Below are 144,179 nucleotides of genomic sequence, written 5' to 3'. Positions count from 1 at the left end.
AAGCTTGTGAGTATGAGATACTCAAAAATCTAGGGATGGTAGATCTTGACATTTTTGAGGTCCCTTATTCATAAAAATGCAATCTTGATTAGGCATCTTGGCCCATGCATGAATTAGAGTTGTTCTTATGGTTCTTTTTTAGTCTTGGGCCCCATTAAGTCATGAAAGGGTGTAAAGTTGCCAACGTTATGTGTTAAGACACCATTTAGGTTCAAATCTGAGAGTTTAGATTAATGGCTTAACCGATTAAGTGCTTAATGGAAGGTTTGGTTGTCTGTAGAGTACGGTGGGCGTACCCAGTTCGTACGTTGGGCGTAAGTCTGAGTATGTCGGGCATACTCAATAGTTTGACTTTTGGTTGGCTTTTGTGTTTTGGCTTAGTTTAGCCAATTGTCTTTCTGACTTTGGGACATTATTTATCACACCCCCAAACCTGGATGGCAGAAACATCCGGGGGTAGGTGACTTTCATGTACAATACCATTACAATGAGTATAATAGTGACCAAAGCAAACAAAACCATATTACTTATAATTGAAAAGGTTACATTGTTTCACGAGTTACATGTTTCAAAATCAATTACAATATGATGATAAAAATGATTTGTCTGATGCCTTAGCATCCCATCCTCAAAAATTGGTAGTTACCTGTTTTAGTGATTTCCTGAGAATACAAACGGTTTTGAAAAAGTGTCAACAATTAAGTTAGTGAGTTCATAAGCATTTGTATGAAGAGTTTAAATCTTTTCTTTATAAAAGTAGTGTTTATTCCAGAAAAATCCAGTATTTTCCTTATAAAATGAGTTGTAGTCTTAAGACCCAAGGACCGAAAAGTTCAAGTATTTTCCATACTTATAATACAATATGCAGTTTTAAATTATATAAAACCATTTGAGTAAAAATATCTCCATAAACTTTATGTATCGTTGTTTCCCTATGTAAGTTATTATAACCGTGCTAATTGAGATAGATGGCCTGTAACGACGTTCTTCAGGCGTCGTAATGTTATGAAATTTGTTACCCCAGACTTGTCGGTCTAGCTGTTGTAAGCAGCTTAGGTGCGGGATTGTCAACCCCAATATAGATCTATACACAAGTATCACGCTCTCTTACTTGAGACTCTGGTTACAATACATGACTTTTGTAGGTACACTAAAGTTGTACGTGAAGACTTTAGTTCACAAATTTGATTTAACAAGTTTACGTGTTGTGCAAATGAAAACCTTTTTTAAGTGGAATGATAATTTTCCATAGTGAATTTCATACCGAGAACAACCCATAAACTATACCTATTATAGTTTATCATAAATGTTTTGTAGTGGGAGAAAACTTTATAAGTATGATTATCACCTTTCCATGAAATAAAATAGCATGAAAAATAATCAATATACATCTCCTTAATGTTATACACTTTGCTCAGCATGTTACAAAGTGTTGAAGAATCATAAACCATTCTTAAAGAGTTTATTATAGTATTTTGTTCAAGATGTTCATTTTTCTATTCTTTAACTTTTCTTTTCATGTTGTTAGAAAATTTATAAAAAAAATCCTTGTAAGTCAAAACCTGGATCCGTAAACTCTAAGAGTCTATAAAATGTGTCTACTTTGTCCTTAATTTTTTTATTATGACCTTTAGTGGTCTCTAACCAATGTGAAAATGTTCATTTTTAATGACTGGTCTGAAAATTATTCTAAAATGATAGTTAGTTTTGTAAAAATCACCAAAAAGTGTATAAAAATTGTGTGATCTTATGCGAGTAGTCCTTAGAAAGGTATGAACCTGAACTACTAGCGTATTGTACAGTCTTGAAAAATATTAAGTTTAAGATGGGTAAAATGGTCCGTGAATAGACCACAACTTTTATGTGGAGAGCTGATTTTTAAGTTTAGGTTATGTTTTGGTGTTATAACTTGTATCCCCCCCCCCCCCTAAAACTTGAATAAAACTTGAAAATTTAAGGGTATGAACTCACTTTATGTTATTTTTTATAGAGTTGAAGGTTGAGGATGAAGGGTTTCAAGTCAAGAACACTTGAAGATGCTTGGAGATCTTGATGATCCGATGAACGATAATGTGTGAATATGTGTGTAAAAGATTCAAGATTGTTATGGAGTTACATAGGAATATTAGAAGTTGGCAGAAATAATTACCAAAATAAGGAAAATATCCCAAAAACACCTCCAAAAACATGGCTGAAATGGAGAGAAGATGAGAGATCTTTTGTGGAAAGGAAAGTGGGATTTTGGAAGAAGTATAGAAAAGTGAGAAGTGATTTTGATCTCCAGATGATTTCCTTATATGGAAGGAAGGATGATGCAAGCGGATTGGTTGGTATGGGTGAAGGGATAATGATTTGACCAATGGAAGGTGAAGAAGTGACATAAAGGTGACAAGTGGGGATCCACTTGACCTACTTACGCCCACTTGTATAATACAATATCCATTTATCTTTAGATATTTCTTAATGTAAAGGTATGATTTATATATATTAAATCTTCAAGATGTGGTAAAATATGAGTTTAGGGGGTCTAAGATGTGAAAATATGAGTTGGATGAAAATCCCACGTCAAAAACTCCTAACACTGACGAAAAATGTGAAACTGCCAAAAATGTTGAATAAGGTGTGAAGGCTGCTGGCCTACGAAAGGGAGGTTTACTGCGAGAGGCTCGCATGCGAAAGTTCTCGGTTTGTTATGAGAGGTTCACATGCGAAACTCTTCGATCTTGGTCCGAAAGTTGAGAAGCGAAACTTGTCAGTTCAAGTATGAATCTTGCCGGTAGGATGCGAAAGTGTCCGACTAAGGTGCGAAAGTGTCCGATTATATGCAAAAGTTGCCGCCCATAAGCGAAAGTGACCGGATAGATGCAAAGGCCTCCAAAGGTTTGCAGGTGGACAGTAACCTGCGAATCCTTCTGTCACACCCCTAAATCGAATTGACGGAAACATTCGGGGGCGGAGGACGTCATGTACACTATCACAACAATGCATAATAGTAAACAGGCAACAACATCTTCCATTACATTAATAGTATAATTTAATACAAGTGTGTTCTGTGTATAGTTTATAAGACACCAAAAATGACTACTCAAAATAAAGAAGAGTCTTGAAAGCTCCGTCTTCACAAAACCTGGTCATCTATACCTGTGTACTGATGACCTGAGAATACAAATTATTTTCAAAGAGAGGATCATCATTTAAGCTGGTGAGATCATAAGATTTTAGTGTCAATGTTGTAAGTTTGAAGAAAATGTTTATAAATGTTTGTATATGTTGTAAATGTTTGTTACTCCTAGAAAATCCTATATTTTCTACTAAAATATAGCCTTTTACCAAGACACGAATGTTATGAATGTTCGTTTCTTGTAAAAGTGTGTATTTCCCAATTGTGACTATCATTAACAAAAATATAGTTTTACATTACTGTTTATGTGAAAAGATCACAATGTGAATGCAATGGGAAAATAATAAAGTATTGTAGTGTTGTATATAATAACTACTGTTGTACTAACTACCTTAAACCAATTGTTAATTAAGGTATAATGTGATATAATTATAACCATACTTGATCGACTAGTAAAAACACGACGCTCGAAGACGTCGAAATGGTATGACATTCATCCCCCGTAGACCTGCAGGTCCCACTATAGCTAGCAGCAAGGTGTAGGACGGTCAGTCCCGTATAGATCTATACACAAATTAACGCTCTCCCCCTAGGAGACTCTGGTTACAAAACATGACACAGTAGTAGATTGCCATGCCATGAAGTAGTGGCTCACATTAATGTTATAATATTCTAGTGTTTGTATAGTATGTTCTAGTGTATTGTATGTTCTCTCTATACTAGTGTATAGTATGTTCTCTTGTATAGTATACTGTATGTTCTCTTAGTTTCTCATCATAGTATGTTCTTTCTATTTCTCATAATAGTATGTTCTTTCTGTTTCTCATAATAGTAAGTTTTTATTGACTCATGAATGAACTGACTCTTGTATGTTTCATTGTACTAATAAGCATCTAATGACACGTATATGGATATAATTAGTGTTTATACAACTAAACATGTAGGGAAAACACCATAGGACTTAGGAAACACTTGATTTGAAGTGTTAGAAGTGCAAAGGGTTGCATTTAATGGGTGTACGGCCACACAAGTGTGTGTACGACCACCAGGTGTATGGCCACTTGGGTGTACGACCTGGTGTGTACGACCAAGGAGTGTACGACCCTACACTCCATGAAGAAATGGTCAAAAATTTTCTTTCAAGACTATATATTGCATCCTTTAAGTGTTCTTGATCATGCGCTAGTATAGAACATGAGTTTTAGGCCAATATTCACTAAACAAAGGGGTGTACGGCCACATGGGGTGTGTACAACCATACACTCCTTGATGATCATGGTTTGGACGATTTCTATGGGTTATAACTAGCAAGTAACAAGCATAGTAAGTGGTACTTACGATTATAGAAGCCTTTAGGGGTGTTTGAGGTCCAAGAACTTAGTAGGTGTTCTTGGTGTTCTTGGTGAAACTAAAGAACACTTGAAGATCTACCAAAATGAAGTGATTTCATGGATGAAATCAATGATCCATACAAGATAGTGAAAGGAATCAACAATTTAAGGGAAGAAACACTTACAAACTTGAAGATCTAGATGAAAAATCCGATAGTAGTTGAGAGAGAAACGAGTTCTTAGATTAGGAATGTGAAAAGAGTTGAATGATGGCTAAGATTCTCATTTATACATGAGAGTGTACGGCCAGAAGGGGGTGTACGGTCGCACACCCAAGTGTACGACCGTACACTCCTCATGTTGGAGTGTTTGGCCATTTTGGGAAGTGGTGAACTTGTGGAACCCATTTCTAAACCCTAACTTTGAAGGTACCAGGCTTAGAACACTCTAATTGAATCTAAACACTGTTATAAGATAACAAAATGAGTCTGACATGTATTGATTTGAATAACTGAACAAGATAGAAATTTCGGGTTTCCACATCATCCCCCCGTTAGAGAGAATTTCGTCCCGAAATTAAAGTTTAAACAATTAAGCTATTACAAATAACTAAGCGAAAAGATGAGGGTATTTCAGTTTCAATTGATCTTCACCCTCCCAAGTGAATTCAGGTCCTCGCTTGGCATTCCAGCGAACCTTCACTATCGGGATACAACTTTGTTTCGTTTGCTTGACCTCTCGGTCCATGATCTCTACAGGCTCTTCCACAAAGTTGAGGCTCTCGTTGATATCGATCTCTTTGAGTGGGATTACAGGAGTCTCATCGGATAGGCACTTTTTCAAGTTCAAGACGTGGAAAGTAGAATGTACGTTACTAAGTTCGCGAGGTAGATTGAGTTTGTAAGCTATAGGGCCGATTCTAGCGAGAATCTTGAAAGACCCTATGTATCTTGGATTTAGCTTTCCACGCTTACCAAAGCGAATCAAACCTTCAAGGGTGAGACCTTCAAATGAACACGGTCATCAACCTGGAGTTCCAAAGTTTCCTTCTCTTGTCAGTGTAGCTTTTATGTCGGTCTCTAGATGCTTTCTTTCGTTCCCGAATTTGAACGACCTTCTCCATCGTTTCCCGTATGATTTCCGAACTGGTGAGAGTGTTGTCAGGAACTCGTCCTTTAGCTAACTGGGTGTCACCCACCTCAACCCAACACATATGGGATCTGTACTTTCAGTCATAGAGGGATTCGAATGGAGCAACCTTTATGCTCGTGTGATAACTATTATTGTAGGAAAACTCGACAAGGGGTAAATGAGTATCTCATGCCTTCCCAAAGTCTATCGCATAGGCTCTCAACATGTCTTCCAAAGTTTGAATAATCCTCTCACTTTGTCCGTCAGTTTACGGATGGTAGGCTGTACTCATGTCCAGCCTCGTTCCTAGGGAACTTTGTAGTGACTTCCAGAACCTCGAATTGAATCAACTATCTTTATCAGAGATAATGGACATTGGAACACCGTGTAGTCGTACTATCTCCCTAATATATGTTCTGGTAAATTTCTCTATCTTGTAAGTCTCTTTGATGGGCAAGAAGTGTGCGGATTTTGTTAACCTGTCTACGATCACCCGAATGGTATCGAGACCACCAATTATCTTGGGTAACTTGGTTATGAAGTCCATCGTGATCCGCTCCCACTTCCATTTAGGTATCTTTCATTGCTGGAGTAGACCTTGTTGAAAAATGTTCTTATGTAACCTAGTATGTGACCATCACTGAAATAAGATGAACTGTTTTTATACAATCTAACAAATATTATCAGTTATTTCAGGTTGCACAAATGCGTGATAAAACGGAAAATACGAAAACACGCGAATGACGAAAACACATATGTGTGACTAAACAATTTCAACAATATATATATATATATATATATATATATATATATATATATATGTGTGTGTGTGTGTGTGTGTATTATATACATATGTATGTATTATATATGTATATATGTTGAATAGTCTACAAGAAATGGTCAACAAAGTCAAGGAAATGAGAAGCAAAAGAACCCCCACGTTTTTGCCTCCTACTCTACATCAACTTGCAGCCAACTCTCCATATACTCAAGTGCACTAGAAGATATTTGTTTCATGCATATATGTATACATGAGTTTGTGTGTGTAAGGGTGTGTGTTCATTTTTGTAATCTTGTAACACTTCCTAAAAACTACAAACACTCCCAAGAACATCACAAATCATCATCTTCTTCAAGAACAAAGACAAATCCCTGGAGAAAATGAAGAACACCAAGATCAAACAACAATGAAGTGAAGAACACCAAGATCATCAACAAGCTAAATGAAGAACACCATCAACCATCTTCATCTTCTTCATTGAAACTCAAGGTTCTTCATCTTCACTATCCTTGTTCATCACACCATTTACCACCAAACACCTCCCTTATATTAACCTCCTTCCAATCTCAAAATAATCTGCAAACACCCTCCAAATACCCTCCTTAAACCTCCTCCAAAAACCCTTTCAAATCACCACAACCATCACCACCTTGCTGTTTTTCGACATCAGAATCTTCAAGTCAAAAACGAAGAAAACTGGGCTGGTTACAAGCACAAAAAGACTAGGGAGATTTTCACCATCAATTCTTCAGGACCTTACCTACATCTAGAAATTTTCGTGGACGATTTTGACCACGGGAAACCCCAAAGAGACGCGAGAGAGAATTGGCTATCCAGAGAGATTTCTGTTTTCAAGTTCAGAATCTGCATGTTAGAAAACAGAAAACCGAGCACAACACAGCCAAAATAAGACTAGGGAGATTTTCACCACAAATTCTTTAGAACCTTACCTTCATCTAGGAATTTCAGTGGACGATTTTGACCACGGGAAACCCCAGAGAGACGCGAGAGAGAAATGGCTATCCAGAGAGATTTTCTGAAAACTAAAGGTTTTTAATCTGTGTATGCAAGGATCTGCGCGAACACGACCCGTGTTGTTTTTGCCTAAATCAACACGACCCGTGTTCAGGATTTTGACCTTTAAAACCTTCTAAAAACCTCCTACACGACCCGTGTCACTTGTGCCTTATTCTACACGACCCGTGTTCAGAAGCTTCATCGAGAAAACCCTCCAAAACCCTCCTACACGGCCCGTGTCACTTGTGCCTTATCTTACATGACCCGTGTGCATGTTTTTACCCAAAAATACTTCAAATACAAATACATAAACCCATGTATTTTGTACCCTTTTGTAAACACTTGTTTTACATAAAATCGAGCTTTAAATGAAATTTTGTTACTTATCCAATGCCGGATTGATCTTTGAACTAATATAGACCAGTCGCTCCAAGAGTCCCAATATCGACCAGTCCATTCAAAGAACAAATATCGACCAGTCGCTTCATGAGTCCGGTTCAGTCAATTTATTGACGAACCTACTTGATATATATTTATATATTTATATACTTTATTATAGCTTTATGTCATTTAAATATAGTCATTTATATTATTTATAGCTTTACGTCATTTAAATACAGTCATTTATATTATTTATAGCTTTACGTCATTTAAATACAGTCATTTATATTATTATAGCTTTCAGTCATTTACAGCTTTCATATTTCCGCAATTCTTATTCTTTATATATATATCTATCTTATATCTTAAACTAATATATCTGTCACACAGTAACTGGTAACCGAGCCTTTTGTTGTGGTGATCAGATTGTTATATTTCCAACAAATCGGTATCTGAGCTGATATATAAAAGGAATAATATCCAACAATTGGTATCAGAGCTTGTGTGATTTACCTTGAAATTTTTGTCGAAAAACTTTTGGTTATAGCGTTTATAAACCTTCCATAAGCTTTTCTTTAAAAATTTCATTTTAATATCACTTGTTCAAAATCCTTTCAAAAAAAAAAATGTCTTTGGCAAATTACTCCAACATGAACTCTGTCTCCATTGCAAATAGCTTAGGATCTGGTTCACGGGCACCCATACTTATTCCTGAAGAGTATAATTCGTGGGTTGGCCGTATGAATCTTCATCTTAATTCTATAAATGAAGATGTCTGGAAGTGTGTAGAAGGAACATATGTTACTCCAGAAAATATGGCTACTCTTGCTACAAATCAAGTCACTCAAGTTGAAATTACAAAAAAGTTGGAACTCCAAGCCAAAAAGGAACTTGTTTCTGGAATACCTCACAGTATTCTAAGTCAAATGGATGACATTATACTGTTAACCGCAAATCAAATTTGGGAGAATTTGAAAAATCGTTTTTGTGGAAATAAAAGAATTATCGGAAACAAAAGAACATCTGTTTTGAATGAATTCGATAATTTCAAAATGCTTTCATCAGAAACCATCCATGATGCTCATGATAGGTTCAATTTGATTATGGTTAAAATGAACAATTTGGGTATCAAAAAGACACAACACGAGATAAATCTCAAGTTTTTAAACAATCTTTTCGAAAGCTGGAAAATGGTTAAACTCATTATTCAGGGAAATCCAGCTATTCATACTGAAACTTTGTACAACTTGTATGGAGAACTTCAATCGTATGAATCCTCGATTGACCCACCAACCACTGCAGCTTTTGGAGGACCACTTGCACTTGTGTCCACAACTTCTCAAAACCAAACACCTTTCAATGATCAAAACTTTAATCATTTTAATCAGACTACATCTTTTCAAAACCAAGTCTTCCAATCTGATTCAAATGATGAAGTAGATTATCAACAACTGTGTGCGTTGGTTGCAAACACAAATCTCCAGAGATTTATCCCAAATCATGGTCAATCAAATTTTAGACCAAATTTTCAACCAAGACCATCTTTTGGACAAAATAACTCAAGTTTTCAACCAAGACCATCTTTTGGTCAAAACAACTCAGGTTTTCAACCTAGACCTTACTTTGGACAAAATTCTCAAAGACCTTCTTTCCAAAATAACTCAAACCAAGGTTTTCAAAACCAGGGATTTCAAAACGATCCCAACTCAGGTCATAATCACAATCCAAACAACAGTTTTCAAAATCAAAACAGAGGTTTCCAAAATCAAGGTTACAACAATCAAAACAATGGTTTTCAAAACAACCAAAATTTTGGATTCCAACAAAACCATTCTCAACCTTCCCAACAAACCCAAAGTCAAACACCTGAAAGACTTCCGATTAAAAGTCAAAAGGATGATAGTGATGAAGAAGTGATCATTTGTCACAACTGCAAAGGAACAAATCACTATGCCAGAGAATGTCGAGCCAAAAACAAAACCAAAATCAAAGACTCAGCATACTATGCTCAAAGAGCCGATGAATTGAAGAAACTGGAAAACCAAGAAAAGCAAAGAGCATTGATGGCAATCCATGAACCAAGTGTGGAATACTGGCCAACTTCTGATGACGAAGCTGAACACGAACCAACACAATCAAACTTCTGCTTCGTAGCTGGTGTTGAAATACCTTCAAGAGCTCCAAACGTCATAGAACAGGTATGGTCTATGATCTCTGAACTTGGTTTTTCAAAAACAATTTTTGAGTCTCACATAACCAAAATTGAGACTAGTCTGGAAGTTGATCTCAAAACATATCATGACACAATGGTCAATTATGATATTTGCAAATCTGAGTTACAAACCTTGCAACTCAATTTGGAGAATCAACAAGAACAAAAAGCAAATTGGAAAGAGACGTTGAAAGAAAATCAGAAGATTATAATCACGTCTTGGAACAATTAAATCAGTCCCTAATTCAGAAAAGGGATTTGGAACTAAAAAATCAGTCAGTCATTTCTTCTGAAATAAAAGATGTTTTAGAAATGGAAATCCTTCAGTTGAAACAAAACTTTCAAGAATCAACTGAAAAATACAACGTTTTAAATGAAAAGCTGACTGATTCTTTAAAACAAATCAATTCTCTTGAAACCGAGAATAAAAGACTGATATGGAATATGGATTCTATCAAAGTTGCCAGAAAACTAAGTGATGATATTTTCACCAAGGCAAACACCTTGGGAACTGGCAAAATTGATACGAATTATAGACCAGGAATTGGAAGAGAATCCTTTGAAATTGAACAAGCAAAACAGGAAAACATGACGAATTGTGAAAACTCTGAATCTACTCTACCAAATCTTTTCACATCTGTTAATGAGGAAGATTCAGATGAAGAAACAGTTATCAACTGTAGTCCAGATGATACTGCTTTCAGTGTTTCCAAAAAGTCTTTCAAAAGAGTTGTAAATTCTAAAACAGACTCTGCAAGTTCTTTAACTCACCAAATCAAAAATACCGATGGAACCACAAAACTCAAAAACTTTTTGAATGGAGAAAATTCCTCTTATGAGGATGGTAGTACTTCTATACCAACTGCTTTTCCTACAATGACTTCATCAATTGTTGGAAAAACTAGTCTGGGACAAAAATACTCCAAGAAACAACAAACAAGCAAAAAATCCATTCAAGTCACCAAAACCCCACTAATCAAACCAAACCTTTTTGAAAAACAACCAAAGAAACCAAACGTCATACCTCATAAACAGGTATCCAAACAAAAACCAAAATCTTTTCAAAAACCTTTTGAAAACCGCTTTCAAGATATTACTTTTAATCATTCAAGGAACTTTCAAAAACCATCACATCCGAAAGTTTCAAACCATCATCCTCAAAAAGCTTTTCAAAACCGCCCATCACATCCCAGATATGAAGAAAACTTTTCAAACAAACCTTCACATCTAGGATATCTTTCACCAAATCACAGATCTTATCAACCCACACGTTTTCAAAAACAAATCGCATTTTGGGTAAAATTGATAGATCAAATCAAACCTCAACCATTCCATCGTTATAAACCAAACCATTACAATAATGTGAAGTCAAATGATAAAAGAAATTCATTAAGAAAAGCACCCAAAATAACAACTGACAAACCAGGACCCATTCAGATTTGGGTACCTAAAGTTTCTGTCTGATTGTAGGTACTTAATGCTGGAGAACCCAATGATGATACATGGTATATTGATAGTGGCTGCTCCAAGCATATGACAGGAAACCGGAACTACTTACGTGACTTCAAACCTATACAAACCAATCAAGATGTTACCTTCGGCAACAACATGAAAGCAAAAATCAAAGGTTATGGAAACATAACAAATGGTAATTTTACCATAAAGAAAGTTGCCTTCGTCGATGACCTGAAACACAACCTCATCAGTGTTTCTCAACTGTGTGATAACAATCTTGAAGTTCTTTTCACCAAACAACGAAGCTTGATCATGGACGCCAAAACCAAAGATGTTATAGTTGATTCTGACCGTGCCGGAAATATGTATCCACTTGACATGGATCTTATCTATGGTAAACCCGATATATGTCTGCTATCTAAAGCCCCAGCAGATATTAGTTGGTTATGGCACCGCCGCCTTTCCCATCTAAACTTTGGGTACAGCAACAAATTAATCGGCGATGATCTTGTTCGAGGGCTACCACTTCTGAAGCTTGATAACGAAACTCTTTGTGCCGCATGTGAAAAAGGAAAACTTTCCAAATCCACTCACAAAAGCATCTCAGAATCTAGTGTGTCCGAACCACTAGAGTTGTTGCACATAGACCTTTGTGGCCCTGCCAAAACCCAAACCATTCAAGGGAAGAAGTACATTCTTGTTGTCGTTGATGGTTTCTCGCGCTTTACTTGGGTCTTTTTCTTAAGACTAAAATCAGAAGCACCTGAAGAGATGATCAACTTCATCAAACAAATCGAGCTGAAGTTGAAACGACCTGTTCGAAGAATCCGAAGTGATAATGGTTTAGAGTTCAAAAACAATACTCTAGATTCATTTCTCAAAGACAAAGGAATTGAACACAACTTCTCAGCCCCATACACTCCACAACAGAACGGTGTTGTCGAAAGAAGGAACCGAACTCTATGTGAAGCTGCAAGATCAATGCTTATCTTCGCTGATCTGCCACAATACTTCTGGGCAGAAGCAATATCCACAGCTTGCTATACTCAAAATCGTTCCTTAATCCATAAACATCTTCATAAAACACCATATGAAGTCATTAACAACCGAAAACCAAACATCAAATTTTTCCATATTTTCGGTTGTCGATGCTTCGTAAAGAATAATAAAGATCACCTTTCAAAATTTGAATCAAGGTCGGACGAAGGAATTTTCCTTGGTTACTCTTTTTCTTCAGCTGCTTATCGAGTACTGAATAAACGTACTAGAGTAATTGAAGAAAGTACCGATGTTCATTTCGATGAATTTTATGTTAGGAAATTGGATCGTGAACATTTTGGTTCAAAAATGATTGAAAATATTTTTCAAAATCCAATTCAACAAACACCTTCTCCTGACATAGACATTGAAATCGATCTTGATTTGCTTTTTGAACAACCAAAAACCGCTTACAATTCTGAACTTCTAACTACTTTAATTGACCCTACAGGAACACCCAGTGAAGTAATTCCACAAACAAACCAAAATGATGCAAATCAATCCGAGGGGGAACCACCAACACATACTTCCTCTTTGGAACAAACACCAAATCCTCCTTTAAACACCCCATCCCCAAATAGCCAAAACAATCCCGATGCATCATTTATGGGGGAACCTTCAAACCTATTCCAAGATGAAACGCCCGGAGAAGAACAATGGGATACTGAAACTCCAATTATTATAGCGGAAGAGAATCGCTTAATAAAGTGGACCAGAAATCATCCAACAGACCAAATCATCGGAGATCCCAACATAGGCATTCAGACTAGAGGCGCATCCACAAATGAATGTTTATTTGGAGCCTTCTTATCCACGACCGAACCCAAAACCATACATTCTGCTATAAAAGATCCAGATTGGGTAAAAGCTATGCAAGAAGAGCTAGTAGAATTTGAAAGAAACGACGTATGGAATCTTGTTCCTACTCCACCCGATGTTACTGTTATAGGTTCAAGATGGGTATACAGAAACAAGACTGACGATCAAGGAATCATTTGTCGAAACAAGGCACGTCTTGTAGTCAAAGGATATTCACAACAAGAGGGAATCGACTACGATGAAACATATGCTCCAGTTGCCCGAATTGAAGCAATTCGCATCTTTCTTGCATATGCTGCACATAAGAATTTCAAAGTATTCCAAATGGATGTTAAATGTGCATTCCTACATGGAGAGATAGATCGCGAAGTATACATCCAACAACCACCAGGTTTCGAAGATCCCAAATTTCCAGATCACAGCTTTAAATTGCAGAAAGCTGTCTACGGCTTGAAACAAGCACCTCGAGCTTGGTATGCCACGTTGTCAACCTTTCTCGAAGAATCAGGTTTTAAAAGAGGTTCAATTGATCAAACACTCTTTCGTAAAATCTTTAATAAACATCTGTTAATCGTACAAATATATGTTGATGACATTATTTTCGGTTCTACTGATGAATCTTTAAGTGTTAAGTTTGCAGATCTAATGAAGAGCAAATTTGAAATGAGCATGATTGGGGAGATGACTACTTTTCTCGGACTTCAAATCAAACAGTCAACTGATGGCATTTTCATCAACCAAGAGAATTATGTCAAAAACCTACTCACTCGTTTTTCAATGGAAAAATCCAATACCGCAAAAACCCCAATGGCTTTTGGATACAAAATTGATGCAGACTTAAATGGCAAACCCGTTGACCAAAAAAGATATCGTGGAATGATCGGATCACTCTTGTACCTCATTGCCAGCAGACCTGACATCATGTTTTCTACATGTGTTTGTGCTAGATACCAAGCAAATCCTATGGAATCCCATGTAGTTGCTGTGAAACGTATCTTCAAATACCTTAAAGGCACTCCCAAACTTGGCCTTTGGTATCCAGCTAAATCTGATTTTCAGCTGAACGCTTTCACCGACTCAGACTACGGAGGATGCAAGCTAGATAGGAAGAGTAGATCTGGTAGCTGTCAATTCCTAGGAGGTAGACTAGTGAGTTGGACTTCAAAGAAACAGACGTGTGTGTCCACATCAACAGCAGAAGCTGAATATGTCGCTGCCGCCAGTTGTTGTTCACAAGTCATATGGATGCAAACTCAACTGCGTGACTATGGCTTCAAAATCTCACAAATTCCCATATTTTGTGACTCAACTAGTGCAATTGCCATTTCTCACAATCCCGTTCACCATTCCATGACAAAGCACATCGACATTCGATATCACTTTATCAAAGACAACATTCAAAAGGGTCATATCGAACTACACTTCATCAACTCCGAAGATCAAATTGCCGATGTCTTCACTAAGGCTCTCGATGAAACGAAGTTTCAATACTTCCTAGGCCGTCTAGGAATGTTAAATCCAGATAACATCCATCCTTAAACTTTTACTTTTTGTTTGTACAAAAGTGTGTTTACTTTCATTCAAAAAGAAAATTCAAAAACATTTGAAAACTGCTTTCTTTTCAAAAAAACCAAAAACATTGAAATAACCAATATTTCCAAAAACATTCAGAAAAACAAATCTTCAAAAATATTATAAAAGACTTGCCATAATAAGCTTTTATAGAACCTTGTGATTAATCGTCTTTTGACTTAATTTTCAGATGCTTATGCTCGATGAAGATATTAAGTCATATTGATTCTCAATTGGAGTGAAGGTTCAAATCTCCTACTTTTCATAATGTACATAACTTTATTTCCTTCAATTTTATTTCATTATTGATGATTTTAAAAAGGGACATAAGGTTAGGAGGTTCAGAAGAAAACAAAAACCCATGTGAGAATTTGTGCCTCATCAATCTGAATCATTGTGGAATTCATTTCTTGTGAGCTTAGGTGTGTCACTATTGCTTATAAGGTATATCCGATTATACCTTGTCACGGTCTCATTTTTGCTTAGATATCAAAATGACCAGGGACGATACATTCATTTCTTACATACTAGACAAACTGTCTTTTATGCCACTAATCCCTACCTAGATATAAGCCAACCAAAAATGATGTCTTGAGATCCCGTGATCCATCAACAAGAAAAGATGAAACTAGATAAAGAAGAATCAACAAGAAAGCCAAATCATTCAACGAAGAAATACCAAACAAAAAAAAAAAAAAAAAACTCTACATTTGGTATTTTCAAACAAAGTTCAACCAAATGGTTATTTCAAAGCAAACATCAAAAGATCTTGTGATCTGTTTTTAACCATTTTTCACAAAAAGGGATATCTAAATCCCGCAAGATAGATACTCTCAAAAATCCCAAATTTCTCAAATGTAGCAAATTCTCGATGCTAAAACAAAATATCCTTTTACAACAAAAAGATATTGATCAACAAAAAGGATACCATCAAAGAAAAAGCTGCAACAACAATGGATTTCCCGGGATACTGTAGCCTTCATCACTGAAGATTCTTAGTTGCAAACTGCACTATGAAAATTGCTAAACCCCTCTACATGTATTTCCCGACGGAGAGAGAGAGAAAGTTAATGGCATGAATGAAGAAACCCGCTGAGTAATGCCGAAACCAGTCTTATGTGATTGATTATCTAATAATGAGACTAAGTGACCTTTCAAGAAAAGCATAGTTGAACACCTCCAATATGAGTGTGAGTCGTCAGAGAGAGATATCACTCATTTTTAGTGATCATTAACTTGTTCTGCTGCCAGAACAACCAAACACCCAAGTGAAGTGTGAGCTATACCTATGAGCGTTCATCTGAATCGACCTGTTAAACCACTTGTCGTCATTAATAATGCTATAAAATCTTAAGAAATTTCTTTAGATACATATATGGCTACCCTTTGATAACCGAACCCGAGACTTTGATTCGGAAACAAATTTCTGAAAATCTTTTACATAAGATATGTTAAACCAAGTCACAAACTTTCAAATCAATTGCTATGGTTTTTTATATATCTTATCTATTGACAAATCTTTTATCTCGAATCTTCAAAAGTTAAACTGTCAATATGATTATACCTGTCCTTATTTCAGCAATGATCACATAGGGGGAAATTGTTGAAAAATGTTCTTATGTAACCTAGTATGTGACCATCACTGAAATAAGATGAACTGTTTTTATACAATCTAACAAATATTATCAGTTATTTCAGGTTGCACAAATGCGTGATAAAACGGAAAATACGAAAACACGCGAATGACGAAAACACATATGTGTGACTAAACAATTTCAACAATATATATATATATATATATATATATATATATATATGTGTGTGTGTGTGTGTGTGTATTATATACATATGTATGTATTATATATGTATATATGTATTATATATGTATATATGTTGAATAGTCTACAAGAAATGGTCAACAAAGTCAAGGAAATGAGAAGCAAAAGAACCCCCACGTTTTTGCCTCCTACTCTACATCAACTTGCAGCCAACTCTCCATATACTCAAGTGCACTAGAAGATATTTGTTTCATGCATATATGTATACATGAGTTTGTGTGTGTAAGGGTGTGTGTTCATTTTTGTAATCTTGTAACACTTCCTAAAAACTACAAACACTCCCAAGAACATCACAAATCATCATCTTCTTCAAGAACAAAGACAAATCCCTGGAGAAAATGAAGAACACCAAGATCAAACAACAATGAAGTGAAGAACACCAAGATCATCAACAAGCTAAATGAAGAACACCATCAACCATCTTCATCTTCTTCATTGAAACTCAAGGTTCTTCATCTTCACTATCCTTGTTCATCACACCATTTACCACCAAACACCTCCCTTATATTAACCTCCTTCCAATCTCAAAATAATCTGCAAACACCCTCCAAATACCCTCCTTAAACCTCCTCCAAAAACCCTTTCAAATCACCACAACCATCACCACCTTGCTGTTTTTCGACATCAGAATCTTCAAGTCAAAAACGAAGAAAACTGGGCTGGTTACAAGCACAAAAAGACTAGGGAGATTTTCACCATCAATTCTTCAGGACCTTACCTACATCTAGAAATTTTCGTGGACGATTTTGACCACGGGAAACCCCAAAGAGACGCGAGAGAGAATTGGCTATCCAGAGAGATTTCTGTTTTCAAGTTCAGAATCTGCATGTTAGAAAACAGAAAACCGAGCACAACACAGCCAAAATAAGACTAGGGAGATTTTCACCACAAATTCTTTAGAACCTTACCTTCATCTAGGAATTTCAGTGGACGATTTTGACCACGGGAAACCCCAGAGAGACGCGAGAGAGAAATGGCTATCCAGAGAGATTTTCTGAAAACTAAAGGTTTTTAATCTGTGTATGCAAGGATCTGCGCGAACACGACCCGTGTTGTTTTTGCCTAAATCAACACGACCCGTGTTCAGGATTTTGACCTTTAAAACCTTCTAAAAACCTCCTACACGACCCGTGTCACTTGTGCCTTATTCTACACGACCCGTGTTCAGAAGCTTCATCGAGAAAACCCTCCAAAACCCTCCTACACGGCCCGTGTCACTTGTGCCTTATCTTACATGACCCGTGTGCATGTTTTTACCCAAAAATACTTCAAATACAAATACATAAACCCATGTATTTTGTACCCTTTTGTAAACACTTGTTTTACATAAAATCGAGCTTTAAATGAAATTTTGTTACTTATCCAATGCCGGATTGATCTTTGAACTAATATAGACCAGTCGCTCCAAGAGTCCCAATATCGACCAGTCCATTCAAAGAACAAATATCGACCAGTCGCTTCATGAGTCCGGTTCAGTCAATTTATTGACGAACCTACTTGATATATATTTATATATTTATATACTTTATTATAGCTTTATGTCATTTAAATATAGTCATTTATATTATTTATAGCTTTACGTCATTTAAATACAGTCATTTATATTATTTATAGCTTTACGTCATTTAAATACAGTCATTTATATTATTATAGCTTTCAGTCATTTACAGCTTTCATATTTCCGCAATTCTTATTCTTTATATATATATCTATCTTATATCTTAAACTAATATATCTGTCACACAGTAACTGGTAACCGAGCCTTTTGTTGTGATGATCAGATTGTTATATTTCCAACAAATCGGTATCTGAGCTGATATATAAAAGGAATAATATCCAACAGACCTGATGGTTTTTGGTATTTGACCTTAACCTGTGCGCAAGTAAGGCATTTACTTACGAAGGTAGCAATCTCTGCTTTCATGTTAGGCCACAAGTATAGCTTCTTTAGGTCAAGATACATTTTATCTGAACCTGGGTGGATGGAATATTGAGTGTTGTGTGCTTCAGTCATGACCAAGTCGCTGAAGCCACCGTGTTTCGGTGTCTAGATCCGGTCCATGAGATATAAGGCTCCGCCACCCTTGACTTCCAAGTTCTTATCCATCCCTCTCAGTGATTCACCCGCCACATTTTCAGGTTTTAAAGCTTCGAGTTGAGCCTCCTTAATTTGTGTGGACAACTGTGAATGGATAGTCATAATCAATGATTTGACTCTACAGCTAGAGTAGTCTTTTCGACTCAGGGCACCATCTACTACGTTGACCTTGCCGGGATGATAACGAATTTCACATTCGCAATCACTAAGTAGCTCGACCCACCGTCCTTGTCTCATGTTGAGCTCCTTCTGGTCGAATATGTGTGTTAGGCTTTTGTAGTTTGTAAAGATAGTGCTTTTTGTACCATACAGGTAGTGTCTCCAGATCTTCAAATCAAACACTACTGCTCCTAACTCAAGATCATGTGTGGTATAGTTGACCTTGTGTGTATTCAGTTGTCTTGAGGCATAGACGATGACCTTACCTCGTTGCATCAGGACACAACCGAGCTCCTAGTTGGATGCATCGCAATAAACCACGAAGTCTTCTATCCCTTACAGGAGGGATAGTATCAGTGCGGTGCATAAGGCTCACTTCAGTGTTTGGAACACTTTTTCTTGCTTCTCTTCCCAGTCAAAGGCCACACCCTTCAGGGTCAATGTTGTAAGAGGTTTCTCAATCCGCGAGAAGTTCTGAATGAATCTGTGATAGTAGCCAGTGAGGCCTAGAAATTAACGAATTTATGTAGGCGTCTTCGGTGTTGACCAGTTCTCAATGGCTTTGATTTTGGAAGGGTCCATGTATATTCCCTCTTCGCTAAACACGTGCCCCAAGAATTCAACTCTTTGGATCCAAAATTCACATTTCGAGAACATCGCATAAAGCTTCTCTGATCGTAGTGATTCTAAGACCTGATGCAAATGATGACTATGCTCCTCCTTAATTTAAGAGTAGATAAGTATGTCACCGATGAAGATGATGAGGGTTGATCCAAGTAAGGACGACACACCCTATTCATTAAGTCCATGAATATTGCGGGCGCATTGGTCAATCCGAACGACATCACTAATAACCCGTAGTGTCCATAATGAGTTCGAAGGTTGTTTTCGGAACATCCTCCCCAAGCACTCGTAACTGGTGATACTCGGACCTTAGGTCTATTTTTGAAAAGAAGTTCACTCCATGAAGTTGGTCGAACAAGTCGTCAATGTGAGGCAGAGGGTAATGATTTTTTATGGTTATCTTATTGAGCTCTCTGTAGTCGATACATATACAGAACGATCCGTCTTTCCACTTCACGAACAAGACCGACGCTGTCCAAGGTGAGAAGCTTGGTCTTATAAATCCCTTGTTGAGCAGTTCGTTAAGTTGACTAGATAGTTCCTGCATCTCGACTGGTGCTAGACGATAGGGCGATTTGGCTATGGGGGTAGCCCCTAGAACCAAGTCGATTCTGAACTCGACTTGACGTTGCGGAGATAATCCCAGGAGTTCTTCTGGGAAGATGTCAGGAAATTCGCGTACTACTGGGATGCTCTTTAGGTCTGTGGTCTCTTGGCTTTTATCGACAACATGAGCAAGGAATGCATGAAATTCCTTTCGCATAAATTTATGGGCTTGAATACTCGAGATGATACGGAAGTTCGTGTCGGGTTTATCGTCGTAGACAATAAGGGTTTCGCTAGATGGAAGATTAAGATGAACAACTTTTTCGTAACACATGATGTCGGTGTGATGAAGACTCAACCAATCCGTGCTGATAATGATGTCGAAACTTTTAATCGAGACCGACATGAGGTCTACTGAAAATGAATGGCTATCTAGAGTTACACCCTATGTATATACTGCTAGTGCTCTCAGTTTTCCCATTAGCGATTTCTATAGTGAACAGTTCCTTAAGTGCATGAGATTTATGTTTAAGCAAGTGAGCAAATTTCTGATTGACAAAATTGCAAAAATGGTCCCTGTGTTTGTCAAAATTATGTGGTTTTAGTCCAAAAACGTTTGGTGGTGCATTAGTGGTCCAATTTTGAATACCTTGTGTGGTTTTAGTCCCTATGGTTCACATTGTTGTGTGGTTTTGATCCATACCCTACATGAAAAGACCAATATGCCCTTCAATAATTATTATTTTTATTTTTTTAATTAATTCCTTATTATTTTAATTAAAAAACCAAAACACAACCCACCGTACCCTTCTAATCCCTTTCCCTCTACGACTCTACCTTTCTTTCCTTTAAAAACCAACAAAAAAACACTCATACACCGGCGACCTTAGCTCCCTGTGCCGCCACCGGCCTCCGTTACTCACTCTGCCGTCACCAGCCTTCGTCGCCCTCCTTCTTCCTCTAGTACCGACGAATGAGATTGACTTATACCATACACCTACTGATTTTGAAGGTGAGACAGGTGTTGCAAATCGATGTCTCGTAGAGGACCTGCAAAATGATGTCAAGTAATGGACCTGCAAATCGATCCCAAACACTACGCCTTCAAGAAGGTTGTCGTCCCAAACCTCCATCTCGCCCATTTCCTTTTCCGCCTGCACTAACCTCCACCCAGATTGATGGAGTTGTTTATGGCCGATTTGCTTCACTGCAATAATGCTTCCTGATAAACTTAAATCCGAATATTAAAGTCCATGTATCGAAATTTCCACTAAAATCAGATCTCAAAATCGTTTCCAATTTGGTTTCAGGAGCCAAAATCAAAAGTCGGGAGTGAAGTAGAGTATTAGAGTAAAGAGATTGAGGGGGTTAATAGATTTTACAGGAAGGAGCTTGTAGAACAGAGGATGCAATGGTGACATATGTGCAAGAAGTGAAGCTGGTGGTGTAGCTTTCCGCCCACTAGTGGTGTGGGTTTCCAGCCTATTGTCGTTGGTTTTCGGTGTGGGTGTTCTTGAGACTGTGTGTTTGTGTGTGTATTTGAAAAAGATAGAAATAAGTGAAGTTGAGTGATGTCTGGCAGAAAGATATAAAAGGGTGATGGTGGCGAACCAGGTAACTCCGGTGAAAATGGAGGCCACCAACGCTGGTTACAGACACTGGTGATGGAGGGTAGTGGTGATGATTGGGATTATCTCCTCGTTGGTATTATGACAGGGATGAAAGGGTGAGTTGGGTTTTTATTTTTTTGTCTTAAGTTAAATTAATTTAATTAAAACATTTCAGCAATTAAAAAAACAGAAAATATAAACTATAAGGGTATAAAAGTAATTTCAAGTGTTTAGGGACTAAAATCACTAAAAAGATCCAATATTGGACCACTTATGCACCATGAAACCATTTTGGACCAAACCCACGTAATTTTGACAAGCATAGGGACCATTTTTGCAATTTTGTGTTTCTGATTCACGAAACTCCTCTCCGCTCCACTATTGAACATAATGCATGCATAAGAGTTATCAAGGAGAAACTTACCAGTGACCACTATGGGGTCGGCAAGTGCTTCCTCATGACCTATAGCCAAAACCATTCTCACTCCACCGGTATTCCCTACCTTCAAGTAGTTCCTTTTGTAGCGGCCCATCTCGCCACAACCGTAGCAAGACTGTCCCACACTAGCACCGAGAACCTCGGTGATTGGCCTTGCCGGAGCTTTGCAGAAACGGGTAGTGTGCCCCTTCCTGTTGCATTTATAGCACTGCATTACCCGGCAGGGTCCTGTGTGGTGGAAGCTGCATTTGTTGCACTTTGGCAAGTTTCCAGCGTACTGCTTCATCGACGCAGTAGCAGTACGTGCTATCGCAGCACGAACCGCTACGACCTAATGCTTTTTGGCAGTTTTCTGTGCAACATTCTTCTTTTTGTCATCCCAGAACTTCTGCTTGTTATTAGTGACTTTGGAGGGTTCTGAGATGGCTAGGGTTGTTGTTGTTGATGGGGTATGGACCCCATGGTCAATTAGCCGTTGTGCCAATCGCTTGGCACCATCGAAGGTAGCGGGGTTTGAAGCTAGTACATTCCCCTAAAATGGAGGCACCAGCCCCCATATATACCTCTCCACCTTCTTCGCTTCAGAAGGGACCATTCCCGGACATAGTGCTACAATATCACTGAATCTGGCAGTGTAGGAGACTATGTCAGATCCCTTCATTGTTAGGCTCCAGAGTTCTTGTTCAAGTTTCCGAACTTCGCCCCTCGGGCAGTATTCTTCGATCATGAGCTCCTTCAGAGCTTCCCAGCCGATAGCATTTGCCACTATAAGAGATAGTGACTTGACATGGCTAATCCACCACGTCAGGACTCTGTCCGCGAAGGTGCAGGAATCCAATTTAACTTTGCTTCCTTCCAGACATGAACAAATCTCAAATATCGATTCCGTCTTCTCAAACCATTACAAGATGGAAATGATTCTGCTAGTCCCATTGAAGGCCTTGGGTTTGCAGCTGGTGAAGTCCTTATACGAGCACTCCCTAGAGCGCAATGGAGCATCACCTTGAGTGGAATGCACAGTCGTTCCACTCCCGCGAATTCTACTGACACTTAACTGAGCTAGGGCTATTGTAACAGCCGCATTTACCACAGCTTGGATAGCCGTCGGATTATATTGTGGAGGAGGTGAAGGCTGCGTAGTTGTTATCAGAGGGTTACGCCTTGTCACTCTTCGAGGAGGCATTGTTTAACTGCAAGTTTACAAAGATTGATGATGATAGTAAGAATCAATTATAAGTATAATGAGTGTGATCCATGGACTAACTCTCCATAGTCCAATAAAACAAATGAGAGTATGATTGATATAGAGATCTAGTAGTAGAAGTCTGAAATTACTTGGATATTGATTCTCAAAAGATTAGATAACTGTCAATAATATTGGTATTAATGATGCAATAAGTTCGGGAAAATGACCTAAAAGTAGGTCTTACATCAAACCATATAGGGAAAATGTTGACAGCTTAGAAGTCTAGTTATAGTATTTGAAAAACAGGAATATTTTACAGGAGAAGTGCTACCTAGAGCATAGATAAGAAGGCTATTCCATAAACCAAAAGAGAGGATGAGTAGAGCCTCTTCTACCGGCGATGGGTACCCCTCGGGTGAACCTTCAAGCTTGCCATTTGACGCTCCATGTCAAGAAGGTGTCGTTTATAAACCCTCTGGCATACCCGGAGTTCTATGACTTCAGCCCGAGTCATAGTAAGCTCTTGCTGCAGCGCCTTGTTGTCTCTCATAGACCTCTCACGAGCATCTTCAAGATGAATGGTGCAGATTGTATGCATTCTCGCATTGGCATACACTTCCATGATTCGGTTGAGGGCTCCCCTACCTTGTATTTTGTTTCGAGCAACCCTGCGGACTAGAATTGGCAAGACTCTATCCATTGAGCTTCCTTAGCTCAGATCATAGAAGCATTTGTATCCATTGTATGTCATGGGTTGATCCTGCTCTTGACTCCATGTTTCTAAGCTTTCCACCCACGGAGGCATCGGGCCTTGAAAAGTCGGATGAGGGTTAGGATTTCGAGCAACCCTGCGGACTAGAATTGGCAAGACTCTGTCCGTTGAGCTTCCTTCGCTCAGATCATAGAAGCATCTGTCTCCATTGTATGTCATGGGTTGATCCTGCTCTTGACTCCATGTTTCCAAGCTTTCCACTCACGAAGGCGTCGGGCCTTGAAAAGTCGGACGAGTGTTAGGATTTGGAACAGGAGCCACTAGGGGTAGATTATTGACTTCGGGATTGGAGTCAGAATCTTCCGAAAAGTTCTCGATGAAGACATCATCTAAGGGGATTGTAGGTTCTTCTTCTGGTTCGGCATCGAGCCAACCAGCATTTCCTTGATTTGGGAAGTACAGGTCGTCGGGGAGATGGAATCCAACCATGTTATCTACGGGAGAATAGGAATAAAAGAAATAGTTAATAGACGTACTAATTAAGATAATTATAGGATGATCCTTACCAGTTACTTCAATACTTGCGCAACGCATACCGGTCATATATAACCAAGATAGGATAGACCTTCGAATAAGTGACCCTAACTCCAAATCCACAACCAAACAAGTAATAGGAAGTAAAGCAAAGATCATATATTCTAAGTCTATGACACCTTAGTCACACATAACCTTAGCGTATCCACCAAGCAATTATTAATCTGCTAATAAATACCTTTAGTTCTCAAACAAGTAATTATAGTAACACAAAATACTCCTATAGTATTTTAGGTTTATGTTTTGTTCTAATGTTTCATTATAGTAGTGTTGGTAAGGATTTACACTTGTTGCAGCACCACAACCATTCTTAGTCACACGCTAGTCACTCCTCGGAAAATATAGTTGATCAGGCTATATCGCTCCCAGATCTGACTATATGTCTCTAAGCCTTATTGTGTTGTTCAACAATCGTAATACTTTTTGTTCTGTCCTAGTGACACTGATTTTAGTATGAATGCAGGTATGTATACTTAGTTAAATATTTTATTATTTAAAAGTATAAACTCTTGGTCAGAGTATTTTAATCCCGTTGTGTTTATAGTTTGTATATCTTTTATGGGTTGATATACTCGATTCACTACAAACAATGCTCTGATACCAATCTGTCACACCCCCAAATCGAATTGGCAGAAGCATTCGGGGGCGGAGGACGTCATGTACAGTATCACAACAATGCATAATAGTAAACAGGCAACAACATCTTCCATTGCATTAATAGTATAATTTAATACAAGTGTGTTATGCATATAGTTTATAAGAAAACAAAAATGAATACTCAAAATAAAGACGAGTCTTGAAAGCTCCGTCTTCTCAAAACCTCATCATCTATACCTGTCTACTGGTGACCTGAGAATACAAGTTATTTTGAAAGAGAGGATCGGCATTTAAGCTGGTGAGTTCATAAGATTTTAGTGTCAATGTTGTAAGTTTGAAGAAAATGTTTGTATATGTTGTAAATGTTTGTTACTCCTAGAAAATCCTATATTTTCTACTAAAATGTAGCCTTCTACCAAGACCCGAATGTTCTGAATGTTTGTTTCTTGTAAAAGTGTGTATTTCCCAATTGTGACTATCATTAACAAAAATATAGTTTTACATTACCGTTTATGTGAAAAGATCACAATGTGAATGCAATGGGAAAATAATAAAGTATTGTAGTGTTGTATATAATAACGACTGCTGTATAAACTACCTTAAACCAATTATTAATTAAGGTATAATGTGATATGATTGTAACCATACTTGATCGACTAGTAAAAACACGACGCTCGAAGACGTCGAAATGGTATGACATTCATCACCCGTAGACCTGCAGGTCCCACTATAGCTAGCAGCAAGGTGTAGGACGGTCAGTCCCGTATAGATCTATACACAAATTCACGCTTTCCCTCCAGGAGACTCTGGTTACAAAACGTGACACGGTAGTAGATTGCCATGCCATGAAGTAGTGGCTCACATTAATGTTATAGTATTCTAGTGTTTGTATAGTATGTTCTAGTGTATTGTATGTTCTCTCTATACTAGTGTATAATATGTTCTCTTGTATAGTATATTGTATGTTCTCTTAGTTTCTCATCATAGTATGTTCTTTATGTTTCTCATAATAGTATGTTCTTTTTGTTTCTCATAATAGTAAGTTCTTTCTGTTTCTCATAATAGTATGTTCTTTTTGTTTCTCATAATAGTAAGTTCTTTCTGTTTCTCATAATAGTAAGTTTTTATTGACTCATGAATGAACAGACTCTTGTATGTTTCATTGTACTATAAATAGCGAGTAGTAATCTCCTAAACTATACCTATTATAGTTTACTAGTAATGTTGTTTGAATGACTGAGTGTTTTTGTACACCTTTGCTACCCAAAGGTGTTGAATTGAGATAAAAGCTTTTATATCTATATACATATACATAATATATAACCAAGGTTCAAACGACAGTCGGACAAACAACCAAATACTCTAATTTCACAACCAAACAAGGAACATGAAATAAAGCAAGTTATCAGTCCTAAGTCCTTTAAACCTTACTTATATAACTATATCTGTATAGACATGATTTTGGCAATATATAAGTTTAAAAGAGTTTTATAAAGAGTTTTATCATAAAAGAGTTTGACATAAAAAAATGAATTTTAACCATTTTAATGGTAATAGATGACTTGATGTCAGTTATAAAATGTTTTAAAGAGTTTGTTTGGTAAACAGTTTTGAAGTATATGAAATCCACTTGTTTGATAGTTATTAATCACATATGATTGATATAATAACTATAATGTTTTCAACTTGTATCCCCCCCCCCCACCATCACCACCATAAAAGCATTTAAAATCATTTAAAAGGTAGATTAAGGGGTATAAACTCACCTGTAGTGAGTGATACGAATGAAATATCGGTTTGTAGGATGCTAAGTGTGAAGTGGAAACTTGAGCACAACGGATCCTAATAAGCATATAATGACTTGTATATGGATATAATTAGTGTTTGTACAACTAATCATGTAGGGAAAACACCCTAGGACTTAGGAAACACTTGATTTGAAGTGTTAAAAGTGCAAAGGGTTGCATTTAATGGGTGTACGGCCACACAAGTGTGTGTACGACCACCAGGTGTATGGCCACTTGGGTGTACAACCTGGTGTGTGTGGCCAGGGAGTGTACGACCGTACACTCCATGAAGAAATGGTCAAAAATTTTGTTTCAAGACTATATATTGCATCCTTTAAGTGTTCTTGATCATGCGCTAGCATAGAACGTGAGTTTGAAGCCAATATGCACTAAACAAAGGGGTGTACAACCACATGGGGTGTGTACAGCTATACACTCCTTGATGATCATGGTTTGGATGATTTCTAAGGGTTATAACTAGCAAGTAATAAGCATAGTAAGTGGTACTTACGATTATAGAAGCCTTAAGGGGTGTTTGAGGTCCAAGAACTTAGTAGGTGTTCTTGGTGAAACTGAAGAACACTTGAAGATCTACCAAGATGAAGTGATTTCATGGATGAAATCAATGATCCATAAAATATAGTGAAAGGAATCAACAATTCAAGGGAAGAAACACTTACAATCTTGAAGATCTAGATGAAAAATCGGATGGTAGTTGAGAGAGAAACGAGTTCTTGGATTAGGAATGTGAAAAGAGTTGAATGATGGCTAAGACTCTCATTTATACATGAGAGTGTACGGCCAGAAGGGGGTGTACGGCCGCACACCCAAGTGTACGGTCGTACACTCCTCATGTTGGAGTGTTTGGCCATTTTGGGAAGTGTTGAACTTGTGGAACCCATTTATAAACCCTAACTTTGAAGGTACTAGGCTTAGAACACTCTAATTAAATCTAAACAATGCTAGAAGATAACAAAACGAGTCTAACATTGATTAGATTAAAGAACTGAACAAGATAGAAATTTCGGGTTGCCACACCTTCTTGGTCTTTTTGGTTTTCTTCTTCAGTTTTACGCCATTTTCAACAAAGGAAGGGTTGGGATGGTATGGGTGTTTATGGATAAGTTGGAAATGTGATTTTTATTACCAAGAGAGATTTAGGAGAGAGGTAAATAGATTGAGAGAGATGGAAAGAGATTTTGTTTGTAGCCTTTGTTATGGTTTTGCCCCGTGGTGTTAGGATTATAAACCCCACTACATCGTGTTATGAGTGTTATACATCCCAGTAGGATACATGGTTGAGTTTTATCAAGTTGTTAAGTTATTCACTCTATTTAGAGTTTACATTTGGAATTTGAAATCCTCGAGTGATACTTTGTATTATAATAGTAACTTGTACATTAGGAAAGCATAACGTAAACCCTAACGTACTAGTACTAGTTGAGATGACTATGTTGACTTTGCTTGACAAAAATTCACGGTTGTCACATTATTGGACTTTAGGCTTTCTTGGATTTAGGCCTATAATGGGTTTTGGGCCTCAGTTAGGATTTTGGGCCATATTGGGCATTTGGAGCCATTGGGTTGGGCCCCGGTTATTAGGCCAAGCGATAAAATGGTCAAATGGTCTTTCACCATTGGATTTGGACATATGAATAAGATTCCTAATTTTGGTTTATGGCCCAATTATTAATTGAGATTTTATGTTACTGATTAGCATAGTGACTTTTCGGATCAACAGTCCAAGCATTTATTTGGTTGTTTTAGCAATCGAGGTGAGTTTGATCGCTGTGTTTGGCGGGTCAAATGCACCAATTTCGGTCCATGGTTTATTATGATTATAATGCTACTTATCTACGTGACTCTTTCATGTATGATATCTAATATGTATACTGAGTGGGGCCCGATGTCAAGCGGGGCCTGATGACTATATTGTATGTTATTTGTCTTTGTGATTTGTGCATGTGTTTATATATTTGTATGTATACCGGGCGGGGCCCAATGCAAGGTGGATCATGATGAATGTGATAAGGTAGGGCCCATATCAACTAACAGATCTGTTCTGAGCATGGCTTGATATCGGAGGGGCCTAATGATGGGCAAGGCCCATTATATGTTTGATATGTATGGTATGTGGTGTTTTGGGGAACTCACTAAGCCTCATGCTTACGGTTTTCAATTGATTTTTCATATATTTTCGGATCAAAGGGGAAGAGATCGGGGTGATCGCATTGCACACACCATGATTGTTCCGCATTTTATTTGACTCTGATGTAACTGGATGATTTTGACATACTCTGATTTCATTGTGGTTTTTATGAAAATGTTTTGGATGATGGCTTAATTGTTATAAAAATAAAATTTTAGTTCTTAAATTTTGAGAAGTTGCAAGTTGGTATCAGAGCCTTGGTTTGAGGGATTCAGGAATACTCTTGGGTGTGTATGAACTCAAATTGAGGGTTTGGTAGATTTTTATAAAATAAAAGTTTAAATAAAAGATTTTCTAGCAAAAGAAAGGGGGTGTGGTGCGTGCAACCAACCGAGCTCAAGTAAGTGATTCCCCGAATACCCATATGTTGTTATGTTATATGTTATTAGATTTTCATGCTAGATTAGGGCTAAGGATCTGATCAACATTCCATGTTATGATAGATCCCTTTGTATGTCTATTGTTTGAGCTTTAGAATTACATGATATTATTGATTTCAGATGATGGGATAGAATGATTTGATTAGTGTGTATGCTGGTTAGACTTTCCGATGTCCAAATGTTGCTTATTTGGTGCTTTATGGGACTCTTAGTGATGTGGGTTAACTATTAAGTGAATATGGTAAGTCACATGTTGCAAATGTTAAATAATCTCATAATGATGGATTTGATTCTATTACACAACTCTCGTATGAGTCTAACCGTTGTAGGGTTAAGTCTTTTACTCTAAGGATTATCTAAGCTCTATGGAATGTGATTGTATTCATAAGGTAGTTATTTGACATTGGTGGGAGCTCTTCAATAGTTGATGGTAGGATGGGGTTAGGAATCCTAGGAGAACCTAGGAAGAATGCTATTGCAATGAAGATGTTGGTGGTTAGTAAGCTTTAGAAGCCCTTTGATTGGTCTATGGCTAGGAGTGTCACTGCACGAATGTTGAAAACTTTGTGCTTTGTGGGAATTTTGGTAGTGTAAGTTAACTATGAATTAAATATGTTAAGTCACACACTGCTTAGGTTAAATAGCCTCAAAATGACGGATTTGACCCTACTGTGCCGCTCTTGTCTGAGTCTAATCGTCGTAGGGCTGAAACTTTTACTCGAAGGATTATCTAAGCTTTGTTGAATGCGATTGTATTCATGAGGTGGTTAATTGACATTACTGGGAGTTCTTCAACAGCTGATGGCAGGGTGAGGTCGGGAACCTAAGAGAGCCTATGATGTGTTGTAATGAGTTGGTTACGTTGTTTAGCATATATTTAGAGTATTAGTTTGAGAAGGTGACTTGGAGTATTCGGGATAATTATTGACCAAAGTATGGATAGGTGTGGAAGGTAATATTGGGCGCGTACTACTGAAAGCACATGATCCATACTCGACTCAAGCAGAGTCGTGAGAAATCTAAGAAATCGGTAGAGGGGTGATGTGCATAACTTTTAAGAAGTGACTAAAGTGTGAGGGATTAATGATAACATTTTGATTATAGGATCACAATTTGGTCTTATTGTATAGGATGCCAATGTATGGACGAGATGTAAATTCGTTTGTGATGGGTTCGGACGATGCCACATTTCGTGACTGGATTGTCATAGAGGTTTCATAGATTTTAGTGGAGGAGTTGCCCGGTATCATCGGTCAGATCACTGACAGGATGATTGTCAAATTCGAGGAACGAGCCACAATCTTGTGTACTATAAGAGAAATTGTTAATGCTACTAGAGAAGGCAATCTTGATATGGATGTTGGATTAGATTTTTAAGTCCATAACTATTATTGGTATGTACTCAACCCGAGAGTAGCATGGTCTATTTGGGTTGCATATCATCAAGACAATTTGTTAGGATGGTTTTTTGAGAGAAGAGGTTATATATGATTTATTAATATATTATAAGTTATAATATATTAATATGAAATCATATGTTTTAATTAGTATTGATCAAGAATTAATTTGGAATTAATTTAGTGATCAAAAGAGACTAATTAAATCTATGGTGACTAATTATGATAATTAGTTATATTTATATGTGTTGGGCTTATGATCCATGTTGGACCAAGTTTATGTATGGATACATAAAGAGTTGGGCCACATGAACCATGGATCATAAAACCCATGGGTATGGATTTGGGTTATATCCACGAATCTTTAAATCCCACATATAAATACATACTCCATTGCCCAAAAATGACACCAGTATCTTCTTGGCGTTCATGGTGTCTTTTGTGTGCATGTAATTCTCTCTCCAATTCATCCTTTGTCCATGATGTGTTGTGATTCCACTTGAGGCTTCCACACTATTAGGGCTAAGCTCTTTAAGACCAAATACACCAAGACTTCAAGCTACATCAAAAGGTATGTTATGCTAATTAGTATCTTATATGGTTTATATCAAATGCATGCTAGTTGTAAGATTAATATCTTGCAAACCATTTACATGTATAATTAGTGAAAACATAGATCCAAGGTATTTAAGGTTGTATGTGCACCATAAGATGTTGTAGTATAGTAAAACCCAACAATGGAGGCATGGACAAGAAAGAGAAGTCGGTCACACGATTCAGAACAATTGGAGGAAGATGGAGGGTTCGATGCAGCTAACCAAGGTGCTAAAATTCAGGGGAACTTTAAGATATGTGGCAAGTATAGGGGAACTCACAGGTTTGCATGTCACAAGTTCAGGTGTTTCAAATATGGAGAAAGAGGAATTGTGCACCGAGATTACAAGAAGGATCAGATATGTTTTCATTGTCGTCGTTCGGGTCATTTCAAGTCCAGTTGTCCTGCATGGGTAGCGGAGGGGGTACAAGCCCTAACACCCATCGTCCTACAAGAAGTCAAGATCGATCTTCAAGAAATCATTGGTATGTATGTTGAGCCTCAGTTCTGTAATGATATTTATATTTAGAATAGGTATGTTCCTGTCCAGTGTTGCATCGTTGGACCAGAAACCTTTTGTATGATAGAACTATTAGAACCATATTGGAATTTCTATAGTTTCTCTAGGATGGGTTTAGTACGGGGTGCATCATTTCAGAGGGTATGGATCACTCTTAATAGGCTTGAAGTTGTGACATCGGGAAGCTTCCAATAACCCCATCCAAGGTTTAAGGATCCTTTGTGATTGACTAAGTTATCTTTCAAATAATTTTTATATGCCATTTTGCATGTCATGTGTTGTGTTCATAAGAGGTGTGAGTATTCTGCGGGGTAGGCATGTCGGGTTTGAATGCAAGATATGTAAGGGTGTTCATTGTTTCGAGGGGATTAGGAATTATTTCGGTCATGGGTGTAAGATCGGTTGTTTTCAAGTTCACACCTTTGGAGCGAGGTTAGTTGCAAATTACATGGGAATTGCTCTAAGCACAAGTTCCTTTGAACGGATTGGGTACTTGTTCAATATTGAGATATTGTTCCTCATCAACCGATCAGTCACCAAGGACTTGCAGTAGATTCAACAAGAAGTGAATTAGGATCTTAAAATTCATTGATGTATTGGGAATGGTTGTCTGGTCTTGGAATGTAGAAGGGCTAGGTTTGGCTGGTCAAGGAAAACTAGTTGTTGTAAAGCTCAGTTTGCCGAATACTACCATCTGTAGGGATTGAGCAGTTGTAATGTATTACTCTTAGTTATTGGGAAATTGTTGTTACATGGGTTATTTTAGTCATTGGTACTGTCAATAGAAATCAAATGGTATCTTTTGGCGAACTTTGAGTACATCGATCCTTCGCCAGGTCGTTGTTGAATGTATGATTCGTCTATTCCGGTTAAGGGTTATAGTTCTATGCCACGATCCGAGGTGGCTTGAGGATTTGGGGTTGTATCATGGGAAGTACTTGGGAATATTAAGCTTATTGAGAATTCAGGAAGTGTTCACTGGTTTTCGAATATGTGTGTGGTCGCTGAGATTGGCTAGTAATTGAATGCTAGTTCTTGTAAGCCCTGGTTGTTAACAGTTTGAATTGTTAGGTTGTGGGATGGAGTGGGAATCCATTAAAAAATTTATGGATTGGAAGAGCGCAGTCGAATCCAAGTGGCGGAGAATCATTTGTTCTAAGGGTGCATAAGAATGAATATTCAAGTTTCCTTGCACATCAGTACTAACACATGGTGGATATGCGGATGGTCACAGGTTGAGGGTTGTCTTAGAGCCTCTCTTGATGTTCATGTTAGACTAAGGCTTCGGGATTCGAAACATAACCCGAACACCTGATTGGGTTATAATCGGATGCGGGTTCGACTTTCAGTGCTCATGTTTGGTATGGTAGATGGACTGTAAAACCATGGGTTGGGCCCATGGCTAAATGAAAGAGTTATAAGACTACTAGGCGGCCATAGCATTCACAAGGATGGTAGGCTGATGTAGGAATGTTGTAAGACTATGGAGTAGCCATAACACACATAAGCATGATAGGTTGTTAGGTAAGTGTTGTAAGTTTGCGATGGGATCGTAGCGTTAACCAAGACGAGGTAGGCCATTGTAGGAGTGGTTGTGGAACTGAGGAATGATCAGCGCATGATCAAGTCAAGGCGAACAATATTGTCAAAAAATTACTCCTAATTGATATGAGGATCATTGGAACTAAGGCGAGGTTACGCCTGTACAACACTCGATTGGGTGAGACCCTTGGGGAGAGGCCCATGTGGTTATGATAGTACGGGTGAGACCCGATGGATATTGGTTGGGGAAAGGTATTGGATTATGTTCGGAGTGGGATGAATCTGCAGACAGTGTTTGGTATTCCTATGATGGGTAGGCTCGGGTAGCCTTTATCAGTTAGACTCTCAGTAGGAGCTTGGTGATTGGAACAGGTTTGAAGTTGTCATTTTCAAAGGTAGATTGGGGATTTTATATTTCAGTTTAGTGAAAGATTGCCATGGAATCAAAATATTACACATAAAATGCAAGTGTAAAATCTTTGGGTTTCGGGATACGAGTCATGTATCGGGTTGGCAAATGGGTGGGACTACTGGGACTCACGTTGAGAATTGAAAGATCATTTTATCATCAATTTATGCTTAAGGAATCTATCAGTCAAAGGTATCAGTTGGATAGTACAAGACCAAAAGGACATTTTCAGTTTGGATTGCAGTATGGGTTCCTAGTGGTTATGTTTCAGGATGGTCCTACCTGTATGGATGGCAGGTAAAGTCTTGGGGGTTTCGTGAATATAGCAGTGAGGTACGGGTTTGATAGTTAAAGGATCAATGATTTGTTCATCATTAGGAGTATGATTTCTGACAAGGTTTGGGTTCGATGGTAGCCTTGGAGGGTCACTAAAGGGAAAAGACAACCTTTCTGGTGATTCGGGGAAATCAAGAGGTAATGGTTGGAGCATTTTGGGTTCTAGGAGGATGGTAATGATGTGATTTCGAGGACGAAATCTAATTTAAGTGGGGAGAGTTGTAACACATTGTTTTGAATCATTTCCTAAGTAGGGTCCATGACCCGAGGATCAGTTATCATAAGGCTATGGGCCTTGGGGAAGAAGATATTTAGACCCCTTGGATGTGGATAATATAGATTAGGTGATCTGAGAGTTCGGTTTGTGTTTTTGAGCCCAAGGGTATAACCGTAAAGTGATAGTTCGGACATTTTATGAATTTTGTATTTAAGCTCGGGAAGTTTTAAGGCATATAAGAGTTAATAGAATTATAGAGCTTCTCATTACCTTTCTGTGGATATAAAGAACGTTGAAATGGGACTCAGAACGAAGAAGTTATGGCTTTCAGAAGATTTGTGGTTTTAGCCCCTAGCCGAGTACGATGGGCGTACTCTAGGAGTACGCTGGCCATACTGGCTCGATGCATAATCGCAGAGGCACCCATGTACATTAGGAATACCTAAGAGTACGCGTGGGTACGCTTAATTGGGACAAACCCTAATTTTTAGGGTATGTGCCCTATTTAAACAACTTATGTTGCTTTGGGTGGTTCTTATGTCTAGCATCCACCTCTCCAAAGCCTAAGAATGAAACCCTAGCCTTCATTTGAGTGTTTGTGAGCCATTTTTGTGATCTTGTGGTGTTTTTGGATCCTTTGAAGGATTTGAATCTTACTGGTGAAGCTTTGGTGGACTTAGAGCTTGAAGATCCAGAATCTTCATCAACCTTTCAAGATATTTGAGGTATAAAGCTCTTAACCTGATGGATCATTTGGCTATATCTAGTTAGAGCTTGTTTTTATGCTTTTATGGTCCTTTAAGCCAAGCTTGTAAGTATGAGCTACTCCAGAAGCTAGGGATGGTAGATCTTGACATTTTTGAGGTCCCTTGTTCATAAAAATGCAATCTTGAGGAGGCATCTTGGCCCATGCATGAATTAGAGTTGTTCTTATGGTTCTTTTTGAGTATTGAGCCCTATTAAGTCATGAAAGGGTGTAAAGTTGCCAACTTTACGTGTTAAGACACCATTTAGGTTCAGATATGAAAGTTTGGATTAATGGCTTAATCAATTAAGTGCTTAATGGAAGTTTTGGTTGTCTGTGGAGTACGTTGGGCGTACCCGGCTCGTACGTTGCGTGTAATGGGCCTGGAGGAAGTACGTTGGGCGTAATTCTGAGTATGCTTGACATACTCAATAGTTTAACTTTTGGTTGGCTTTTGTGTTTTGGGCCTAGTTGGGCCATTGGTCTTTCTGACTTTGGGACTTCTTGGATTTAGGCTCATAATGGGTTTTGGGCCTTAGTTAGGATTTTGGGCCATATTTGGCTTTTAGAGCCATTGGGTTGGCCCCGGTTGTTGGGACAAGCGAGAAAAGGGTAAAATAGTCTTTCACCCTGGGAGTTGGACATATGAATAAGATTCCAAATTTTGGTTTATGACCCAATTAATAATTGGGATTTTATGTGACTGATTAGCATAGTGATTTTCCGGATCAGCAGTTCGAGCATTTATCTAGTTGTTTTAGAAATTGAGGTGAGTTTTCTCACTGTGTTTGGCGGGTCAAAGGCACCAATTTCGGTCCATGGTTTATTACGATTAGGATGTTGCGTGACTCTTACATGTATGATATCAGATATGTATACCGAGCGAGGTGTGACGGCTATATTGTATGTTATTTATCTTTGTGATTTGTGCATGTGTTTATATGTTTGTATGTATACCGGGCGTGGCCTGATGAATGTGATGAGGCGGGGTCCATCTCATGCTACAAACAGATCTGTTCCGAGCGGGGCTCCATGCAGGTAGGGGTCCGATGTCGGGCGGGGCCTGATCACGGGCGAGACCCATTATATGTTTGATATGTATGGCAGTGTTTTGGGTAACTCACTAAGCTTCGTGCTTATAGTTTTCAGTTTATGTTTCAGGTATTTCCGGATCAAAGGGGAAGAACTCGTGGTGATCGTATCGTACACACCATGATTGTTCCTCATTTTATTTGACTCTAATGTAATTGGATGATTTTTACGTACTCTCATTTCATTATGTTTTTGTGAAAAGGTTTTGGATGATGGCTTAATTGTTATAAAAATAAAAAATTTGGTCTTAAATTTTAGGAAGTTACACCTAGACAATCATACAAGGTATACCCTCGGTCCACTTTCTAAAAACTAAGAGTTGGCCAAAAGTCAATTCAGGTCAAAGAGTTGACGGTCAAAGACATTGTCAATGTCATCAACACTCATCAATGTTGTGGCCTTCCTTGGTCACACTATGGGCATAAAATGACAAGACAATCGATTGGTCTTTGGTCGCCATTTCGTTATGGCCTAATGCTAAGCCGTGGGGACCAGTCTGAATGGCTTATTCGAGTTAAGTTGCTCTTAACTCATTTTCATGGGCTCAAAAGTCCATATCTACTCCTTCCTAACGTCTTGATGGATAAAGTTTCCATCCTTATCCATTAAGACACTCAATTAAGACAAGATCTCGAAACCTACGTTCTAAATGCCATTTAAGATGTGCAACTCATCCATTAAGTCTTGAATCACAAGAGATACAATCCCAAACTTTCCAGAAAGCTTTTAGGGACCCTATTGATCTCTAAAAATGTAAACTTTATGGATATGCATGTCCTTCCTCAAATATAGGTCAAAAGAGGAAAAAGGGACCTAAATCTCATGCAAAAATTTCAAATTACAACCAATCTCAGATTTGTGAGATATAAGGTCCTTCGGACTCCTAAGAGTCATAAAGTTGTAAACTTTATGTCATTGCTTCACTCAAAATCCCATGAAAGAGTTTAATAAGAAAAATAACTCTAGACCTCTAAGGATAAGATAAAAGACTAGATCAAGAGCCTTACAAATGGTCCAATAAGGTGCTTTTAGAGGTTGGGAGTGTTGCTTGCTGGTCTCTTGCACAAAATCTTCATCTACTTCCTTCAAAATCACCAAAAGCTAGCAAATGAGCTCCTAAAGCTTCAAATGAGATAAGGGTTAGGGTTTCTGATGGTTTGAGAGTGATAGAGGTTGAGGATGAATAAACCCTAGCCTCCTCATTCCTTTAAAATGGGTGTTATAGGGGGGGGGGGGAGCTAGACACGCACGCATCTTTCTATTTTATTTTATTTTTGCTTTTCCCTTTTCCATTTTAACCCTCAAACCTTTTAACCTTTGTCGGAGATTATCAATATCTCGTACATAATTACTAAAACGTCATATCATCTTGCGAGATATTGACGATAAATAAAATCAAATCTCCACATTTTATTATTTCAATCACGCGACAAAGATTTTGGTCTCGCAGTCCTCACTTATTTTTGAGTCATCACTCGATCAACTTTTTTTTTTTCTCTCTCTCTCTCTCTATATATATATATATACACACACACACACACACACAAATAACATAAATTCTTATGATATTAGTACAATACAATGAATTAAATGTGACATCTGATTGAAAATCATGATATTTGCAGTGTTGTACACGATTAACCCCTGATTTCAAATATTATACCAAAAAATTTAAATTTTCAAAATTTAAGTATTTATTTTCTTAAGATATATTAATTTTCGATTAATTATTTTAATAATTAATGATACCCGATTAATCCACGCCTAGACGATTAATCCCTTAACTCCGATCTACCAACTAGCTAACATCAAGCGTTTTTTACAATTTTGGATATTTGACGTTCTGAAATACCCATTTCAGAATTGGATATACAATTTTTTTTTGGAAAATGTTTAGTACAAAGAAGAAAAAAGTTGATTATATTTAACTATTAAAAAATTTATTTGTTTAAAGTACGTATTATATATACATTAAAATATGTATCTAATAAGATGTTTACATTTTACCCTAACCGAGTAGTCACTATCTAAGCATTGCTACTTACCAGTCGATCGATCTAGTAGCGTCTAATGAACTTCAGCATTTGTAAGAAGTCTATTTTCATGTGTGTAAGCTTAGGTAACCAAACTCACTATACTACATCCTTTTGTATCATATAATACATTCTAATTGTCCAATGTTCTTATAATTTAACTTCTAACTTGATTTACTTCCATGATTTTTATATATTACACATTTGTCTTCCTCTAACATAATTGTCATTTTCAACTACAATATATATAGCCTAGTAGGTATTCGACAAAAAGATGCGATGTCAGAGAAATATAATAGTGAAATTTGAAAAATCTTGAAAGTAAATCAAGTTAGGGTTGAAGTTTAAAAACATTATAATGAATATATCAAATAAAACGACGTAGTATGGTGTGTTTGGGTACGTAAGCTTGTATACCCTTAAGGCCCTTAAGGTATATTCACATTTCCATATATATATATATATATATATATATATATATATATATATATATATATATATTAAAATTGTCCATCCTTAGCTAAGTAAAGTGGCTAAGGATTTGACAAAATTGGTCCACAACTTTACATATTTTCATTGGTTAAGGATTTCGCCACAAGATTTTATCAAATTGGCAATTTAGTCCCTGAACATTCATCTGCATTGCATTGTACCGTTGATACGTCTCATTCTTTCCTTCCCTCTTCACTGTTCGTCGGTGCTACGTGTCCTCCCCATAATACACCGTCTCTACGATACAATATCGGTCCTCCATGTATTATCACCCAGTAACCCCATATATATCTTTGACTGTCTCTCTCCATCTACCGCTTCCACTATTTTCTATCAGGTTGTCTTGCTCTTCTCCATGCTTCCCACCGCTCTAACCTCAGGAAACCTAGACGCATGTTGATGTTTCTGCTCTAAATTGATGGTGTAGGTTGACATTTGATGTCATTGTCGGGTTTATAACCAAGGTTGGTGGTGTCACCGCCATTACCTCCAGCATAGTCTACCTTCTGCTTCTTCATTTTATCCCTTCTTAATAGTCGGTGTCAGGTTTGATTTTTGCATTTGCCTCCATAAATCGAACGACAACAATTTTTCATCACTGTCGTTTGACTGATGTCCATCTTTCCTTTGTGCGCCGATTCACTGATCTCCACACGCACATTCATCACCGCCGTTCTCATCCAATTAAGTGCTAAGAGAATCCACACGTTCTTCTTAACCTAGCGGCTTCCGATTGGAAATCAAGAAGGATTTTCAGATTTCCCTGTCTCCGATGAAGAAGCCATCGCCACCGTTCGTGAAGCATTTCGACTCGACACTAACTTCTTCGACACCTCCCCGCTCGAATAAGGAAGAAGGGTGCATGATTTAATACAAATATACAATATATAAATTTTAGGTTTTAACTTCATACTTCTATATTTTTTGTTCGTGATCTGAATTCCTTCTTGAAGAGCAGAATCATCATCATCCACTTCAACAATTTGTTGCCTAGGGTTTGAAATTAAAGGACAAAGGTTGTCCAGTTTCAGAAATTGCAGCCAAGTAGTTAATTTCTTCTGCTATTTTGATGTTCACTTGAATATTTGTTATTATGGCAAATGTATTGTTGTTTGTTTAGGGTTTAGGGGAAATTATACAACTTTTAACAACTTACCCTTTTTCAGATTATGATTTCTATGATAAGGAAGTGTGCATCATCAACAAAAACAGAAGAAGAGGTGCATTTTCAGACTTTAGGACCACATTCTAACTTAGACCCCACTTTTTTATTTTTTATTTTTTATTTTTATTTTAAGTGGTCGGAAAAAAAATTTACCTTTATTTTCTTTCACTTTTTTATTCCATCTTCATCTGTCACATATCTATCACACCATTTGTGCTATTGAACAGAGAGATCAAGCAAGAAGTATGCTCCCCAAGCGAGAGATGTCAATGATTATAGGTCTGTTTCAATAGTGACATGAATTCACTCTTTATTCCAATTTGTTTTCTCTTTCCAATTTAAGATTCTTTATGTTTTATTTATTGGGTTCTTTTTTTAAATTCCAGTAGGATCTTTGTAGCTACATGGAATGTGGATGGAAATCACCAACAAGTTCTGTAAATCTTGAAGATTGGTTGCATACTTCACCTCCTGCTGACATTTACGTTCTTGGGTGAGTTAATAATAGTATATCAGTTATCAAATCTTGATCTTATCAATCATGTTAAATTTGACACCTTTTTCAAAAAAACACAGGTTTCAAGAAATTGTCCCTCTAAATGCCGGAAATGTCCTTGGAACAGAAGACAACGGACCCACTAAAAAGTGGGTAGCCCTCATCCGAAGAACACTAAACAGTCTTCCAAGAACAAGTTCAGAATTAAATTCAGATTTGAAGGATCAAAAACAGAAAAGAATCCATCTTTCTTGAATGGACCTTCAAGTTGTAGCATGAGGATAATGAAGAGTGAAATGGGTAACCCACAACCAAGGCTCACCCGTGGATACAGTGTCAATGGTTATGACCCGAATCTTGGATCTTTAGATGATGATAATGATCTAGATAGCATACACTCACACCTACCGTATTGTGGTGGGAACTCTAGCTACTACTGTTTGGTTGCAAGTAAGCAAATGGTGGGAATATATCTTACAGTTTGGGTAAAAAATGATCTTAGAGACGATGAAAGTATCATGTGTTGGCAGAGGGTTAATGGGTTATCTTGGAAACAAGGTAAAAATTTTGTTTTAAGCCTTTAATGCAGTAATGGTAAAAAACATTGTCGATTATCATCAACCCCTTTGTATGTTGTGTGGTATAAACACGAATGTCCTACTTGAAACTCTTTTTTTTTTTTTGTTTAACTTATATAATTACAAGTGTATATCCTGAAATATTTACATGAATCCAATCCTATATACATTGACACCCCTATGGATGAACTGTTACCCAGTAGGGAAAACAGTTTAAGGCTTAAAATGCGTTTTGTATAGGCACATATGTTTAAGGACTTCAAAAAAGTAATATCACTTGGATGGATTATATTCAAGTAATGGTATTTCTATTCCTTAGGGTATCATTTACTTCCTAAATATTGTGATTTGTAAAAACTTTCTAGCACATAATATTAACCCGCTTTAGGTCATTTCCTATCTTATGCATCACACCTTTTTCAATATTTTTTTAAGCAATGCATTCCTTTTTCTGTTAGTTTTAGGCAACATGCCTCAAGGAACTAACATGATGAAATCTAAATTATGTTGTTATTTTGTGTAAAACAATAAAAATACAAACAAAATGTAAAGTATATAGGCATTATGTGAAAACAAATATATTGCCTAAAGTAGGTTGCTATTCCATGCATACAACCCTTTGACATCTTTGGATACAAACAACAATGTGGATTTTAAAAGTTTAATGCTTCATAAGCTTCAGTTTGTTTGCACTAATTCATCCTCTGATTCATGTTGCAGAGTAAGCATGACTTAAGATAGCTATTTGAATGGATTTTGGTAGAGATTAGAGAAGGCCCCATTCGATCCTCCAGTAAGTAGAATCTTTATAAATTTCAAATGCAACAATCACACAACATACTTTCACTTATTTGTATATTATAACATCATACTTTCACTTTTAATATCATATTACTTTATTTTAATGTTTAGTAATTGTTTCATAAAATAAAATCTTTTTTCAGTGAATAGCAATTCTATTATTTTGTTTAAAAAATCCATTAAAGGGCGTTTGTTTCATTTAACAAAATTTTCAATTCAATTCTTTTCATTAAATTTTTTTAATGGATGTTCCAGTTTTCTTATTTCAGATACAAGAGAAAGGGTGCAGATACACCTGCAAAGTCGGCAACCTGGTTTTCGATGAGTTGAATGCCAAAACTATTCAGGATTGTTTAAGCGTCCAAGTGGAATGTACTTTAGTGCAAAAGATAGAGATATGATGTCATTAATTTAAAATGGGACAGCTCATGAGGTTATATGTTTTCAGTGATCTCTTTTTAACAAATAAGCCATTTTGCATTATAGCAATTTTTAGTTGACTAAATTTAAAGCAAATGATGTGGACATCATGGTGCTGACAGATGGCAATCGTATAGTTGGCTTAGGTGATTTTGGAGCTTAGGAAATTGGTATTCTAATCACAAAGGGTATATTTTTTAAGTCAAAACTTAAATTTATTTTTATTTACAACTTTCATACACACAAAACTTTGTGATTTATGTTATCTATCGTTTCTTTATAGAGTCATAGCACACTTTTAACTATTCATGAGCCTCTACTAGCTATTTTTTGGAACTTTACACAAATGAACTTCTTGTAATTTAAATGATAGATTTAGGGCTACGAGAATGAAGGTTGAAAGGACAAGAATATATTTCAACAGTGGATGAACTAATGGAAGCTCTTCATGCAAATTGGGTGATCTGACACTATATCTTCTTCTCCATATCTTTGCTTTATTTTCTTATTTAAAAAGATACAAACTGGGAGATCCAAACTTATTTTATTGTCTGAATGGGTAAAATTACTACCAGATACATGGAGTAGGTTAAAGAAAGGAATACATTGGTAGGAGGAATGCAAAGGAAGTTGTTGAAATTCACTCAAAGGAGCAGATAAACATAAAAATAACTCAAAAAACCAAAGTTTGGTCAATATCATGTTAATTTCCACTATTTTTTTTTTAATTCTTCATATCTACATGATGCAACTTTTAGAGTCTACACCTGATCTCCACATGTGAAACAATGGTAAAGTACATTGATATCGCATTGCATTTCATAGAATTCTATTTTCGTTATTTTTACTTAGAATCCTAAAGCGGATGAAGGTTTAACAGAGAAGAAAGTGCAATAGGATACATAATCTGTTCAATAAGTTGCTGATGTACATCTGTAGAGATTAGCCTGCTGCTTAAAACAATAGTTCCAATGTTGTAATTACAGGGACTATTTATGTAATTAGGAATCTTTGATTTGTTACGAATAAGATTCCGAGATTACTACTTTTAAAATAGATGATAGGATTCTTGCATTTTATATTTATACCAACTTTAGCATCGTTTCATAGTTTTTAAAGAAATTGTTGGTAAAAAGCAATCGAGTGCCACGTTTGATAATGGTGCATTGCTTATCAGTCCAACATAGTTAAATAGACGAATTCAAGAGATTAGCAATGTACTTTACAAAAAAATACCTTCCAATCCCCGCATCGTGGGGATACCCATCTAGTTTTTATTATAATTTCCTGTTTCAACCATTTTTTTAGTATTTGGCCTATTTAGTGTTTTGGGCTTATTAAATTGTTCGACCTTTAAATATCGGACAAAACTACAAAATTATCCATGTGGTATTCAAAATTTTTGGATAGGGTCCAAAATGTTTACAACTTGCATTGATGGTCCTAAATCAAAATTTTTATGTGGTTTTGGTCTATGGAGAACTTGAAACGATTGTATTGTCATTTTTATTTATTTACTTTTTTGTATTTATTATATTTCCTTTAATAATTTATTAATTAAAAATTAAAAAAGGAAAGAATTGGGCCCACCCCCATCCCCACCCTTACCGATACTCTTTATCTCTTTTTATCTCTCTCATATCTTGTTCTTCTTCTCCCTCCCTGCAAATCAAACTGTTTGTTCTTTCCGGATCTAAAATGAAAACCACATACAAGAAGACTCTACCGAAGAACACCGCCTGAAACGACTACAAGCTCCGATGAACACCACTTGGAACACACCCAAAGAACACCTCATGAAACGACGACAAGCTCCGATGAACACCACCTGGAACGACAATGAACTTAGGAAATCCACCATCGACAAAGATTTGAAGTCAACGGCCGAGCAAGAACGTCTTCCTCCACTCCAGATAATAGCATCACCAGAAACCCAAATATGTTTGTGGTTTCTGTTACCTGCAAATAGAACCAGAAACCCAAATATGTTTGTGGTTTCTGTTACCTGCAAATAGAACCTAACTTTATTGCTTGTTCTTCCTTGGGAAAAGGTAGAATACTGTATCGGAATCCACACAACCCAAATACATTACATCTGATTTCAAACTCAAATAGCTTCTTCGTCTTCTTCGTCGTCGTCGTCTTCGTCGTCGTCGTCGTCGTTATTCCTAAAAAAACCCAAAAATCGATTTGTGTGTGTAAAATTGGAGGTGGGAATTGTAAAGCTTGTATCTTGATACAACTTTTAAATATTATTAAAATCGATATTTTACAATTTATGTTTCAAATGCTGAACAATGAGTGTATCCGAACAATGTCCATGTGTGTGTGTGCGTGTGTGTATGAGAGAGAGTGGGAGAGAGAGAGAGAGAGAGAGAAAATAGAGAATCGTTAAGGGTGGGGGTGGGGTGGGCCTAATTCTTTCATTTTTAATTTTTAATTAATAAATTATTAAAAGAACTATAAAAAAATACAAATAAAAGAAATAAAAAGGGAAAAACAGTCTTTTCAAGTTCTCTAAGGACCAAAACCATAGAAAAATCTTGATTTTAGACCACCCATGCAAGTTGGAAACTTTTTTGACCATATTCAAAGTTTTTTTTAATACCATGGGGACCAATTTTGCAATTTTGTCTAAATATTGTAACGGATTTTTAGTTTTTATGGGCTTACAAAATATTGAGTTTATTCAATATTGGACTTATTTTATGGTATTGAACTTTTCTTTTGGTGATGGCTTTATTGTTGGGCTTATATATCTAAGGCGTCAAGGCCATCTAAAATTAATGTCTAAACATAGGTCGTATGGTATGAATGGTCATCATAAGACTTGTAAGGCTATAGGGTATAAATACGATTCTTTGTCAGCTACATGTAACACCGCTACCATCCTCCGAGTTTGGGTATGGTAGGGACAAGCTCAGCAAGAAACAATCGGGTTCTCTCTCTCTCCCTCTCTCTCTCTCTCTCTCTCTCTCTCTCCTTCCTTTCTTCTCCACCAATCCCACTCGACGTGTTTAAAATTAATACCATATGTCCATATCCCAATCCTATGTGGAGTTAAGGTGGAGTGTCTTTGCCATGATAGAAACCATGGCATGACATCCAACGGCGATTCCAAATTTTTTTGTTGGGGGTACTTTTGATTTTTTTTCAAAAACATAAAAGGGTTTTAAAGTAAAATTTAAAATAATTATGTAACATCCCTATGTTAAGGTACTTCTAATATTGGGCTTTATGATTTTAGTGTATTGCTTTTTGGTCCATAAGTTGAGAAATGGTAAGAAAAGAGCCCAAAGTCGCTTTTGGTGGATTTTGCGTTGGATGAGTACGCCATCCATATGTGGGTGTACGCTAAGTGTACTAAGGCGCGCCTTAGTACACTAGACGTACACTTCGTATGTTGGACGCATGAGGGTGGCATGCAAAACCCTAATTTTGGAGACTTAGCTCATATTTAAGCATCTTTATAGACATAAACCTTATTCTTATCCATCCTCTTTAAGAGCTTTCGACCCTCAAGCAAACCTAGCGCAAAATAAGCTAATTTGTGAGCCTTTAAGAGAGTTAAGTGGTTTGGAAGAAAGAAGAAGGTAGTGTGAAGACCTTGGAGTGGAGTGCATTGTAGATCTGGGAGTTCTAGCTTGTTTGCAACCACAAAAAAGTATAAAGCTTGCATCTTTTCCATTCCATCTTGTAGATCTATAGTTTTGTTCTTTAAAGTCTCTTTTTGGTCCTAAAATGATGATTCTTAAACAATGCATGTTCTTGACCCATTAAGTCGTCCTTTCAGACCCTTGGGAGGGTCTTGAGTCATAAAATGGATCCCAAATGGTTAGTTTTGCTCCATGTATCATGTAGAAGATCCTAATGGATTAAGACCTTGTGTTACGAACTTATTGGACATGCTAAGTCATAAAATCAAAGACTTTATGACTCCTAAGAGTATTTTTGTGACATCCCTATTTTTCACGGCTAGAAAGACCGATTTTGTTTATGCTTTATAAAAATCAAAGTACTTATTTTAATAAAAATGTTGCGGAATTTTTTCCCAGTAAAACATGATAAATAAGTTATCAAAGCATTTATGAAGAAATGTATTTTTATTCATTTTAAAACATTTGGGATGTCATCGTTAATACAGAAATATAAGCATAAACAGAACTTACATTTATTATTACTAGTGATTTACATCTCCTTAATCTCTTAGTGTAATGTAACTTCATATCGACACCTGTGATATAAATAAACTGAGTGGGTTAGGTTGGGAAACCTGGTGAGTACATAGGGTTTTCAACCCACAATAATATAATTATTATGTTTAATCATCAAACAATTAAACAATCAACCCAATTACCCATCCCCATTATCTTCTTTATTCTTAAGGATCTACCCTAAGAATAACCTATTCCTCGTTCATTTATTCCTAGGGAGTATCATAAGGAATCGACAATAAATCCATCGTTGTCACGGTTTACACAACGGGCACTAAGTCTGCATAGTCGCCAGGGTTTAGGCATAAAGTCTGCATGATCACCAAGGTTTAGGCACCAAGTTTGCATGGTCACCAAGGTTTAGAGTACATCGGGTGAACACATCGTTCACAACACCTACAAGTTGCGAGCCTACTAGTGTTCCACTGGACTGTCTAGAATAGTCCGTGGTTGTCATCCATACTCTGCTGAATGACGGAGCCATCATTTGGGAAAAAGGCTTCTCACATCGTCCACCTCTCACCCTCACCTCGTGGTCTATAACACCTCTCAACTCATCATTCAACTCATATTCCATCTATTATATCTACCAATGTTTACCCCAACATTATCGTAGATATAAAATACATATACATTTTAAATCATTGAAAACATGTATAAAAATGTCCATCCAGCATAGATAGCAAGTTTTCAGATAATATGCACACATAGCACGTAATTTATATAAAATACTTCATATTTATGTGTAAGCTGAAAGTAACTATGCACTCACCTGAAAGGTGGTGAGTCAGCACTCAGACAGCACTTCGTTACTCTTAAAACAATTTTCCTCGACAAAACCTAGTATCAATACTACTAGGGTTTAGTCTAGCTATAACTGTGACAAATTAATAGTCTGACAATTATTATTATATAAGCGTTAAATAACACTCAATATAACTCATAATAATAGCCCAAATAATTATTTTAAGGACCTAATAACATTCCTATAATTATTTGAAAGCTATATTAAAAATTGCGTAAGTGTAGCTCACTTACAACGGATTTTAAAGAAAACCGGGCTTTATTTGGAGCAGCGTTTCAAAATCGAAAGACCCTTTTTCTCGGGACTCCGGGAGCCTCGGGGATTTCTTTGGGTGCTAGGGAGGTTCCCTAAGGTTTAGGGGGTTAGGGTAGGCTAGAGAGAGAAAGAAGTTAGAGAGAGAAGTGAGAAAGGTGCAAGAAATGAGGCTATCTCGACCCCTTTTTATAGCCTGCGAGGGCCTCGCTATGTTGGGCGTTCAGAAGATCTACGTGGGGCGTAGCTTCGGATAAGGCTGCCAGGTGGTGACCTCCGGGTGGTACGACGTGGCGAAGTATCGGACCGCACAAGAGCGAGGTACGCTGGGCGTACTTCGTTTCGGAAGTAGGGCGTAATGCAAAGGGGCTACGTGGCCTCATCCGGTGCGAGGCTTGCTTCAGCGATGGACGGCCCTGATGTCGTCACGTCATCGATCTTGCTCCAACTTCGCAATTTTTTCCTTCCGAATTCTAAAAATTATAACGCTCGCATACGAGCGTCGTTTTTTACGTTCTTTATATCCACGCGAAGGTGGGGACGTACTCTACAACTTTCGTTTAGACTCCGCTGGCTAATTTTGATTTTATTTTAAATGTTATATTATTAACATGCCGGGACAGGATTGGTCCGTTAAAATTCATAACTTCTTCATCCGACGTCCGTTTTCGCCCATATTTTTCTCGTTACGCTACTCTTAGCGAGATCTTCGAATCTCTTTTAGGTTGGGTCGGCTAAAAACCGCTCGATCTATTATTCGAATTTCGGGCTGTACACTGCTAATCCGAAACTTCGAAAAATCATAACTTACTCATACGAAGTCAGATTTGGGCGTTCTTTTTATGAACGCTCTCGGTTTAACGTATACTAAAACTTTCGTTTAGATTGATAAGGCTAAATATCGCTCTATCGTAAATTTACTATTTACGCTTCCCGGTATCGTGCCGGTTTTGCCGAAAAACTTCGACGGACCATAACTTCTTCGTTATAACTCGGACTTCGGCGTTCTTTATATTTACGGAAACCTTGTAACATATACTAAAACTTGGTTAAGATTATTTATTCTAAATACTCTGTTGTCAAAAAGTCATTTTCGACACTTATTGCCTCTCATTTGACTAGCCCGAATCTGCGGGAGTTACAATTATCTCCTCCTTAGGATGATCACGTGCCGGAATCATCAACGAAACAAGACTCTCATGATGACTCTATACATTATCTCTTCATCCTAATTAATAATTATAACTTCTATATTCCTTCAAGTCTATCTCTTGGACTTATTGACTGTAAGCAGTACTCGATCGTGCACCTGCTCTCTACCTCAGGTTAGACTCCAAATTATGACCTACCATCATGTGATGCATGTTTAGACTCAGGTATCTTATACTATACCTTCCTTCATGTTCTAATGTGATATAATCACATTTTAAAAGGTAGCCTTTTTAGCTACAAGCAACTTTTCGTGATCCCTTTACTGATCGCTTTTTATTCCAATCTTCATCTTAGGTCAAATGCTACATCGAAATTGATTTTCTAAGACACATAGCATACTCAGTGAAGTTGAAATCAATTCGATATGACCACTAGGGTCAGAATATCAACAATCTTTTTAGTCATTACCGAAACGATGGTAACGACATACTTGAATAAAACGGTATCAATTACTAGCTTCTTGGTAACCGTGTGACTTTCCCTGATCCAAGTGTGAGTCCTGTGCTTCCGGTAGTATATGCATCTACTACCTTTCGCGCCTACTCATACTCGTCCCAAGTATTGTCTCACAGTCCCCAAGTCACCATACAGGAAAATCACATAACAGTTTAACACATCAGATAACAAAACGAAGGCTTTATTATTTCTTGAAACTATTACATAGGTTTTCAAGTTCACCCTAAATGTCACACCCCCAAACCAAGGATGGCGGAAACGTCCGGGGGTGGAGGACTTCATGTATAGCATCATAACCACAATTTTAATAGTAATTTAAGCAAACACAACCAACATATATATAATTGAAAAAGTTACATCACTTGTATGAATTACATGTTTCAAAATCAATTACAATATGTTGTCAAAATGTGAAAAGTTTGACGCCTTAACGTCCCATCCTCAAAAGCACTTGATAACCTGATTAGTGTCTTCCTGTGAATACAAGTTGTTTGAAAAGTGTCAACACAAAGGTTGGTGAGTTCATAAGCTTTTATTAATAAACTTAGTAGAAGTATTTCACATGTAAATGTCGCGTTTGTTTCAGAAAAAAAATATCCGATATTTCCCTTGAAATCCGAGATATGTAGCCTTATAATCAAAGACTAGAGTGTATGAGAAATCATCGATTTTTAGTAAAAATGTTGTGAGTTTCAAATGTTATGGAAAATAAATTTCTTTTATCATCCTAAACCTACTTCGGTTTTATGAAACCCCGTAAACTTCATGAATTGTTATCCCCCTAAGTGAGTCGCTATAATCATACTGTGACTATGTGAACCTGCCACAACGTTTCTCAGGCGTTGCGAAAATGAAATGACATTTGTCACCCGTAGACCTGCAGGTCCCACTGTAGCTAGCAGCAAGGTGTGGGGTGTCAAACCCAATATAGATCTATATACAAGTATCACGTTCTCCCTCAAGGAGATTCTGATTATAACTACCAGGAATTATATCCCGCACTCGGACGTACGGGGAGAGAGAGAGAGTCTCACAACATAGGTTAACGGTTTACGTGAAATGTGTGTGAATATAAATCTTTCTTGTATGGATGTACCCTTTTTGGTACGAGTGCGTTGAGTGATGTATCATAAACTATACCTATTATAGTTTATCTAAAATGTATGTAATATGTATGAATCCTCTTATGGAAATGTATTAGTATTGTGAATTTATCAAACTATTCTTTTTATAGTCTAATGATACGTGTTCCAAAATGAATGAATAATATTTAATATTTAGTATGAATTTCATAGTTTCAGTTCATAATGGTACACTAACAAGGAAACACATACAAATACTAAAACTTATGATTATACACTTTGCTCAACATAATACAAAGTGTTATGATATTTACATGCTGTTGGCAAAATTTAGCGATTCTGCCCTGTTTTGGAAAAATCATAGAAAAATCATACGAAGTCGAAATCTAGATCCGTAAACTCTGAGAGTTCACAAAATGTGTCTAGTTTGTTCATAATTTTTATCACAAATTAATATGACCTCTAACTTGGGTGAAAAAGTCCAAAATCACAGACTGGTCCGGATTGTTGTTTGAAATGATAGGCAGTTTTGTAAAAATCACCATAAATTGTAGAAAAATCGTATGGAGATGTGCAAGTAGTAATTTTAAAGCTAGAAACATGAACTATTTGCACCTTGTACAGTTTTGAAAGCAAAAATGTCTAAGGTGCCCAAAACAGTCCGTGAATGGAGTTGAACTTTTCTGATGAAGGCTGTTAGAAAAATTTAGATATGTTCTTAGTGTTTTAACTTGTATTCCCCCCCTGAAAACTTGAGAAAACATGAAAATGTAGGGGTATGAACTCACTTGAGTGATTTCAGTAGATGATTGTTGAAGAATGGAAGTGTTTAATTCAAGAACACTTGGAGATGCCTTGAAGGTTTTCGAGAATCTAACATCATAGTTAGGGAGTTTGTGTAAGCAACCAAAGATTTGAGTAGAATGAAGTGAAATAATAATAGGGAGGATGAATTTTTACTTACTAAGTGTGGAAGAACACTTGAAATCAGCCTTGGATCTCGAAAATTTGTGTAGAAGAGTTTGAGAGAAAAAGTGGTGTTTGTTACTTAGTGGAATGAGAGAAATGAGAGAAAATGAGGAGTGTGGTTGTTTGTTCCAGCTCAAAAACGTGGGAGTGGGTGAAATTTGAGTGTAAGGGAACATTGAAGTGACCTAGGTAAGGTGGAGAGGTGTGGTTAGTCAAAGAGTGGGTGTGGGGTGGTTGCTTGTGGCTTTGGATAAGGCAAAGTCAACACTCCACCTTTAATAATTCATCCATTTGATTTTTATTATTTAAATAATGATTTTCATCAAAATATGTTTAAATTATGAATATTTAGAGTTTATTATGTTAAAATATAATTTCTGGAGAAAATCCCGCTTTAAAATCATGAAAAACGGGCTTAAAATGTCAAAAATATCAAAAATGGGCGGAAAATGACAAAAATGCGAGACCTGGCCGAGGTTCGGCCCTCTTATGCTGAACCGAGAGAGAGAGGGAGGCGGAACCGAGAGAAGAAGAAGAGAGAAGGGAAGGAGCCGAGAGGAGAGGAGAAGGAGGGAAGAACCGAGAGGTGGGAGGGGACAGAGGAGCGCGCGAGGCAGAGAGTGAGAAGAGAGCAGAGAGTGAGAAGCGGAGCAGAGAGTGAGAAGCGGAGCAGAGAGGCGGAGTCGGACCGAGAGGGAGGATAGCGGACAGGGAGCGAACAGAGAGGCGGAGGCGGACCGAGAGGGACCGACCGCTCGGTTGTGAACAGTACTCTCGGTTTCGGTTCCTCCTGGGCGAGTTCGGTCTCGGTTCTCTTAGCCACCAGAGGCTCGGCCTCTGGTCTCTTAGCCACCAGAAGCTCGGTCTCTGGTCCTAAGAAGCCTCTCATTCCGGTTTCGGTTCCTAAAGCCTATTTTTCTCGTTTTCGCCCCGTTTTAAGCCGTTTTTGACCCGGTTAAGGGCCGGAATGACCCGAATGATTCCAAAAAGTTACGGGAAACTTTTGAGAGAAATTTGGGAGAGATTTCTCACACTTGGAGAGATTTGGGAGAGATTTGACATTCTTGGAGAGATTTCTCATACAAAGAGATATTTGCGAGAGATTTCACATACGTGGAGGGATTTGGGAGAGATTTAACATTCTTGGAGAGATTTCTCATACAGAGAGATATTTGAGAGAGATTTCACATACGTGGAGAGATTTGGGAGAGATTTGACATTCTTGGAGAGATTTCTCATACAGAGAGATATTAGAGAGAGATTTCACATACGTGGAGAGATTTGGGAGAGATTTAACATTCTTGGAGAGATTTCTCATACAGAGGGATATTAGAGAGAGATTTCACATAGGCAGAGATAGAGTGAAAACGATTGAGAGAGAATCCACGTGGGACAGTTGTGAGTGTCCGGCACCGCGATGCATGGTTCGTAAACCCTGTTAAGCCTTGTTTAAGGATCTTACACATTCCCGATGAGTATGCAACATGGTTTTCATCAGTTTAATTCACTGATTAGTACTAAGGCTTAGGAAATTTTTAACACAAAACTTTTCTCTAGTGATGTTTTCCCATTAATATAGCAAGTTATACAATACGAACATAACACCAACCCTAATACACAAGGTTTAATAGAGTTGACCGGCTTGACTTGATGACTTGACTTGACTCAAGATTGACGATTGTCACACTAAATTATGCCTCTAATAGGCTACATCATATGGTTCTATCTCTTTGGTTACCTCATAGCTTGATCTTCGGGTATGAATTCCTCATCCTTGGTTCCTCGCATTGTTTTCTGTTTCGTCGAGGATCATGTGGAATGCCCTTGGCCTTGGTGGCGTGTTTGGAATTGCTGCCTCGTTTTTCTTTGGGCAATCCCTAGAAATATTCCCTTCTTTGTTACATCTATAGCACACCTTCTTGTTGGACGCACACTTGCTGGCGTAATGCAATGTCTTTCCACATTTGTAGCAAGTCACCTCCTCGCTACACTTCCCGAAGTGCTTCTTTTTACACTTTTCGCACCACTTGGCTTCACCTCCTCCTCCTTTGTTAATCTTTGAGAATTTCCTTTCTTTGTTGGATTTTGAAGATCCTTCATGCTTCCTTTTCTCGCCAACTTCAGCTCTCTCCAGACCCTTCTCTCGTATCTGGGTCTCCACATTCTTAGCAACCCAGACGGTGGCTTTCAGAGTGGTAGTTTGCTTGACCATTGGACCGAAGTCCGCTGGTAATCCAAGGGAAAATTTGTTAACCTTAGAGAGTTCAGTTGGGACTAGGTAAGGAACAAGATTCATTTTCTCCGTAAAACTTGCAGCATACTCGATGACACTCATCCTTCCCTTCTTTAGATTTTGGAACTCATTGTTGATCTCCAGAAGATCCTGCTTAGAGCAGTACTGCATCTTTACCTGCACCAGAAAATCTTCCCACGGCATCTTGCTCGCTTCTCCTTTGGGCATCGAATCGGCTAGTAGCTTCCACCAGCTTAGTACTCCAGATTTCAACAGAGGAACCGCGATAGCGGTCTTTTTCCTGTTGATACACTCGCAACTCTCAAACATCGTCTCCATCTGGGAGATCCAGTTCATGACTTCCATTGGCGTCGGGCTTCCAGATAGACTCGGTGGTTTGGACGCCATGAAATCCTTGTATTTGCATCCATGTCTGTCATTTCCTCCGTCCTGGTGGTTTTTCCTAACTATCGGTGGGTTGGCCTGACCAATAGTCCCACTCCAGTTTCCCTCCTCAGTCTGCCCCTCGTTCAACTCGGGTTGTTCGATCTGTATGGTCGTTTCCTCTCGATTTTGCTGGAGCAAACGTCTGGTTTCCTCCATTTGACGATCTAACATTGCTTGGATCATCGCTTGCACTCTGGCCATTGTTATTGGTTCAGCAGTTGCTACCACAACCGATATTTGCTTAATCACTGGGGGTTGGTTTCGGTTTCCATTTGTATTCACATTTCCATTACGGGTCCTTGCCAACTTGATCTATACACCGAATAAGGTGAATCTAGATCTTTATTTAGGATTGACGTTTAAATCATCCTTATCACTCCAAAACGTTTATATGCTAGTTCTAATATCGTATTCGTACGTTCAGAATCCTAAACATATAAGGTTTCCAGATCTGGTCGGCAACAGACCATAGATCCGATCAAACTATAACATAAAGCATAACAAATCATTTAGCACATAAAAACAATTTAAGCATCATTCCTAAAATAAGCTAGTGATCACACCTCACAATCATCGCTTAGCATTCTAAGTTTAAGTCTAGAAATCTTACAAATTCCTAGTTCGCTTAAACTAACGCTCTGATACCAACTGTGACATCCCCATTTTTCACGGCCAGAAAGACCGATTTTGTTTATGCTTTATAAAAATCAAAGTGTTTCTTTTAATAAAAATGTTGCGGAATTTGTTCCCACTAAAACATGATAAATACGTTATCAAAGCATTTATGAAGAAATGTATTTTTATTCATTTTAAAACATTTGGGATGTCATCATTAATACAGAAACATAAGCATAAACAGATTTACATTAATTATATTATTGTGGGTTGAAAATCCTATGTACTCACCAGGTTTCCCAACCTGACTCACTCAGTTTATTTATATCACAAGTGTCGATATGAAGTTACATTACACTGAGAGATTAAGGAGATGTAAATCACTAGTAATATATTATGTTTAATCATCAAACAATTAAACAATCAACCTAATTACCCACCCCCATTATCTTCTTTATTCTTAAGGATCTACCCTAAGAATCAACTATTCCTCGTTCATTTATTCCTAAGGAGTATCCTAAGGAATCGGCAAGAAATCCATCGTTGTCACGGTTTACACAATGGGCACTAAGTCTGCATAGTCGCCAGGGTTTAGGCATCAAGTCTGCATGATCACCAAGGTTTAGGCACCAAGTCTGCATGGTCACCAAGGTTTAGAGTACATCGGGTGAACACATCGTTCACAACACCTACATGTTGCGAGCCTGCTAGTGTTCCACTGGACTGTCTAGAATAGTCCGTGGTTGTCATCCATACTCTGCTGAATGACGGAGCCATCATTTGGGAAAAAGGCTTCTCACATCGTCCACCTCTCACCCTCACCTCGTGGTCTATAACACCTCTCAACTCATCATTTAACTCATATTCCATCTATTATATCTACCAATGTTTACCCCAACATTATCGTAGATATAAAATACATATACATTTTAAATCATTGAAAACATGTATAAAAATGTTCATCCAGCATAGATAGCAAGTATTCAGATAATATGCACACATAGCACGTAATTTATATAAAATACTTCATATCTATGTGTAAGCTGAAAGTAACTATACACTCACCTGAAAGGTGGTAAGTCAGCACTCGGACAACACTTCGTTACTCTTAAAACAATTTTCCTCGACAAAACCTAGTATCAATACTACTAGGGTTTAGTCTAGCTATAACTGTGACAAATTAATAGTATGACTATTATTATTATATAAGTGTTAAATAACACTCAATATAACTCATAATAATAGCCCAAATAATTATTTTAAGGACCTAATAACATTCCTATAATTATTTGAAAGCTATATTAAAAATTGCGTAAGCGTAGCTCACTTATAGCGGATTTTAAAGAAAACCGGGCTTTATTTGGAGCAGCGTTTCAAAACCGAAAGACCCTTTTTCTCAGGACTCCGGGAGCCTCGGTGCTTTATTTGGGTGCTAGGGGGGTTAGGGTAGGCTAGAGAAAGAAAGAAGTTAGAGAGAGAAGTGAGAAAGGTGCAAGAAATGAGTCTATCTCGACCCCCTTTTATAGCCTGCGAGGGCCTCGCTACGTTGGGCGTTCAGAAGATCTACGTGGGGCGTAGCTTCGGATAAGGCTGCCAGGTGGTGACCTCCGGGTGGTGCGACGTGGTGAAGTATCGGACCGTACAAGAGCGAGGTACGCTAGGCGTACTTCGTTTCGGAAGTAGGGCGTAATGCAAAGGGGCTACGTGGCCTCATCCGGTGCGAGGCTTGCTTCAGCGATGGACGGCCTTGATGCCGCCACGTCATCGACCTTGCTCCAGCTTCGCAATTTTTTCCTTCCGACTTCTAAAAATCATAACTCTCGCATACGAGCTCTGTTTTTGACGTTATTTATATCCACGCGAAGGTGGGAACGTACTCTACAATTTTCGTTTAGACTCTATTGGCTAATTTTGTCTTTATTTTAAAAGTTATATTATTAACCGGCCGGAACAGGATTGGCCCGTTAAAATTCATAACTTCTTCATCCGACGTCCGTTTTCGCCTATCTTTTTCTCGTTACGCTACTCTTAGTGAGATCTTCGATTCTTATTTAGGTCGTATTGGCTAAAAACCACTCGATCTATTATTCGAATTTTGGGTTGTACACTGCTAATCCGAAACTTCGAAAAATCATAACTTCCTCATACGAAGTCAGATTTGGCCGTTCTTTTTATGGATGATCTCAGTTTAACGTATTCTACGACTTTTGTTAAGATTGATAAGGCTAAATCTCGCTCTATCGTAAATTCACTATTTACGTCGTATCGATTTTGCCGAAAAACTTCGACGGGCCCTAACTTCTTTGTTATAACTCGGATTTCGGCGTTCTTTATATGTACGGAAACCTTGTAACATATACTACAACTTATTTAAGATTATTTATTCTAACTAATCTGCTGTAGAAAAAGTCATTTTCGACACTTATTGCCTCTAATTTGACTAGCCCAGATCTGCGGCCGTTATAATTTTAGCCTTGGATTTGCAGTTTGGACGTAAAAGCTTTAGCCATTAAGCTCTGAATGGAAGTTCTGGGGTTCTGGGAGTATGCCATGCATACGAGGTCAACCTCCCTGATGGTAGTCAACATGCGAGGACTCAAGTACGCCCAACGTACCTTCGGTGTACGTCCCACGTACTCACTCTGAGTCAATTTGAGTGATTTGCCTCGATTGGGTTGAATCATTTGACTAGTTGGTTGACCAGTTTGACTTTAACTTTGATTAAGTTTGACCTTAAGGGTATTTTGGGATTTTGATTAAGATTGGTAATATGGTTGGAATATGAGACAGTTGGAGATGAGATTCGGAGTCGATACCTCATCAGCTTTTGTCTAGTTTGCGAGGTGAGTTTTCCTCATTGTACTTGTGTGTCGAAGGCACCAAGGCTGACCCATTGGTTTGATACTCACTGATATGTTGAGTATGGAATAGATATGCATGATTATGCTAGTTATTGATATGCTAGTATGGTGGATCTGTATGACTACTTGTAATTCTGTTTGCATGATTATCTGTATATGTTATTATCTGGTATACGTCGACATATTGTGTTGGATTGAGGTTGTAATGCTCCTTGCGGTAGCCAACAAACCATGAAGTATTCTAGATTTGAGCTAAGGGTCGGGTAGGGCATGTCAGACTCATACTGGGGCTCATGAGCATTCCAAATACGAGCTGAGGTTCGGGCGGTATGCCAGACTCGTACTGAGGATTTGCTGCTATTTCAGTCCGATGACTGATATGGTAAGGGATCAAGTTTGACATAAGTTGTGGGCCCCAAGGGGAAGTCGGACTTATGTTGTAGGCTCAGGGGTAATCCAGTCTTTTAGTTGTGGACCCACTGCATATTGTTATTGTATATGTTATTTGGTTATGTGATGATATTTTGGGGGAACTCACCAAGTGTTGACTCACGGTTTTGGGTTATGTTTCGGGTACTTCGGATGATTGCGAAAAGGTGAAGGCGTGACCGTACACATCATCGGTTTATGATCTATGATTTTGGGGAAACTCTGATGTCGGAAATGTTTTAAAAACTATTCTCTAAACACTTTATGGTTTTGGATTGTATATAAAAATTGTAAAATTATCATTATGGATGTTACATATTAGAGTATTTATATGTAAAAAGATTTAAGCATTGGCCCCCATTCCTAAAGCCAGACGTCTGCCACTGATTACATCCTCCAACCTAAGTGGCTTCATATGATTATATGAAGGGCTAATTATGTGAAAGTGTGATATTTTAAGACTTTCTCTCTCTTTTTTCGGCAAGATACGAGACAGCGCAGGTGGGTTCTGTTCCTAGTAAGAATAATAAAAAAAAATTAGAATAAGAATAAAATAATCATTTTCTAAAATGTTAACAATTGAAAAAGATGGTGTTAATCTCATGTCAAAGGGATGATTTTTGCAAATTATATTTCTATCATATCCAAAATATAGTTTAGGAACCGTTTTTTTTTTCTCTAAATAGAAAAGACAATGATTGATTTAAGACTTTTTTTTTTTTTTTTATTTTTTTTTTTATTTTTTTTTTATCTTGCATATAATTAGAGTTTGCTAGAGTTTTGTGAACAACTCAGAGTTATTGACTTGTCGTGTTGTTCCATTAGTTATGATATGTACTTAGGTCGGTGGGAATACGAGTAAAGTGATAACACCATGATAAGAATGATGTGAAAGTTGATGTGAACAATGAAGAATATTGTTATTTTTTCTCATCGACAGCCCCAGAGTATACATTGTACTCGACAAAGTTTGTGGGAGGGAGAAGCGGAGGCGGATTTCGTTACACACGATACACTCCCACATGCCTTAGAATAAAGATAAGTTTCTTTATTTGCACTGTTCTGTTTTCTGTAAAAGTCAGATTAATATATATCTATAAATGAAATTTAAAAGATAATGTTTTATAAAATATTTCAAATAGATATGAAAATAATATCTAAATATTAAAAAAGAAAAATTTATACACATATAAAATTAAAAATATAATTGTTTGTTGATTTGAAAAAATAAATGAAATTTAAAGATTTTTTTAAGTATTTTGGATGCTCTTGTAAAAGACTTCATCTAGAAAAGTAGGAAGTCAAAGAACAAAGACAACTAAAAAGCACAAGGACAACTAAAAGCAATTATGAAACATTAGGGACTTATTTAGAACTTTGTATTTCGACTCCACTCCCAGTCGTCCGCCAATTGAAGTTTTGAACCTTGCATCTCCCCACTCCTAAAACCCTAACTCTCTTACCCCTCTCGTAATCTTTGATACCCTAACCCTAAGATCTGCAAAAAATCTGCAACAATGTCGATGTCTAAGGGTTCCAAGATGCTCCAGTTCATCAATTACCGTATGCGAATCACGATCCAAGACGGGCGCCAGCTAGTCGGCAAGTTCATGGCCTTCGACCGCCACATGAACCTTGTAATCGGAGACTGTGAAGAGTTCCGTAAGCTTCCTCCGGCGAAAGGTGCGAAGAAGAACGAAGAACGCGAGGACCGCCGCACTCTTGGCCTTGTTCTTTTGAGAGGGGAAGAGGTAATATCTATGACCGTTGAAGGCCCTCCGCCGCCTGATGAAAATCGCGCTAAAGCCGTCGGAGCTGCAGCGTTGGCCGGCCCTGGTCTCGGTCGTGCTGCTGGCCGTGGAATCCCTACTGCTCCTTTGATTCAAGCTCAACCGGGTTTAGCTGGACCGGTTCGGGGGATTGGTGGGCCGGCTCCTGGTATGATGCAGCCGCAGATTTCTCGACCGCCTGTTCCGAATATGTCTGCTCCGCCTATGAATTACCCGCAGGCTCCGGTGATCCGACCTGGACAAATGCCATACCCTGGACAGGGTCCTCCTCCTCAGATGCCTCGTGGACCACCTCCACAGATGCCACCCCAGTTTGCTCAACGGCCGCCTGGTCAGTATCCACCTCCGCCAGGGCAATATGGACAAAGACCTATGGCTCCACCGCCTCAGATGATGAGGGGTCCGCCACCACCAGGGGGAGCGCCACGACCTGGTATGCCTGGTCCGCCTCCTCCTGCTCGACCTGGAATGCAGATGCCAGGTTTTGGACCTCCTCGTCCTGGGATGCCGCCTCCACCAAGCAACCAGCAACAACAACAGCAGTAGTAGCTTTAATGGGTACGTATGGTCCTGTATTTTTTTGCAAACGTCTCTTCTGTTCTCATATTATCATATACATTGTGCACCCAATCCCAATTATGTTAACTCCCATAGAACAATAAGTTGTAAGCTACTCTCTATCATGCTGCAAGAATGTCGCTTATGGTGTTTCAGAAGCAGTGCTTCTGTCAACATAATAATTGAACATGTAGAACCTAATAGGCTAATACCAAGTGTAGACATGACCTCATAACAGTAGATGTTGCTAGTGGTTGGAGTTGTGGGCAATCTTTAAGCAGATGATCTGCTCTTTCCTCTCCAGATTAGACTCAAGTCAACCCCATGGTTAACAGATTCATTCCTGAACCTCATGTTCAGTTCATTTGAATTCTTTTTTGGCTGCGGATATAAGTCAATTGATTGAATTTAGAAAACCACGTAAATCTGGTGATGAAACAAACTATACCCCAATGATGTAGTGATGATTATATTCTATATTTCTATTTTAACCCTGCCTGATCTCTTAGTTAATTACTTGTATTTCTATAAATGGATTTGCAGTCATCTGATTTTGTTTATGTGAAATAGTGTTTGCAGGGTGGTTTTCCTTTTGAAGTTGTTGGGAAGGAAGAGGTTTCATGCTTATAAACTGTAGCAACTTTGATGGTGGTGGATTAATGGATAGCCTTGGCCTCTGTGTTTGGTAATGGTTATATAGGTTTGTATGAGTAATTGAGTAAAGAGGTTACATTCATTGCTAGATTTTTATGACTTATGAGTACTTATGTTTTTGTTCCCTTAATTATCATTTTGCACAAGAAAGAGTTCATCATATCCTTTAAATGTCATCTTGTATTTGTATTTCACAATTTTGATCTTGGAGACAATAGTATTTGATTTAGGTCAGATGAGAAATGTGCAATGATGCCAACGTTGGTGTGAAATACTGAAATGTGAACTGAATTGGAGTAAAGTTGTCAACATATTTTAATAGCTATATAACTCGGGTGGAATATTTAGTGTCGGAAGTTTCACTAAATCAACTAAACTTTTAACAAAGTTTTTCATTCCAAGTGTGATCATTTTAATCTCTTATAAAATTTGGGTTGTTTTCATTGATGAAAATGAGATAGTTGTTAAACAACAAAATGACCAAAATATAGTTGCTTTTCAATAATTATCACTTACATGACTACCTAAAATACCAATTTACAAAATAAAAATAACTTAATGTTGTAATTATTGTGATTTTTGGCAAATTTGGTGTCCTGTATATGTGATACGTGACACAATCAGACAACCTTTTAAAAAGTCTAAATTATAACATGTCAATCATAGATCAACTTAATCCCACAATCAATAAAAAAAAAAAAAAGATTTTAATTTGATGATTTTGACATTCCAACAAGATCCTCAAGTGTAAGATTCAAAGTATCTGAATTCCCTCTTCTAACCTCCTCTCCACGAGCAGCCAAAATGTCTTCAATGCTCCCTTTCTCCCCAAAAATCCCCAAATGGTCGGCAATCAGGTGGTAGTTATCACAGCCACCACATCGAGCCACCACCACACCCTTCTCATATGATTCCCGAGAGATTGTCTTCACAGATCTGGTTTCACACACTTTGCAGGTGAACATCATTGCAAGATCATGTCGTGGAGATATCTTCAACTCAGATTTAGCACTGAAGCTGACTTCAGTCTTCTCGATTTCAGACTTCTCCGTGGATTTTGAACCCGAAGCTTCATGCTCTTCTTCTACTTCTACTGTGTTTTTGACAGGTTCTGAAAATGATCTGAATTGTTTTTTGTAGAACTGGTCACCAAGAACGAATGAATTGAGAGAAGGAAGAAAATTCGTTGAGGGATCTGAAACAAAATTAACAGCAACTTCTACTGTGTTAGGATCATTATCATATGATTTCTCAAATTCATAACTCAATAATATTCACAATCGAAAAGATTATAGTTGGGAATTTTGTTAGCAATAAACCATCAGCATCACCACAAATGAAAACGAACATCAAACTCTTAGAGATGAAATTCATAAACTCTCATTCTACTGTGTTGTTTTAGCAATTTCACAGTTTGAGAAACAAAAAACAAATTATGATCTATCTAACTTTTCCTAGCCTCTAAATATTTTATATCCACTTCACTTCATTGCAATCTCATCTGCTACTACGCATCACGAACACACAATTGCAACAAAAGAATGTAATTAGTTCATCTCCGGTTCCCAAACCAAAAAACTACAACGATTGAATGATCTTTTCTTCTATAATTTCTTCAATCTTCAACGCAAAAAATCGAATTCGTGAGAGGGAAAAGAAATTTTATATCCTAGGAATCGTTCAGTTTTAACGATGAAAACAGACGAATCGAGACAAGTTGTATAAACAGTAACAATCTAGGGTTTCGATGAATGGGAAAGAGAACTAACCGTTGCGGAGGGATATAGGAGGTTGTCTGCTGCTTGTGAAGAGAGAAAGTAATCGCCTCTGCATCCTCCACGCCGCCATCGAATTTCTTAAGTTACCAACGTTATGATCGAATTAAGGAGAACACGAAGTCTCATCAACTAATGGGTTATTTGTCAAGACACCGTAACTTGAGGACCACGTTGCAAATTTTGATTTGGGTAAATTACACGGATGGTCCATTCTGGAGGTGTAAAAAGCATTTTACGGTTTTTATTTTTAAAAATTAACTCGGAACGTCCCTCATTAGCTAAAAACTTGAATGCTTCGTTTTTAATATGCATTTTTGTTGTGTATATAGTCCATGATAGATATAAAATGGCCATAATGTTCTTTGTGTATTTCTTTTCCTATTAATTTAATGTTATTACTATTATTGTTAATTAAAAAAAGAAACATGACCCCACCTATCCCACCTTTTTAACATTGTTAATCTAATTTATGTTTTTCTCTCTCAAACTTTATATAGCATCACCAGAAATGTTCACCACCAACACCATATATCTAAGCCACTATCGGAAACATCTCCACTTCCTAGTTCCTACGGTGTACTGCCATCACCTACCGTCATCTCATATCTTTGTCTAAAACCCTAGAAAAAACAACCTAAATCTTTGTATCTGTCGCCATCAAAAACTTCATTATTTATAAACGCCTCACCTTATTTGGAACTGTAATGTGGTCGTGACTGCTACCTCGTAGGAGAAGGTGACCTATTCGTCAGATCTTGACTATCGTCGTCTCTATCGCCATCATCTTCATCTTCATGAAAACCTTCACCGTCTCAGATCTACAACATCTCGGATCTACATCTTCGTCATCACTACCAGTTCTCCTGAAAACTTCATCAATAAACTCACAAATCGGGAGGCGAGGGTGGTAGTTTGACAAAGCTCATAGATCTGATGGACGATTTGAACCATTTTTGTCGTAGAGGTGAGTTGCTTCGAACCTTCATCGTCTTAGTGTTGGAACGTCGTCGCCTTCATCGTCTTACGATTCCAATCTGAGGATTCTTTAACTCCGCCGCCTAGGGTTTCGAATGACGCCTATGTTTTGGGTTTGATTTGATTTGGTTAAGTGACGGTGGATGGTCGTTTCCATTGGTTCATAAGGTATTAGTTAGTGAAAGGTGGAGGTACCAGATTTTAAAGATGAGAGAGAGAGAGAGAGAGAGAGAGAGAGAGAGAGAGAGAAGTATGTGTGTGTGTGTGAGAGACAAAAAAAAGAGATGAAGATAAGTTGTAGTTTTAGATGGTTTTCGGTGTTGATGGATGGTGGTCGGAGGTGGCTAGAGGTCGATGGTGGCTGGAAGTGACCGGTAGTACTGCAGTTTTTGGTGGTAGATAGCTAAAGGGGTTAGAGTTAATTTTTAAGGGGGTGTTTCCTTTTCTAAAAATTATAATTAATAAAAAATAATAGATTAGTTATAAACAAATCCATAATTAATTAATAAATAACAAATAAATGGAAAAAAAAATAAATAAGGGCAAAATAGTATTTTTATGCATGGAGGGACTAAGCATGAAAGAAAAAACATACACAAGGACTATCCGAGTTAATTTTTAAAAATACGGATCAAACGTGTTTTCTGGCACCTACACGAGGGGCGATTGGTGTAATCTTTAAAAATACGTTGTTATTTCTTACATTGCAATCAAGTTCTAACTTTATCAAGCAAAACAATATTAATGTAGCAAGTTAAAAAGTTTACAATTCATAATGTGATTAATAGATATATCCTAGGAAGATATTTCAATGTACTTGGTAGGTATCTTAATAAGAAAAATAAAATTGCATTTTGCTTTATAACAACAGGAAGACATATTAGCAATGCAATTTTTTTTTTTTTTTACTAAAAGCACACTAAATAACAAAATAGTACTGAAGGCGTTAATGAGAAATATATAAGGCACACATATTGCTTTGGATCCGTCCTTAACCGAAAACTTGTAAAGAAACAAAGAAACTTATCATATTCTAAAATATTACTTGAACAAATCGTTTCTATCTATTACAAAATTGCACTTTCTAAAGTATAATATCGTCACAGGAAAATGAAAGTAGAATTATATATAAATAAATATATGAAAGTAAGTTGTTATTTCTTGCATTAAAAAAGAAGGCATACAATAAAATATTTTAATATCCGTCATTGCTTTGCTGGTGCTTTCAAGCCTTGTGGCAAACATTGACCTTTCTGCCCTTGGTATCGTTTTGGGTTGTATATGAATACTGCAACTTCTGGTGCCTTGGCTGACTTTTTATCTCCATTTTTTAAGTACAATGGTTTAATAAAAAAATAAAAAAAATAATAATGTATGTTTTATTTATTGTATCTAGCCCATAGTTGGGCTAAATGCAAAAAAATTGCAATATATTTTCCGACCTCCAACTGTTTTGACTGATTGAAATGACAAAAATGATAATTTTGACCAAAATGACAAAAGTTGGCTTAAATGGTAAAAAATGACAAAAACGGTCCAAATACATTATTTCTATGCTGAATGTGAGTTTAAAATGACAAGGATATATGTTTTTCATGGTTGAAATGAGCAAAATCACCAAAATGGCCGTTTTGACAAAAATAGACTTACTTGGTCAAAATATACAAAATGGTCCAAAGTGCATTCTTTTGTACCTGTAATCGACATTTAAAATGGCCAAAACACGACTTATCTTCTGATTAGCTCGATTGAAATGACCGAAATGATTAAATTGGTAAATTTGACCAAAATGACAAAAATAGACTTAAGTAGTCAAAATAAGCATAACGATGTAAATGTGTTGTTTTGTTTGTATAATGTAAAGTTTAAAATGACCAAAATACTAATTTTAACCTTTTTGACCGATTGAAATGAGTAAAATGAGAATTTTAACGAAAATGATAAAAATAACCTTAAATGTTCAATTTGAAAAAGGACCAAAATATTAATTTCTTTATGTTTTATCTGATTGAAATGAGAAAAATGACTAAAATGGTCATATTGGCCAAAATGTCAAAAATAGACTTAAATGATCAAAATGATCAAAACGGTTACATTATATTATTTTGTATTCGTAATGCCATGTTTAAAATAACCAAATCACCTAGTTTTTTCTATCGAACCTGGTAGAAATGATCAAAATCGTCATTGTGACAAAAATAACAAAAATAGTCTTAAATTATCAGATTGGTATATGCACTTTTTTTGTTTCACATGTGGTAGCATATGATTAATTTCATTATACATTTACTTTTTAAAATTAAAAAAAAAAAATCACATTAATATGAGCTAAAAAATGATTAGAATGATATCCATTCACATGCTCATTAATGAAGAGTTAACCCTTTCCTTAAAACAGATTGCAAGATATATTTTATTAAACTAATTCTCTTTAATTGTATTTTACATTGATACTTATTTATGTTTCCATTTACTTGCTTAATATTACCATTCTACTTCCAATTGTTTCTTTTAATATATTTTACAATAAATGGAAATAAATAGACTCAATAGCTATTAAACTAACACAAAATTAATATTATAAAAGGAATTAAGGCTCTCTTAAAAGAGGACATATTTTACAAAATGAAACCATTTTTTTATTTGCAAATGACCATCTTGTCCATTTATTTATTTATAGTAAGAAAATGATTGATTTGGTATTTTCCTCCATGTAAGACTCATCAAATTTGTCTGACCCAAAACCTGAAATAATGGATTTGAGTCCACCGGTTCCAGAGGCCTGAACAGTTGCTAGAGTGCAAGGTAGAAAGACATACCTAGCCTTAACATAGTTTCCATTGTTATTAGCCTAGGGATGGCCGTTGAGATGGTTAAGAATATCACACCCTTGAACTGCAACAATATGGCAATGATAAGGTACATCCATAATATAAAATATGACAAATTACATTTAAACTAACTTTTATTTAACAAGTCAACAACTTAATATGCTTAGGTAATTACCGACCAAGAAAAGTTTCAACAATAAAACCTCCAAGATGCATAGTTCCAGTTTCACAGCAATACCAAAAGTCACTTTTAATAGTTGTTATCATCTTTTATAAGAAAAAAGAATGAATATCCATGAATATGTATCATCCGCATTCATGAAATAAGAATTACGATTTAAATTTTACCTCAATGGAAAGGGACAGAAAATATGCTTGTATCTTTCAGCGTCTCATTAGCGGTTTCAACTGTAATAAATATGATTAGTCATTAATTTACCTATTGGATTTAGAAGGACAAAACAGTAAAAAAAAAAAAAAGAAAAAAAAGAAAACGGTTCTGATTTGATGCTGGGCCGCAGCCCAGGTCGGCCTTGCCTGGGGGCTGGGCCTGCCTTGTATATGAAGCAATATTGTTTGAAGTTAAGATCGAAATTCATTCGACAGAGATGAAATTGAAGTAAAAGAGATGAAGATGAAATTTACAAAAACCCTAAAAAGTAAAAACACACACATTAAACTTGAATCAATTTCAATTGTCGTCCAATAAAATAAAAAACTCCCTCAACCTGAAGGTTTCACATTTTACAAAATTCAAGATCTCCCGTCCCAAACGTCCCCAATTTCCTCTCTCCCATCTTTTAACTCGCAGACTACTTCACTGCAATCACCAAAGCGCCCATCTGAAAAGGTATACGCTCATTCATCCAATCAGTCATCACTGTTTCGTCGTAAATTTCATATATGTCATGGTTCTTTTGGTAGGTTTGATTTCCTACAGTTAATGAATTTAGGTTTCAGCTTAACTAATAGTCTACTGCCCTTGAGTTGCATTCGGAACCTTGATTAAGTTCATTTACTAGTCGAGTTATATATTTTAGCCTTTTAGGGTTTCAGATTGCATTATTTTGCTCAAACCTTTTAATTATCGAGCTTCATCATAACTTATTGGAATGACTTGCTCCGGTTTTTTTGAGTATAAGTGTCGGTTCCATCTCAATATATGGAGTTAAACTGAACAGAGTGAATAATGGAACTCTTTATCTTCCTGAAAAGAATGGGAGACACACTAGCAAGTTTTTTAGGTTGAATGGGGATATTTTTCAACTTCAAAATTTATGTAAATCCTGAAAGTTTTTTTGTAAAATTGATGATTACAGTTTACATTCTGGCAAGTGGCATTTATCTAAACCTGCAAAGAAATCCACACTATAATATTTCACAATGAGAGAATAATTCATTTGCTTATGATATTGATACCCTTTTGGGTTATTTTGACTTTTTCAGGATGGTGTGCTCATAGTGTGTTTTTTTCTTCATACTGTTCCATAATCCGCACTATAACATTGGAGTTAGAGGCATATTTGATGGGTTCACCTGAACGTGTAAAATCTTCTGTGAAAAGGGATCTAGAAGATAGTTCAGGTTCTAGGAGTGATAGGGCCAGAGACCATGAAACAAATGAAGCAGATGAGAGGAGAAAACGAAGGTCAGGAAAGTCAAAACAATCAGTTAGTGGAGAGGAACCTGAAGGATTAGAAAACAGTGGAAGAAAAAGAAGTAGTGAGGAAAAAAGCGAGAGTCGTAAAAGGCCAGGTGGCAGCAGCAGCAAGACAGTTAGTGAGGAGGATGAATATGAGTCAAGATCCAAACAGATGAAAAAGAAACAAGAAGAGAGTGCTTTAGAGTCATTAAGCAACTGGTATCAAGATGGTGAAGGAGAAAGCAGACATGATGGTATTGGTGGAGAAAGAAGTGAGAGAAGAAAGTCAACTTCAAAGGGTAAAGATGAAAGATTGCATGATGGAGATCTTGAAAAGCTTCAAGAAAAAGATTTAAAGAATTCCCAGAAAAAGGAAGTTAGCCGAGAAAAAGGTCAAAGAAAAAGATGGGATGATGCTAATGTGGACGAAAGCAGTGAGAGTAGAACCAGGGGTATAGATGGAAATACTGATAAAGCTGTTAAACACCCTGAAAAGGGTAAGAGTAAGGAAGAAGACAATCAGGAAAAATCATCAAGTCATGAAGATAAGGATAAACTTGATGATGAAGATGGCAGGGGTAAAAAAGACATTGACCGTGGCACCAGACGTCATCATGAAAGAGAAGAATATAAAGAGAAAGAGGAAAGATCAAAAGGGAGAGATGATAACTGGAAAAGAAGGCAAGAAAAAGACGGTGATGCCCCTTATGACTACACCCGGGATTGGGAGTCACCATCGCAAAGACGTGGCGGTGGTGGTGGTGGTGGGCGTGATCGGGTCGACCTGGAAAGGCATTCGGGTCGTCCAGGTGGCGGCAGGAAAGATGGAAACAGAACAGATGCTGTGAAAACTTCATCAAATTATGGTATTTCAAAAGATAATTATGATGTCATTGAGATTGAAACTAAACCTTTTAATCACACACGAGAAGATTCTAGATCTTCTGATTTAGTAAAAACAAACGATGACTTTGATCAATCTAATGAAGATGGTCAACAAGTCAACACAAATGTTTCTCAAGGTTCATTCAACAGAAACGTTTCTGTTAAAGTTAACAGAATGGGAAGAGGTGGAGGAGGAGGAGGAGGTGGGAGAGTTATGCGTCCTATAGGGAGAGATGGTCAACAAGTCAACCTACAAGTCCCGATGATGGGGTCACCTTTCGGACCACTCGGAATGCCGCCACCTGGCGGTTTACAACCGCTTACCCCCACCATGTCTCCGGGCCCGGGTTCTATGTCGCCAGCTGTCTTCCTCCCCCCATTTTCGCCTCCTGTCGTCTGGCCCGGAGTGCCACCTGGCGGGCCGGCGGGACCCAGATTCCCTCCAAACATCGCAACCCCGAATAATCCCATGTTTTTCAACCAACCAAGAGGAATCCCTCCAAACATACCGGGTAATAATTTCAACCCGCTAGGACCCATGGGTCGTGGACTACAAGATAAGGGGCCAGGTGGTGGTGGGTGGGTCCCGCCTAGAAACAATGGACCCTTAGGTAAAGCACCATCTAGAGGGGAACAAAATGATTATTCACAAAATTTTGTTGACACGGGTATGCGACCCCAGAATTTTATCAGGGAATTGGAGCTCACTAGTGTTGTGGAAGATTACCCAAAGCTTCGTGAGCTTATACAAAAGAAAGATGAAATTGTGGCAAATTCCGCTTCTGCCCCTATGTATTACAAGTGTGATTTACACGAGCAAGTTCTGTCCCCGGAGTTTTTCGGGACTAAATTTGATGTTATTCTTGTGGACCCACCTTGGGAGGAATACGTTCATCGAGCTCCTGGTGTTACTGATCATATGGAGTATTGGACTTTTGAGGAAATTATGAATCTCAAGATTGAGGTAAATTATTATTTTTTGATTAGTTGTAATATTATTAGTTTATTAATTGTTTATTTTGATTAATTTCCAGGCAATAGCTGACACACCATCTTTTGTGTTTCTCTGGGTTGGTGATGGAGTCGGCCTTGAGCAGGGTAGGCAATGTCTAAAGAAGGTATTTATCATGTCTTATTTTTTTTCAGTAGTGATTATCTGGATTAATCATTTAATTAAATCTTCAAATCAATTTCCTTTTGTATTGTAGTGGGGGTTTCGTAGGTGTGAAGATATATGCTGGGTGAAAACAAACAAAACCACTGCAACACCTGGATTGCGCCATGATTCCCATACTTTGTTTCAACGCTCAAAGGTTAGCAATTTGGCAATCTAAATTACCTTTTTGTCCTCCAGTCCATAATATAAATATAAAAATAATTGATGGTGAAATATGTTAAAGGAGCATTGCTTGATGGGCATAAAAGGAACTGTACGTCGCAGCACAGACGGTCATATAATCCATGCCAACATTGATACAGATGTAATTATCGCTGAGGAGCCTCCATATGGTCAGTATATATTATATTAATATTTATTATTTAATAATAATAAAAAAGTTAATACATAATTGTGAAATAATTTATTGAAAATTGAAAATATGCAGGTTCTACTGCAAAACCCGAAGATATGTACCGAATTATCGAGCATTTTTCACTTGGTCGTCGAAGGCTTGAGCTTTTTGGTGAAGACCATAATATTCGATCCGGCTGGTTGACTGTTGGTAAAGATTTATCCTCTTCAAATTTCAATTCTGAGGTACTTTTTTTTTTTTTGTTTTTCCAATTTTGCCCTTTCTGTGTTTTTTTTCAACTATGGAGTAAATTCCGATAATATTTTGCATTCCTACTATTACTCGTGTTTTTTTATTGATATGATTTTGTTGAAATCTTTAAGGGGTATGTTCGTAATTTTGCGGATAAGGATGGGAAGGTGTGGCAAGGAGGAGGAGGGAGAAACCCACCACCGGAGGCTGGTCATCTGGTGCTGACTACACCGGACATTGAAGCTCTCCGGCCAAAGTCTCCGATGAAAAACCAGCTTCAAATGCAACAGCAGCAGCAGCAACAACAGTCTAATTCTATATCCCTGACACCTGGCACTTCCGGCAAGAGGCCAACCGGAAACTCACCGGTCAACCATGGTGGACCGGGGATGATGAACCAGGAAGCGTCCGGGTCTAATATGTCCGGTCCGGTGGGTCCGTGGGGCCCACCTCCGATGGGTCCCGATGAGAGGTTTTTTGAGAATATGTATGGGTATAATGGTCCTTTTGGACCCATGGGTGGTTCAGGTGCTGGTGCTGGTGGAGAGTATATGGATTTTGAAACTCATAGAGCCATGAACAATATGTTGTAGCTACTTTTTTTTTTGATAAAATGTATGGGTATAACTGTCTTTTTTATTCAAAAAAGATCTTTGATTTTTTTTTGAAGTCAAAGTCACATTAATTGACTAATTTTTATAGGCATTAATATTGCTATTAACACAACAGAACTCACATCAAGAACTTCAACATAGAACATTTGTTGGAAGTGAAAATGACTATCTTGCCCCAGCATTCTTAATTTTGTATTATAAATTTGGTGCTGGTTTGCAAAGGGAATGAATGTGTATTGTGCCCGTTGAATAATACTTGCGTGGTGGCAACTACTTCCCCAATTAGAACCCAAGACTGTTGCGTGCATTTTGTATATTGCTATTAATAAAATAATATTTTTTATTTCTTAAAGTAGTATTAGGTTTTGACCGTTTTTTATTAAATTTGTGGGATAATAATCTAATATAACTTTGTTATGAATTATGATGCCATCTTTGGTATTCTTTAACCTTTTTGCTTTATTATTGTTATTTACTACTAATATTTGAACTAATCATAAAAATTTGGAAGCATTCTCTACCTATCCACTACCGAAGACTGGATAATAACTTATCTATCACTCTATCTACATAAATGTTACTTTTTTAATAATAAAACTATAATTTAAAACATAAAACACGTCATTCTTGAAAAAAAAACCCTACAATTAAAGACGTAATGGAATTTGTTTACTAATAAGTTTTATACATCATTTGTTCTCTTAGCCTGCTTACACTTAACATACGTTTTAATAATATTTTAAGGGAGCATATCATACAAATATTTGAGAAATAACTGAACACCTAAAACATTAGAGTACTGTGAATAGTCCCTATGGTTTGGGAAAATTTACATGTTTGATTTTTATCCTAGTTTTTTTTATCTTTTTATTTTTATTTATTTATTTATTTATTTTAACTCAAATGATTCATGTATTATATTTTTGTTACACGTTTGGTCCATACAGACGTAAAATTACTTATTATTTATTATTTATATGCTATTATTATAATATTAACATAAATTAAAACAATTAGAAGATAAAATAAAAAGAAAATTTAAATATTAAACGTAATAAAACAAGAAAAACTCCATTCACATTCTTCCATTGTATGAGCCCTAACGCTTAGTCCCCGAGTTTAAAGAAAGAAAAAAAGAAAAGAAAGTAGGAGAGAAAGAAAAGAACGGAAAAGAAAAGAAAATTTCTCTTATGTTTTCGAGTTGGAGAGAAGTGGAAGGAAAGTTAGGAGAGAATGATCATTCCATTTCCCTTCATTTTCTTTCTTTTAGCTCATTTAATGAAACTCGAGAACACCAGTTTTTTTTACTTTCTTCTTCTTTCCATTTATTTCATTTCTTCTCTCATTAATTTGAACGGGGTATATCACAAGAGCACATAGCTGCTCAATTACTCTACTACCGACGACTTTGCTGCAATCTCGCATTACATATTGTCGGAGACAATCTCATATACCGTCTCCGCCAGAAACAATCTCATTTATTCCATCTTCGTCGTAAAGCCGTTGGAATACTCCGCTGTCAGCGACGTAACTACAAGTATCTGGCAACTTTGCTGCAACTATCTCTAGCCTTCACCTTAGTCGCCGACATGCTCCAGCTTAGATCCGTTTCCGTTTCTCTCTTCCCCTCGTACCTTGTTTCTCATTCCTGCCGACAATAGTGATTTCTTGCCTAAAACCTAGACACCATGAAAAGTCCACTGCCCATGACGCCACCGACATCCCTCTTGCCGGAAACCTTCCATCGATGAGATACTCCTGTGTTTGGAGGAGATTGAGACAAAAACCACTGAAACTTCTTCTCTCCATAGTCTAATATGGTCTCTCGTGTGGATTAACTTGTCTTTTTTTCTTTTGTTAGCGATTTGCATCCATCAATGATTTTTGCATTAGATTATTATTATTTTTTTTTTTTATTTTTTATTTTTTTATTTTTAAATTGTATTTGAATTGCAAGTTCGATTTGGATTTGAATTGCATGTTGGATTTTGATTACGATTTGAGTTACATGTTAGATTTTGGTTATGGATTTGAATTTGGTTTTGGATACGAGTGACATATTGGATTTGGGTTTTGGATTAGAGTTATAGGTTCGATTTTAGATGTGTTTTAAATTTATTGTTGAATTTTAGGTTTTGTGTTGAATTTGGGGTGATTTCGGTGGTACGTGATCTGTGGCCGGAGATGGTGACCGAAACCGATGACATGCACTGAAAATATGGCTGGAGATGGTGAATGGAGGTGGTGTTGGGAGGTGGAAGAGGATTAAAAAAAATTATGGACCAAATATGTAAATTATCCAAAACCACAGGGGTTATTCGTGTAATTTACTCAAAATATTATTAATAAAGACAATTATATAACAAATAGACAAAACTGCAAAAATGGTCCCTATGGTATGCATTTTTTTGGGGTTTTAGTCCAAACCCCGACTTTTTTGGATTCGTGGTCCTTTTGGCCATGTTTGTACGTGAATTTGGTCCCTTGTAAAATTAAAATGACTATAATGCCCTTCTGGTATATTTTTTATTGTTTTTGCTATTTAACTTAAATGAAAAAGAAAATAAATAATTAATTTGGGCCCTTCTCTCTCTCCTTCAAAAATCCGTAAAACCTTCCTTACCCTCCTCTCATTTCTCCACCTTTAACCACCATTACTCCACCATAGCATCACCACTGCCACCACCTCTTTCCCCATCAGAAACCACCATCCCCACTCCACTGTTTCTGCCGGAGCTCTTTCCTCCACCACTTGCAGCCTCTTCACAATCTCATATTTTTTGCAGACCAAACCTAGAAGAAAGTTTCTGATTATACATTTGAATACCAAACAAAAAATCTAATTCAAATCGAAAGTGACACACAAATCCACCCACCGACCAAAGGGGATCGTTTTTTTTCACCCACTGTTCTGATTGAGGCTCGCCAGCACCATCCCTACGTCAACCTAGTACCGTTATTCACAGCAGTAACGAATCACCACCATCTCATTCTGTTACTAGGGGATGGATAAAACGAAATTGAAGAACAAGAACCACCTGATGTGTCTTGTTCCACCCCCAATCAACCCCACCAAGGCTGTAGAAAAATGAAGAACAAAGGTACTACTTTTCCAATTAGTTTTCAGTGAACCACCTGATCATGTCTACTCCAACCTTCACCAAACTATAACCCCTTTCCTCTTTATATAATCTTTTGTTCTTGCTCCATGGAAGCTCTTTCAAGCTCTGTCTTCATTCTGCCTTTTCAAGAAACGCGCTCCTCCTCTACTTCTTCTACTTCGCTCAGATTAAACTTCTGCTTCCCCAAAACCACGCTTCCTGGATTCCGATCTCGAGGTATTGCCGCTGTTACTCGCGAAGTTGCAGGCGACGGAGAAGATGATGAACAACCACTAGTTGATGACCTCGATTTCTCGATTGTGTATATGAGTAAATCGCGATTTTTTGGGTCTCAATTTTGACAGGGAATTAAGGTTTGAAAGAGGAAAGATGAAGGCTTGTCTGGTGTAGAGAGAGAGAGAGAGAGAGAGAGAGAGAGAGAGAGTCTTTATTTAATATATATAAAATACTTATAAAAAAAGAAAATAGAAAATAAATCTAATAAGGGCAATTTAGTCATTTCAATTTTACTAGGGACCAAATCTACGTACAAACATGACCAAAAGGACCACAAAACCAAAAAAGTCGGGGTTTGAACCAAAACCCCAAAAAAATCATACCACAGGGACCATTTTTGCAGTACATTAGTACTGTACATTTCAAATGAGCAAAATTCCATTTTATAAAACATCGATATAAAAAATACCTAAAAACTAATTAAAGAATGTGTAATGTATTGACTCATTCCGAGGCTTAATTTGTTTGGTGTTAGGCCTCTTTATTGTACTTCCTAAATACTAATCTCTCTTGGAAAAACGAAAAAACTGAAACCAGAAGGGGGAGGTTTTAACATACACTAAAGACAAGGGGCTTCTATGTCATTTACGAAAATCATAGACTCATTCATCATCGAGGGGCCATGGAGACGCTGAAATCAGGCGGAAGCTGTCCCATCTTCTCCGTCCAACTCTGTGAGTCCAAATAAAGCTTCGAAATCCGACCGGCAACCCAACTAATGTCGGGTCTCTTCTCCGGATCATCCTCCACACACTCCAGTCCCAATCGTGCCATCTTCTCCGCCACCTCCTCCGGATACGAGTCATTCAGCCTCTTATCCATCCACCGTCTCACTCCGCCGCTCTCCACCGCCTCTCTCGTCGTCTCGATCAACGAAACTCTAACGTAATTTCCCTTTTCTTGTCTGTACTTCAACGGTTCTTCGCCTGACAATATTTCCAGAAGTACAACTCCGAAAGCGTACAAGTCGGACTTATGCGTCGGAACTCCGGTGGACTGAAATTCAGGCGACATGTAGCCTCGTGTGCCCTCGAATTTCACGAATCTTGAATTTGGCTTACTTGAATCTCGTTCCAAGCTGCTATCTGTTTCACCGCAGAGCTCTGCCGTTCCAAAATGACATATTTTCGCGTTTAGTGACGATGATTGGGTTACAATTATGCTTGAGCTTTTGATGTGATTGTGGATGAATTTCTTCTCCAATCCTGTAGAGTTGTGAATGTAATCGAGGCCATGAGCGAGATCAGCTGCAATCTGAATTCGCGACATCCAATCAGAAAGTATGGTGAAGTTAGGGTTCTTAGGGTTTTTAAGACAATCGGCAAGGCTAGCACCTTTAATATAATCGTAAACCAAGTATATGTAGCCTCCGGACATTGAAGCACCTCGAAGCTTAATCAGACTCGAGTGATGGCTCTTGCAAATCACGAGAAGTCGATCCCGAAGCTCAGCCGCATCAATCGGACGGCGAAACTTCCGTTGAAAGACAATCACGTCGTCGCCGCGAATGACACACCGCCAGGCAGTGGAAGAAGACGATGAAGAATGCTTGTTGGATAGAAATTTGTTTGTGGCGGAGAAAATCTCTTTGAAATCGTAGAGATGTGGATTTTCCGGTAATGACTCTCGGAGGCTCGAGAGTGAACTGCCGCTTGAAACAGATGATTTCCATGAGTCCTTGTTGTAACTGTTGCTATCGTTCGAACTAGACGCCGCCACCGACGATGATCCACGAGGAGACTGATTTGATTTAGAAGTCCTCCTTGATGATGATACATGAGATGTCGAGCTTGCACTTCTCGTGGTTGATGGAATTACCTCCGCTTTCATTTTCTTCGATCCACAATTACTGAAAATCCACATAATTTGAAAGAAATCATACCAAACCCAGAGTCGTGAAAAATGGAGGTGCAAACTGAGACGCCGTCGGGAGGTATCGCCGGTGAAACATATCAGAAAGCGACGAAGGATCCGTAAGGATTTATATCAAATGAACTTATGATTCTCAAGGATGTCGATGGGTTTGAAATTTGAATGAAGCTTTGTACCCGACTAGTGTAGTCACTATCCAACAACCTTCGAGGAACGTAGGAGACAAGGAGGCAAATAAAAAAGGGCCTTAAATTCATTTCCATATTCCTTATTGAATAAGTACTATAGTTTCATTATTTCATATTTTACAATATTTATTATTCAATTTTATATAACTAAAAAATAGAGTCCGGTTTTTGCCATTCACGATATATATAGATTCCCTTGACCCGTTGACCGAGGAGCTTCGAGTCTTCGACAACCTACAAAACGATTGTCAAAGTACTCCCTACTAATCTGGCAAAGAACAATACTAATCGGATGACATGAAACACATTCAAAATTTATCTACACGAAGGCATTGATAAAAAAAAAAAAAAAAAAAAAAACAAAACTGCAAAAATGATCCACGTGGTTTCTTATTTTTTGTGGTTATGGTCAAAACGTTTGAAAAGTTACAGATTTGGTCATTTTCAATAAGTTTTGTTGTGGTTATGATCTTTCATCCGTTAAGTTCCTTAAAATGATAATTTTACATCCAGGAACCATTTTCACAGTTTTGTTTTTTACTATACTACAAGGACTATTTTTGCATATATTCTATTTTATTTTAATAAAGTATTATATATTAATAGATATTATTTTTAATATATAACATTATATATTAATAAATATTTTTTTATTGGATTATTAATTTATTTTAGTTGATTTTTTTTAAAAAAAAATTGTTTGAGTAATTTTTTTTATTAAATTATTATATATCAATACATATAGTTTTTAATGTATAATATTTATATCATAATAAATATTAAATTATTGGATTATTAATTTTTTTAGTTAATTTTTGTAACTTTTAATTATTTTTTATTGTATTATTACGTTCAATTTATTATTTTCGTCATATACTAAATGTTGTTTTATTGGATTATTAATTTATTTTAGCTAATTATTTTTTTAATTTTTTTTATCGAAGTAATACTTTTTTATTGAATTATTATATATCAGTACATATAGTTTTTAATATATAATATTTATATCATAATAAATATTATGTTATGAGACTATTATATTTTACGAAACATTATTTTATTGGATTATTAATTTCTTTTAGTTGACTCTTTTTATAATTTCTTTTTGTTTGAGCAATTTTTTTATTAGATTATTATATATCAACAAATATTATTTTTATTATATAATATTTGCATCATAATAAATAATACATTATTGGATTATTAATTTTTGTAATTTTTTTTTGAATTATTAATTTATCGAGATATTACTTTTTATTTATTATAATTTTAATATAATAAATACTATCTTATTGGATTATTGTTTTATTTTGAATGTATACTATTAATTGTTTTTAATTTTATTAGTTCCACCACAAAATCGCCGAAATACGTAAAAGTGTTGATTATTCATCATCAAAAATTAGTTGGATCACCTCCAAACACCTTCATCGGAGGTTCAATAGATACTATACCTTATTCCAGACAGTCTCGTTGGTAGCCACCTGCGACAACTTCTTCATAATCCACTGGAATCCTTCATATCCCACATAATGCGCAACAAACCCCGATAACATTTATAAGTGGTGGTGGTGATCGGGTGATGGTGGTAGTATTTTCCCAATGGTTTTTCTCATTATAAGCTAGATGAAATGAAAGTGTTTGGATACGATCCTAACGATTTCGATGATGAGAGACCACGATTTTGCGTATCCCATGACTTTGTGGTGGAACCAATAAAATTAACAAGAACTACTATTATAATCCGATAAAATAATATTTATTATATGAAGAAAATAATAAATTAAAAGTAATAATCCAACAAAAAATATTAAAAAAAAAAGAAATTACAAAAAATAACTAAAAGATAATAATAATCCAATAATATAATACTTATTATGATATAAATATTATATATTAAAAACTATATATATTGATATATAATAATTCAATAAAAAATAATTACTTCGACAATTTTTTTCTAAAAAAGAATTAGTTAAAATAAATTAATAATCCAATAAAACAATATTTAGTATAAGAAGAAAATAATAAATTAAAAGAAATAAAAGAAATAAAAGAAATAATCCAATAAAAAAAATTAAAAATATTAACTAAAAGAAATTAATAATCTAATAATATAATATTTATTATTATGATATAAATATTATATATTAAAAACTATATGTATTGATATATAATAACTCAATAAAAAGAATTACCCTAACAAAAAAATTTTTTTTAAAAAAATCAACTATAATAAATTAATATTCCAATAAAACAATGTTTGTTAGTATATAATATTATATATTAAAAATAATATTTATTAAAATATAATACTTCAATAAAAATAAAAAAGAATGTATGCAAAAATGGTCCTTATGGTATGGTATAAGACAAAATTGCGAAAATGATCCATGAGGGTAAAATTATCATTTTAAAAAAGTTAACAGCCAACCAGTTAAACTTAACGGATGAGGGACCAAAACCATAATAAAACTTGTTGAAAATGACAAAATCTGCAACTTTTCAAACGTTTGGACCATAACCACATAAAAAAAGAAACCACGGGGACCATTTTTGTAATTTTGTCAAAAAAAAAAAAAAAAAACAAGAAATACATGAGGATGACTACATGTAATTTGTAAACTTACAAAAAGAAATATTAAATTTCAGATATTGATTATAAAATTAAACCGGTTTGCCCCAAAATTGTCTTGTTAATGTTAAAAAAACCGATCGTATTCGGTTTGTTGTTCATTACTTGGACCAGGACCACAAGGATCTTACATAATAAATTAGAGAAGTCCCATCACTTAAAATACATATTGTATGCGGTCTTATTTCGATGTCTATATCATGATTCGTGTGAAGCTGTTCATTGTCATTTTCTTATTTAAAAGTGTTTGTTATGAATTATGGCTTTCTATGATACAAAGAGTTGAATATGTCAAAGTGTTTTTGTTAGAAAGACAATGCATAATTGAATATTATGCACAAATAGATTATATTCAAATTGCCTTTTGTTTTGATATGGAAGTGTCCTATTTTGCGTTTGTGGAAATATTAAATATTTTCTTATTTTAGGTTGTTTAACAAAATTCAAGTAAATTTATCTATCCATTAGATCCAAGGGAATTATTTTTAAAAGAAATTGAAGTAAATTGGCACCGATTCCTTCGCTCGATATGTGTAGATTTTATAGGGTAAATAACACAAAAGACATTCAGTTTACACTAAACTTCTAATTTGACACTGTGTTTTTTGTTTCTCAAATTTGATACCATGTTTTTCAATCTGTTATAATTTTGATCACTTGATTGGTAAACCAAATGACATGATGAAGTGTCAGCTTTGATGACGTGACATGCTAACATGATATGTTAACGTGTCAAAAATGAATTTTATTTCCATAAAAACACTAAGGTTGCGTTTAGTTACGGAAAAACAATTTTTATTTTCCGTTTTTTGTTTTCCCTTTTCAATTTTCGTTTTCCGTTTTCATTTTTCATTAAAAAATATAGAAAACGTGTTTAGTTAAAACTTATTTATTTTTCATTTCCAGTTTTAGAAAATTAGAAAACGTGTTTAGATGTGTATTTTTATATCGGTTTTTATTTTTAGAAAACGGTAGCGGTGGTACGGTGTGGGTGGGGGAGGTGACGGTAGCGGGTCGGCGGCCGTGGTGGGGCTGACATGCGATGGTGGTGGCGGCGGCAATTGTGTTAGTGGTGGTGATGGTGGCGGCGGCGATGGTGGTGGTAAGTCGGTGATTGTTGTAGTGGTGTTGGGTGGGTGGGTGTGCGAGTGTGTGTTTTTGTGTGTGTATGTGTGTGTTTGTGGGGGTAGGTGTGGGTTTGTGTGTGTATGGGTGTGTATGTCTATGAGGGTGGGGGTGGGGTGGGTGTGGGTTTGTGTGATGTGGGTGTGTGTTTGTGGGTTTGTATGTGTGTGAGTGTGTTTGTGTGTGTATGTGGGTGTCTTGGTGGGTATGTATGTATGTGTGTGTGTGTTTGTGAGCGGGTGTGTGAGTGGATGGGTATGTATGTATGTGTGTGTGTTTATGGGTTGGTGTGTGTGTGTGTGTGTTTATGGGTTGGTGTGTGAGTGGATGGGTATGTATGTGTGTGTGTATTTGTGGGTTGGTGTGTGTGTGTGTTTGTGAGTGGATGGGTATGTATGTGTGTGTGTTTGTGGGTTGGTGTGTGTGTGCAGGTGGGTGTGTGTGTGGGGGTGTGTATGTATGTGTTTGCGTGGGTGGGGGGTGTTAAGGTGGGGGTAGGTAGAAGTGGATGGGGTGAGAGTGGATGTGTGTTTATATTTTATATAAAATTTGAAATTAGAAAAATATGGAAAACAATGATTATCAGTTTTTCAAAAATTTCAAACTTCTTTGTAATTTTAGAAAACAGAAAATTTTCATTTTCCGTGAAAAATTTAGAAAAATAGGCGAACTAAACGCGTTTTCAAAATTCTCAATTTTCTTGGAAATTTTTTCCGAAAAACGATCTATTTTTCCGTAACTAAACGCACCCTAAGTTTTCACTTTTTTACGATTTTGACATTAAGTTTAATTCTTTCTTTTAGTTTTGACACTATATTTTTTGGTTCAAAATCGAACATCATTTATCAAATTTTGTTCAATTTTAACAATTTTCCATTTTCCACTTGGGCCTTTGGGCCTTTGGGCCTTTATGTTTGGGTTGATGAGGTATGTATGCGGGGCGTACCTTCCCATGTATGCCCAACGTACTCAAGGATCAAGGACACAGGAGCCAAGCGCATATGCCCAACGTACCAAAGGGGTACATGCAGCGTACGCACGCGGGGTCCAAAAACCCTAACTCTTAGGGTTTTATCCCTATATAAAGGACATTATGGCCATGAACCAGCCTCCCTAACACCCTTAAGCAACCATCTTGGAAACCCTAGCCCACTTTTGTGTATCTTTACCAATTGAGAGCTTCTTTGTGTGATTTTGGTAGTTTTAGAAGAAGAAGAGGTTGAAGAAGAAGCAAGGATTCAAAGAGGAACTTGTAGATCCAGGAGACTAGCACCATTTCTGACTCAATTGAGGTATCAAGCTTCAAACTTGATCATTACATGGTTAGATTTGATTTTAGGGTGTCTAAGGTTACTTTTGGACTCCATTGTTGAGGCTTTTTGCATCTTAATGATTTCAGACCATAATAGCTGTCCTTCTGGACTCTTAGAGGCACTAAGAGTCATAAAAATCGGAAAAATCGGATCTTGGTGGTTAAGCCACAACTATGCAAGCATTAGTGGGTATTTAAGCTTATTAAAGGTCCCAAAACCATGTTTGACCCTCAACCATGCATGCAAACATATAAAGTTCATGACTTTATGGTGTAAAAGGTCTTAAAGGACTCGAATCTACATTTTGGACGTAAAGGATTAATGGATTAAGTCATGGATGAAGTCCCAAGGAAGCTGGGCAGTACGATGGGCGTACTTCCTGGTACGCCGCGCGTACTCGTTCAACTCCCTGTATATGGTCAAGGCCAGTGTACGTCGGGCGTACGTGCCAGGTACGCCGCGCATACACATGCAAAATGTATTCATTTAGGCTTTTGGGCCTTAGAGAGTTGGGCTTGACTCTTGGGCCTCATAGCCCAATGTAAAGCATAAATTGGACATGGGAATCTAGAATTGGAAGCATTGGGACCTTTGGGCCAATTGGGATTATTTTGTTGTGGTCTAAAGACTTATTAAAATTGTAAGAAATCCCATTTGAAAGGTTGGTCCCAATTTGGAAAATTGGGCCATTGGTAGACCCTTAGGGAGTCTTGATGGACACTGGGTGCGTTGAATTTAATGTGTTATGGTGGGGTTTTAGGGATGTTCTTAAATTGGACCTTGGGGTAAAATGGTCATTTTACCCCAAGTAATGTTATAAATTATGATTTAGTGTTAATATGACCATGATAGCCGGAACTCATCGGAGTAGTTGTTAGAGACCACTTTCAGCGAGTTTAGACACGGAGTACCACGATGTGAGTTACCTTCCAGTAACGGTGTGTCTACGACCACAATATAGGCCCACCAGTAGGAATTGTATGATTAGATGACTGTCTTTGTGATATTCATCTAGGTTATGCTACCTGTTATGTTTATGTGCTAGCATGATATGATGATATTTGATTTACATGTTTATGCTACGTTTTTATGTGGTAGTGGTAGGGGTGAAATAGTCCTCGTAACCGATTGAAATAAATCGGAAGGTAGGTCGGGCACCTAGATATGCCTGGCAGTATGTGATTATGTGGTATGATGGGGGTAACTCACTAGGCTTCGTGCTTACAGTTTTCAGTTTTGTTTCAGGTACCTCTTCTTCGAAGGGGAAGGAGCCGACGCGCTAGCTGCACATCACACACATCAGATTTCCCCAATATGTGATTCATGAGATTGTACTATGACTTTTATTACTATTTGATGTTTTAACTTTGAGACATGTTTTGATGATTTATGGTTTGATATGTTATAGACAATGGTTTCAGTAACCAGCCTTATAAATTACTTAATTAAAACAAAATTTTTGCACTCAAAATTTGGGATGTTACATATATTCAAAGCATAATGTATAAATATGCATTGTTTATATCATAAGAATCAAACTAACCATAAACTTCTAATAATATGTAAAAATTTAGGGGTTGCAAACTTGACATTCGGGTTTTGATCGACTATACGCCTGCAAACCTCCAAACCTCCAAACTTATTTTAGACTTGCGTATTTAATATAAAATACTGTTTTTATATAACTAATACATATTTATACATAAAATTATGGTTTGAATGGAAAAAATCTTGTATTTATACAAAACTATGCTTTTTAATTGAAAAAACGTATTTGTACGATTTAAATGTATTAAAAAAACATTTATACGGTTTCAAATAGAAAATTGTCAAACATTGAACAAAATTGGGTTTCAAATAGAAAATTGTCAACATTGAACAAAAATTGGAAAAAATGATATTCGATTTGGAACAAAAAAACATAGTGTCAAAATTGAAAGAAAAAAAATTAAACTTAGTGTCAAAATCGAAAAAATTGAAAACTTAGTGTTTTTTGTGGAAAAAAAATCAATTTTTGCACGTCAGCATACCATGTCATCAAAACTGACACGTCAACATGTAGCCTGGTTGACTGGTCAAGTGGATAGAATTGTAATAAATTGGAAAACACAATGTCTAATTTGAGAAAAAAAAACACAATGTCAAATTAGAATTTTGGTATATACTGAGTGTCTTTTATGCTATTTACCTAGACCCTGACAATTGCAACAATTTCTCCTCCTTTATTATTTTGACCGTGGTTTTTTTCTTAAAATTCAAATATTTATCATTTTTCTTTAAAAATAAATACAAACTATCAATATTCTTTTTACCACTTTCGATTCTATTTTTCTACAAAACAACCAAAAAACACCAAAATGTATTCTTCCAATTCTCTAAATAACCATATAACACCTACTAGAAACAACCAGAACCCTTCATCATTCTACAAATCCCAAATGGATCGATCGATTTATAGCACCAATATTACATCATAGTGGTATGAGACCATACTATTAGTCATATCCAACCCAATTCCAATTTAAACCCAAGCCCCAACTTCAATTCAAATCTCAACCCAAATTCAACCTACTTGATAATGTTCAACAACCTAATTCCATTCTCAACCTGACCCTAATCCCAACACGAGAGCTAAAAATGGAAGCCTTAAATATACCTTGGTCCCGTATACAAGAGATGACGTTAGCATCAACATGTATAGGAGGATTCAAAGATTTACAACAACCATAAATAGCCAATTTTTAGAGAAAGGTTGCCAAATATTTCCTTAACAAAATGAATCGAGGAGACTATCGAAAAAAAAAGATCAAGTCTACACGAAATGGAGGAATCTTAACAAGGTTGTAAAGGTATTTAATGTTTTGTTTAACAAATTGAAACACGATTGGAGAAATGATGAAAATGATGGCTAAATTATACCAATCGTCTCTCGTGCAGGTGTCAAAAAGCACGTTTAGTCACTATTTTCAAAAATTAACTCGGATCGTCCCTCATATGTTTAAAAGTTGTGCATTTGTTCCCTCCCGTTAATGGTGTTAAGTTTATGCTCTTAAACCATGGTAAATGACATATCTACCCTTGCTTTTATAATTATAATTATTTAAAAAAATACACACAAATTTAAAACTCAAAACCCCACCCTTACAACCAAGGCAACAAATATTTTTCCTGTTCCTATGCACGAACATGGTGGAATTGGTGAATCGTCATTCACCTACCTTTATGAGATTTGAACTTGGATCTCGGCATCCCATTTCTAAGTTGTAAATTGTCATAGTTGGGTCCTAACCTTGATATGATATCTTTGGGTTATTATATTGAGGTGTCTTGAAATCTAACTAAAACTATCTTTCTTTTCAGATGTATGCTCCTGGAAACACTTCTGCTTCATCATCCTCTAGCCACAACTTCTCTCTACTCAACATCTGCTCCAAAGTCGTTATGGATAGCTCAAACTATAACGATTGGATGCGTAACATCAAGATGGCGCTTAGATTCAAGGACAAAGAGTATGTCCTTGAAAAGGAGCTCAAAGAACTTGATGAGTCCAAAGCCACTCCCGAAGAGTATGCTTCCTACAAGAAGCACTATGATGATGCTACTAAAGTGGCATGCATCATGGTCGCAACCATGTCCCCAGAACTGCAGAGGTACTATGAGGACTACTGGCCTTTTGAGATGAACAAGGACCTTATGCAAAAGTACCATAAGCGAGCTCGTCAAGAAAAGTTTGAAGTAGTCAAGTCACTTATGGCTTGCAAGATGAAAGAGGGGGAATCAGTTGTGTCTCATGTGCAAAGGATGCAATGCTACATAGAGCGTTTGGTCAAGCTCAATATTCATTTTGATGAGGAATTGGCCATTGACATGGTCTTGAACTCGTTGCCTGATTGTTATGGTCAGTTTATCTTAACTTAGCATTTGAACAACATTGAGCAAACATTGGCCCAATTACACAACTTGTTGCAGACTGCTGAAGCAGGGATGAAGGGTAAAAGTATAGCCTCCACTCCTGCAAGTACTCGTGCTCTAGCTATTGGACAGGGAAAGGGGAAAAAGAGGAAAGGTCCTCCTAAGCAAAACTGGAAGGCAAAGGTCCAAGTTGGGTTATCTAGCAGTGGCCTAAAAGCTAAGCCCAATGCTCCCATTCCCCATGTCTCTGATCCGAAGGAAGCTGTTTGCTTTTATTGCAATCAAAAGGGGCATTGGAAGAGAACCTGCCCTCAATATCTGCAGGATATCAAAGATGGCAAAGTGAAGCCGTCTTCAACAGGTATTTACACTATTTCTTCTAATAACTCATTATCTTCTCGTTCATGGGTCCTTGATACAGGATGTAGTTTTCACATCTGTTCTGATTTGCATGGGCTAAAGGAAAGTGAGGAGATAGAGCAAGGAAGGATAAACTTGATCATGGGAAACAAGAAGTGTTCACCAGTGACCAAGATCGGAGTTTATCAACTTTTACTTAATAATGATGTTAGATTAGACTTATTGAATTGTTGCTATTCGTCTGAGATGACGAGAAACATTATTTCATTCCATGCATTGTTCAGACAAGGTTTTAAGTATTCTTTTAATAATTTGAATGGTTCAATTTCGGTTTATAAGAATGGTGTTTTTATGTTTGAAGCTTTACCTTGTGATGGTGTGTATGAAACAGTGACTTGTGTTGATAGCTTAGGAAATAGTGTACTTAATATTGACTTGTCTAATAGTGTAGACAAGTCATACTTGTGGCATTGTCGTCTTGGACACATTAACAAGAAACGCATAGCCCAACTCCAAAAGGATGGAGTGTTAGAATCATTTGACCTAAAATCAGATGATATGTGTGAGCCTTGTCTTTTGGGAAAGATGACAAAATCACCATTCACACGGTCTTGTGAAAGAGGTGAAGGTTTGTTGGATCTCATACATACAGATGTGTATGGGCCCTTCAGATCAACCACTAGGGATGCTAATCGATTCTATGTGACTTTCACTGACGATTATAGCAAATATGGTTACATCTACTTGATCAAACATAAGTCAGAAACCTTTGAAAAGTTCAAAGAGTTTAAGCATGAAGTCGAAAATCAATTGGGCAGAAAGATAAAGATACTTAGATTTGATAGAGGCGGGGAGTATCTTAGTATCGAGTTCAACGACTATCTGAAAAAATGTGGGATAGTCTCACAATTGACTCCTCCTAGGACACCACAGTTAAATGGTGTAGCTAAGAGGCGTAATCGAACCTTGTTAGACATGGTTCATTTTATGATGAGTCGTGCCTCGCTTCCTATTCACTTTTGGGGGTATGCCTTAGAGACAGCCGCCCACATCCTCAATCTTGTCCCTACAAAGAAGGTTGCCAAAACACCTCACGAAATATGGACAGGGAAAGTTCCCTCGTTAGCACATATTAAAGTCTGGGGTTGTGAAGCTTTCGTAAGACGAGAGACTCATGACAAGCTAGCAGCTAGAAGTGAGAAATGTGTTTTCATTGGTTACCCAAAGCAGTCTTTTGGATATTTGTTCTACAGACCTAGTGAGAACGTGGTGTTTGTAGCTCGAAGAGGAGTCTTTCTGGAAAGAGAGCTCATATTCAAAGAGGACAATGGGAGTACCATTGACCTTGAAGAGATTCAAGATTCAACCAACGAAGGAACCTTAGACGACACTAGCACTCAACCAGAGGAAACAGTTCCTGTTGAACCGGTTGATAAATCATTACCTCTTCAAAGATCCACTAGGGTGAGTGTACCACCTGAGTTGTATGGTTTTCATATTACTTCAGATGGTGACACATTCATAAGTGACAAAACACTGGTAAACTTAGATGAACCAGTCACTTATAAGGAAGCAATGGCAGGCCCAGAGGCTTCCAAGTGGAAAGAGGTAATGGACAGCGAGATTAAGTCCATGTATGACAACCAAGTTTGGAATTTGGTTGATAGTGCACTAGGTCGTAAGACAGTTGGGTGCAAAGACAGACATGGATGGGAATGTGCATACATTCAAGGCTCGACTGGTTGCAAAAGGTTTCACTCAAACCCAGGAGTTGACTATGATGAAACTTTTTCACTAGTAGCTAAGATTAAATCTATTAGGATATTGCTCGCCATAACTGCCTTTCATGACTATGAAATCTGGCAGATGGATGTCAAGACTGCCTTCCATAATAGGAAGTTGGCTGAGGATGTTTACATGAGTCAGCCAGAGGGTTTTGTTGATGCAAAGTTTCCCAATAGAGTATGCAAGCTTGAGAAATCCATTTATGGATTGAAACAAGCATCTCGCAGCTGGAATCTTTGCTTCCATGAGAAAGTCAAAGAGTTTGGTTTCTGTATAAGTGAAGATGAGTTTTGTGTGTATATCAAGGCTAGTGGGAGTATAGTAACTTTTCTGGTGTTATATGTCAATGACATATTACTCATTGGTAACGACGTTCCAACCTTGAATGAAGTTAAGTCTTGGCTTGGAAAGTTTTTTGCCATGAAAGACCTAGGAGAAGCCGCCTATATTCTTGGGATTAGAATATTGAGAGATAGAAAGAAGAGGCTAATTGGACTTAGTCAGAACACATGCTTGGATAAGATACTAAAAAGGTTTAGTATGGAAAATTCCAAGAAGGGAGAGCTACCTATCCAGAGCAATACCAAATTGAGTAAGACTCAATGCCCGAGTACAGGTGAGGAAATAGATGACATGAGTCGTGTACCTTATGCTTCCGCTGTCGGATCGATCATGTACGCTATGACATGTACTCGCCTTGATGTGGCCTTTGCTTTGAGCATGGTCAGTCGCTATCAGGGAAACCCAGGTAGAGCTCATTGGATAGCTGTAAAAAATATACTCAAGTATTTGCGAAGGACGAAGGACTGGGTCCTTGTGCTTGGTGGTAATGATACTTTGAGAGTAAATGGTTACAGTGATGCCAGCTTTCAGACGGATAGAGATAACTTTCGTTCTCAGTCGGGCTGGGTATTTTACTGAATGGAGGAGAAGTTACTTGGAAGAGTTCCAAGCAAGATATGGTGGCTGATTCTACTTGTGAATCCGAGTACATAGCAGCAAGTGAAGCGTTGAAAGAAGCAGCTTGGTTGAGGAACTTCATCGGGGGTCTCGGAGTTGTTCCAACCATCCTGGAGCATATGGAACTGTTCTGCGATAATGAAGGAGCAATTTCCTGGACAAAGGAACCGAGAAATCATGGTAAAACCAGACATATCGACAGAAAGTACCATTTCATCAGACATAGAGTAGAAGAAGGCCATCTGATAGTGAAGAGGGTGCCATCTAAAGATAACCCAACAGATCCTCTCATAAAGGGTCTGAGTATGGCTAAGCACATTCAGCATGCTCAGAGCATAGGACTGAAAGATGATATTAGTTTTAGTAGTTAGATTAGTTTTGAAACTTGTAACAAAATAAATGTAATTGACTTTTGGTGATTAAATAATAAAGTATTATTTATAAGTTTGGGTTCTACCTTTGTCAATTGTTTATTATTGTGTTTCATTTTTTTGCATGTTTTACTTCCCGAATAATAAGATTATTCAAACTCCACAGTCGCTCGTACTTTTGGAAGTAAGTAATGAATTAAGACTGATATGAATTGGATTGCAGATTGTCTGAGGATAGACATAGCAATAGAATTGCTGCAATGTTCATGAGTACTCAGAGAGTGAGATTTGAGTATTGGATAAACCCACGCTCAGAGTATTATTTCATGGAATTTATCACGAGTAATACTAAGACGATAATATCTATGATCTTGACACAGAGATATATGAGTTGTAATTTGCAAGTCGGCTATGCATTGGTGATACGAAAACGCATCAGTAACTTGGTGTTATAAAATGTATTATCATGTATGGTTTGATGAGTAAAAGATAAAATCATATGAGTCAATGTTTATTCTTTCCTTTTGCCCTAACGGGAAAAGTGATATTTATGGGCTCCTCGATGATTTTGTGTTGACTTATGTGATGGGCCCAGCCAGGACTAAATTGATGTGTTCAATTAGAAGTCCTATATCATCACAAATCAGAAATCGAGAAACATAGATTCTGGACAAAGAGATTGATTGTATTCCATGTCTTATGTCTAGAGATATCTAGTAGAACGAAGGATTATATGATCACTTATCTTAGTACACGTAACTGACTCGGTCAGAGTTCGGCATTAGCTTTTTGGAAGTTACAATTTGCTGGTCAAGTTTAGAAGGCATACTAGCAATTATAGTTACAGACTTATCAAAGTGGGAGACTGTTGGATTAGGTGTCTAAGCCCATAACTATAATTGGTATGTACTTGAATTGATAGCAGCACAATCCTTTTGGGTTGCCCTCAAACCTAGCAACCGAACAAGGAAATTATGAAAATAAAGATATTAATTTATTATAAGATTAATAAATTAATATAAATGAATTTATTAATATATTAAAATATTAATATGTTAATTAGAAATCATTATGTTTAATTAATATTTAACCAGAAATTAATTAGAATTAATTTTGGGGTTAAAAGAATTAATTATAAGGTGCAGGGACTAGTTTGCAATTATCTAATAATTGAGTGGAAGACTCTAGAACCCCCTTGGAAGAGGGTGGACGAAATCTTTAGGGGAAACCCTAATAATTTCGTCCATAGGGGCTTGGATAAGGCCCTTGGATTTGCTTAGGCCCTAAGCAAAGGATAACTAGGGTTTTCCCTAAACCCTAGATCCCTCAGCTATATAAGGAGCCTCTTGGTTCACATTTTGGTCACTCTTTCTTTGAAGAAACCCTAAGGCCTAGATTTTGCATACTCCCTCTCCCCTCTCTCTTCTACTTTCCTTCTTGCTAGTTTGGGTGTGATGCCAAGCTTCCAAGAAGATCAAGATCAAGATCAAGGGAATTGTCAATTGTTTACTATAACAATTGAAAGGTATGTTAATCTTAAACCCTAGTTTGTTAATTTCGATATTAGCCTCTCTCCTCTAGGGTTCTTGTTTTGCAATTCAAAGTTATATGTTCAATAGTTAAAACATAGATCCAAAGTATGTTGCATGTGAACTTATGAATTGTTTTCTAGTTTATTTGTTTTACCTAAAACCCATCACCTCCAACACCCCCATTCGATTTTAGCAAACACTAGCCACTTGCTTGAGCATTCTTGACCCTTGTGTGTGTTTTTGGTTGTCTTAAAGGAGAAAGAATGAAGTAGAACCACCTTAGAAGCGTGAAGAAGCCTTGGATCCAGGATCTTCACCTCTCTAGCAACCTCTAAGATGTATAAAGTTTCAAACATGGATTGTATTTCATTAGATCTTGCTAAGTGCTTGATTCATGAGCATTTTGTCCAAAGTCTTGACCTTTTTGGAGTATGGCATGCTCTAGTCCATTCTAGTTGTCCTTTAAGATGTTTTGAGGGGCTTAGAAGCATAAAAATATAGCTTTGGCTCTTGATCCTTCTCCATGCATGTATTTGTTTGTCTTAATGGGTTAAGAGGATGGAGTCTTTTAGCATCTAGAACTATTTGGCCATGCAAGACCATAAAGTTGGAAACTTTATATTTGGGACTTAGGATCTATAATTTGGTCATAATAGCTTAAGTATTAAGCTATTAACTCGTTAAGAAGAAGACCAACTTCATACGTTGGGTGTACCATTTGGTACGTTGTACGTACACAACTCAAGCCCCGATTCCTTGGACAGTGGGTACGCCCCGCATACATCCGAAGTACACCCTGCGTACGAGGTATGAGTTGACTCGGCTGGTTTTATTAATTTTGACTGATTTTGACCAAGGTTATTTTTGGGAAAATCATTATTAATTTAGAATGGGAAATGTTTTCATTATTAGAAGTCGGGTAGAGCCGATTACCGGAGCAGAGATTCATTCGGACTGTATTCAGACTGAGAGGTAAGTCATCCTCACTGTACTTATGTGTAACACTTGCGGATTCAGGGTAATCAATAATAAGCATTAAAAATGATTTTTATAATTTTATTATATAGGATAAATAATCTTAACCAAAATAATAGTTATGGTCAACAACTCTAACCTATTTTACATAATAAAGAAGAATTATGTGAATATTATGTATTTCATGATTATTATAATATAAACTAGATGAGGAACCCTGCTTTGCGGGATATAGATCTGTTCACAGTATATAAAATAAGGGATTATTCTTAATTGGTTGCCACAGTTAAGTATGTTGATACCTTTTATAAACACGGTGAGAAAATGAATATACATTGGTATTTTGATGCTTAAAATGATAAAAATAAAGGAAATTTCCCTTTCTAGAAAAAATGATCCAAATTACAGAAAGGTAAAAATTAAAATAAAAATATGTTTCTCTATTTTATTATTTTGTTTTAAAATATGCTAAAATCCACCGGCTACCAAAAAGTCACTTACCATTAGCTTTTTTGTTCAACATGAAAATGTATCACCATCCCAATCTTCTGATGGTACACCATTTGATAACTCGGTCTGTAGCTTCCTGCTTATCAATCTAAAATATTAACAAAATTTATGTTAAAATTTAGTCAGATATGTAAGTAATTAAATCATATGATTAAAAAATACGTTATTAATGGCAATATATGTAACCCTGAGCGCTTGAACGCCTACAAAAAATAACAAAAGTAAACAAAACTGGAAAAAAATGATTAATGTACAGATGACACGGTCTCACGGTGCCATCAATAGGTACTTCAACCTTATATACTCCTATTCGAATTTTCGTTCTTTAATCATAAAGAAATGATCTTACCAAATAGTACCTTGGTTTTCCATATAAAATCCAAAAGGGTTATCTGTCACACATGTATATGTAGTCTGAGAGAAGGTTTGAAAGATAGTAGAGGCGATACCTCATGGAACCGTAAAAACAGTAACCCCCTCTTCATTTTCAGGAAAACAACCATTCATGTTATTAATTGCTAGCATACTACTTCTCATTACTTGTTCTATGGATGTAGCTCGAGTGGGAATTGTTTCCCTCTGACATCCACTTCTTCGTCCATTTTCGCCAAATAAAGAGCATCAGACCCAAGTCTATCAACACCCCATCATGTTCTTCAGTTCTTCTTTTACTTCCAAATTATTTTCAATTCATTCTTACTTTTCAAAGAAAGGAAACTTCAAAACCGATTTAACTCGAAAGATACATCATATATATGTTAACCCCTGTGAGTCTCTTAAATCCCGTGAAAGGAAACATCATAAACTTACTAACAACAAATTAAAAAATAAACTATAATCTTATTTTATTATATTATATTCCCAGAATTACCTGGAATTAAGAATATCAGCTAACAGCCCCACATCAATTGCAAAAAAAAAAAACGACAAAATTCGCAATCTGTGCCCTTGGATCTCTAGTTTATTTTTCAAATGTGAGATATAAATAGTTAAATAATTATTTATATAATGCAATTGGCAAAATGCGTACCATTACTTATAGAGTCAGGAAGATCGGTTTCACAACATTGTTATACAACCATCAAATTACAGTGTAGACAAGCTCAACTGTTCCAGAAGAAATCAATATACTTTTGTGCAATATCAAAATGATAGAGGATACACTTTGGTAATTTCCATCAAAGATCCATCTGGCAACCTAAAGCAACAATAAAAAGTCACTAATTAAAATTTGTTTGTTAATAAAAGATATTTTCATTTGGGTTTTTGGTATTCAATGTTAATTCTTCCCGCTGTATTTTGCCTTGACATATTGAATTTTTCGTATATAATATTAATTCTTCTCATTGTAATTTTTACATTTTTAAACCTGATTTACATAATTGAAAGTGAGTTGCTCATTACCTCTCATGGACAAACTCAGAAACATATTTCAACATACAAAATAACAGAAAAGGAAGCCTATAAATCAAGCTTTGTTTGTCTCTTTTACATTTTAGGGCCTAAATTTAATAAACGTACAAGACCCACAAACTGTCAGCACCAACTTCATAAAGAATTAGCAAGGGTAATTCAGTCTTTGCATTTTTAGCAAATGAAAAGGTAGTTCTGTCATGTCGCGAATTTAATTAGGTGCAGGAAGTTGATTAGAAAACCTATCAGTTGGATGGAAAGTTAGTTTTAAAGGGCATCTTCAGTTGAAATTAGTTCTAAAACCAGAAGTTTAGAAAACATTTGTAAACGTGCCATATATGTTGATCAAACGGGCTGAAGTACAACTTTTTGCATCAGAATGTCCTCAAAATACAATCAGTTTATTCCCGAATCAACTAAAAAAATGTAGAATGATAACAAAAAAAGTAAGGGGTCAAGTAAATTGATCTATTTAGTCATACCTATTGACTGCTCACCACTTGAAGTTCCACCTATCTGAGAAGTATTTAATTGTTATAAAAAAAAAATGAAAACCTTCTTTCAAGCATTTTATCAAACAGTTAGGGTGTCTAATACGGAAGTAGAAAAGAAACAACAAATCACAACAACCACATATTACATCCTTCAGCTAAGTTATTTTAATAACATCAAATTTAAAATGAAAAAGTAGACATTTTTTAGAACAAATTATAGATTTTGTTGAAGTTTACAACCAAGTACCGGATCCATGATATATACTATCATATAGCCATATGAGAAGGAATGCTTAACCCCAAATCAAATTATCCAAGCATAATCCTTATGTAAGATGTCCACGTTATTTGGCAATGACACTAAAATAAACCATTTCAATTCATAATAAACTTCAATAATACGATAGGAAATCATGAAGGAAAAAAAGTAGAAAATGAGTTAAATGAAAATCGATCGAAGGAACTTTTGTACCCTTGAAATTGCAATTGATCTTCGGGGTTCATTTGAGAAAGCAGTTGTCTCCTTCAACAGTTACTTGATTTCAACACACAATTGGGCATTCGTTAATTTCAATACATGCTTGCTGACAGAGGATAAATAAATGTACTTTTATTTATTTCTATTACAAATTCACCAATTTTAATCCCATTAGATTTTTAATTACCATCATTGAATGGAAAGATTACCCATCAAACAGTTAACAGACAAACTTGAAAACATAGAGTCATAACTGAACCAATGAAATCAAAAACAGATGTCGGTTTCTTAATGTGTATAGCAAAAGGGCAAGTTTTCAATAATCTTGGACCCCAAACCCCATCAACAGGCAATAAAAGATTTTTTTTTTGGAAACATAGAAGTTGTTGATGGGTAGATATTTTGTGGATGTTGATCTTCATCTTGAGGTTTTATGGGCATATTCTCAATTCCTTTCAAAAACAAAAGTCATTAGGAGAGTAAAAATGGCAAGTTTTCATCAAGTTTTGTAATCATACTGGATTCTTCAATCCAATAACATCATCAAAAGTGGTAAATCAACTAAATAATAATCAATCAGCGAGCATATAATTGAATGGAAAAGGTAAAAGGATGTTGTTATAACTCTCGGACCTTGAGCCACCATGTTAGGATTTTAGTGAGAAGACACCAAGAGTTGGATGAAAGCATTAATGGAATCGACGACATCCAATGATACTCCCTCTAATTTTAGTGAGCTTTCTTTGATTATCATGAATGAATGATTGTTTGACCAAAAGGCATCCCCTGTGTCATCTCGATTAACCAATTTCAAGAACAAAGTGAATAAATTGGAAGTAGATATTCTATTTTTTCTATCTGACAATTGATCAACCACCTACAGTGCATGAATTTATTCCACCATTTAGTCAAAACACAACTACCTAACTTGAAAAGCAAATGCTATGCACTCTTACATAGCATAACCAAACACTCAATTAGGACACATTTATAAGATAGAATGAAGGACAATAAAACAATGAGAAAGTGATGAAAGTTGTATAACGATGCTTCAGGAAACGATACTTAAAAAGGGTAAAAAACCTAAAACAAAATAAAAAAAACCCGATTTCGTGTAGAATTTGTCAAGTTAGGGAGGTAATTTAGAGAAAACTTACTTTAAGATGCTGAGGTTTTGAGTTACTCAAGTGTAGAGATAGTCGAAGAATTTCCGAATGAAAACTCAACGACTACATCTAGGATTTCACCAAAATTGACTTCTGATTCCTGGAGATGACGGCGGCGTTAAGGTTGCCCCACCAGCCTTCGTTGTAGTACGTGTTGACCTTATCACGAAAGCTGACAGCAAATATGAAATCGAGGATTGACTCTATCAGAATCGCAACGACAACTTCAGGGGTGACAGGGCAACCTGAAATCCTTGTTGATTTCCAATTAGAAGCCTCTAGGTTGAGAAGAACGTGCGACTTCCGTCAGCGGAGTTGGAAATTTTAATGTGGAAATTAACGAGATAAAAAAGCGGGGAAACGATGGTATACCGAGGGTGTCGTTCTTTTTTCTAGTGGAGACGGTGGTGGAGCAGAGTGTAAACAGTGAACTGTGGTGGTTGGTGGTCGGTACATCAGACAGAGGCGACGGGATGAAGGTTGTTTAAGCACACAAAGATCGGCGATGTAGGCAGGTGTCCTTAGCGGAGTGGGTTAAAGCAGAAAGAGAGGCGGTGGGAAGGATCCATAATACAAATGCACGATCAAAACCACCACCTATATTCTAGGTTAAAGCAGAACCAAAACGGATAAACATGGAATACAGAAAAAAGACCGGGAATGATGTCCAACACATGAACATAGAATACAATACTTTTCATAAAATATCCTTATATCAAAAACAATCCGAAAATGCAATATAAGTTATAATCAAGGGACCATTTGTGTCAACCCCTTATGAACTTTACTGTTCCTAAGGTTGCACAACTTTAATGTATATATATTAAGGATAATGACTTGAAAAGGTAATGAACTTTCGATTTTATTCACATTTAGTCACTAAACTTTTTTTTCATTATGTATTTGTCACTGAACTATTGAAACTGTTCTCATTTTACCCTTAGAACCAACAACAACCGATCATAAGAGTAAAATGTGAACAATTTAGATAATGAAAAAAAGTTTAGTAACTAAATCTAAATAAAATCGAAAGTTCATTTCCCTATAAAAAAATTCAATGACTAAATGTGAACAAACTTTCATCTTGCATTATGGTATAGCTAATTATATATTTTTGTTAATTTTTAATAACATCTGTTGATGAATAAATCTATGAAAAAACCCCCAAAAAAAAGTATAAAAAACAAAAAACGAAAAACCGAAACCGAAATAAAAAACCAATGGTTTGGTATTTTTCGGGTGCTGGCCTACCCCTTCGGTATCTTTCAACCGGTCACTGCCTAACATATCTGGGTGATGGCCTACCCCTTTGGTCTCTTTCAAATGGTAAATACCTAACATATCTGGGTGTTAGCCTACTCATTCAGTCTCTTTCAACCAATTACGGGGTCTATTTCTCCCCTACCACTACCACATAATATCCTAGTATATAAGCACATAAATCACATATTGCCTAGCATATTTGTGTGTTGGCCTACCCCTTCAGTCTCTTTCAACCGATAACTGCTTAGCATATCTGGGTGTTGGCCTACCCTTTCGATCTCTTTCAACCAGTAAATGCTTAGCATATCTGGGTGTTGGCCTACCCTTCGGTCTCTTTCAACCGATTATGAGTTCTATTTCACCCCTTTACCACTTCCACATAATATCCTAGCATACATGAAAATAAATATCAACATATAGTGGCATACTCAAGGCACAAATTGGTCACGTAAAGTTCCCATATTTCTCACATGCATGACCTAATGGGGCTTAGAAAGCCGAAATGATGGTCCAAAGGTTGCATGGGACTTCCATGGCCATAAAGTTGGCACCTTTAGGCCATGAAGTCCCATCATGACCCTAGATCTGAAGGGTTTGCCCAAATGGGATGTCCAAATCCCAACAACTAATATACTTGGACCAAAACACGAAAGAAAGCATCCTAAAACTAGAACTAAGCATGCCATGGACAAGGCTAAAACTTTATACCTCAAATGAATCAGAAATGAGTCCCAACTTCTGGATCTACTCTCCTCACACACTTTCTTGCTCCTCCTTCAAGCTTCTTCTTCTTCAAACTCACCAAGAATCCACAATATTAGCATACAATCAACAAAATGGCTTAGGTTTTCGAGATTAGAGTTTTGGATAGTGGAAGCTGGAGATGAGGCCACCACCTTGGGGTTAAGGTGTTTAAATAGAGTGCAAAACCCCGGAATTAGGTTTTCATTTTACCCAGCCAACTCGTCAAGTTGAGGTCTCCTAACTCGTTGAGTTGGGTTCTTGAAATCTGCGGTCCGTAAAATCTCTACTTGACGAGTCTGGGGCTTCCGACTCCTCGAGTTTCTCTATAAAAATGAATAAATTATAAGTTTAAATACATATCAGGAACAAGGCGTTACTTTTATACATATAATATTGCATAGTTTTATAACATAAAAAATTATACATATAATATTGGTTTCGTTTTTGTCTTTTATACATTTTTTGGGGTTTTGTTTTATTTATTTCATAGATTTATTCATCAACAGACGTTATTAAAATTTAACAAAAATACATAATTAGCTAAACCATAATACAAGAGGAAAGTTTATTCACATTTAGTCATTGAACTTTTTTAGGAGGGAAATGAACTTTCGATTTTGTTCACATTTAGTCACTAAACTTTTTTTCAATATCTGTTTGCCACTGAACTATTGAAACTGTTCATATTTTACCCTTATGACTGGTTGTTGCCGGTCATAAGGGTAAAATGTGAACAATTTCAATAGTTCAATGGCAAATAGATAATGAAAAAAAGTTTAGTGACTAAATGCGAACAAAATCGAAAGTTCATTACCCTTTCAAGTCATTCTCCCTATATATTAATAGGAAAAATCAATTGAATCCTCCATAAATCGTAAAAATAAGTGTGCCAAAACACACACACACACACACACACGCACACATATATATATATATATATATATATATATATATATATATATATATATATATATAAGTACACGTCTCCCCGATCCCGAAAATATAAATTTCGTAGAAATCCGACTTCGTATGAATTAGATATGATTTTTTATAAGATATAAAAGTCAGTCGTGCACAATGAATGTATGACGTAAAAAGCTACGAAAAGAATGGTTGACTTTTAGCTAATGCCACCAAAACGAAAATCATAGTACTCCTTAAAATAGGAATTTTGACAAAAAGAATGTCAAAAACAGAGTTCATATGAGAGAGTTATGATTTTAGCAAAATCATTTAATTTTATAAAAAAATATTGACGAAATATAAAGTCAAAATTAGCCGACGGAGTGTGAAAAAAAGTTGTAGATCTCGTCGTAGCTACACGTGGATAGAAAGAACGTCAAAAGCGGAGTTCGTATGAACGTGTTATAAATTATAATAGCATATTTATGTATTAAAATAAAGTATAAATCATATATATATATATATATATATATATATATACATATGTATATATCATTAGAAATGTATCGACGATGCGGTCATTATAAGACTAGTGTTGAGTACTTTCGGCATTAGTTTAGTACAAATATCGTTAAATCTATCTAAAATAGTATTATAAATGGGTGTTTAGTCATTTATATAACTATAAGATCATTAAGTAACTATAGAGGGTAGTTTTTGAAAATTTAATTACTATAAATGAAAGCCTCTAGGCTCTCATATTTCTTGCACCATTCTCTTGATTCATGAGTCTTTCTCTTCTTATCCCCCGAGCATTTCGGTCCCTCGTGGTTTGAATTCTATTTCTGTAGTTTTAGTATAGTAATGTGAGCGTTGAAGCGTTGCAATAATCTTTCTTAGAAAGATTTAGCGACGAAGTTCTACACCTACACAGCCCGGTTCCTAGCCAAACCCCCCGGTAAGTGAGTTATGTTTACCCTACTTTAAGTATAACTTATGTTTAATTTCATTGTCATTATTATAAACTTATAAACAAGATTTATCAGTGATTCCAAGTCGTCATACTGATTGATCTACTTATGGGGATGATGTCTAGGTTGTGATTTAGTGAGGTGTTTAAAGTGGGATTTCCAAACAGTATACTTCGTATACCAAACAAACCCTACCTCCGATATGATCCTACCTGGTTGTTCCTTACGTGATAAATCGTGAAAGTAGACTTTGAGTTAATGATGAATATAGACTAATAATTAGTCGCAATAAATATTAGAGTAAAACTTAGCGATAATAATGCTAGGTTCCGTCGAAGGAAAATAGAATCGTTAGAAGCGAAGCGTTTCCTGAGTTTGGAATCATTACTTTGATAGGTGAGTGCATAGTTACTTTATCTTACACATAGATATGAAGTATTTTATATAAATTATGTGCTATGTGTGAATATTACCTGTTTACTTGATATCTATGCTAAATGTATGGGATTCTCTATTTTCGTCCATACATTCCCTCCTTAAATATTGGTCAATCAATTATCTTCTTTCTTTTTTTTGTGATTGTTTAGCTTATTTATTTTGTCTCTCTGGTTGTAATCGTTGTATGAAAAACCAATCAAAGAAAAGTTTTATTCTCCTGTTCAGTGTCACCATTGATTTCTAAGTGGTATCAGAGCGGTTTTAAAATCAATTGATCCCAAAATCATGACTGGAAACGAAGGTGACAAAGGTAGACTAGCACCATCGATTTCTCATCGCCATACTACCTACATCCTTCAGATTCTCCTAAGAAACCTTCTATAAACGAGGTTCTTACAGATGGAAACTACAATGATTGGGTACGAGAGATGACCAACTTTCTTTTTGCCAAAAACAAAACATATTTCATTAATGTAACCTTGAAGAAACCGAAGATTTCGTCTCCGGAATACAAACCACGGATGGCGTGCGATGCAAGACAAAGGGGTGGCTTACCACAGCCATGGAGAAAGGCATATGTGACAACGTGAAATACGCCAACACAGCATTAGAGACTTGGTCAGACCTAAAAGAAAGATTTGGAAAAGAAAGTGCACCAAGGGCTTATGAACTAAAGCATAAAATCATCGCTACATGTCAAGAGGGCAACAACGTTTCGACCTACTACACCCGTCTCAGGTCATTATGGGATGAGTCTCGTTTAAATTTTGCTTTTCCACGTTGTTCGTGTAACAAATGTACGTGTGAAGTAGGAAAGAAAATCACCGCTCATCTTGAGAAACATCAACTTTATGAGTTTCTTATGGGCCTAGACAATGATTTCAATGTTATCAGAACCTAAATCTTAGCAAAAATACCCATTCCTACTCTAGGGACAACTTATAATATGGTGGCAAAATATGAAAGACAAAGGGCCATTCGCTTGAGAACCAAGCCACTCCAAAACCAGCTGCATTCAAAGCCTTCGAGAAACATGATTTCAGACCAGTGAAGGGGAAACACACAGACAAACAAGAAAAAGAAAACAAGCAAGATGATGAATGCACTTTTTGTGGAAGGAACGAGCACAAACGAGAATGGTGTTTCAAACTAGTTGATTATCCCAATTGGTGGCCCGGGAGGAGAGACGACAAGACAAAACCAAAAGTTGCATGTGTTAACACCCAAGAAAGCTCCATACCTAGATTAAATGAAGAACAATACCAAGAGTTTATGAAGTTCTTTTTGAGTTTGAGCAACTATGGTGAGACAAAACCCGAGGCCAACATGATAGGTAATAGGGACGATGTATGAGTTGTTGACACAGGTTGCACAGATAACATAATTTACAAATCCAACCTTCTTAAAAATAAGAAGGGAATCTCAAGTGAGGCTCCTGTCGTCATACCAAATGGTGATACCATTCATGTTGAGGGAAAGAGAGATTTTTTTTTGCCAGGGGGAGATAATTTAAAAGGGGTTCTTTATTGATGGGTTTTGAGCATTCTAACACTCGTATGGTGTACATGCAACCCTAGAAACCTTGGATCTATGTTTTACTATGATACATGCAATTTTGATTTTCCAAGGTTCATAACCTATCTAGCATGTATAGGGAACTTTTAAACATAAAAGCTAGTAAGAAAAACATACCTTTTGTTGCTTGAATTTTTTGAGAACCTTGTGAGTATAGCATGCCAAATTTGATGCCTCAAATGCTTCACACAACACCAAATACACTTGGAATAACTTAGAGAGAACTGCACACACTTAGAAAATCAGCTAGCCTTCACTTGTCTCACTTAGTGCTGATTTTGGTCTACAATATGATGCTTATATAGTGTGTCACAATTAGGGTTACACCATGTAAACCCTAATTGACATGGCTTTTCATTTCTTGGATCCATGGGTTCAAAAACACCATAGAGCATCCATGGAGCATCTTATAGGTATTAGCCCAACTTGATAAACCATGCAACATTAGCCCACTATACAAGAATAGATGATTTACACAATCAACCCATATATATAATTAGTCTCCTTTTGATCACAATTAATTCTTGATCAATACTAATTAAATAATATTATTAATATATTAGAACTTATAATATATTAATAAACCATAAGTGTCCTTTCTCTCATTTTAGTATACCCAAGTGCATGATGCCATGCAACCCAAATGAATCATGCCAAACCAGGTCAAGTACATACCAGAAATAGTTATGGACTTAGACACCTTATTCAACATTTATATCCCTAATTTTAAACATAACCTCCTTTCTGTTAGCAAAATTTGCAAAGATCTCAAATGTGTTGTAACCTTTTTCCCTACCTTTTTTGTCATGCAGGGGCTTCGAACGAGGAGCTTGATTGGATCAGGTAGGTGCCAAGGGGGGTTGTATCTCATAGACATGTTCAAGAAAGGAAAACAAGCGATGATCATCACCACGGACACATGGCATAAAATATTAGGACATGCTTCTAGGGATAAACTCTCCAATGTCAATCTCTTTAAAAATAAATCTAGTAAACTTAGCAATGTCTTTTGTGATTCGGGTGCTAAGGCCAAACATGTTCGTAATCCTTTTTCTAAAGAGTTATATTAAAACCAATGGCTATTTTGAACTTATCCATTGTGATATTTGGGGAGGCTATCGGGTTCCTTCATACACATGCGCAATTTTTTTTCTCACCATCGTTGACGATTATAGTAGATCGGTGTGAATTTTCTTAATAAAACACAAGAGTGATGCTAGTCAATTCCTAATGAATTTTCATAAGCTGGTTGAGGTTCAATTTGAAAAACGAATGAAAAGGGTTATGTGTGATAACGGTGGAGAATTCACATCCAACGCCATGATCGCCTTTTATGAGAAAAACATAATTTTGTTTTTGCCCCCACACCCCTCAACAAAACGGGGCTGTGGAAAGGAAACTGTCACACCCCGAAAACCGAAGGCGGAAACATTTCCAGGGTTGACTCCACGTTGTGTATCAAATCCAATGCACATAGTAAGTAAAGTAAAACAACCATTACATTACATATAGAAAAGTTTACATTTGCTTCAAAAGTAAAGTTATACAAGTGATACATAGTATATATGAACAAAATGAAACGGGTCTTCTGAGCACTCTGTCTTCGAACAAAAGGATCTTCGGGTACCTGTCTAACGCTAACCTAAGAATACAAGCGGTTTGAAAATCAGCATAACGATGGTGAGTTCATAAGCGATTTTGTTTTGTGAAAAATGTACAAGTTTCCTTTCCGTTTTCTGAAAATGTTACACTCACCAAGAAAATCCCATATTTTCTTAAAAGGTTGGTTATTAATTCCCAAAATGTAATGTAAAGTTGTACACTGAAAACATGTTTACTCTTATGAAATGTAAGTTATCTGGTTTGTTACACTTTTCTGGTTATGTACAAATGTTCCTAGGAAAATCCCATATTTTCCTGAATGTTGGTTACCAAATGTGAAAGATGTATTCTGAAAACCTGGTTATCTTGTGAAATGTATTAGTTTTAACATGTATATAAAACTAATATTTACTAAGTAAGTTGATTACTTTATTCATTATTACTATTAAGTAAAATTTTGTTATCCTAATTGCGAGTTCCATAACCATACAATAGACTAGATATGGCAATAAGTAGTCCACATCACCTTATGACTTTCGTCACCCTTGAACCATTTCGGTTCGACTGTAGCTAGCAGCCAGGTGTGGGGTAGTCAGCCCCGTATAGATCTATACACTCAAGTCACACTCCTTATCTAAGAATTCTGGTTACGGTTGCGGTCCTCCACTCGCGTATCTCTGTGGGGTGTTCGCCGAGGACGTGTCACCAATTATATAGGACTAACAAATTTACTAGTAATAATACGATAATCCTCCACTCGCGTATCTCTGTGGAGTGTTACCGAGGACAAAATAGTGTACAAAGTTTTATGTTCAAAGGTTCTAATGTCATGCTTTTAACTGATAATACTGTGGAAAACCATTTGTGAAATATATAAAACATAACCGTTTATAACCCATTTCACAAACATATGATTACGTGTTCTGTAGGTTCAATCGGTTATCAGTTATAACAATCAATGTTAAAAGCATATGTGTATTTTATATTATGACTTAATGGGTGTGCTAATGCTTGCAACCCTTTTCGTAACTCATTTCGATAATCCAGTCGCCGTTTCCAATTTCATTTCCGATTTTGTCATTTAATTAAGTCATTAATGTGTATTTTATATTATGACTTAATGGGTGTCCTAATGCCTTTAGAACTCATTCTAACATCTCATATTAGTGATCGGAACATTTCTAGAATTAACCACATCGAGTTACGGCAACCTAATCGGGTGCGACCAAAAGCCCCGTCTAACGTTGGTATCGGGTAGAATTCCACCGTGTCCTGAACTTGGACACTATTTAAAGGAACCTAAGCTTCCATTTTAAGCTTTTTCCCTCTCTCACTACTCTCTCTCTAACCTCTCTCCTCAACCAAAGATTCAAGGTCCAAAACATTGATTTAAGGCTCCAAATCTTTGAGGTAACATCCCTAACTTGTTGTTTAACCTCTTAGGCCTTCAAATTTGTGTTTAAACTTTGATTTTGGACCTCAAACATGTGTTTATGGCCAAGGAGCATGCTTTGGCCGTAAACACATAATAAATGGGTTTTTGAGCAATTTAACCCCTCCAAACCAACTTTGGGACTTAGATACGACTATATGGCTTATCATTTTGGACTTGGAGCACCCTAAACATAAATTTTGAAGAGTAAACATGAGTTTACTGCCCAAGATCATGCTTGGGCCGTAAACTCCTCATTCATGTGGAGTAAACTCTTTTTCTTGTGTTATAAAGCCATATAAACACACCTTTAGCCTTGGAATAAATCCTAGAACCAACCAAAATTAGTTTGGGGACCTTAAACACAATGAAATCCCTCCAATTAGGTGTTTACGGCCATGACACCCCAAGAATATGTTCCAGGGCCGTAAACTCCTAAATATGAGTCATTTGGTGCCCTAAATTCATACCAAGGCTTGTAAAAATTATTGGAATCACATGTGATTAATCTAAAGCCATTAAATCATCAAGTTAAGGGGGTATAGGAGTTTACAGCCGTAAACTCCATGTTTAGGGCTGTAAACTCCCTTAAGTGATGTTATTGGTGATTTAATTTCCATCCCATGCCTTAGATGAAATTGTACCAACTCTTCCCAAGTGTTATTGACCATTTTAGCACCATAAAACACACAAACATGAGTTCATGGCCGTGAACTCATGTGTGTATGGTATAAGAGGCCGAAAACTCCATAAGGAGTTTACTCTTGAAGAGTAAACTCAATTCCCAAGTCCCACGCATCAATACACGTCTGTAGATGTCACCCGGGTCACTCCAAACACTCGTTTTGAAGTGTTTTCGCTCATTGGAGTGTAATATCATATCTAATTAGAGTTTATACATCTAATTAGATATATTTTTATATCATTTCATAATCCATAGGAATCTTGTGCATTCACGAACCCAGAACTGACGTTTAGGATCCAAACTGATGCGTTTCTCAACCGGTGAGTTCATACCCCAACCCTTTTTCAATGGTTTTTCAATGTTTTCAGGGGGGGGGGGGAATACAAGAAAAAGTACAAGAATATCTTGTACTTAAACTCATTATTTCATTTGAATGGTTTCATAATTCACACACTTTTAAGAATTGAAAACCTACTAACAACTGTTTTAACTTGCAGAATTGTTTGTTCAAACGATTGCAATTCTTATTATTTACTGTTATGTTTCACAATCGATTGTTCACACTTATATTGATAGAGATCATAAAAAATTTGTAATGTCCTTAATAGAACATCATAGGCTCGAGTGTAAAGGACAGACACCATTAGAAAACATAAAACATTTGTAATGTCCTTAATAAAACACCTAGGCTCGAGTGTAAAGGGCAGGCTTCATTAGAAGTTAGTTAGTCATAGATACTACTTCCCCGAGGCACGAGAAGTAAAGAGAAATCATAAATATTGGAGACACGTCCTCTGTAACACTTCCTTGGCACGAGAGAGTGGAGGACTACCCCTGTAACCAGAATCTCCGAACAGAGGAGAGCGTGACTTGAGTGTATAGATCTATACGGGACTGACAATCCCGCACCTTGCTGCTAGCTACAGCCGAACCGAAAAGTTCAAGGGTGACGAAAGTCATAAAAAGGATACTGGCCACGACCCGAGTCATATCTAGTCTGAAGTATGGTTAAGGAATCGCAATCAAGATTATGAACACGTTATACTTAATTATTAGTTTTATATATGTGTTAAAACTAATGTACAGATAAGGATAGTCAGACTTTCAAGAGACTTCACACATAGGTAGGAAAATATGGGATTTTCCTGGGGATAACATTGAACATAATCATAGTTGGTAACAATTCACACACAAACACAGGTAGGAAAATATGGGATTTTCCTGAGTAACAGTAGTGCGTAGCCAGAAAGTGTAACAATTTAAATAACTAAACTTTACAATTCACAAGAACAATTAAGATTTCAGTGTACATCTTTTACATTACAAATTGGATTTGGTAAACATTACTTTTAAGAAAATATGGGATTTTCATGGATAACCGCTTTTCAGGAAACCAAAGGAACTCGTGCTTTTTCAGAAAACTAACCGCTTATGAACTCACCAGCTTTATGTTGATTTTTGAACCACTTGTATTCTCAGGTCCGCATTAGACAGGTACCCGACGATCTCTTTTGGCGAAGATGGAGTGCGTAGAAGTCTCGTCTCATTTTGTTCATATATACTAAGTATCACACTTGTACAATTTACTTTTGAAACAAATGTAAACTTTTATATATGTAATGTAATGGTTGTCTACTTTGCTTACTATGTGCATTGGATTTGATACTCAACGTGGAGTCCGCCCCGGAAATGTTTCCGCCTTAGGTTTTCAGGGTGTGACAGATTGGTATCAGAGCCCTTGTTTATAGTGAATAAAGTATACCAAACCTTACATGGTATAAAACTATAAACATTAAGGGGCCTAAATGCTCTGAACTAAAAGTATCCTTCAAAATATAAGTATTTTCAAAAGTATATAAGTATACCGAACCGTCGAGATCCGTAACTACAAGTAGAACAAAACATAAGTAAATGGGTGTTGTGTACTGCGGTCAAACCTGGGCAGTTATGTAGTCGTGTCTAGGATCAATATAGCTTGGCCAACTATATTCACTCGAGACACGGCCAACATGTGCTTGGGAGTGACTGTGGTATGCGGCATGCCTAAAACTTACCCTAATGCCACAAACATCAAGCCAGTGTCGTAAGCAAACCATGAAATACTATGGGAGTATTTCTCGAGCCAATCCTTCGTAGAAATTCTCATTCAAGCGATGTTCCCTAATCATTTCTTAGCGATAATTTTCTTGCTTTGATAACTCTTTCCTGCTTTATTGCTTATTCGAAATATATATCTGTCATACCTCTTGATTCAATCCATAGGACTTACCATCCTCTCTTTCTTGATCTTGTTAGATCAAGATGCATCCAAGAAAGAGACCCAGCTTAAAGACCAATAACCCTCCGCTACTACCTTCTCTTCAAATCAATCTTACAACACTTCATGTAGCTGTTACTGTGGCAGTGACAGCCGCCATGTCACAAAGAAACCCCGGTAGTTCAGGAGGTGGTCCCCAGCTCCAGAACCTAGAAGATAGTCAGGGACACCAAAGAGGGGGTTCCTATAAAGACTTCATGAACGCAAAACCTACATCCTTTGATGGCACTGGAGGTGTCATTTCCCTCACCCGATGGTTCGAGAAGATCGAGTCCATCTTTGAAATTTACGTCTGCTCCAAATCTGACAAGGTGAAGTTTGCCGCCTGCAACTTTATCGACAAAGCCCTGACTTGGTGGAACGGCCGAGTCAAATCCCTAACTTTACCCGTAGCCAATGCCATGGGTTAGGAGGCCATGAAGGAACTTCTGCTGGCTGAGTACTGCCCTCGGGGCGAAATGCAGAAGTTAGAACACGAACTCTGGAACTTGAAGATGAAGGGTTCCGATATTATCGCTTACACTTCCAGGTTCGATGACCTTGCGCTACTCTATCCGGGAATGGTTACCCCAGAGAGTAAGAAGATAGAGAGATTCATCTGGGGGCTGACCCAGCCAACAAAAGGGAATGCCATAGCTGCGAGACCAGACACATACGACAACGCCAAATGTTTAGCACGAATCCTAATAGACCATAGCGATGAATTTGAAGAAGCAGCTACCACTCCTGAACTGACAGAGAGGAGTGGCGAGAAAAGAAAAACTGGGAAGAAGAAGGAAAGTCAGATATCACAAGAGTCTTCGAAGAGACAACAAACTGTGGCAGTTCATGCTGCCACTTCCCCTGCCGCCGTTTCTGTTGTTGGATCCTCAGCTCGAAAACCTGCTAGTAGATATGCTGGAACCCTTCCTAGTTGTGACAAGTGCAACTATCATCACCTTCCTTCCGGTCCATGTATAGAGGTATTTTGCAACAGTTGTGGCATAAAGGGTCATATGGCGAAAAACTGTAAGACACCAACTCAATCAACGAGTCAAACTTCCGGAGCGGGCATTGGTCGGGCCTGGTATGGTTGTGGAGGAGTTGGACATTTCAAGCGAAACTGCCCCAAGGCAGTAACATCTGGCAACATTGGAAGAGTTCTAGCGATAGGACAAGAGGAGGCAGCCACCGATCCCACCGTTGCTATAGGTATATTTCCCCTCTTTAAATTTTACGTCTGTGATTCCTTTCGATTCTAGCACCGAAAGAAATTCGCTAACCATCCATTCAAACATCTCTCTAAACCCTATCCTTCATTAGTAATCGAAAACGTGTACCGTCAAGATGGTTATCAAGTGAGAATGAGAACGCTAACGTCATATTCGTAGATTGTATCCTCAACCTGGACAATTATTCTTTTCTATTCGATCTAATGGAAGCCTTTTCATGAAATGCTTTGATGTCATCTTTGGCATGTAATGACCGAGCCTCATTCATGTTGTTATTCCTGGTTTCGAGAAAGCCATTCGTCTTAACCTTCCTCTGACCCGACTCTCATGATCTTCATGCATCAAAGCTTAAAAAGTTTTCCCATGTATTCCTCGTCCATGTGATCATCGAGAAACGAGAAGTCTGCAACTCCTTCCCCGATGCCTTTTTCCGAAGATTTCCTGAGAATTTCCCTCCGAATGTGTAGTTAAGTCTCGCATCGACTTAAATCCCTGGAATTAGCTCGTAGCCAAAACCTTAGTAAGGATGATGTGTCCAAGACAGCAACCAGGACTTGATACGATTACTACGAGATAGTAGTGGTGCCCTTCGGTCAAACCACTTTCCGGTAATGTAGATAAGCAAAGCAGTCATACTCACGGACCTTTCCAAAAGCTAAGGCAATAAAGAATTAGTCGGCACCGGGGGTACCCAAAGAAACCCGTCAACTCTTGGGTCTCGCCGACTATTATTGCAAAACCACATAGAAATTTCCTTTAGGACCATCGGACCCTTAGCTACTCTGCCGTGTGAAAATGTACCCACTTGTTGTAAGTCTTACTCTGGAAAGACATATTACGCCTTTGAGAAGTGCGGAAACTTAACTCGCGGACCATTAGACCCTTCGAGATCCTCGTTAGGAATCGATTTTGTAGCCCTGTCCGAGTTATCTTCAGAACTCAACAATAACCATTTGGAAATTCCACGTCGTTATTCGTAAGGAGTGCCGACCTGATGAAACCCTAGTAATCCCTTTGATGAGATTGAAATCATCGGAAGTCCAAACCTCCATGAATGAAACAATTGGAATCATGGATTGATAGGTTGACCGTACGAGACAAAGCCGCATCCCGACAGTGAGGGTTCACTAGAATGTCAAGCGGAGACCCGAAGCACTGGATTCATCCTCATATCTCTTTTCACTTCGCGATTCATCCTCATATTTCGGGACGAAATTCCCTCTAACGGGGGATAATGTAACAACCCGAAATTTGTATCACTGCTTGCAACCCTTTTCGTAACTCATTTCGATAATCGAATCGCCGTTTCCAATTTCGTTTCCGATTCCATCATTTAATTAAGTCATTAATGTGTATTTTATATTATGACTTAATGGGTGTCCTAATGCCTTTAGAACTCATTCTAACATCTCATATTAGTGATCAGAACATTTCTAGAATTAACCACATCGAGTTACGGCAACCTAATCGGGTGCGACCAAAAGCCCCGTCTAACGCTGGTATCGGGTAGAATTCCACCGTGTCCCGAACTTGGACACTATTTAAAGGAAACTAAGCTTCCATTTTAATCTTTTTCCCTCTCTCACTACTCTCTCTCTAACCTCTCTCCTCAACCAAAGATTCAAGGTCCAAAACATTGATTTAAGGCTCCAAATCTTTGAGGTAACATCCCTAACTTGTTGTTTAACCTCTTAGGCCTTCAAATTTGTGTTTAAACTTTGATTTTGGACCTCAAACATGTGTTTATGGCCAAGGAGCATGCTTTGGCCGTAAACACATAATAAATGGGTTTTTGAGCAATTTAACCCCTCCAAACCAACTTTGGGACTTAGATACGACTATATGGCTTATCATTTTGGACTTGGAGCACCCTAAACATAAATTTTGAAGAGTAAACATGAGTTTACTGCCCAAGATCATGCTTGGGCCGTAAACTCCTCATTCATGGGGAGTAAACTCTTTTTCTTGTGTTATAAAGCCATATAAACACACCTTTAGCCCTGGAATAAATCCTAGAACCAACCAAAATTAGTTTGGGGACCTTAAACACAATGAAATCCCTCCAATTAGGTGTTTACAGCCATGACACCCCAAGAATATGTTCCAGGGCCGTAAGCTCCTAAATATGAGTCATTTGGTGCCCTAAATTCATACCAAGGCTTGTAAAAATTATTGGAATCACATGTGATTAATCTAAAGCCATTAAATCATCAAGTTAAGGGGGTATAGGAGTTTACGGCCGTAAACTCCCTTAAGTGATGTTATTGGTGATTTAATTTCCATCCCATGCCTTAGATGAAATTGTACCAACTCTTCTCAAGTGTTATTGACCATTTTAGCACCATAAAACACACAAACATGAGTTCACGACTGTGAACTCATGTGTGTATGGTATAAGAGGCCGAAAAATCCATAAGGAGTTTACTCTTGAAGAGTAAACTCAATTCCCAAGTCCCACGCATCAATACACGTCCGTAGATGTCACCCGGGTCACTCCAAACACTCGTTTTCAAGTGTTTTCGCTCATTGGAGTGTAATATCATATCTAATTAGTGTTTATAAATCTAATTAGTTATATTTGTATATCATTTAATAATCCATAGGAATCTTGTGCGATCGCGAATCCAGAGATGACGTTTAGGATCCAAACTAACGCGTTTCTCAACCGGTGAGTTCATACCCCTACCCTTTTTCAATGGTTTTTAAATGTTTTCAGGGGGAATACAAGCAAAAGTACAAGAATATCTTGTACTTAAACTCATTATTTCATTTGAATGGTTTCATAATTCACACAATTTTAAGAATTGAAAACCTACTAACAACTGTTTTAACTTGCAGAATTGTTTGTTCAAACGATTTCAATTCTTATTATTTACTGTTATGTTTCACAATCGATTGTTCACACTTATATTGATAGAGATCATAAAAAATTTGTAATGTCCTTAATAGAACATCATAGGCTCGAGTGTAAAGGACAGACACCATTAGAAAACATAAAACATTTGTAATGTCCTTAATAAAACACCTAGGCTCGAGTGTAAAGGGCAGGCTTCATTAGAAGTTAGTTAGTCATAGATACTACTTCCCCGAGGCACGAGAAGTAAAGAGAAATCTTAAAGATTGGAGACACGTCCTCTGTAACACTTCCTTGGCACAAGAGAGTGGAGGACTACCCCTGTAACCAGAATCTCCGAACAGAGGAGAGCGTGACTTGAGTGTATAGATCTATACGGGACTGACAATCCCGCACCTTGCTGCTAGCTACAGCCGAACCGAAAAGTTCAAGGGTGACGAAAGTCATAAATAGGATACTGGCCATGACCCGAGTCATATCTAGTCTGAAGTATGGTTAAGGACTCGCAATCAAGATTATGAACACGTTATACTTAATTATTAGTTTTATATATGTGTTAAAACTAATGTATATATAAGGATAGTCAGACTTTCAAGAGACTTCACACATAGGTAGGAAAATGTGGGATTTTCCTGGGGATAACATTGAACATAATCAGAGTCGGTAACAATTCACACACACACACACAGGTAGGAAAATATGGGATTTTCCTGGGTAACAGTAGTACGTAGCCAGAAAGTGTAACAATTTAAATAACTAAACTTTACAATTCACAAGAACAATTAAGATTTCAGTGTACATCTTTTACATTACAAATTGGATTTGGTAAACATTACTTTTAAGAAAATATGTGATTTTCTTGGATAACCGCTTTTTCAGGAAACCAAAGGAACTCGTGCTTTTTCAGAAAACTAACCGCTTATGAACTCACCAGCTTTATGCTGATTTTCAAACCGCTTATATTCTCAGGTCCGCATTAGACAGGTACCCAACGATCTCTTTTGGCGAAGACGGAGTGCGTAGAAGACTCGTCTCATTTTGTTCATATATACTAAGTATCACAATTGTACAATTTACTTTTGAAACAAATGTAAACTTTTATATATGTAATGTAATGGTTGTCTACTTTGCTTACTATGTGCATTGGATTTGATACTCAACGTGGAGTCCGCCTCGAAAATGTTTCCGCCTTAGGTTTTCGGGGTGTGACATGGAGGGTGTTTGACATGTTTAAGGTCCCCAAACTATTTTTAGATGATTCTAGGATTTATTCCAAGGCTATTGGTGGAGTTATATGGCTTTTAAACATGTTTTATTCTATTATAGCAACCTACTTATGAAAAATAACAATAGAATTACAAACCTCTTGGTGTTCTTAATCTTCTTGATCTTTTGGAAGACTCCTCAACTAAGATTTGATCACAACCACCTTTGCTTTGGATGAAGAGGTAGTAGAAACCCCTTTCGTTTCACACCTAACTCTCCAAGAGAATACCAAACAATAAACTAGGATAAGGGTCAATTTCACAAACCCTACGAGGGTAAGAAACCATCCACTAAGAAAGGAGAGGAAGAAGGACAACGAAAAATCATGCCAAAGTTCAAGGAGAATGAAAATCCTAGGCACCCTATTTACAACATGGATGGAGTGAATTTTCATCCCCTATCCCATGTTGGACAGCAAAAAATCAAGCCAAAGTTTCATCCCCTATCCCATGTTGGATGGAGTGAATTTTGTGTTTCATCTCCCATCCCATGTGGGATGGAGTGATTTTCAAATTTCCCTATTCCAGTCAGTTAACATTTAACTAATTAATATTCAACCATTTAATTAATTAAAACTATTTAATTAATTCAAAATAATTTCTAATTTAATTATTAAACTATAATAAATTAACAAACTTATTTTCTCTTATTTCTTTTTGTTCAATTGGGTCATAAGGGCAAACCAAAAAGACCCTGTTATTATTAGAAAATATTACCTATAATTAATGACCTTCGACACTTTTTCCAACAAATAAATTATCTTTCCCTAACTGAATCTCTAAAAAGCTCAATAAGTTGCTTAATATTTTAATCTGGCTTTTGGTTATTTACTTCTCTTTACATAATTTAATCAGAAAATGACATTGTAGCCCTATAATGTTTCTAGAGTTGGTTTAATCTGTAACGTCCCATTTTCATAACAAAAAATTTTCATTTTGTTGAAAAATGTTTTTGTATGTGACCATAGTTGAAATAAGACGAACTATTCTTATTTTATCTGACAACTATTATCAGTTATTTCAGGTTGCGTGGATTCATGATCGAATGGAAAATACAAAAATACGTGAAAGGCGGAATACACAAAGACGAAAAATAGCCGCATATTTGGTCGTTTGAAGACAAAACAAATCAACGGATAAAAATTGTCAAGACTTCAAAACCTTAAGGAACTTTAATGGAAATTTATTTATAACGAATAAATTTATGAGATTTATTGGCTATTGGAGAGTTAAAAGCAAAACCCAAACACACCTAAGTTAGTATGGCAACTTGATACTCAATTCCTACAACTACCACTTTGACAAAAACCACACCTACAACCTACGTATTCATCATTCCTGAGAGACACCTTTTAAGATATTTTGTTTTCTTTATATATATATATATATATATATATATATATATATATATATATATATATATATATATATATATATATATATATACACACACACACGTGTGTGTATGTAATGTTGTGAGTGTTTTTTTTTTCTTTTTTTTTGTTCATCCCTTACAACTTCAACCTCAAGCATAAGCCTCATCCTTGTGAAGTAAAGTCAAGAACACAAAGAACCAACAACACCACCTTCATTCATCATCACCCTATACCTCCATTTTAACCACCTAATTCCACCCTCAAAACCACCTCAAAAATACTCTCCAAACACCCTCCAAATACCATCCTTAAACCTCCTCCAAAAACCTTTTTAAATCACCTCACCATCACCACCTTGCTGTTTTTCGACATTAGAATTTTCATGTTAGAAAACAAAAAACCGAGCACAACAACGCCAAAATACTACTAGGGAGATTTTCACCATCAATTCTTCAGGACCTTATCTACGTCTAGAAATTTTCGTGGACGATTTTGACCATGGGAAACCCCAGAGAGACGTGAGAGAGGATTGGCTATCCAGAGAGATTTCTGTTTTCAAGTTCAGAATCTTCATGTTAGAAAACAAACAACCGAGCACAACACAGCCAAAATACTACTAGGGAGATTTTCACCATCAATTCTTCAGAACCTTACCTACATCTAGAAATTTTCGTAGACAATTTTGACCACGGGAAACCCCAAAGAGACGTGAGAGAGAATTGGCTATCCAGAGAGATTTACTCCGAAAATCTACATCCATCACCACCCAAAGCTCCTTCAACTTCACCATCTTTGTTGCCTGACACCACCAAAATTACAACCTTATTCCACCTCCTAACACCCTCCAAATACCCACTCCAACCTCATCAAATCTCCTCAAACACCCTATACCCGTATACAAATACATGACTCGTGTACTTTGCACTGTTTTGTAAACAACCCATTTACATGAAAATGAACTTTTTACTACTTATCAAATACCGGATTGATCATTGAACAAATATCGACCAGTCGCTCCAAGAGTCCCAATATCGTCCAGTCCATTCAAAGAACAAATATCGACCAGTCGTTCCATGAGTCCAGTTCAGTCAATTTATTGACGAACCTACTTGATATATATTTATATACTCATATACTTTATTATAGCTTTATGTCATTTAAATATAGTCATTTATATTATTTATAGCTTTATGTTATTTAAATATAGTCATTTATATTATTTATAGCTTTACGTCATTTAAATACAGTCATTTATATTATTATAACTTTCAGTCATTTATAGCTTTCATATTTATACTTATTCCGCAATTATTATTCTTTATATATATATATATATATATATATATATATATATATATATATATATATATATATATATATATATATATATATATATATCTTATACCTTTAACTCATATATCTGTCACACAGTAACTGGTAACCGAGCCTTCTGTTGTGGTGATCAGATTTTTATATTTCCAACAATCGGTATCTGAGCTGATATAAAATAATATTTTCCAACAATTGGTATCAGAGCTTGTGTGATTTACCTTGAAATTTTTGTCGAAAAACTTTTGGTTATAGCGTTTATAAACCTTCCATAAGCTTTTCTTTAAAAATTTCATTTTAATATCACTTGTTCAAAATCCTTTCAAAAAAATTGAAAAAAAAAATGTCTTTCGCAAATTACTGCAACATGAACTCTGTCTCCATTGCAAATAGCTTAGGATCTGGTTCACGGGCACCCATAGTTATTCCTGAAGAGTATAATTCGTGGGTTGGCCGTATGAATCTTCATCTTAATGCTATAAATGAAGATGTCTGGAAGTGTGTAGAAGGAACATATGTTACTCCAGAAAATATGGCTACTCTTGCTACAAATCAAGCCACTCAAGCTGAAATTACAAAAAAGTTGGAACTCCAAGCCAAAAAGGAACTTGTTTCTGGAATACCTCACAGTATTCTAAGTCAAATGGATGACATTATACTGTTAACCGCAAATCAAATTTGGGAGAATTTGAAAAATCGTTTTTGTGGAAATAAAAGAATTATCGGAAACAAAAGAACATTTGTTTTGAATGAATTCGATAATTTCAAAATGCTTTCATCAGAAACCATTCATGATGCTCATGATAGGTTCATTTTGATTATGGTTAAAATGAACAATTTGGGTATCAAAAAGACACAACATGAGATAAATCTCAAGTTTTTAAACAATCTTTTTGAAAGCTGGAAAATGGTTAAACTCATTATTCAGGGAAATCCAGCTATTCATACTGAAACTTTGTACAACTTGTATGGAGAACTTCAATCGTATGAATCCTCGATTGACCCACCAACCACTGCAGCTTTTGGAGGACCACTTGCACTTGTGTCCACAACTTCTCAAAACCAAACACCTTTCAATGATCAAAACTTTAATCATTTTAATCAGACTACATCTTTTCAAAACCAAGCCTTTCGGTCTGATTCAAATGATGAAGAAGATTATCAACAACTGTGTGCGCTGGTTGCAAACACAAATCTCCAAAGATTTCTCCCAAATCACGGTCAATCAAAATTTAGACCAAATTTTCAACCAAGACCATCTTTTGGACAAAATAACTCAGGTTTTCAACCAAGGCCTTCTTTTGGACAAAACAACTCAGGTTTTCAACCTAGACCTTACTTTGGACAAAATGCTCAAAGACCTTCTTTCCAAAATAACTCAAACCAAGGTTTTCAAAACCAGGGATTTCAAAACGATCCCAACTCAGGTCATAATCACAATCCAAACAACAGTTTTCAAAATCAACAAGGATGTTTCCAAAATCAAGGTTACAACAATCAAAAAAATGGTTTTCAAAACAACCAAAATTTTGGATTCCAACAAAACCATTCTCAACCTTCCCAACAAACCCAAAGTCAAGCACCTGAAAGACTTCCGATTAAAAGTCAAAAGGATGATAATGATGAAGAAGTGATCATTTGTCACAACTGCAAAGGAACAAATCACTATGCTAGAGAATGTCGAGCCAAAAACAAAACAAAAATCAAAGACTCAGCATACTATGCTCAAAGAGCCGATGAATTGAAGAAACTGGAAAACCAAGAAAAGCAAAAAGCATTGATGGCAATCCATGAACCAAGCGTGGAATACTGGCCAACATCTGATGAAGAAGCTGACAATGAACAAGCACAATCAAACTTCTGCTTCGTAGTTGGTGTTGAAATACCTTCAAGAGCTCCCAACGTTATAGAACAGGTATGATCTATGATCTCTGAACTTGGTTTTTCAAAAACAATTTTTGAGTCCCACATAACCAAAATTGAGACTAGTCTGGAAGCTGATCTCAAAACATATCATGACACAATGGTCAATTATGATATTTGCAAATCTGAGTTACAAACCTTGCAACTCAAATTTGGAGAATCAACAAGAACGAAAAGCAAATTGGAAAGAGACGTTGAAAGAAAATCAGAAGATTATAACCATGTCTTTGAACAATTAAATCAGACCCTAATTCAGAAAAGGGATTTAGATCTAAAAAATCAGTCAGTCATTTCTTTTGAAATAAAAGATGTTTTAGAAATGGAAATTCTTCAGTTGAAACAAGTCTTTCAAAAATCAACTAACAAATACAATGTTTTAAATGAAAAATTAACTGATTCTTTAAAACAAATCAGTTCTCTTGAAACCGAGAATAAAAGACTGATATGGAATATGGATTCTATCAAAGTTTCCAGAAAACTAAGTGATGATATTTTCACCAAGGCAAACACCTTAGGAACTGGCAAAATTGATACGAATTATAGACCAGGAATTGGAAGAGAATCCTTTGAAATTGAATAAGCAAAACAGGAAAACATGACGAAATGTGAAAACTCTGAATCTACTCTACCTGATCTTTTCACATCTGTTAATGAGGAAGATTCAGATGACGAAACAGTTATCAACTGTAGTCCAGATGATATTGCTTTTAGTGTTTCCAAAAAGTCTTTCAAAAGAGTTGTAAATTCTGAAATAGACTCTGCAAGTTCTTTAACTCACCAAATCAAACATACCGATGGAACCAGTAAACTCAAAAACTTTTTGAATGGATAAAATTCCTCTTATGTGGATGGTAGTACTTCTATACCAACTGCTTTTCCTACAATGACTTCATCAATTGTTGGAAAAACTAGTCTGGGACAAAAATACTCCAAGAAACAACAAACAAGCAAAAAATCCATTCAAGTCACCAAAACCCCACTAATCAAGCCAAACATTTTTAAAAACCAACCAAAGGAACCAGTTAAACCCTACATTATACCTCATAAACAGGTTTCAAAACAAAAACCAAAACCTTTTCAAAAACCTTTTGAAAACCGCTTTCAAGATATCACTTTTAATCATTCAAGGAACTTTCAAAAACCATCACAACAGAAAGTTTCAAACCATCATCATCAAAAAGCTTTTCAAAATCGCCCATCACATCCCAGATATGAAGAAAACTTTTCAATCAAACCTTCACATCTAGGATATCTTTCACCAAATCACAGATCTTATCAACCCACATGTTTTCAAAAACAAATTACATTTTGGGTAAAATTGATAGATCAAATCAAACCTCAACCATTCCATCGTTATAAACCAAACCATTACAATAATGTGATGTCAAATGATAAAAGAAATTCATTAAGAAAAGCACCCAAAATAACAACTGACAAACCAGGACCCATTCAGATTTGGGTACCTAAACTTTTTGTCTGATTGCAGGTACTTAATGCTGGAGAACCCAATGATGATACATGGTATATTGATAGTGGCTGCTCCAAGCATATGACAGGAAACCGAAACTACTTACGTGACTTCAAACCTATACAAACCAGTCAAGATGTTACCTTCGGCAACAACATGAAAGCAAAAATCAAAGGTTATGGAAACATAACAAATGGTAATTTTACCATAAAGAAAGTTGCCTTCGTCGATGACCTGAAACACAACCTCATCAGTGTTTCTCAACTGTGTGATAACAATCTTGAAGTTCTTTTCACCAAACAACGAAGCTTGATCATGGATGCCAAAACCAAAGATGTTATAGTTGATTCTGACCGTGCTGGAAATATGTATCCACTTGACATGGATCTTATCTATGGTAAACCCGATATATGTCTGCTATCTAAAGCCCCAGTAGATATTAGTTGGTTATGGCACCGCCGCCTTTCCCATCTAAACTTTGGGTACATCAACAAATTAATCGGCGATGATCTTGTTCGAGGGCTACCACTTCTGAAGCTTGATAACGAAACTCTTTGTGCCGCATGTGAAAAAGGAAAACTTTCCAAATCCACTCACAAAAGCATCTCAGAATCTAGCGTATCCGAACCACTATAGTTGTTGCACATAGACCTTTGTGGCCCTGCCAAAACCCAAACCATACAAGGGAAGAAGTATATTCTTGTTGTTGTTGATGGTTTCTCGCGCTTTACTTGGGTCTTTTTCTTAAGACTAAAATCAGAAGCACCTGAAGAGATGATCAACTTCATCAAACAAATCGAGCTGAAGCTGAAACGACCTGTTCGAAGAATCCGAAGTGATAATGGTTTAGAGTTCAAAAACAATACTCTAGATTTATTTCTCAAAGACAAAGGAATTGAACATAACTTATCAGCCCCATACACTCCACAACAGAACGGTGTTGTCGAAAGAAGGAACTGAACTCTATGTGAAGCTGCAAGATCAATGCTTATCTTCGCTGATCTGCCACAATACTTCTGGGCAGAAGCAATAGCCACAACTTGCTATACTCAAAATCGTTCCTTAATCCATAAACATCTTCATAAAACACCATATGAAGTCATTAACAACCGAAAACCAAACATCAAATTTTTCCATATTTTCGGTTGTCGATGCTTCGTAAAAAATAATAAAGATCACCTTTCAAAATTTGAATCAAGGTCGGAAGAAGGAATTTTCCTTGGTTACTCTTTTTCTTCAGCTGCTTATCGAGTACTGAATAAACGTACTAGAGTAATTGAAGAAAGTACCGATGTTCATTTCAATGAATTTTATGTTAGGAAATTGGATCGTGAACATTTTGGTTAAAAAATGATTGAAAATATTTTTCAAAATCCAATTCAACAAACACCTTCTCCTGACATAGACATTGAAATCGATCTTGATTTGCTTTTTGAACAACCAAAAACCGCTTACAATTCTGAACTTCTAACTACTTTAATTGACCCTACAGGAACACCCAGTGAAGTAATTCCACAAACAAACAAAATGATGCAAATCAATTTGAGGGGGAACCACCAACACATACTTCCTCTTTGGAACAAACACCAAATCCTCCTTTAAACACCCCATCCCCAAATAGCCAAAACAATCATGATGCATCATTTATGGGGGAACCTTCAAACCTATTCCAAGATGAAACACCCGGAGAAGAACAATGGGATACTGAAACTCCAATTATTATAGCGGAAGAGAATCGCTTAATAAAGTGGACCAGAAATCATCCAACAGACCAAATCATCGGAGATCCCAACTTAGGCATTCAGACTAGAGGCGCATCCACAAATGAATGTTTATTTGGAGCCTTCTTATCCACGACTGAACCCAAAACCACACATTCTGCTATAAAAGATCCAGATTGGGTAAAAGCTATGAAAGAAGAGCTAGCAGAATTTGAAAGAAACGACGTATGAAATCTTGTTCCTACTCCACCCGATGTTACTGTTATAGGTTCAAGATGGGTATACAGAAACAAGACTGACGATCAAGGAATCATTTGTCGAAACAAGGCACGTCTTGTAGTCAAAGGATATTCACAACAATAGGGAATCGACTTAGATGAAACATATGCTCCAGTTGCCCGAATTGAAGCAATTCGCATCTTTCTTGCATATGCTGCACATAATAATTTCAAAGTATTCCAAATGGATGTTAAATGTGCATTCCTACATGGAGAGATAGATCGCGAAGTATACATCCAACAACCACCAAGTTTCGAAGATCCCAAATTTCCAGATCACAGCTTTAAATTGTAGAAAGTTGTCTACGGCTTGAAACAAGCACCTCGAGCTTGGTATGCCACATTGTCAACCTTTCTCGAAGAATCAGGTTTTAAAAGAGGTTCAATTGATCAAACCCTCTTTCGTAAAATCTTTAATAAACATCTATTAATCATACAAATATATGCTGATGACATTATTTTCAGTTCTACTGATGAATCTTTAAGTGTTAAGTTTGCAGATCTAATGAAGAGCAAATTTGAAATGAGCATGATTAGGGAGATGACTACTTTTCTCGGACTTCAAATCAAACAGTCAACTGATCGCATTTTCATCAACCAAGAGAATTATATCAAAAGCCTACTCACTCGCTTTTCAATGGACAAATCCAATACCGCAAAAACCCCAATGGCCTTTGGATACAAAATTGATGCAGACTTAAATGGAAAACCCGTTGACCAGAAAAGATATCGTGGAATGATCGGATCACTCTTGTACCTCATTGCCAGCAGACCTAACATCATGTTTTCTATATGTGTCTGTGCCAGATACCAAGCAAATCCTATGGAATCCCGTGTAGTTGCTGTGAAACGCATCTTCAAATACCTTAAAGGCACTCCCAAACTTGGCCTTTGGTATCCAGCTAAATCCGATTTTCGGTTGAACACTTTAACCGACTCAGACTACGGAGGATGCAAGCTAGATAGAAAGAGTACATCTAGTAGCTGTCAATTCCTAGGAGGTAGACTAGTGAGTTGGACTTCAAAGAAATAGACTTGTGTATCCACATCAACAGCAGAAGCTGAATACGTCGCTGCCGCCAGCTGTTGCTCACAAGTCATATGGATGCAAACTCAACTGCGTGACTATGGCTTTAAAATCTCACAAATTCCCATATTTTGTGACTCAACCAGTGCAATTTCCATTTCTCACAATCCCGTTCCCCATTCCATGACAAAGCACATCGATATTCGATATCACTTTATCAAAGACAACATTCAAAAGGGTCATATCGAACTACACTTCATCAACTCCGAAGATCAAATTGCCGATGTCTTCACTAAGGCTCTCGATGAAACAAAGTTTCAATACTTCCTAGGCCGTCTAGGAATGTTAAATCCAGATAACATCCATCCTTAAACTTTTACTTTTTATTTGTACAAAAGTGTGTTTACTTTCATTCAAAAAGAAAATTCAAAAACATTTGAAAATTGCTTTCTTTTTCAAAAATACCAAAAAAAAATTCAAATAACCAATATTTCCAAAAACATTCATAAAAACAAATCTTCAAAAATATAATAAAAGACTTGCCGTAATAAGCTTTTATAGAACCTTGTGATTAATCGCCTTTTGACTTAATTTTTAGATGCTTATGCTCGATGAAGATTTTAAGTCATATTGATTCTCAATTGGAGTGAAGGTTCAAATCTCATACTTTTCATAATGTATATAACTTTATTTCCTTCGATTTTATTTCATTATTGACGATTTTCAACAATCAAGGGACATAAGGTTAGGAGGTTCAGATGAAAACAAAAACCCATGTGAGAATTTGTGCCTTGTCAATCTATATCACTATGGAATTCATTTCTTGTGAGCTTAGGTGTGTCACTATTGCTTATAAGGTATATCCAATTATATCTTGTCACGGTCTCATTTTTGCTTAGATATCAAAATGACCAGGGACGATACATTCATTTCTTACATAATAGACAAACTGTCTTTTATGCCACCAATCCCTACCTAGATATAAGCCAACCAAAAATGAACTCTTGAGATCCCGTGATCCATCAACAAGAAAAGACGAAACAAAAAGGATTTCAACAATCACTTATCAAAGATAAACAAAGATCTATCCACATCTAATCTTCAAAGACGAATCAAGATAAAGACGAATCAGCAAGGAAGCCATATCATTCACCGAAGAAATACCAAACAAAACAAAACAAAAAACTCTACATTTGGTATTTTCAAACAAAGTTTCAACCAAGTGGTTATTTTAAAACAATTATCAAAAGATCCATTGATCTGTTTTTAACCAGTTTTCACAAAAAGGGATATCTTAATCCCGCAAGACAGATACTCTCAAAAATCCAAATTTTCTCAAAATGTAGGAAATTCTCGATGCTAAAACAAAATATCTTTTTTACAAAAATCGATATTGATCAACAAAAAGGATACCATCAAGGAAGAGCTGCAACAACAATGGATTTCCCGGGATACTGTAGCCTTCATCAATGAAAGTTCTTAGTTGCAAATTGCACTATGAAAATTGCTAAACCCCTCTACATGTATTTCCCGACGGAGAGAGAGTGAAAGTTAATGGCATGAATGAAGAAACCCACTGAGTAATGCCGAAACCAGTCTTATGTGATTGATTATCTAATAATGAGACTAAGTGAATTTCAGGAAAAGCATAGTTGAACACCTCCAATATGAGTGTGAGTCGTCAGAGAGAGATATCACTCATTTTTAGTGATCATTAACTTGTTCTGCTGCCAGAACAACCAAAAACCCAAGTGAAGTGTGACCTATACCTATGAGCGTTCATCTGAATCGACCTGTTAGACCACTTGTCATCATTAATAATTCTATAAAATCTTAGGAAATTTCTTTAGATACATATATGGCTACCCTTTGTTAACCGAACCTGAGACTTTGATTCGGAAACAAATTTCTGAAAATCTTTTACATAAGATATGATAAACCAAGTCACAAACTTTCAAATCAATTACTATGGTTTTATATATATCTTATCATTGACAAAACTATTATCCGAATCTTCAAAATTAAAACTATCAACATGATTAAGTGATAACTGTCCTTATTTCAACAATGATCACATTGGGGAAATTGTTGAAAAATGTTTTTGTATGTGACCATAGTTGAAATAAGATGAACTATTCTTATTTTATCTGACAACTATTATCAGTTATTTCAGGTTGCGTGGATTCATGATCGAATGGAAAATACAAAAACACGTGAAAGGCAGAATACACAAAGACGAAAAATAGCCGCATATTTGGTCGTTTGAAGACAAAACAAATCAACGGATAAAAATTGTCAAGACTTCAAAACCTTAAGGGACTTTAATGGAAATTTATTTATAATGAATAAATTTATGAGATTTATTGGCTACTGGAGAGTTAAAAGCAAAACCCAAACACACGTAAGTTAGTATGGCAACTTGATACTCAATTCCTACAACTACCACTTTGACAAAAACCACGCCTACAACCTACGTATTCATCATTCCTGAGAGACACCTTTTAAGATATTTTGTTTTCTTTATGTACATTGAAGAGATTTGTAATCGAGTTTAAAGATCAATTTATGTAAGAATTAAGGAAAAAGAATCACGATGAACAAGAGAGTAAATATAATCTTTGATCAGCTCATATTATGCTTTCTGATTTCCAGAGTATAACAGAATTCTATGTAAAGTGTGTGTAAAAGTCTCTCTTTCTCACATTGTACAGACTCCTATTTATAGGCGTACAAAAGCATAATAAACTACTAAGGACTAGACATTAAAGCTTAGATAAAATGCCTTAGTAATTATAACATTACATTCGAAGACACAACTTACGAAGACTAACAATCCTTCGTAACAAAAACTATACTTCGACATATTACAATACAAACCCTAACAATCTCCCCCTTTGGAATAAAGGTCGAAGTCTTCATGAAGTAAGTAGTTGTATAGCATACATCAGTACCCTTCGAATTTCCATGTACCAAGAGATAACTTTCTTTATCTCTTTCTTGTCTCCTTCTGAATTCTTCTTGCAATGATTCATACGAACAATTAAGTTCGTATATTGTGAGTTTGTATATCTTTCTACTTCAGAAGTTTGAAACAAAAATCTCTTGGCCTTTCCAGCTTTGTCTTTTCCAGCAAAGACTATCCCCAACGGCTTTAGACAAATTTCTCCGTCTTTGAATTTCTTCAATTCCACCTGCTTCTTTGTAGGAGCCATTGGAACAGTGATGTCAATACCTTTGACAGTAGCAAGCTCGATATCAGTTTGAGCTAGGCATTCGAAATAATTTTCCAAGAAAACTTTTATATGCCTACACCCAAGACTGAAGACATCAGGTTCTGTTTCTTGAAGATAAGAAAAGGACTTGTCTTTGAGAATCAATGCAGTATTGATGAGATCGTAAGTGTTCATCAATGGAAAATAAGCTATGGTGAATTCTTGTATCTTTCCACTTGCTCTTGATACAACATACTTCAAGTTTTCAAACTTTCCTTCAAAAATGACATCCCTTTTTATGGATATCACCTTCTTAATCTTCTCCGAATACCAGGCTTCTTCTTGAGCTTTATCTAACACAACATGAAATCGAATTTTCATCTTCTTTCCTTCTTCGACATCCATATTCTTTGACTCTGCTTTAAACTGTGGCATGATGAACGTCATCTCATTAATTAGAAAGTCGAGTTGCCCATAATCAGTGTTTGTCACCACATAACTCTTCTTAGGAATCTTCTCAAAAGAGTACATATGGTCAAACATTACTCTTGATTCGATAGTTTCATAGTTAAAAACTTTCGAAGGATCTCCCTTGTTGACATTCGAACCTTTAAGAGCTCTTTGTCGAATAATGCCCTCCACATGCCTCATTCATTCTATTTCAGTTGCCACCTCAACTTTATTTTCTTTGTTCGTCTTCTCAATCAAGATTCCTTTTCCTTTGTCTTTCTCATTTGAAGGAGCAGCACCCTTTGAAGAAACAACATTCCCAATTACAATACCTTTTGTACTAGGTCTTGAAATCGGAATCGTTGTAGTCACAGTCGAAATGACTGGAGCGGCTGAAACAATTGTTGGTTTGACTGGAGCCTTCGAATCTTCTGGTTTCATCTCATGCTCCCCAGCCTTTGCTTGAACACTCTTTTCTCCCCCTTGCACCCCTGTGACAGCAGGTGGGGCATCTGATATACTTGGCAATAGGCTTGAGATTCGAAGTAGCGGAGTAAGATGCTTTTGAAGAATGGCTTCGAAATGAAGAAATTTCTGAGATAGATACTCTTGAGAGATAATCGAAGAAGAGGATTTCGAAGAGATATCTTTGAGTTCCTTCATTAAATTCACTAACTCTCCGAAATGTTGAACTTCAGTTGCTGACAGAGAAGTCATCTGTGATTTGAGCGGTTCAAACCTCTTGACACACTGAACAACTGCATCACAAATGATGTCAATCTTCTGATGTGCAGAATCATACCCATGGTTAAGAGTTTGAACTTCTTTCGTCATTTCTTCACGAAGTTCTCTAATCTGCATATTCACATCCTCTCTAACCTTCTTCACCTCCTGTACGAAGAGCACATGACGCTCCTTCGTAACCATTCTCAAATCTTTAACTTCCTTCAAAAAAATCAGTTCTTAGAAACTTGATTCTATTCTCAGTAGAACTATCAGACTGATCAATTTTTTCTAAAATTCGGCTTTCTGAATCAAGAATGAGCCCTGAATTCTTCGATAGCAGCCTGTTTTCCATCTCTTTCATCAATGAATCAACTTGCAAAAGATTGATTCCAGCATTTCCGACATCTGCTTGAGATTGTAAGATTGAATTCAATTTGGAATTCAAAATCTTGAACTGCTTCATCGTCATTATCATATGATCCGGAAAATCTTCTTCTGATTTATCAAAAGAAAGATCTTCGAAAGTTCCCCCAAACCCTTCGTTGTCAGTTTCTTCATCAATTGCCATTGTTTCAGCAATCGGTGATAAAGATTGTGGTGGTTCAGTGGACTGTGTTGAAAAAATGGTGGTGAAGGGTTGATTCATGATAGATTGGAATGTAGGAGAATCGATGGTAGAAGTAGCCTGTGGTAGAATCGTTGATTCTAGAATCTTGACGTCAGCAGGTTTCGAAATCTCCGTAGATTGAAAGATTTCTACTTCTTTTGGAATATCAGCTTCAGGAGTTTCAGGCACAAGTTCTTCATCTTCGACAAGTTTGTGTTTCTTCAAGAACTTTGCCATTTCTTCAGCCCTTCTCTTTTTCGAAGATGGTGACACAGGAGCTGGAACTTCACGAACTGTAACCCCTTGGTGAGTAACCTGCGTTTTCTTCACCAACTGAGACTTTCGCTTTATCTTGATTCTTCGAAAAACTTCCATCTTCGAAGGAATCGTTTCCTTTGATGAAGAGGCTTCAATTATTGGAGTATCAGAAACTGATGTCAAGACCGTAGACACCTTTTCAACAGTTGAGGAAGGACCAATGAGTGCTTGATGTTGGTCGTCTTTTAATTCTTTTTCCGAAGAGTCCCCTTTCGTCTTCTTGGACTTCTTCGTCTTTTTGGTGGCTTCTTGTTGTAACTTCCCAGTCACAACTGTTGTGTCAATTGATTGTAAGTATGACACCAACACTTTGTTCGTAGGATCCACCTTCTTTAACATTGCATCTGGAATTCTGGCTATTAAGGTACAAATTGTCGGATCGTCGCGTACTTCCTTCGGACTCCCGTACATGTGGAATACAGCTTTTTCTTTGGAATCCGGTACCTCGATCTTTTCCTTCTGATATACATATTGGACAATCAAACTCCAATATCTGGCACAAGAAATTCGCTGTTTGGCACTCTTCTTCGAAATACTTGTAATAAACTCGGTCCACAACTGCTCAAAGTAATCCACCTGTAAATCATAGTAAAGCCCTGCGACCATTGCGTATACCTCCATTCTACCTTTGTCTAAGCCCACCGTTCTGCCAGTAAGACATCTGAGGAAGATGCCAAATAAAAAATTCCAAATGGTTGGTAGACCTGACTTCTTGAAATCACTTATACGTGTCAATGGAGGTTGGTGACCCATCTCATTGAACATGTATATCACTTGCGAAGATGTGAGTTCATCGTATGGACCTGAATTGGGAATTCCCAAAATCTTGCAAAACAATCTTTTGGAAACCCTAATTCGCGTATCAGTAACCATGGTGAATTCCACAAACCCGGTTTCTTTGTTGTATGAAGTTGTAGAACCGGCCTTCGATAACCAAGACATTGGTGCAGCAAATGATTGGAACATAGCTTTAGACAGAACAAAGTTCTGTAAAGCAACCACCAGCATCTTTAGTTCTTCCGGATATTTCGACAAATCCGATTCTACTTGATAGTTTGAACCCTGGATCTTCAAGATTGGAATACTGATGATCTCGTCAGTGGTTGGTGATAAAGTATCTTCCATTGTAGATGAGTTGAAGAAAAGAATTGTGTGAAGAAGATGATTTGCAGAGAGAGTTTTTGATTTTCTGAAGAAGATGATTTGCGTAAAGGATTATGAAGTTGTAACGTTCCCTTTTATATGTAACCCTAGAATTTTTGAATTTGAAGCGGGATGCATTAAATGCTTACTGACATGGCACCTTGAAACCCTGAATGCACTCATCAAAAAGTAACAATCGTAACTGTTAATACGCCGTTCACGCTTATCCTACATCATACGTCATCAAGAGATAGGACCGTTTGGTGTTCCCCAAACAAATTGTAACCGTCGGATGCCTTCGGAATGGAGGTCAGGCTCTTTCACTTTGAGGTTTAAAAAGCGAAGTCATTTGCCAGAGTTTCGAAATCATCAGTTTAAGTTGGTGTTACTCAAACCTCAAGGATTTCGTGTGTGCTGTGTGCCAACAGAAATTAGATGAGAAGCAAAGAAAAAAAACTTTTGAAAACTCGTGATGTCAATAATTTCTTTGACATAAAAGCAATGTTATCCCAGGCAAAGATATCTTCGAAAATTATCAAGAGAGATAATTGACAGCTTGTGTGGTTTCCCGTGAAATACAATCGATAACTTGTAAAGAAGTTTCGAAGGGTTTCTTTTATTGGACACATTTGGTAGCTTCGAAAATTTTTGTTACATATCAACCTTAAAATAAGGTGAGTAATTGTAAACAAAATTAGTTGTATGACCAGTGTAGTCAGTGACAACTTGGTTGCGAATGATATTCAAAGTAACAAAGATTTTGAAAATATACTCACACGGAAATCATATTCATAAAAAAAAATTATGCTGGATCTATTTGGGAGTAAACATCGTAGTTTTCGAATGTTTGATTAAGATCACTCAAAAGAAATGAATATGATTTGGAGTATAAAAAGTACTGAAGCAAAAACTTCGTAAGATCTGGAACATAGTCCCCCGTCAATTCCTTAAAGGTGTTTGAATTTTGTATTTCACTTTCATCACGATCTCATGATGTTAGATCTTAAACACAGAATTGTGATTTGTCTAGGTTTTGATTGGTTTGACCAAAGACCTCAAGGACAAATCTTTTTCAAAAAAAAAAATGGATTAAAAGAATTGTTTGGTTTAAAAAGATCGGATAAGAATCGAAGCGTACCTCTGTTATAATGGACAAAACAGAAAACTCTTAACTCATTTGAGAAGAGTAAGGTAGCTCTTTTGACTTATGCGAATATAAGCCTTTTTGGGAAGAAGTTTTCTTGAGATAATTTCATTAAGGCTTTCTTGACACACATAGAGTCATTTTGAGGCTTTTGGTCTACATACAGTAGCATGCTTCTAGGGACATCCTAACTAGTTTGTAAAAAAAAAAATTAATACCTTCCCATAGAAACACAAATGTATGACCTCTTCGCATTATTACCCTGGATTAAATTCTCAGCACACACAGTTTGATGAACAAAGAAAACAAAAATATTTTTGTGATTTTTGAATTTTTCAAAACGAAAGAACAAAAATTAAAATCTTTTTGGATTTTTAATTTTTCAAAATTAAAGAACAAAAATAAAATCTTTTTGGATTTTTGATTTTTCAAAATTAAAGAACAAAAATAAAATCTTTTTGGATTTTTGATTTTTCAAATAAAATCTTTTTGAATTTTTGATTTTTCAAAATTAAAGAACAAAAATTAAGGAAAATATTTTTGATTTTTCAGATTTTTCAAAAATTTAAAACCTAACCTAACCTTAGTTGAAGTGTGTTGAAAATATCCTGAATACGAAGCATTCGAAGCGTTGACTTGAATAGTAACCTCTGATGATTTGTTAGAAACTTCTGAATGCGAAGCTTTCGAAGCGTTGACCATGAACAGTAACCTCTGAACACTTAATCATTCTTTCCACTCATTCACCAAATGACTCAGACTATCACCCTTCGTTTTTAGTGGTCTGAATTGAATTTCCATCAGTCATTCCCAAACCGTCTAATATCCGAAGAAACGCTTTTTCATCCAAAGCCTTTGTAAAAATATCTGCTAATTGATCCGTTGTTTTCACAAAATGAACTTCAATATTGCCTTCTTCAACATGATCTTTGATGAAATGATATCGAAGAGCAATGTGCTTTGTCTTTGAATGCTGCACAGGATTATGACAAATTCTTATTGCACTTTGTGAATCTCAATATAAAGGAATCTTTTTCATATTAATTGCATAATCTCTTAATTGACTTTGAATCCAAATTATTTGTGATGTACACGCAGTTGCAGCAACATATTCAGCTTCAGCGGTTGATATGGACACACATGTTTGCTTCTTCGATTGCCAGCTGACCAGCTTTCCATCTAGCAATTGACACCCACCAGTTGTGCTTTTACGATCAAGACTACATCCTCCAAGATCCGCATCTGAATAAGCTTGGACAAAGAACCCTGTTTTCGAAGGATACCACAATCCTAACGAAGTAGTGCCTTTTAAGTATCTGAAAATATTCTTTACTGCTGTGAGATGAGGTTCTCGTGGATTTGATTGATACCTAGCACAATTACAAACCGAGTACATAATATCAGGTCTACTTGCAGTTAAATACAATAAAGACCCAATCATGCTTCGATATAAAGTAATATCAACAGCAGATTTATCTAACGAAGGAGTTAGCTTTATGCTCGTTGCCATTGGTATTCGTAACCTTGTGCTATTCGTCATTCCAAACTTTTCCAACAGATTCTTCGTGTATTTCTCTTGACTGATGAATATGCCTTCCCTGTTTTGTCTAATATTTAAACCCAAAAAATTATTAATTTTGCCCATCATACTCATTTCAAATTTGCTTTTCATTAAATCTTCGAATTCTTTAGATAAAGCAGGATCAGTTGAGCCAAAAATTATATCATCAACATAAATTTGAACAAGCATCAGATGATTCCCAATTTTCTTTCGAAATAAAGTGGGATCAACTGAACCTTGTTTAAATTTAGATTGCTTCAAAAATGATGTGAGAGTTGCATACCATGCTCTTGGTGCTTGTTTTAACCTATATACAGCTTTATTTAAAATATAAACATGATCAGGATGTTCAGAGTTTATAAAACCTGGAGGTTGTTCAACATATACTGTTTCTTCGAGTTCTCCATTTAAGAATGCACATTTGACATCCATTTGATAGACATCAAAATCTTTATGAGCTGCAAAAGCCAGAAAAATACGAACAGCCTCGAGTCTTGCAACAGGGGCAAACGTTTCTTCGTAATCAATTCCTTCTTGTTGAGAATAGCCTTTAACAACAAGTCTGGCCTTATTTCAAATAATGTTTCCATCTTTGTCAGTTTTGTTTTTATAAATCCATTTAAGTCCAACAACTGACACATCATCAGGCTTTGGAATTAATCTCCAAACCTTGTTTCTTTCGAACTCAGACAATTAAGCTTGCATAGCAACAATCCAGTCAGAGTGTTCCATTGCATTCTTAACTGTCTTTGGTTCAATTTTGGAAATAAAAACATTAAACATGCAATACTCTTGATGATTGTTCAGTACCTCATTTCGTGCATGAAGTTGTGCTCTCGTCATGATTCCTGCTTGTGGATCACCAATAATTTGATCCTTTGGATGATTTCTTGTCCATTTATCCAATGGTGGATAATTAGGATCAAAATCCAAAATTGCATCTTCGAACATTACATCTGTTTCTGATCCATTTATAGAAATAAAATCATTAGTATCATCAAAATGTTCCTCAAGAATTGGATCATTTTCTTGTATATGCTCCCCCTTGATGATTGATTCTGTTTCAATATTTTTCTCTGATTCATTGATCGGTTCGTCTTCATTAGGTTGCTCCTCTTCGACACTAACATTTGTTGACATGTTATCTCTTTCATTATAACGCTCCCCCTCAACAAAAGTATTTGATTCCAAGTTCTCACCCTCCATTCGATCATCTATTTGTTCATTTGTGTTTTGATTCAAATTCGAAGTTGAATCATTGTTATACTTCGAATTTTCTGATGTTTGATTATCAGTTGCCTTTCTTTCTGCATCAATTGCTTGATCTGAAATACCAAAAATCAAATCATAATCAACATCATTCATTTCAATTGAATTATTTATATTTGAAGAATTTTGCAAAATAGGATAATTCACAAATTTATGATTTGACTTTTTAATATAATGATCATCAAATGTCAAATTAAAAGTTTCTTCCACTTTGCGAGTTCGCTTATTTAATACTTTATAAGCAACTGAATTGTGTGAATATCCCAAGAAAATTCCTTCATCCACTTTGGTTTGAAACTTCGACAGATTATCCTTGAGATTCATTATGAAACACCTGCATCCAAAAACATGGAAAAATTTGACATTAGGTTTTCGATTATTGATGATTTCATAAGGAGTAACATTAAACCGTCGATGAATAAATGACCGATTTTGAGTAAAACATGCTGTTGAAACAGCTTCAGCCCAAAGATATTGAGGTAGATTCGAAAAAGCCAACATTGTTCTTGCAGCTTCACATAATGATCGATTTTTTCTTTCAACTACACCGTTTTGTTGTGGTGTATAAGGAGATGAAAAATTATGTGAAATTCCTTTTTCCATCAGAAATGTATCGAAGACATGATTTTTGAATTCAGTTCCATGATCACTTTTAATTTTTCGAACTATTTTTCTCAATGAAACTTCCATCTTTTTGATAAAATCAATCATCACTTGTGGAACTTCGGATTTTAACCTGAGAAAATAAACCCACGTGAATCGTGAAAAATCATCTACAATTACCAAAATGTACCTTTTCTTGTTAAGAGTAGCAACTGTTGAAGGACCACATAAATCTATATGTAGGAGTTCAAGAGGTTCAACAATCTTCGAATCTATTGTGATTGGATGACCTTGTTTATGTTGTTTTCCTACTTCGCAAGCTGCACACAAACTGTCATTATCATATTTAAGAATAGGTAAACCTCTTACCAGATCTTGTGTGACAAGTTTGTTGATGTTTCGAAAATTGAGATGTGATAATCTCCTGTGCCATAACCAGCTAACATCAGCAGCAGCCTTCGAAAGTAGACACACAGCAGGTTTGCCTACAATAGGAACAATATCCAATGTAAACATGTCACCTTTTCTTTTTGACTTCAGTAACACTTCCTTAGTTTTGATATTCGAAATAACACTTCCTTCTTCATTAAAAAGAACTTGATTTCCAGTACCCACAACAAGTTGTGAAACACTTATCAAGTTGTGTTGCAAACCTTCAACAAATGCAACTCTGTTGACAATAAAATTTCCATTTGTTATTTTCCCATAACCCTTGACTTTGCATTTGTGATTATTACCAAACTTAACCACTCCTCCATTTTCTAGACTTCGAAAATCACGCAAGTTTTCCTTCTTCCCAGTCATGTGACGTGAGCAACCGCTATTAATGTACCATTTGTTATCATATTGCTCGTCACAAAGTACCTGCAATTATTGGAAAAATTTAGGTACCCAAGCTTTGTTGGGTCCATTCATATTAGGTTTATGATTCAGTTGTAAGTTACAACCATTAACCCAAGCATATACTTTGTTTTTGAAACTATCAATAAATCTAACATTTTCATTCGAAGGGTCAGATATATGAGTTTTTATTATTTTCATATTGTGACTAATTTCACCCTTCGCATCTTGAGTTTGTGATTCTTCTCTTTTTGGTTTTGCAACCGGTTGCCAAACTCTAACTAATATATTTGACTCTTTGGATGATGAACTTCCATTTGTTGAAGGATTAGCATATTTGTCATATGCTTCTTTTATCTGTTCTTTCGAATATTTGCTTGATTGATACATTTTTCCTTTTCCTTCCAACCAATGATCAATATTTCTCTTTGTTGTTATACCCTTTGCCTATGAAACTTTGTCAGCTTGTTTCTTTAAAGGATTATAACATTTTGCTGAATTTGGAACATAATCAACTTTTGGTTTTGAAAGATATGATTCATGATAAGATGTATTGTTTTGAACCTTTGAAGTTTGATTTTCAACCTTTTTCTGAAAAAAAATTCTTGGTATTGTAGATTTTATTTCTTTGAAAAATTTTGAATTTTTATTTAAAAACGAAGCACTTTTCTCTTCAAAAATTTGAGATTTTTCTTTAAAAACTCTTCTTCTTTTTGAAAAATTTGTTGATCTCATTTTTGATGGTTCAACAATTTGCCAAAAAATTATTTTTCTCGCTTGACGTTTCGAAAGATTATTCTCCTTTGAAAAATTTTCAACTTGATCTTTAAATTCTTTTGAATTTAGTTTTATTGCTTTGTTAATTGTTTTAACATCATTTTTAACATCTTGTTTTGAATACATATTTGCATTTGAAACAACTTCTTCCTTTTCAACTTTTGACTTTTCAATCCAAACTCTTTTATGTGTATGATGTTGAAATTTATATGAATTCTTTGTAAGATTATTCTCAACTGTACTTTGATTTGAAAAGAATGCTTCATTTGACGTTTGCTTATTGTCTTCTTCCACCATCTTTTTGAATTCAGGTTTTACATTTTCAACATTCCCTGTTGTTACGAAGACTTGATTTGGAAACACAACATCATCAGTGCATTTGAAGATTGGATAAACAACAGTGTTTGATTCAAGAAAATGAGCACCTTTTTCACTAAGAATTTTCTCAAATTCTTGTGTATCCAAATAGACTTGATCAACAACCACTCGAGGAATTTCAATTTATTTTGTCTTTTGAATTGACTTCGCATTTGAATTTTCCTCCTCATTGTTACTATCATCCGTTTGACTCTCATTTATTTCCACAAACTCCATATCACAAACTTTCGAAGTTGAGGGTTTATTAGTTTCAATTTTCATTAATAAATCTTCACATTTTTCTTTCCCTTTAAATGAATTTGCAACATTTATGACAGACAACTGTGAACAATCTACATCTTCTAAATCACTAATTTCACTAATATTATCAGAATTATCTTCAATATTAGCAATATTAGTTTCACTATTGGATGTAGAATTCTCAGTCTTTTTCAAAACTCGAAGTTGTTCTGATTTAGTTAAGGTTTCATTTACAATTTTTACTAAATCATCAGCATCAAGATAATCTTCGACTTTTACAATTCCATATCTAAATCTATCATCTGGAATTTTGTTAAAATCAGAGATTTCTTTTTCACAATCATATGAAATACTATCAACCTTAGCTCTATCATAAGCTAAAAAAGGTAGTAATTTTCTATGTTGTTCCTTACTAATTTCACATGAATGATGTAACTCAGTTAATTTTCCATATAATCTTTTTGCTGAATTACAAAAGATATTTCTCTGGGCTAACAACAAATTTATTTCTTTTCCTAACTTTTCTCTATCTTCCATGATATTTGACACTTGTAATTCTAAGTAATCAATTCTATTGATTTTTGAATCCAGCATTTTTCTTGTCTCTAGTAATTGATCACTTAACTTTTTGGCTTCACTGCTAGCAGACACAATGATTGAATCAAAGTAAATAACAGTTTCATCAAAAGATACTAACTCAGAATTATATGCAGAAACTGGAATGTTAAAAGATTCAAGAATGTTACGTACCTTAGTAGTCATAGGCGACTTATCAGTAGACTTCGAAACGAAGCATCGCCCACACACTTCGTCAGTCTGTTCATCATCTGAATCTTCTTCCATTTTTGCATACATGGCTCCATGAGTTGGATTTTTCATTTCTTCATCATCTGAACCCGAAGACCATATTTGATATGTGCCATCTGATTCATTTTCTCCATGAGCCATCAATGACAAATTCTTTGCATTCTTCTTGACTTCCTCCAGTTTCTCTGTGTAGTAAGCTTCATCTTTTGTTTTATTCTTCTTTTCTTCCTTCTTTCTCAACAAACAATCCACAGCCAAATGATTTGCTCCATAACAATAATGACAATTGATTCCTGTATCACCTTTCAATTGCATCTTCATTTTTCTCCATCTCATTCTTCGGATCTATCTTCATATCTATTTTCTTCTCATCCAGTTTGTTTTTGTTCTCAAAGCTTCCCTTCGAATCTGATGACTTATTTGGATTAAAAGGTTTCTTAAAAAATTTCTTTACCCTATTGTTTGTGTAAAAAGCAACTGCCTCATCATCATCAGAATTCATCAGAAAACCTTCGTCTTCATCAAACTTTGTTTTATAAATTTCTCTTTCTGAGACCTTCGAAACTAGAGCCAAAGGACCAGCAAGACTTGTTACAGCTTCTTCAGCTATCTCATTAACTTCATTTTCATGAGATTTCAATTGATTGTATAAGTCATTCAAAGTCGAAGTATCAAAACTTTGTTGATTTTTCACCATCATACTCACACTCCTCCACTCCTTTCGAAGTCCCATCACAAATATCAAATTGTACTCCATTGATGACCTGATTATACTATAACGATTACAACGATAGATTAACTCGTTGAACCTATCATAGTATGCTTCAATTGACTCATTTTCTTTTTGTTTAAAGTCTTTGAGTTGCACCAGACATTGTTTTACTGATGTGATTTTCGTCTTTTCACTTCCTTGAAATTTATCCTTGAGATTGTTCCAGATGTCTTTAGCTGTTTTGCAAGTTCTGACATAATTGTACACTACAGGAGGTAATGCACCTCTTAATTCCCTCATGCATCTCTTCTCTAGACGTTTTAAACGTTCGGTTTGATTATCAACTTCTGAACTGCTTGAAGACACTCCGATTGGCTGAACTTGTGCAGGTTGATTAACATCTCCTGTGATACACTTCCATAAATCTTCATCCAAACCGTTCAAGTAATCTTCCATACGATCTACCCATTGATCATAATATTCTGGAATGAGCATTGGAATTTTTGTGGATGATCCAAGCAAATGAGAAAATGAAGTCATCGAATTAAGATTGAATGACGCCATTGTTGTATGGACAAAAACTTCAAGATGAAATTTGACTTTTGAGAATTATGAAAATCAAATTGTATAATTCAATTCAGAATTACACAAAGAACACTTGATTAACAAAATTTTTTGCAGAATCAAATCCTAAATTGAGATCTAGATAAAAATTTCAAATTCAAAAAGGACGGAAACTTTTTGAATCAAACAGTAGATTCAAAAACCTTTTTGATCGAATGAAAATCAAATCACAGAAAGGATTCCCGCTCTGATACCAATTGAAGAGATTTGTAATCAAGTTTAAAGATCAATTTATGTAAGAATTAAGGAAAAAGAATCACGATGAACAAGAGAGTAAATATAATCTTTGATCAACTCATATTATGCTTTCTGATTTCCAGAGTATAACAGAATTCTCTGTAAAGTGTGTGTAAAAGTCTCTCTTTCTCACATTGTACAGACTCCTATTTATAGGCGTACAAAAGCATAATAAACTACTAAGGACTAGACATTAAAGCTTAGATAAAATGCCTTAGTAATTATAACATTACATTCGAAGACACAACTTACGAAGACTAACAATCCTTCGTAACAAAAACTATACTTCGACATATTACAATACAAACCCTAACATATATATATATATATATATATATATATATATATATATATATATATATACACGTGTGTGTATGTAATGTTGTGAGTGTTTTTTTTTTTTTGTTCATCCCTTACAACTTCAACCTCAAGCATAAGTCTCATCCTTGTGAAGTAAAGTCAAGAACACAAAGAACCAACAACACCAACTTCATTCATCATCACCCTATACCTCCATTTTAACCACCTAATTCCACCCTCAAAACCACCTCAAAAATACTCTCCAAACACCCTCCAAATACCATCCTTAAACCTCCTCCAAAAACCTTTTTAAATCACCTCACCATCACCACCTTGCTGTTTTTCGACATTAGAATTTTCATGTTAGAAAACAAAAAACCGAGCACAACAACGCCAAAATACTACTAGGGAGATTTTCACCATCAATTCTTCAGGACCTTATCTACGTCTAGAAATTTTCGTGGACGATTTTGACCATGGGAAACCCCAGAGAGACGTGAGAGAGGATTGGCTATCCAGAGAGATTTCTGTTTTCAAGTTCAGAATCTTCATGTTAGAAAACAAACAACCGAGCACAACACAGCCAAAATACTACTAGGGAGATTTTCACCATCAATTCTTCAGAACCTTACCTACATCTAGAAATTTTCTTAGACAATTTTGACCACGGGAAACCCCAAAGAGACGTGAGAGAGAATTGGCTATCCAGAGAGATTTACTCCGAAAATCTACATCCATCACCACCCAAAGCTCCTTCAACTTCACCATCTTTGTTGCCTGACACCACCAAAATTACAACCTTATTCCACCTCCTAACACCCTCCAAATACCCACTCCAACCTCATCAAATCTCCTCAAACACCCTATACCCGTATACAAATACATGACTCGTGTACTTTGCACTGTTTTGTAAACAACCCATTTACATGAAAATGAACTTTTTACTACTTATCAAATACCGGATTGATCATTGAACAAATATCGACCAGTCGCTCCAAGAGTCCCAATATCGTCCAGTCCATTCAAAGAACAAATATCGACCAGTCGTTCCATGAGTCCAGTTCAGTCAATTTATTGACGAACCTACTTGATATATATTTATATACTCATATACTTTATTATAGCTTTATGTCATTTAAATATAGTCATTTATATTATTTATAGCTTTATGTTATTTAAATATAGTCATTTATATTATTTATAGCTTTACGTCATTTAAATACAGTCATTTATATTATTATAACTTTCAGTCATTTATAGCTTTCATATTTATACTTATTCCGCAATTATTATTCTTTATATATATATATATATATATATATATATATATATATATATATATATATATATATATATATATATATATATCTTATACCTTTAACTCATATATCTGTCACACAGTAACTGGTAACTGAGCCTTTTGTTGTGGTGATCAGATTTTTATATTTCCAACAATCGGTATCTGAGCTGATATAAAAGAATATTTTCCAACACATTTTATTAAGGTAAAACTTCCCAATCATAAATCCATTATTAAAAAAATTGTTTATTCTGAAATACATTTATTGAAAATCAGAGTAATATAAGAAACGAGAAATCCTGAATGTTGCTGATGAGTGTGTACAGTCTTGCCTTTGCCTTCCTACGAGCACCGATAAAACCATAATCGAAGAACCTTGAAACACTATGATACGCTCCCTTCTGCACTGTTGGCTCCCGCGAATCCACTATCACTAAAACCAGATAGATTCTTAATCAATAGTCCAAAATCCTCAAGTTTGACCCAAAGTTTGGGTCAAACTTTGTCAAAAAGTCAACGAAAGTCAACAAAAGTTAAAGTCCAAGGCTAGTTGAGTATGTCATGCGTACTTAACTTACGCCCAACATACTCAACTTTACCCAGTGTACGCGAGCTGGATCCAACATTTCCATTAAGCACTTTATCCCTTAAGACCATTTGTCCATAACTCAGATCTAGATTGTATACATCGACTTAAGTCATAAAGTTTCCACCTTTATGACATTCCATGGCTAGAAAAGGTTCAAAAGCCAAAAACTCTAACTTATTAATTCATTAAGACATCATAAATCTTTCATGAAAGGGATAGGAGGACCAAGATCACATTTTTATGATTCTTAATAGCTTCATAATGGATAAAGTTTCCAACTTTATTCATTAGAATGGTCCTAACAACAAGATCTAGTCTTTTAGTATTAAAGGGACAAAAAGTGCATCTTTTTCAACTTAATCGATTAAGTCCAAGTCTCCAACCTTCATATCTGAATCAATTTGATGTTTAGATGGATAAAATTTCCAATTTTATCCATAAGAAGGTCAGCAACTATCAAGATCTAAACTTTATGCACTTAAAGTGACCAAAAGCTCATAACACCTAAAACTAGCTAGATCTAACAAATACATCATCAAGATTCAATCTTAATACCTCTAGAAGAAAGATCAATGTAAACAAGGTCTAGATATACAAGATCTAATGCAACCTACACTTATCCAGTGAACTCCTTCTCCAAGATGCACCAAGGACACTCTAAAGCACTTAAAAACACCTTATTTTGCTCACAAGTCTCAAACTAGAGTTAGGGTTTCAAGGGATGATGTTGTAGGGGTGGAGGCTAATAATGGAAAGGGTTTATGGGAGTTAAGGAGCTTAAATAGGGCTCAAAACCCTCAAATTAGGGTTTGGCATCTGATCACGTATGCCCAACGTACCAAATGGTATGCCAAGCGTACGCTCTTCAATACGCATCTTGATCAGCTAGTATGCTTAACGTACTACTTGTTGGATTAGGTGTCTAATCTCATAACTATAATTGGTATAAATTTGAATTGATGGTAGCACAATCCTTTCGGGTTGCCCTCAAACCTAGCAATTGGACAGAATTATTTTGGAGATAGAGAATGATTTGTTATTTGATCAATAAATTGAAATGAATGGTTTGTTAATATATTATGGAAATAATATATTAATTAGAAATAGTAGCTTGATTGTTCAACATAGATTGGGGCATTGTGATTTGTTTTCCCATTACCAAGGCTAATTCGACATCAGTTAATGCAAGACAACCGTAGTAATTGTCTATAAACAACTTGATATGAGAAAATCCATTTAAGAATCTTATTTACTTGTCATTTGAATCTTTGAGACATCAACTCCTTTCAAAATTCTTGCAACACAAATCAGGTCCTGAAGATTCATCAAAGGGAAGTCAGCTACCGAGAAGTCGAATGCTACATTGTTTTCTCAGACAACATGATATCGAAAATTCTATAACACTACCTCGAAGAAAACGTCTTTGGAAATGTTTAGAACTCGGAATATCTTGACCAAATACCAAATATCCACTTCCCTTTTTCCCAGTATTGCATGGAATTGAATCTTCATTTTTTTATATTCTTCTTTGCCTTCGAACTTATCAAAGATTTGATATTGTGCAGCCATGAACATCATTTTGTTGATTGGAAAGTCCAACTCATTAAAATCAGTGTTTTTTGTAGCATAACTCTTATTGGGAACTTTTTCGAAATCGTGCATCTCTTCACTTATAACCAGGCTTCAATATTTTCGTAGCAATAATGCTTTGAAGGATCACCCTTTTCAAGACCAGGAGGGTCGCTTTCCCTTTGACGAAGAATGCTTTGAATTTGCCTTTACCTTTCTATTTCTTTTCCTAAGGACACCTTTTTCTCTTCGACAACTGGTTCTGTAGAGATACCCTTACCTTTCCTTTTCATCTTTTCTGTTGATGGAGGTGGCTTCGATGAACTTGATCCTCCAACACCAGAACCAATCACAACACCTTTCGTCAATGGTCTTGTTGTTGTTGTTGTTGAAGCAGTTGTAGACTAAATATTTGGCAATGAAGTGAGAAATTTGTGTAGACTTGACCTTTCCAACCACTTTCGCATCACTATCGCCTTTCCCTGATCCACTCACTCCCATACCAACTTTCGATCCCATGCCAACACCATCCTCCCCCCCCCCCTTCCACCCTGTGTGAACAGGTGGGCAGCCGTTGGCATAAAGTTGACCAGTTTCGTGTGGAGCTAACTTTGTGTGAATAACAGATCCCAATAACCGAAATTTCTGAGTTAAAAACTTAGGAGTAAGTAACTCAAATGAAGAAGATCCAACTTTCGAAACTAACATAGTAAGATTATTCAAGATTGCTTTCAATACTGCAACTTCCTGAGCATCAGACTCACCTTTCGTATCAAATTTTGGAATAAAGGAGTTATACCACTTAACCAAATTGGTGACAACATCAACAATGATATCCACTATGGTGTAAAAAGAAGAATAATCATGATGAAGAGTTGCAACCTCCTTAGCCATTTCAGAACGAAGTTCCTCAATTTTCAGGTTCACATCCTCATGAGCCTTTTTGACATCCTAAACAAACAACACATGTCGTTCCTTCGCAACCGCTTTCAATTACTTTAATGCATTTAATAAAGAATCAGATTGAGACTTCACCTGCAATTCATTACTTCTATTAGGCCTGTGCATGGGTCGGTTTGGGTCGATTTTGACCTAAAACCGAACCCAAACTGATGATGATCGGTTTCTGAAAATTTGAACCCAAACCGAAAACCAAACCAATGGGTTCAGTTTATCGGTTTTCGGTTTTAAACTTCGGTTTCACAGTTCGGTTTCGGTTCTTTAATTCAAACCAAATCTAAAACTTATTTCTTAATCTTACCTCAACTCACTAACTATATAATGGTGAGGATATGTGATATTTAGATATCCCAAGCGATACGGGACTCAATCAACGTTGGGGATAATAGAAAGAAAGAGGGCGGAGAAGTTATATAGAAGAGAATAATGGTTGAGTTTCGATAATGGGGCGATGTGGGATGTGGTTAAGTCGTTGGCAAAATAAATGGAGAAAAAAGACGCTAGCAAGTTTCGAACCTGCGCCGATTCCTACAATTGCCCAACATGGTAACCACTAGAGCAACGTATTTGTTTGTGTTTATAACCCAATGACTACGTATATATACATATATAACTCACAGAATACATATAATATATGAAATTTGGTTCGGTTCGGTTTCTATCGGTTTTACCAAACCCAAAAACGAACCCAAACCGAAAATTTTGGTTTTTGAAAATTCTAAACCCAAACCGTCGGTTTATCCTTCAGTTTCGGTTTTGTCGGTTTTTCGGTTTCCGGGTTCGGTTTTGCTCACCTTTAGCTTTTATCCATCCAATCCAGTGTATCCTTTAAACGAAGCTCCTGGGCCTTGATCATAACATCAACTTCAATAACATAAACAATATTTCTACCCCAACATCAGCCTGAAGTTGCAATAAGGAGTTGATCTTCCTATTGAGTATTTTGAATTGTTTACCAAACATTAACATATGATCTGGGATGTTCTCCTCTTCTGGATCAAATTGGATTTCGGCAAAAGATCCCATAAATTCACCATCTTCTGTGGTATCATCCTCGTGAATGGATTTGGGGCCATCAGTGGATTGTGAGGGAAATAAAGAAGTGATTGGTTGATCCACAATGTTTTCAAAAGTGGGTGAATAAGTGGATTGTCGTAATGTAGTAAAAATGGATGATTAAAATGGTGGTAGAGAAGTTGTGGCAATAATACTAGATGTCTCGAAAGAAGATGAAATGATAATAGTAGAAGTATCTTGGGCTTTGTTATTCAACACCCCATCACCCTTGTTGACATTTGTGTCCATATGAGATATTGTCACACCCCCAAACTGGAATGACGGAAAGGTTCGGGGGCGGATGACTTCATGTGGTAACGTAACAAATGAATACATAGTAAAGAAAGC

General features: G+C 36.4%; 5 protein-coding genes and 2 long non-coding RNA genes across 18 annotated transcripts; 4 read left to right on the top strand and 3 right to left on the bottom strand.

Moving 5' to 3' along the window:
- The first annotated feature begins 39,233 nt into the window (after positions 1–39,233).
- LOC145012699 (uncharacterized) lies at positions 39,234–43,549 on the top strand. Of its 9 annotated transcripts, none has more exons than XR_013664630.1 (7): positions 39,234–39,561; positions 39,705–40,235; positions 40,408–40,459; positions 40,567–40,673; positions 40,757–41,234; positions 41,975–42,047; positions 42,325–43,549. It is a non-coding gene; the product is annotated as an uncharacterized LOC145012699 (long non-coding RNA). The 9 variants fall into 9 exon arrangements; XR_013664631.1 differs by having other exon boundaries at positions 39,237–39,873; positions 39,974–40,235; XR_013664628.1 differs by having other exon boundaries at positions 39,238–40,235; positions 42,325–42,663; positions 42,849–43,549.
- Positions 43,550–59,423: 15,874 nt separating this feature from the next.
- On the top strand, positions 59,424–61,228 carry LOC145009801 (uncharacterized). 2 transcript variants are annotated; one of them, XM_078968433.1, is made up of 2 exons: positions 59,424–60,398; positions 60,978–61,228. In XM_078968433.1, exon 1 carries the CDS (start codon positions 59,568–59,570, stop codon positions 60,384–60,386), a length of 819 nt encoding a protein of 272 aa, XP_078824559.1. In that variant the 5' UTR covers positions 59,424–59,567; the 3' UTR covers positions 60,387–60,398; positions 60,978–61,228. The 2 variants fall into 2 exon arrangements, with proteins under 2 accessions (XP_078824559.1, XP_078824558.1); XM_078968432.1 differs by having other exon boundaries at positions 59,427–60,398; positions 60,969–61,228.
- A 360-nt stretch (positions 61,229–61,588) lies between these two features.
- On the bottom strand, positions 61,589–62,973 carry ZR3 (Zim17-type zinc finger protein). The gene is made up of 2 exons (XM_078968434.1): positions 62,822–62,973; positions 61,589–62,247 (listed from the first exon to the last, which is right to left on the bottom strand). Exons 1-2 carry the CDS (start codon positions 62,898–62,900, stop codon positions 61,760–61,762), a joined length of 567 nt encoding a protein of 188 aa, XP_078824560.1. The 5' UTR covers positions 62,901–62,973; the 3' UTR covers positions 61,589–61,759.
- Positions 62,974–67,317: 4,344 nt separating this feature from the next.
- On the top strand, positions 67,318–71,595 carry EMB1691 (Methyltransferase MT-A70 family protein). The gene is made up of 7 exons (XM_078967312.1): positions 67,318–67,486; positions 68,083–70,127; positions 70,198–70,281; positions 70,372–70,476; positions 70,564–70,672; positions 70,768–70,919; positions 71,058–71,595. The coding sequence occupies exons 2-7, from the start codon at positions 68,163–68,165 to the stop codon at positions 71,517–71,519; spliced, it is 2,877 nt and encodes a 958-aa protein (XP_078823438.1). The 5' UTR covers positions 67,318–67,486; positions 68,083–68,162; the 3' UTR covers positions 71,520–71,595.
- Positions 71,596–75,305: 3,710 nt separating this feature from the next.
- Positions 75,306–77,031, bottom strand: LOC145010729 (lysM domain receptor-like kinase 3). Its single transcript, XM_078969248.1, has one exon. It carries the CDS (start codon positions 76,799–76,801, stop codon positions 75,548–75,550), a length of 1,254 nt encoding a protein of 417 aa, XP_078825374.1. The 5' UTR covers positions 76,802–77,031; the 3' UTR covers positions 75,306–75,547.
- Positions 77,032–92,322: 15,291 nt separating this feature from the next.
- On the bottom strand, positions 92,323–96,687 carry LOC145008044 (uncharacterized). Of its 3 annotated transcripts, none has more exons than XR_013663240.1 (4): positions 96,019–96,687; positions 93,639–93,674; positions 92,926–93,251; positions 92,323–92,564 (listed from the first exon to the last, which is right to left on the bottom strand). It is a non-coding gene; the product is annotated as an uncharacterized LOC145008044 (long non-coding RNA). The 3 variants fall into 3 exon arrangements; XR_013663241.1 differs by having other exon boundaries at positions 92,323–93,251; positions 96,019–96,305; positions 96,400–96,687; XR_013663239.1 differs by having other exon boundaries at positions 92,323–93,251.
- A 4,221-nt stretch (positions 96,688–100,908) lies between these two features.
- Positions 100,909–101,699, top strand: LOC145009464 (uncharacterized). Its single transcript, XM_078968153.1, has 2 exons — positions 100,909–101,232; positions 101,313–101,699. The coding sequence occupies exons 1-2, from the start codon at positions 100,909–100,911 to the stop codon at positions 101,697–101,699; spliced, it is 711 nt and encodes a 236-aa protein (XP_078824279.1).
- The last annotated feature ends 42,480 nt before the right edge of the window (positions 101,700–144,179 follow it).

Source organism: Lactuca saligna, chromosome 8 (assembly GCF_052625555.1).
Source record: "Lactuca saligna cultivar CGN05327 chromosome 8, ASM5262555v1, whole genome shotgun sequence".
NCBI lineage: Eukaryota > Viridiplantae > Streptophyta > Magnoliopsida > Asterales > Asteraceae > Lactuca > Lactuca saligna.
This window is presented reverse-complemented; position numbering and strand designations above follow the sequence as displayed.

Coding starts and splice junctions, on each gene's coding strand:
- LOC145009801 (XM_078968433.1), top strand. CDS start 59,568: ATGTCGATGTCTAAGGGTTCCAAGATGCTCCAGTTCATCAATTACCGT.
- ZR3 (XM_078968434.1), bottom strand. CDS start 62,900: ATGGCGGCGTGGAGGATGCAGAGGCGATTACTTTCTCTCTTCACAAGC. Junction 62,248..62,821: donor TCCTATATCCCTCCGCAACG/GTTAGTTCTCTT, acceptor ATTTTGTTTCAG/ATCCCTCAACGAATTTTCTT.
- EMB1691 (XM_078967312.1), top strand. CDS start 68,163: ATGGGTTCACCTGAACGTGTAAAATCTTCTGTGAAAAGGGATCTAGAA. Junction 70,477..70,563: donor CTTTGTTTCAACGCTCAAAG/GTTAGCAATTTG, acceptor AATATGTTAAAG/GAGCATTGCTTGATGGGCAT. Junction 70,920..71,057: donor CTTCAAATTTCAATTCTGAG/GTACTTTTTTTT, acceptor GAAATCTTTAAG/GGGTATGTTCGTAATTTTGC.
- LOC145010729 (XM_078969248.1), bottom strand. CDS start 76,801: ATGTGGATTTTCAGTAATTGTGGATCGAAGAAAATGAAAGCGGAGGTA.
- LOC145009464 (XM_078968153.1), top strand. CDS start 100,909: ATGGAGAAAGGCATATGTGACAACGTGAAATACGCCAACACAGCATTA. Junction 101,233..101,312: donor GCCTAGACAATGATTTCAAT/GTTATCAGAACC, acceptor AAAATATGAAAG/ACAAAGGGCCATTCGCTTGA.